At 41.1% G+C, this 122,209-nt stretch overlaps 8 protein-coding genes across 15 annotated transcripts in view; 4 read left to right on the plus strand and 4 right to left on the minus strand.

The window, feature by feature from the left end:
- The window catches only part of si:dkey-121b10.7 (heparan sulfate glucosamine 3-O-sulfotransferase 6), a 21,097-nt gene extending 11,231 nt beyond the window's left edge, over positions 1–9,866 (plus strand). The window contains exon 2 of the mRNA XM_063482118.1: positions 8,295–9,866. Within this exon, the coding sequence (XP_063338188.1) occupies positions 8,295–8,937 (643 nt within the window). The 3' untranslated portion in view covers positions 8,938–9,866. The remainder of the gene's footprint in view (positions 1–8,294) is intronic.
- Positions 9,867–35,744: 25,878 nt separating this feature from the next.
- On the plus strand, positions 35,745–43,028 carry meiob (meiosis specific with OB-fold). Of its 2 annotated transcripts, XM_063482119.1 has the most exons (14): positions 35,745–35,823; positions 36,136–36,223; positions 36,387–36,444; positions 36,623–36,754; positions 36,918–36,990; positions 37,147–37,342; positions 39,492–39,592; positions 39,826–39,878; positions 40,068–40,163; positions 40,360–40,452; positions 41,706–41,850; positions 41,943–42,129; positions 42,329–42,415; positions 42,496–43,028. In XM_063482119.1, exons 2-14 carry the CDS (start codon positions 36,167–36,169, stop codon positions 42,610–42,612), a joined length of 1,395 nt encoding a protein of 464 aa, XP_063338189.1. In that variant the 5' UTR covers positions 35,745–35,823; positions 36,136–36,166; the 3' UTR covers positions 42,613–43,028. The 2 variants fall into 2 exon arrangements, with proteins under 2 accessions (XP_063338189.1, XP_063338190.1); XM_063482120.1 differs by lacking the exons at positions 35,745–35,823; positions 36,387–36,444 and having other exon boundaries at positions 36,134–36,223.
- Positions 43,029–45,710: 2,682 nt separating this feature from the next.
- LOC134632992 (voltage-dependent T-type calcium channel subunit alpha-1H-like) lies at positions 45,711–60,081 on the minus strand. Its single transcript, XM_065471582.1, has 28 exons — positions 60,034–60,081; positions 59,012–59,148; positions 58,748–58,836; positions 57,685–57,844; positions 56,014–56,299; positions 55,719–55,811; positions 55,402–55,559; positions 55,231–55,273; positions 55,015–55,140; positions 54,634–54,782; positions 54,121–54,306; positions 53,409–53,526; positions 52,864–53,019; positions 52,678–52,752; positions 52,440–52,556; positions 52,245–52,330; positions 51,205–51,328; positions 50,674–50,742; positions 50,338–50,522; positions 50,066–50,192; positions 49,400–49,525; positions 48,830–48,919; positions 48,187–48,382; positions 47,932–48,080; positions 47,425–47,534; positions 47,203–47,336; positions 47,043–47,101; positions 45,711–45,947 (listed from the first exon to the last, which is right to left on the minus strand). Exons 1-28 carry the CDS (start codon positions 60,079–60,081, stop codon positions 45,711–45,713), a joined length of 3,633 nt encoding a protein of 1,210 aa, XP_065327654.1.
- Positions 60,082–63,597: 3,516 nt separating this feature from the next.
- mlst8 (MTOR associated protein, LST8 homolog (S. cerevisiae)) lies at positions 63,598–67,161 on the plus strand. Its single transcript, XM_063482121.1, has 9 exons — positions 63,598–63,702; positions 63,903–64,050; positions 65,028–65,079; positions 65,169–65,331; positions 65,411–65,486; positions 65,590–65,742; positions 65,863–65,987; positions 66,072–66,235; positions 66,563–67,161. Exons 2-9 carry the CDS (start codon positions 63,922–63,924, stop codon positions 66,679–66,681), a joined length of 981 nt encoding a protein of 326 aa, XP_063338191.1. The 5' UTR covers positions 63,598–63,702; positions 63,903–63,921; the 3' UTR covers positions 66,682–67,161.
- A 370-nt stretch (positions 67,162–67,531) lies between these two features.
- bricd5 (BRICHOS domain containing 5) lies at positions 67,532–71,344 on the minus strand. The gene is made up of 6 exons (XM_063482730.1): positions 71,280–71,344; positions 70,941–71,078; positions 70,714–70,863; positions 70,511–70,621; positions 69,187–69,337; positions 67,532–67,647 (listed from the first exon to the last, which is right to left on the minus strand). Exons 1-6 carry the CDS (start codon positions 71,331–71,333, stop codon positions 67,553–67,555), a joined length of 699 nt encoding a protein of 232 aa, XP_063338800.1. The 5' UTR covers positions 71,334–71,344; the 3' UTR covers positions 67,532–67,552.
- Positions 71,345–73,213: 1,869 nt separating this feature from the next.
- On the minus strand, positions 73,214–75,471 carry pgp (phosphoglycolate phosphatase). Of its 2 annotated transcripts, XM_063482123.1 has the most exons (3): positions 75,301–75,471; positions 74,577–75,180; positions 73,214–74,254 (listed from the first exon to the last, which is right to left on the minus strand). In XM_063482123.1, the coding sequence occupies exons 2-3, from the start codon at positions 75,169–75,171 to the stop codon at positions 73,929–73,931; spliced, it is 921 nt and encodes a 306-aa protein (XP_063338193.1). In that variant the 5' UTR covers positions 75,172–75,180; positions 75,301–75,471; the 3' UTR covers positions 73,214–73,928. The 2 variants fall into 2 exon arrangements, with proteins under 2 accessions (XP_063338193.1, XP_063338192.1); XM_063482122.1 differs by having other exon boundaries at positions 74,577–75,471.
- Positions 75,472–76,141: 670 nt separating this feature from the next.
- On the minus strand, positions 76,142–78,175 carry zdhhc4 (zinc finger DHHC-type palmitoyltransferase 4). Its single transcript, XM_063482124.1, has 7 exons — positions 78,044–78,175; positions 77,631–77,760; positions 77,418–77,491; positions 77,159–77,337; positions 76,943–77,068; positions 76,598–76,842; positions 76,142–76,500 (listed from the first exon to the last, which is right to left on the minus strand). The coding sequence occupies exons 2-7, from the start codon at positions 77,751–77,753 to the stop codon at positions 76,201–76,203; spliced, it is 1,047 nt and encodes a 348-aa protein (XP_063338194.1). The 5' UTR covers positions 77,754–77,760; positions 78,044–78,175; the 3' UTR covers positions 76,142–76,200.
- A 4,127-nt stretch (positions 78,176–82,302) lies between these two features.
- On the plus strand, positions 82,303–121,646 carry grid2ipb (glutamate receptor, ionotropic, delta 2 (Grid2) interacting protein, b). Of its 6 annotated transcripts, none has more exons than XM_063481511.2 (26): positions 82,303–82,441; positions 83,121–83,374; positions 83,535–83,864; positions 86,286–86,440; positions 97,693–97,974; positions 100,787–100,872; positions 102,425–102,494; positions 105,567–105,719; positions 105,852–106,007; positions 106,473–106,624; positions 106,871–107,005; positions 108,063–108,148; positions 108,409–108,532; positions 109,018–109,319; positions 110,172–110,216; positions 111,244–111,990; positions 113,286–113,438; positions 113,840–113,927; positions 114,373–114,462; positions 115,754–115,950; positions 116,044–116,199; positions 116,290–116,376; positions 116,462–116,591; positions 116,740–116,858; positions 118,031–118,195; positions 118,497–121,646. In XM_063481511.2, exons 1-26 carry the CDS (start codon positions 82,357–82,359, stop codon positions 118,566–118,568), a joined length of 4,419 nt encoding a protein of 1,472 aa, XP_063337581.1. In that variant the 5' UTR covers positions 82,303–82,356; the 3' UTR covers positions 118,569–121,646. The 6 variants fall into 6 exon arrangements, with proteins under 6 accessions (XP_063337581.1, XP_063337582.1, XP_063337583.1 ...); XM_063481512.2 differs by having other exon boundaries at positions 114,385–114,462; XM_063481514.2 differs by lacking the exon at positions 82,303–82,441 and adding an exon at positions 82,661–83,046.
- Positions 121,647–122,209: the final 563 nt, after the last annotated feature.

Consider the following 122,209-nt stretch of genomic DNA (forward strand, 5'->3'; position numbering starts at 1 on the left):
AGAGATTTACGAGTGTAGTATTTTCCAAAATGTTAAGCTACTCCCCAAAAAATATAATGTGTTATAAAAAGCCAGAAGTTCAATATAAAACACATTCATTCAGTGCAGTCGGTTTCCACCGAATGCTACAGCTTAGTGGTTTTATTGAAATTCACACATACGTTTGACAACAAAACCACGCCGAGCTTCCTCTTTCATTATCTGCTCTGATCTTTTTTCAGGGGAAACTCTGACCGCTCCTCGCTCGCTCGCTCACTCACCGCTCTCGGGCCTTGAGATGTGTCTATTAACTGTTACGCCCCTATTTTTCCCCTCAGCTAGACGCATTCTTCAGCTCTTTCCTACCGACCTACCCCAGTGATGCAAACCTCCTCGGTAAAAATACTCATCGCCACCCTGGTGCGTCAGCCAGACAGCAACCTTCAGAGCGTGTAATAGTCTGCCACACACACACAAAAACACACACGTACACAACTGAAGGGAGCGTAACATGATCTGTGACGGATTTATGTCACACAGATATTGTGTAAGACGCTTGTGCCAACCTATAACATAGCACAGATGTCCAAGAAGCATTAAAAACACTGAATACGGGTCCAGTAAGCAGGCGTAAATTCTTATAGGTCCTAACAGAGACAGTAGATGAGCTAGTTTTGCATTGGTTTGTAAGTGCTTTTTGACCACTTCCTACCAATACTGCATACTAAAGCTATTTTAACTTGGAAGCTCATTGTCTGATTATGGTCAGCCCATCAATTAATTTTTAATGCTAGGAATTCTTACATACTGCTGGGAAGTATTAACAAAATGTAATATAAATTTAAATATCACTGTCTGGAATATTTTAAAGGTCTTGCATTTTTAATGAACGCTGCGTAAACCCTTTAGGGTGTCGTTCTTTGAATTAAAAAAATCCTCTTGAATTGCATTTAGACACACAAGAATCCCACATACAGTTTCCTTTTGTTGTTATTGATCAAATCTATTTTTGGCAGCCAAAGAAGAAGAAATTTAAATACCTATGTAAAGGAGAAGATGTGCAAGATTTTTTGTATTTATACAAGGCATTGGGTACATTTAAATAAAGATCAGCAGCCAAAAACATCATCCAACTAACGCAATGGCCCGACTCCAACAGACACAAAGTGAAGCACTACTTTAGCTCCCCTTTTATTGAGTTGCTTACAGTCCCTGCTGACTTCTAATCAGCCCACAGAAACTTCTCAGCCCTGTATTTGCCGACAGTAATGACAACCCTCTCCCTCCACGCAGCAGCTTTTACAGATCTTTGAACACACGCAGGCTAACTGTATCCGTCTTCAGACGTCCCTCTGTAGTGGTTTGAGGATGTCAGTGTGTTTTAAAATCCCTTCACACATGTCAAATGCATTCATAACATTCTCACTTTGAAGGATACAGTAGAGGCCGAGGGGAAGCTTTGAAGTTGTTAAAAAAAAGGGGGGATCAGGAGTGGAAGAAAGGAGGTGAGGCGAGAAAAAATGTCGGAGATAGAGGAAGGAAACGCAACACATACGAGAGTCTGCTCGTGATGACATGTTGCATTACATGATCTCCGTGATCCCCGGTGGTCTCGCTCCGTGAAACGCAACCATCTGCCCCTGACCTTCGGGGTGGAAGAGTCCATTTCCGTGCAGCGCAGGCTGGTGGGGATTAAGAGGGTCCGGGGATCTGGCCTCAGGCCCGGCAGAGCCTGTATGGATCACAGCTTTCAGAGCTCCGAACCCTGGGACCAGAGGGAAACTTCCTAAACCAGAAACACTTTCCTCATCTCCGCCATGCGCACACACATCCAACACGCGCACACAAACTAAGAGCTTCATTGCTCCCAGATGTGGGTCCATCCTGTGGAGGGCATGTTCAGATGGTTACAGTGTGCACATGTGTGCGCTGTGTTTATATATGTGTGTGTAAGGAGAAGGCAGACAGAGCAAGATGGGTTGTGCACAAACAGAAATGGAAATGGCCGGGGAATGTGCTTACCACTGGAAAAGTGATAATAGGCATTCACAGTACCTTACCTTACCAAACCGCTTTTTTAAAAACAAATATGGCGTTCAGGTTGCAAAAAGTGGTAGGAATGTGCATAATCTTTGCTGGGTATTAGAAAAAAAATAGATATATCAATTTAATCTACGATTTAGTACATGGGATATTTTCCTTTTGCTTTTATAAAAGAAGATCAAACTCTCTAGCGTTAGCTACGAGAAATCCCGCCTTATATTCCGTAATGATCAAACTGTAGAAAAACTTTATCCTCCATTCATCAAAATCCAACCCTGGGTGGGTGGAGATTGCACTGAGGCATTTAAAAACTTTTAGAAACCTCCACTAGAGCTACAGAAAACGTACTGTCACAGATGGAGTAGTACATCTTGTGACAGGCCGACTGAGCGTGGTGTGTGAAATGAGTAAGACGCCTCTACAGACAGATCAAATGTTCAGTCAAAAACAGACACAGTGACCCTGCTGAGCTCGGTTTACTGCTTCTTTTTCTCCATTCGATTAAGCGACTTAGCATTGTGTAAATCCTAACATCCTAACATCAGTGGCAAGCAAAGCAACTAATCTCGCAGATATGTCTCTATTATCTAGCTTTGATATATAGCTGCTGTCGTATAGCAGAAAGTCAACTAAGTGGGCTTCCTCATCTGGATTTTGCAGAGTCAGGTTTGGCTTGTTTTCTATTTGTTTTTCTTTTCTTTTTTTCCTCAGCTCCGTTCTGTATTAAAGGCAAATTCTCTCTGGTGTTCTTGTGGAAATTATTCATTTTTTTCCGATTAATCGGGGTGGCTGAAAAATACTTTTTCAGATAATCTGTTTGTCAAGTAGCCCCTGCTTTTCTCTTGCCTTTGAGGACAGCACAAACTACTAAACTGATGTGTCCTCGTTTTCTGTTGATAAATAAAAGCCCACAAGTTTGCAGCCATTTAAACAGTCTCTAATAAACCTCAGCCCACCCACACAGACCACAAGCTAAATGTGTGTGTGTGTGTGTGTGTGTGTGTGTGTGTGTGTGTGTGTGTGTGTGTGTGTGTGTGTGTGTGTGTGTGTGTGTGTGACAGAGAGAGAGAGAGAGAGAGAGAGGGAGAGAGAGAGAGAGAGAAAGAGAGAGTGTGTGTGCCTGGATGCATTTGTATGCACAGATAAACGCACATCAGCATACTTTCGGACCAAACTGCATTCCTGCTCCAGATGCTGATGGGAGAGGTGTGATGAAAACAAACATCAGGTTGCTAGGTCGCCCTAAACTCTCTCTGGCACCATTTCACTCACACACACACACACACACACACACACACACACACACACACACACACACACACACACACACACACACACACACACACCAGTTGTGATCAGATAAAAAGAACAAACATTTTGATTTTTTTTCTCATCTTCATGAGATAATGGGAGATTAGATGAGATGCCCCTGTTTTGTGCTTTCTCGCTGCTGCTTTTCTTCTCTCCATCTGTGGCTCTCGCCTTTTGTTTTTTTAGACTCACAGTCGCTGATCTTCTTCTTCTTCTTCTTCTTCTTCTTCTTCTTCTTCTTCTTCTATCTCCTCTTGGCTGTAATCCACCCTTACTGGCAGCCCTCCCCCCACCCTGTGTTCCATCACTGTGTGGCCTGAAAATGTAAACACGACATCAATAGAAGCCCCTCTGTGCCTCAAACAGGTTACTGTGGCTTTCATTAGCCTGACTGAAATTAAACATCCATTTAGTGCTGCAGCACACTCACGAAATAGTTCAAACATGCTGGAAACTCAGAAAAATACAATTAAAAAAAGAGGGGGAGGGGGTATTGATGGTGTTAATATCAGTTTTCCAGTGTCAGGCTGATTCCTATGACAGTAATATTAATGGGCCAGAAAATATGATAATTAAAGGATGCGACTATTCCTTTTTCTCAGCTGGAAATACTCACTGAATTGATCGCACATGTTTTTCCGATGGGATTTCGGGAATCATATTGGAAAAAGAGGGTGACACAGGTAGGCAAGGATGGATAAGGAGAAGTAAATTTACCAAAGCAGCATCTTCTTCTTCCACTTCTTTCGGCTGCTCCCTTTATGGGTCATCTCACTCTATCCCTAACATCCTTTCCTCTTTCACTACAGAGTTCTTCTTCTTTTCCTCCTGCTTTTCAGCTCCATATTCAGCATCCTTTGCCCAGTATATCCACCATCCCTCCTCTTCCAGTCATTTCCTCAGAAGTAATTATTTCTAATCTTGACCATCCTGGTCTTCTTCAACTTCTGTCTTTCTCTCAGTGCCCCTTTCTCCAAACTATCTCACTACCATGTTGTAAACCTTCCCTGTCGCTCCTGCTGCTATCCTTCTGTCACAAATCACCTACTTTTTGCTCTGTCCATTGCTTTGTGTGGTTGAGTCCAGGTATTTCAAATTATCCTCCTTCATTACTTGTACTCCTTGGATCGTTGGATTGTCACTGTTACACCTGTCTCCCTCTCATTCACATACATGTATTCTACAAAAACACTCTGAGCTTCTCCATACTTCCCCATCAACACTGTCAAAGCAAACATCACATCTGTAGTGCTCTCTCAGCATGAAGTCATACATCTTCTTAACCTAGCTTCAACAACTTTTTCCCAAACTGTATGTGAGAGTGCAGTTTCCTCTGAAAGGCAGAGCTCTTAAACTTTCCTGGGATACAAACGAGGTCTTCAGCTTCTTTTTTTCTGGGACTCAGATCCATAAAAACTATATTGCCACTTATATCATGTGGTCACCAGAAATAAACTCGTAACCGACATGCATAGAAATGTCTGAGCTATAGGTTGTAGCTTACACTACGCCCTAATGGAGAGAGGACTCATGGGAACAGCATCGGTTTTTTTTCCTTTAGGTATTTGTTGTACATTTCACAATTTTGTTTTGCCTCAGCCCCCATAATCCAAGTCAGACATTTCTTATGAATGCCATAAGTTGTGTATTTGGTGTTACCCTCAGAGTTTCATGCCAGGGGACATGCCGGAGTTGGAGCCGAGTGTGTGTGTTGGATCAGAGAAAGAGGGAGAGAGAGAGAGAAATGGAGTCTCCATCACCACACACCAGAGCCCCAGTAAGCCCCTCACTTGCAGACCAACCACGAAGACTCCGACCCAACCGCCACCACATGCCTGCTGAGGAGGGAAGGGGGGAAGCATGGAAATTAGCTGAGGGATCTTTCACAGTTGCAACACTGGCATTCTTCTCCACTTGGATTTCTATAACACAAACTGCTGCCTGCGATTTGAATCTCCTTTGCAAACCAGTGCATTTTGTTGTGTTTTTTTTAGGAGAGGGAAAATTGGCAGAATATTTTTCACAACGGAGGTTATTAGATTCCATTTTGGTGTTACGGTAGCATTTGAATGAAGTAAACGACACGAGACAAATAGGTTTTCCTTTCCCTCCCATTTCCCCCCAATTTATATACAATCTGTTCTGGCAGGTTATGGAGACTCTCAGTCAAACACAGGCTTCGGTCAGGGTTTGTTGAACTTTTTGAGGTATGTCCTCTCAGTCTGAGTCATCTAAGTAGGGGTAAAGATCAAGAGGAAGAGGGCAGCCCTTTTTTTTTTAAAGCCAAAGTCTGCCTAGAATACCTCAAGTACTGATAATAACAAGCAGAGAGCCAAAAGGAATAACAGGATTGGACCAGAAGACATGGTGAGCCCTATTATAGGATACCTTTGGGCTGTATGCAGTCCACAAGTATAACTGCTGCAGTAGTATAATTGAAATGTAGAAATGGAGTTACACCACCACAGCCCCAATAGTCCATAAATTAAATAACAATCCCAGTTTATCGTTTGGATCTTATTTTTGTAAGTTATTACTTTGCTTGAGTTTGATAGCATGGATTGATCGATAAAATAAAAGGAATCTGTCCAAATCCAGCTCCCAGTAATTTGTGAAAGACTTGCATAACATCAGTCTGTTAGGCATATTGGTGCAAAGGTAATGAACCAAAAAGCCATTTGCACCAACATAAATGATATTTCTATAGGCCACAAGGTGGTCATATCATTATCAGTTTTAACCCTGTAAATCCTGAAACATTAAATTATTGCCATAAATGGAGTGTTTATTGAACATTCTAAAAAAAACTTAAAACAAAAATAAATCAAATATTAATTTCCATATATTAGTTTTATTTGTATCATATTTGCAACATCTTTTATTTTCAATTTATTGCTTAAAAATGTACTATGCAATTGATTTAGATTTTTTAAAAGTCAGAAATTCATGCATCAAATATGAGATACTTGGTGATGGAGGGTTAAAATGTTACTTTAAGCTTCCTGCAAAGACAAATATTAGACATCAAAGTTAGAGGATATAGTAAAGGTTATTTCACCAATGCCCCAAGCCTCATCAGTTGACTGGCCTGGGGTTAAGGTTACTTTTTCATTCGTACCACGTTCTACACAATCTACATTTGCAAAGTCGACTTTCTTTGATTGCGTTCAGGCGTGGTTGAGCTTTCTGTGCCGCTGCCTGCTTGAAGAGGTGGGCTCTGGCATGGTTCAGCTGTATTGGCATATACCTGTTGTGTGATTGCTAACTGGGCCTAAATTACAACTAAAAATCAGCGTGACACTGTGCATGAGGACAGTGTGTTGCCGTGCCTAGACGCCGCCGAAATAAGTCACAAAGTAAGTCTAATCATAAGTTTTTGTTCTGCTGAAGCATCCTTCTTTAAAATAAACTGTCACGTCATAAAGATGTGGCAGCAATGGCGAGCAGGAGGTCAGTCCACTCGGGCAGGGATAATGGAAATAGAGAGCAAAGAGGAGTGGACTGAAATATGGGGAGCAAAAGAGACAAACTGAAGCATACTTCATAATGTACTTCAATGTCAAAGGGTGGGCACGGTGCAAAGTTACTGTGACTTTCATTTTGTTGCCTCTTGACAGGAACTTCTTCATCACATTGCATTTCATTCCAAATCAGAGAAAAACAAACGCATGCCATTTCTACCCTCGGGTTAAACTGTGAGCCGACGTTTTAAATTTCACAGCGGTGCAAATTACTTTCAAATAATATTTCATATTACATATTTTGACTGGCTTTCACTATAAAGCCTAAATATGCATGAAACCAACAGCAGAGTCATATTGGAGCTTTTGTAGATTATCTAAACCCTTAAAGTGTGTGTTCGTCCAAATAACTTGACTATCTGACCATGTTCTTTCTAAGAGTCTTCCCACATTCCCGGATGTCAGCAATAGCCCATTTTCTGGAAAAAACATTTAGCCATTGCAGAAAAGGCACACATGTAAATAATAAAAAATTAATGACAGTTGAATTCCATTTAGCAGCTTCAGTTTCGGGGCCCTGGTACTGGCGCGATGCTCTTTCTGCTGTCCTGTCTCGGCTTGCTGAGAAAAGCCACGACAGAGCGCCGTCAGTAATTAGTAACACCTGTGGTTTCCTAATGTGACAGGTCAAAGTGTCTGCTGTTGAAAAATGCCTGCTTGGCGAGTGAATGCAGTGTTTTTGATTAGCAAAGATGGCCAAACTGCAAAAATAACATTTTACTCAAGTAGTAATCTAAACTAAATTTCTGGAGGAATTGCCTCGTGATTGCTGAAAGCTTTTGTAGTTAGCATGCAGCTGTTTTAGTCGACCGACAGCTGGAAGTGTGTTTGCAATTCAAAGCAAGCAGTGCGAGATAATGAAAGTTAGCTAGGTAACAGTTAGCTGCTATACTTTTGATTTCCAGATGTCAGTAATAGCAGTGCTGTAAGAAATGCTAATGGTATTACGGCAGTGTGGCTATTACTTCAGGCCAGCCGGACATTCTCCCATCATCGAGGAACACAGGAGCAAGAGCAGCGGTTATGAGCTTGTTTAGAAAGAGGCCGCGGATGAGATGAGGAAATTACTTTTCTGAGGTTAGCATAGCCTCGCGGTTTTCCTACAGTAGCCGTTCAGTAGCTCCCTCCCAGACTAAACTCACATGGTCACTCCATCAGTGCCAGCAGCTAATGCCATGTTTATCTCTCTCTAATCACGGATTTATCCCTCTAATTACAAAGCGAAATCAAAAAGCCTCGAAGGCAAGTGAGGCATCGTCAAAGGAATGTACTGGAAATATTAAGGGAATGTATCATTTCTCTAATATGTACTCTTAATATGTGAGTTCTCAGTAATACGGCGCACATGCTGGCATTTCCTACAGTGTAGTGGGGTTTTATGGGGGGGGGGCTTTTCGACTATGTTAAATGGCTTTTTCTCTCTTTCTCTTTTTCATCCAGGAACCTGATGCCTCGTACTCTGGAAGGCCAGATAACCATGGAGAAAACCCCGAGCTACTTCATCACCAAAGAAGCTCCTCGGCGCGTCTTCTCCATGAGCCGCCACACCAGGCTTATCGTGGTGGTTCGGGACCCTGTGACGCGCGCTGTTTCCGATTACACGCAGACTCTGTCCAAATCTCCCGGACTTCCATCCTTTCAGAACCTGGTCTTTCGTAACGCCACCACAGGCCTCATCGACACGTCTTGGAGCGCCGTACGCATCGGCATCTACGCCAAGCACCTAGAGAACTGGCTGCGCTACTTTCCAATGTCGCGCTTCCTGTTTGTCAGCGGCGAACGCCTTGTAACAGACCCGGCGGGTGAAATGGGTCGGGTCCAGGACTTCCTAGGGCTCAAGCGCGTGGTCACAGATAAGCACTTCTACTTCAACCAGACCAAAGGTTTCCCCTGCCTAAAGAAGCCTGAGGGGAGCAGCAGGCCTCGCTGCCTGGGGAAGTCAAAGGGGAGGCCCCATCCACAGATACCCTCTGAGGTCCTGCTCAGGCTCAGAGACTTCTACAGACCTTTTAATCTTAAATTTTACCAAATGACTGGCCACGACTTTGGCTGGGACCAAATGGCAACTCACCAAAGCTCTTAAAAACTGCCAGTTTTATTCACCAACAGTTAAACACAGGCAGGGATACTGTGTGTTCTATTGTTTGTCGCCAAAGGTTCTACTCTGTATAACTTGCCTTTTGTTTTTCATTTCTTAAGGTATGATACCTGAATGCCAATGCACAAAGGAGCCTTCACCTGGCTTTATAACAACCATGCTAACAAAGTTTAGAAAAACTTCAATCCTTTGAAGCACTTTACAAGCATTTTCGACAAAGTCTTGTGCAAATGGCTTGTTTTGTGCTCATACAGACAAGCAGAAGGCAAACTAAAGCATAATGCCTATTTACTTAAATCAGGATTTCAAGCACTTGGCATCCTAAGTTAAGCTGCCATTGCTATCCAAAAAACACTGACAATGGGAGACGTTCACAAAGTTAAACCAAAAAGAAAAAGAGATTCGATGGGTGAACAAAGCCATGAGAAACCAAACGACAGTAACTGATACGCAATGGTGCAATCACAATAAATGCAAATAGGTTGAGACACAAGTTGATCATTCAGAAATAGTTACACTAAATCAACAGAAATAACAGTTCAACGCTGGTTATATACAAAAAGTCTAAAGTTTGTTTTATGGACTATCATTTCATTTTTTTAAATACAAGATGTAGCAAAGATGATATATAGCTGTTTCTGATGAAAACAGGTAAGAGAGGGAAACCAGCCATGGTCAACTACATGCTGTAAATTTGCAGTTATTTATGTCATTAATGCAATGAGTGCATTGTTAAAGACTGGAGAGGAACATTTACAGCCAGTAAACCGGTGACTGTTTTTCCACTTTGTTTGATTAACACTTACCCTGTCACATGGTACAGTACTTACATGTAATTGTGTATTTCTAAAAGTCTAATTTATAAGGTGGAACAGTGTTGTTGAGATGTTTTCTCTGAAACTTTTGTATTTGAAATTCTGCTGGAAATTCTGACTAAATATTTTGTTCTGAAACAAGCATCTGGGTCATTTTTTGCAATTTATTTCTGAGAAATATTCGGATCAAACTCTTTGTATTTATTCCAGACAGGCCGAGTTTGCTGCTGCCAAGACTACAACATACATCTGCGGGGCAGATGATTTGCTGGTTCCTGGAAAAGATGTACGAGACTCGTGATGACTAGAAAAGAACGCGTAATTAATCGGTGTTGTGTTATTGAAAGAGATGAAGTAGGAATGACCCCATTCCTTTACATGATGTGAAATTGTAAAGACTATTTGTTTAATATTTCATCCGGAAATAATAAGCAGCTTTAAAATGAGATTGCCACTTTAGCAGTCATGATCTCACACCACAGCTAGCCTCTGTTCCACATCCATTACAGCTACTGTAAAGTACTATGCAAAAAGTCTTGAGCTACACCAGGGAAATAGGTGAAGCTGTTTATTGAAATATGTGAATACATAAATGGGAATATAGTATCCAGGCAGACATCTATCCATTTTGTTGTGCCTATTCAAACAAAAACAGATTATACAAGGCAAAAACAGTTTGGTATGATCATCTTTATTCTTCAACACAGTTTGATGTCTCTTAGGCAATATTTTTTTGTCGTTTCTTAAAGTAGTCTTTAGGAATCGTTCTCCGGGCTTCTTGAAGGACATTTAAAGCTTTTCTTTGGATGTCGGCGGCCTTTTGTTTTGTTCTCCATCTAGATGATCCCACATTGCTGAAGTTCAAGCTCTGGTGAGGCCAATCTACGATAGTGTTTTTCTTTCCAGGTATGCTTTTACTGCACTGGCAGTTTGTTTGAGATCATTATCGTCATTATCATTACTTAAAAATAAAGCTGTTAGGGTTAGTTAGGGTTGTTTCTGTCCTTTGAATAAAGACTACAGAGTGAAAAGGTAATGTCATGTCTAATTAGTGAGGTTTAAATGTGCTGGTAGGCTAAATTTGTTAAATTTAGAAAAAACATACTAATCAAGCCAGTTTTCAGTCTAAACTGTGCTTATCTTTAGTAACAGATATATGCATGCAACTATGCAAAAGCTTCTCAAATCACATCTGAAAAAGGTTTGGTTTTATGCAAATAAGCAATCCTTTTTGAGATCAGAAAAGAGATCACATATGATGAAACGTAATCACAGAGTCATCACCGTCGCCTTCTTTCCACTGCTCCCTTCAGGGGTCGCCACAGCAAATCATCTGCCTCCATCTAACCCTATCTCTACCATCCTACTCTGTCACATCAACCCTCTGCATCACTGTAGTCCTCCTCTTCTTTTCCTCCTACCCGGCAGCTCCATATTCAACATCCTTTGTCCAGTATAGCCAGTTTTCCTCCTCTGCACATGTTCAAACCATCTTACTGCTCAGCCTGAATTATCTCTCCTAGATAAATTAATTTCTAATCCTGTCCATTCTGATCATTCCCAATGAAAATCTTATTAACTTTTCAGCTCGGCCACCTTCAGCTCAGCCAATCCCACCGTACTTCATAGCAGGTCTCACTACCACCTTGTAAACCTTCTTTTTCAATCTTTCTGCTCTCCTTCTCTCACAAATCATCAACAACCAGCCATCACCTGATGACTAAGCTCTGTATAAGCTTTTTGGGAATTTATCCTTGTTCAAAAGGACTAAATGGCACATGGAACAGGAAGTCTGGAACTGAATATCTGTTATCTACTATCAGGACATCCTGGCCACAAAAGACCCGAAAACTTGACTGTATCCCCCAGAGTGTTAGTCAGTCACTTCCTGGAGTTTAAACTATGTTACCCATCTGCTGACTTTAGCGTCATATTTAGTGAACAGATGTGAGAGAGGTATCAATATTCCCATCTAACTTTCAGCATTAAGATAATTCACCAGGATGTCAAACTATACGTTTGTCCATGATGGAAAATGCTTTCTTCAAAGTGACTCTGGCTCTAACAGCGTAAAACTGCAGAAAGCCTCTCAGCAGTTTTAAATGTGCTGTACTCATTTGAATGTAGACATATGTTCAGTCAGTTTTTGGCACACACTTGTTTTAAGTGTGCAGAGACTGACTAAAGTTGGTGGCTGGAGCTGGATATAGTTGGGGTGGCTTTTTTTTCTGTAGGGGTCGTGTAGCTGCAGGCGTCTGTGGTTAAATTTGAAGTTAAACACAGGACAGTGGCTCTTCTGATGTGTAAGCAATCAATTCACCAGGGTGATTGGAGACCTTTTGGGGATGGCAGTCTTTGACCTCTTCTCTCCCCCTTGACCTGTGAGCCTGGTCACCATAAACTGCTGACCACTATAGCCATGCTGGTTAATGGAGTCACCCAGCATGAACCACGAGCGCAGAAGCATGCACGCACTCACACACTTATAAGCACACACACAGAGACATACAGCAACACCCTCCTGATCCATTAATATTACATTCTCAACCTCTGGGACCTCCACTGAGGGGAGATGCTACCAATCAATAGCTGCCTCTTTAGTTTATAGGTGGTGGAGATATGCGCTTATAGGTGCCATGTTCCAGCGTCGTTGTGATTTAGCTTTGGGGTCAGGTTTGGGTCACTATCATACTTATCGTATTTGTATAATATTATTTATCAAATGATAGATCTTTCCTGCATCTTTAATCGATGAAGCACCTAAACACAAATACACGGGTGGTGGTGGTGGTGGTGGTGGTGGGGGTACTCACAAGGATGCTGGACCTGATTATGACTTTAATCCTTCAAGAGCTGCGCAGCCTGATAAATGTATCTATTTTTGAATTTATTCATTATTTTAAATTCTTATTTCATTAGATTTGAATCAGCAGTTGTATCAGTTCAATTCAATTACCATTAATGTAGAAAAAGCTTGGATGACACTTGTGTTAGCAGCAGAAATTGAAGCTGGCATACACATAATGAATTGTCAACTACTGCTGTGCACTCGCTGATCCCTGCACAGTTTTATGAGCAACTTTCTGGTTTGATACATTTTTACTATTTTTACAGCTTCTGTTGCTTTAACTACCTTGTTTTTTAAGCAAAGCTCTCTTTTGAACTCACTGAATGCTATTGGATTTTATCAGCTTAACAGCTAGATTTTAAAAAGAAGGAAAAAAAAACCAGGGATAAAAGTGGAGCAAGTTGCAGTTTCAGGTCAAGACCACATGCTTTTTCATTCAGAATTCTGCAGCCACTTTCACTGCCAACAACATTTTCAGAGGAGTTATGAGGCGATCAGTTACCTCAGCAGATTTTTTTAAACCAAAACGTGCTAACGTTTGACAGGCGGGTGGTGTTCACTTTCCCCAGTGTATACTCTCTAGTTATAGAATATCTTCAAGTCACACAATCCCATTCACTGGTGAGGAGTGCGTAAAGGGAACCACCAGGCTATGTCGTCGAGCTCTCCGCTACTGAAAAGTTTCCTTTATGTCTCTCTCTGCACCAGAGAGCCCTGAGACCTGAGATAGCAGCAAATCTCTCATTCATCAGCTGACTGAAGTTATTCAGGCCTGAAGGTATTGATATGCAAACTAGATGGTTCAGCTTCAGGTCTGCAGAACAGACCTTTATCCAAAAAAAAAAAAAAAAAAACCCTGCTCTTTCCTTATACATTTCACTGTCGCTGACACAATGGCCCCTCCTGTCAATGGGCCATTTGAGCGTCTGGCTCCACTGACTGTGCATAGGATCCAAAAACACATGGATTAGGCAAAACCCGGATATCGGGATGGATGGGCAAATGTCACCCCTTCAGATCTTTGCACCCTTAATAAAAGTGACTGGTGACCCTTATTGAGGAGGTCAAGTGTTTTTATTCAGGTGGATTGGAGGCTGCTTGAGGACTGCCTGCCACTCTGCCAGCCTGCTTACTGGGCACCACATGGGTTCGGTGAAGCATGCAACAGCCGAAGGATGAGAGAGGCTAATTGAAACCCCGACTCTCGCAGGGTAGACGCACAGACTGGTTCAGAATTAATTTGTAGTTCAACTGGACAAATTATACCACACATTTTGATATGCCAAACAAATATACTGCTAAAAAAAAGTAAAGGAATACTTTTCATTTAGAGTATAACATCAAGTCAGTCAAGCTTTTAGGATATTGATCTGGTCAGTTAAGTAGCAGAGGGGGATGTTAATCAGTTTCAGCTGCTTTGGTGTTAATGAAATTAACAGCAGGTGCACTAGAGGAGCAGCCCCCAAAACAGGAATGGTTTTTCAGGTGGAGGCCACTGACATTTTTGCCCTCCTTTTCTTTTCTGACCTATTTTTCACTAGTTTTGCATTTGGCTGAGGTCAGTGTTACTGTAGCATGAGGCGATACCTGGACTCTACAGAGGCTGCACAGGTAGTCCCACTCCACCAGGATGGCACATCAATAGGCATCATTACCAGAAGGTTTTCTGTGTCTCCCAGCACACTCTCAAGAGCATGGAGGTGATTCCAGCTCTCCAGTTACTCTAGGAGAGCTGGACAGACCCGTAGAAGGCCTTAGCCCATCAGCAGGACTGGTGTAAGGAGGAGGATGAGCAATGCCAGAGCCCTACAGAATGACCTCTCGCACGACAGTGGTGTGAACGTCTCTGACCAAACATTCAGAAACAGACTTCATGAGGGTGGCCTGAGGGCCCAACATCTTTTAGAGAGCTCTGCCTGCCACCGTGGAGCCTGATTGGAAAATTGTCCATAGAATAAAAGAATTGGCAGGTCCACCACTGGCGCCCATGTGGTTTTTACAGATGAGAGCAGGTTCACCCTAAGCACATGTGGCAGATGTGACATAGTCTAGAGCAGCGGTCTCCAACCCCCGGTACCAGGCTGCAAGAGTTGAGGCTCGGATGTGAAATTTATGGTTTTGAGGGTTTTTATCGTTAACCCGGTCTTTTCCTGTGTTTTAGTTGTGTGTCTTATTTTGAAAAAAAGATTTACACATTACCATAGTGACCAGAGAGCGTTAAGGGGCAGAGAGGAGGATGTTACTCTTAATGTTGTTGGCGCATTTCAGGAGGACGCTGCTAATAAAGTTACACAATTACACAGTGAATTCGCGTTTGTTATTATATTTACAAAATACCACAGTTTTTGTCTTGGTCATATCATTTTATTTCGTTGTATTGATCTGCGACACCTTAAAGGCCGGTCGGTGAAAATATTGTCTGATATTAAACCGGTCCATAGCGCAAGAAAGGTTGCAGACCGCCGGTCTAGAGTAGCCGAGGACAATATTATGTAACATTGTTTAACTTGACTGGTTTGGTGGTGGGTCAGTGATGGTCTGAGGAGGGATACTCATGTAGGGACCTTAACAAGCCAGGCATCGGCACTCGCTCTACTATTAGGTATCGGGATGACGTGTTTGGATTGTCTAGCCTTTGGTTCTCCTAGTGCACGACGATGCCCAGCCTCATGTAACAAGAGTATGCTGGCAGTTTCTGGAGGATGAAGGAACTGATACCATTTCTTTGAAACCTATCATGCTGTGACAAATTGTTTATCTTTCCAAATAGTTATTCTGATGCTCGGTCAGAGTGGGTACCCTTTTAACAGCAATTTTTTAATATCCAAGGAAGAATTCAATCCTAAGTCTAACCAAAAATAAAAAATAAAAAAGGAAAAGTCAGAAAGAAGAATAACATAATGTCTGTAATCTGCAATCCTAGACAGGACTTGTATGTTTTGGTGGGAAGCCTTCTACTACCCCACAAGCAGTCTTTCTGGGCTTCCTGTTTGCTCTCAACAAACAGCCCAACTAAGCCCTGCTGAACTCGAGTGACAGTATTTTTCCTATGAAAACCTCTCAGTGCAGGTTAAATATGATCCTCAATAGGCTGACCAAAGCGTGTCACCGTTGCATTCCGCAATTAAGCGCTAAAATGTCTAAGCTTGTTTTCAATAACCGAACTCAAAACAAGCCTGTTCTGTTCCCACAACACAGAACAGCCATACATATCCACCATCTACTGTCCACATTCCCTTTTAATGACCAAAACAACATCTCCTCTCACTCTTGAAGTCACTTGAGCAACTGGTCTCTGGTCCCCCTCTGCACTGTGCACTTCCCTGTGGAGGTCAGGATCAGCACTGTGGCCCGCCTTGAGATCAAAGTTCAAAATGCATTCCACCGCCAGGGTCACTTAAGGTCACCTGAGGCCCGTGCTCTGAAGGTTATTCTGAGACTGATGAGTAGAAAGTGACTAATCTGTTACCCAATTCTAATATTGGAGTAATTTACTGTGAATGATTGAACTAAATTAGTCATTACAGCTCAGGGAGAACCCTTTTACACGCCTTTATTATGGATGATCGCTACACTAGACATGGACAGATTGTTACAAAGTCTGTCCATGTCTACAAGCCAAATAAACCAAGCGTTAACACTCGATATGGTAATGTACTTTTTTATTTTGCTAAGGAAGACCCAGGGCTTTAGACCTAATTCTTATTGTGTTTTTAAACTAATCCAGAAATTTAAAACACACCTCTGAGGTACTGCACTGGAAGTTTAAGAAACTGAGACTCGCTCAGAATCGTGCTAACAAGATCTTGGTCATCTCATAAGCAAATTGAAATTAAAGCCAGAAACATCAAAAAGTGTCCTTCAAACCTCATCTCCTGCTGTTATCTGTTTACCATAACTGTCTAAATGTATGCCAAATTACACAGACCATGATTGGTTTAATATGAGGTCTTCCCTACTTTGACTAGCAAGCTTCAAATTAGGAGCAAACGTTTGAGTTCTGGCTGCAAAAGCTGCATTCCTGCAGCAAAGCAGAGAAAATCTGCACCCATGCTTCCTCTCTAATTAGCAGATCAAGGGACGGACAAAAAACATGGACCGCGTACATTTACACATACGCTGTTTTTTTTTAATCACTGGGAATAAAACCAAGTCCCTGTGTTACATGCTCTCATTGGCTAATTTCTTAGGAATGACCTCCTGGTGACAGTTTGCTTAATGAATGGACTCTCACATTGATTTCACCATATGTTCTTTTTTTTTCACATCTGATATGTTTTTTGTAATTCACTCATTTTGGAAAGAAACGAATCAAACAAAAGCTATACATGTGGTACTTTAATGCATTAAAGAAGCTACGTTTAGAAATAAAAGTGGAAAGAAGAGCTGACAACTGTCAACCTTTAGAGAGGATCATTGACACCTAATGAAATTGATCCCACAGAGGGTATCTATGGGCCACCTTTGACCCTGAAAGGGTATGTCAAGATCCTGAAACAGGCAAATTCTTAGAGACAGACTAGTTGTCATACTGGGGATAAACAGTTATTTAGTTTTACCATGAACTGTGGTTATAATATTATTATTATATATAATTGTTTAATATTAGATTAGATGAAACTTTATTAATCCCTCAGGTGGTATTATTAACTAATATGAAAATAAAAATAATAACATTGGCTTATTGTAAGTTAATTCTTAAGAAAAATGCACAGTGAAATTTACACCCCCCCCCCCCCCCCCCCCCCCCGACAAAAAAAAAGAATTGATAACAAAGGAAAGTGAAAATGACCATTACAGCTAAATTCATAAAAGACTTTTATCATTTTAATTACTCTAAAAAATTCACATCCTGTGCTTGCTTTTCTTCTTTCCTATAGGAACTAAGTACGGCGTAAAGAGTTACTCTGTCAGTCTTTTTGGCCTGCTATGATGGTGTGTAACCCTGCCCGAGCGACCTGCTGTTAAACAGCTGTTTCTAGATCCTTTGCTCAGCCTGCGCTCAGACAGTCTCACTTGAGTTTACATCTCAGCGAGCACTGATCATGTTGATCTACATACTGCGGCACAGTGAAAAAGTCATCCAAGCTTCTGATGCCTAAATCTCAGTTTCCTGTGTTTCCACTAAGTGTTGGAAAAACTGCAGAGGCACACTGAGATAACCTCTTTTTTATTTATACCTTTCTATGCAGCAGTAAATTAAATTATTTCTTATTGGACACTTTTTAGTCAGAGACAGAGAGCGAAAAAATCTACATTTATACAAATGAAAAAGGTCACAGGGTTTTGGCATGTATGCAGCAGGATAGGACTCTAACACAGAGACACGCATACAGACCTCCCATTTCCAGGCTTATTTCTGTGCTTCCCTCCCACAAACCTCCCTTTCTTTATTTTTCCCTCTGCACCAAAAGGTAAATTAGATGCCATTCAAAGTAACAGATGTCTTGGGAGTCAAGTCACCTCTTGTACACTGTCTCAGTGTCTCTTAGGCTGTCTTAGGTCAGATGGAGTTTCCTATCACCCCAAAAGAGAAGATGGAGCAAGTCTTTAGGGATGTGATCAGCTTTCAGCAGCTTGGGGGACAATGCAGAGGAGAAAAATAGAAACACATGGTCTAATAAAAACTGATTATTAAAATATTTACTAACAATATTTATTTTATTTGTGTCTTTTAATTTAGCCATTCATTAACTGATTCACTGAATTGTTTGTTTGAATTTTAAGTGTAAGATACTTAAAAAAAACAAACAAATCAAAACACTAAAGTGATAAAGAGAAAAAAGAAAAAGGCAATAACACAAGCAAAACATAGCCTATGCTGAGCTCATCAATAATTATTAGTGATAACCAAATAAGGTAAGTAAACGGGATTAGCTTATAAAATAAAGCATTTTTGTTATGTCACCAGTAATAATCAATAATCAAATAGCTTTTATTTTACATTTTTTGGCTACTTTTGTGTTTTCTTTTTTTTCATTTCACTTTTTATCCTTGAGTTTATGTATCTTTACCAAGTTACTAACAAAGCTCTGTGACTAACACACTAGCATTTTCAAATAGCATCCTAGCTAAACAATAACAATAACACTAAACTTTAAACATGATATCATGAATCATGGACTGTTATTAAATCTTTAAGGGTGTTAAAGGTTTGTTTTTGTTGTTTTTAATAACTGGTTATGAAAGTATTAGGCAGGAAAGTTCTGAGGAGATGATTAACACTGATGCTAGCTAGCTTGTTTAGCAAGCTGGAGCTAAACAAGCTAGCTAGTTAGCTAATTGAATTCAATTGACGATAAATGTCTTGCAGAAAACATGCTTGTGAAAAGTATGTCGAGTCTTTGAGCCCTGTTCTCATAAAAAGCTCTCTTTGTAGCTGACAGTTTGTCACTCTTCAGTTGAAAGAGTTAAAAATACAATAAGGTACAAAAGTTTTGATCCACTTTTCATTTCACCTTTCTTTATATATGCTTCCAAGGATCCACACTTTCTTATAATTCTTCAGTTATATTCAGTTATATAAATATTTTTATTTTTCCCATTTTCAGTCTAACCCTGACCTTATCTTGTATCTATTGTAAAGGGAGTAATCTGGTTGTTACACTACTCCTTAACTAAGAAGAATTAATGTAGTCTTATGTCTGCATATAACAGAACAGTTAGCAAAGAAACAATTTTAAATTGTAGTTTTAGGGACTTTCTTGCAGGCAGTCTGTCATAAAAACAAATAGTTTGTTCTCTCTTCTTTAGTGGAATGTACAAAAATTGCCAAAAGTAACACAGTTTGACAAGCATAAAATAGTATTTTTGCACAAACAAGGCGATTCCCAAAAAGCTGTTAGCTTTTTGCCAAAAACATGGCAGCATCTACAGAAGTTCCCAGTATCTGAAAGTCAAAGTATCTGAAAACTAGGTAGTCTGGGTAATGATTTTTTTTGCTTCCTGGACCTTTTTTATGTAGTTTCATTAATGAGTTCTGTTGGCCAATAATATTTCAACAAATTTCAACAAATAACCTATGGGTGTTAAATCTAATTTAATTGATTAACTTGAAGCAAACTGTTTACTTTGCATTTTTAATTTAATTTATCTGCATTTATAAAAAGTCTAAAAACTAAACTAAACTAAAAGAAATTATAACTATCTGACTACACCAGAACCCCTAGAAGTTAGCCAGCTAATTAATTTCTTTAGGACATTATATTCTTCTTCAGGTATATTTCTCTTGTTTTCATCAGAGGCCACACAACAGATTAAGAAAAAAACCAACTTATCGCTATAAATTAAGAATATGCTGACTCACGGTTTTCTCACAGAGTAGTTCAGTCTAAGCAAATATTTACCACTCAGCATGAGAAAAGATCATCGTGCTTTATTATCTACAGTGGTTACTCAAACAAATTGGAGACAGTGTTCTTCTTGTGTGCTGCTGGGATCCAGACTATAGTTAATTCCCACTTTGGAGGCAGATATGGGAACAATATCACATCTCATCCCTGGGGGGCCTGACAGAGGACCACATCACCTCCCTGAGTCTCATTATTTAATATCAGAGTGCTTTACTCAGAGGCTTCAAGGAGGTCAGAGATTTATGGGTCACTGTTCAATAAGGAGCATGTCACACACTCAAAAAAAAGATGAACACAGAGGCCGACCAGTTTGGGATTTACGGACATTAGTTTGCAGAGGGGGTGAAGAGATACAGCGATAAAGAGAGAGATTGTTGCACATTCAGACAGCACAGAGGAGTAATTGGTGGTGGAGAAAAGGAGGTCGCAAAAAGATGAGATGAGGGTGACCAGACGTGGAGAAAGTGGGAGCGAGCCGTTCAGCTCCAGCGAGAGAAATGAGACGAGCGATGCCATAAAGAGTAGAAATATTTGGCCGTGCACATTTTCCATGTTTCTATTTTCTTTCTCCAACATAGAAGCTGAGATAGAACCTCGCCATCATTAACTGCAAACAGATGTGGTTATCGTTCGCAATTTAAATCATCGCAAAAAATTATATGATATCAGTGCATTGACAATATAGTCGTAATTACTCATTCATCCGCTTTGAAACATCATGTTGTTTTCCGACCAAAGCGGCCATACGCTGCTGCTTAGCCATTGCTGTCACTTTGAGGCAGAAACTCAGACATCAGACTGACATCATGATGGTTAGGGGCGGATAACACAAACCAGAAATTAACAGAAAGAAAAATTACACGTCCATTATTTTTGGTAGTAATGACTGCAAGCAGTGCATGAGAAAGGAAAGACAAACATTACAGTGGAATCATAATTCTTTATATATATATGTAGGAAATTACTTTTCTGATGTTCGACATCAGACGGCTCAGACCACTGTGAAGAATGGTTTAGTAAGTACAGTATTGGGTTTCTCTGGTGGCAAAATATATATATACAAATATAAAATATTGCTCTGCAAATATTAATGACATTTTACAGCATTCACCCGTTTTGACTTCACACTCCTAATGTGTGTTGTAGTAATCCCTTAGGGAAATAATTGCAATCAATGGAGAATGTCCTGTCATACATCAGCAATCAACACTCAGCAATCACGCTGAATGCCCACATTTCATGGCCAAAATCAGCTTTTTAAAGATTCTACACTGAACCAATACTAATATTTGCTAAATTAAATAATTAAAAAAGAAATTATTATTTTAGCCATTTAGCTTCATTGACTCATCGTTCACAAGGGACTGTCACATGAGCTCTCTCTAGGTGAATTCCAGCCAGTTCCAGTAAAATGTCATGAATCTGAATCAAACACACATCTGCCGCTTTGTTTGCACAAACATGTAATCACCCAGTCATATTGCAGCAGCTCGTGCATCTCGACAACCTGCTGAAGTTCAGACTGAGCGTCAGAAGACAGGTTGGTATTTGAAAAATTGGTGCCCTACACATCTCTATGGTTTACAAAGAATGGGCTTAGAAAATATTCACTGGGCAAAAATGCCTTGTTGATGTCAGAGGTTAGAAGAGATGGACCAGACTGCTTTGAGCTGATGGGAAACAATTCGAATAATCACCTGTTACAACTAAAGTGTGCGCAAGACTTTGAAGACAAGTCTAAATGTGCAACACATCACGTACACTGAAACAGGTTGCCACTCTGCTAGCTAAGAAAAGGGAACCGATGCTACTGTTTGCACATGCTCAGAAGACGATCAGAAGATTGGAAAAACAATCCTGCTAATTGTAGTAAAACCTTTTTTTATGTATTTATTTTAATAGTAAGCTACTTTTAGCTGCTCATGTGGTCACCACAGCCTTTAGGGCACATATTTGATAGCAGCTCTTTTTTTTTTAACCAGGTACCCTTTGTAATGCAGCCCCGAAGGATTTGTGTCTCCTCCGGTGATTAAACCAGTTGTTTCCCCCTTGTTAGGGAAATATGTTAACCACTACAGTATGGAGGCACTAGCTGGTTAGTTGGTTGGTGTAGCTCAGGAGGTAGAGCTAGGCTGGTCCCGATGTGCTCGGTTCACTGTGTGAATCTTACCCAGAAAGTATTTAGACACAGAAAACTGCTTGTGTGAATGGGACATTATCAGTTGGGTTGTTTTGTTTTCTTTTAAGGGCTGGATAGAGATTTGAGATTGGTTTGTCTGCTGATTTTGGCCCGCTGCAATATTTTGTGTTCCTGTGTTTTAGCACTTCAGGTGTTAACACCTTTGGCTCCCAACCTCCATTCTGGCTAAATCTGGCCCTATACTGCAGCTTAATTACTACTAGAATGGCAAACTGTGGTTGCACTTCAAACAATTTCCTTTGCTGGATATACAAATGAGTATAGTCCAGTGCTGCACGAACAAAGGGTTATTTGGGACACAGGTATAATCCTTTTTTTTTTTGTATTCTAATGGCCAGTTTAAAATATAATGTTAAATAGAAAACCATCATTTTTATTATCAGCCTTTAGAAATCTATACTGATTAAAAGCTAACCCATATATCCTATCCAGGCCACAACAACATGCCCCATATGCTATAAAGTGTCCATCTGAGACAGTGGCTCTTCACATTCCCAGAGATCTATAGACAAACCATAATCCTCCCAACCCCCAGCCCATAGCGACACATCCCAGTCCTACCGCCCTGATCTTGGAGCCTGACACTAGGGCACAGGTAATAGATCACATTATAACCAACACATGAACATTTGCTGCAGGCTTGCTCAATAAGCAGCTAAAGGAAGAGGTATAATATGCTATTGACGTAGCCACGATTACAAGGACGGTGAGAAGATGAATGTGATTTTACGTCTGTGTGTATGCGTGTGCATGTAGTGTTCCTGTGCACACATGCGTGGCTGAGTTAATATATCTTTTTACAACGCAGATGTATCTTTGGTCAGCCTGACATGCCTTTGCATTTGCAGCATCCACCCTTCAGGCTGTAGCTCTCTGGGGTTTAATAGTCAGAGTCACTGGAGTAGTCATAAGGCCTAAAGGAAATCAATTACACAGAGACTGTGTTGTTAGTATCAGAGAATTTTAGCAGAGAATTTGTTAGATGGACAAGCTTTCGGGTCAATAATGTGAGGAAATTTGTATTTACTCAACAGTCCATGACCATTCCTGCTATTCTTTTAAATCGTACAGTATGCAGTAGCATTTGGGTTAACCGGTTGAGCTGACAGGATTGATTAGCAGTGAGTTCTTTCAGGGAAAATCCTTCTACATCAAATTATTCTTACATATAATGTAAGTAACCCAAGGCCAGAGTGGAATACCAGAAGTCCAACTCTGGTGGTCCAAAGTATAACGTCACTGACAGTGAAGAGGAAAACGACTTAGAGGTGGGGAGAGCAAATCAGGCGAGCCGGTGTCTCCTGATCCAAATATAACAGACTTGTATGTAGGTTCAATAAAGCAGGCTGGTTTTAAAGACAGACATGACTGAGAGCTGGTATAGAAGGCAGTATCGAGTGGCAAAATCGAGTTAAACAGAGAAGGAGACGGTGGCAAAATTGCTGAATTTAAGTCTTGAGTGACATGAAGCCCTGACTGCCACTGACTAAACGTAAGTTTGCTGCCTTCACATGCTTAATCACGGGCTGAAATAATGACATACAGGTCGTATTTTGAGGAGGAAATAAAACATAGCAGACTGCACGCTTGTCATGATGGAGCCATTAGGATTCCTTCTGTGCTGTAGGTCTAAACTAACCTGTCACCTCCTCCAGCGGCAGCCGATCTAAAGACAGACATGTCACTGCATACAGAGACAAGGGTTAGGACCAGATCTGCCCACCCATGAAGTGAAAGCAGCCACTCTCACTCCCAGCTGCTCTGCTCGTCTTCATCTGCTCTATTTAAGGGCAACATTAATCATGGCAAAGCTACTATACGTTAATATCTGTTATGTTATGTTGACTAGTGCAATATATCACTTTTAATAGCTCTTTAATCAGAGACCACTACATAAAGAAATATACACAAGCCAAAGGGTCATTGCTGGGATTTCTGTGAAAATCTGCAAAATAAAGACGTAAACTGGGAGCCAGAATGTCTCCATGATCTTGACAAATAAGAATCCGCATGTGGAAAGCTTCACCAGCAATAAATAAACAAATACATAAATTCTGTGACTATTGTGTGTTTCCCTCATTATATCTACGCCACGGTGCCATATATAGAATTTATATTCACATGTCAAAGAGTAATATTTTCTTTCCCAAACAAGCGGTGCAAGCACTCAAAAATGCTCTCCGTGCATTTTCCATAGTCCACTCGCAATGAGACGGGAACACACAAGGAGCAAGGAAGAGGTCAGATCATCTATGGGGGCAGCAGGCTAATGATTTAATAAAACTGTGTCAGAGGTGTGAGCACTTGTATTACTTCTTCTAAAACGTGGATATATGTGTGTTTCTGTCTCTTTCTGTGGATGCACCTGGATGGAGCACTGCCATTTTTTCTATTAATTACATATAAATCCCTACACAACCAGGCTCCTGCTCATAAAGCAGACCCGCTGCTCATTCCAGAGCAGGGTGTTTTAACTGTTCCCACGCTCTTTATTTTAAATCTGTTGCTTTGTAACAGCCTTCCTCAGTCTATCAGGTCAGCTGAATCTGTGGTTTGTTTTAACCGACTGCTGAAAACTCATTTTTATTGGTTAGCTTTTCCTTAAGCTTTCCACCCATTATTTTTGGCTCTTGTTCTCCTAATGTGTGTATGGAAGGGTGTATGCAGGATTTAATCTAAGAGCGTATGTTTGACTGCGTGTTTGTATGTTTGCACATCTACACTTATATTTGATGTGTGGGTTCATCCAAACTGTTAAGCACTTTGTAACCCTGTTTTCAAAAAGGCTATACAAATAGAAGTTATTATTATTATGAATTGAATCAAAATAAAGTCATAAGAAGAATTTTGAAAGTACCCCGCTGACACACATTCAGTGGATCTTGGTTAAATTCAGTACAGATTATATTACCGATACCCTGTGGAGCACGGAAAAAGAAATCAAAGTTCTGCAAGCAAGCCTTTATTTTATTTGTATTCAGCACACAGCATGCTGAGCACTTGACACATCAGGGCAGCATGCTGATGTGTCAAGTTGTTCAACATTTGGTAACATTATTGCACCAATCAATTCAACTAGAAAGCCAACAAATTCAATGAAGGAGAATTCTAAAAGGTAAACATGGATGTGTACACTGATCAGACATTCTGACAACTGACAGGTGAAGTGAATAACACTGATCATCTCATCATCATGGCACCGGTTAGTGGGTGGGATATATGAGGGCGCAACATTTTGTTCTCAAAGTTGATGTGAGAAGCAGGAAAAATGTGCAAACGTAGGGATTTGAGCTTTGACAAGAGTCGAACTGTGATGCCAAGATGGGTGAGAGCATCTCCAAAACTGCAGCTCTTGTGAGGGTGTTCCCTGTCTGCACTGGTCAGTATCTATCAAACGTTGCTCAAGGAAGGAACAGTGGTAAACCAGCGTCATGGGTGGCCAAGGCTCACTGATGCACATTGAGAGCGAAGGATCGCCCGTGTAGCTTAACTTGCTGAAAAAGTTAATGCTGGTTCTAATAGAGACGTGTATGAATACAGAGAATCCACTTTTCATCACATGGATGGTTGGGTCCGTGCAAATTGCTTACCTGGGGAACATGTGGCACCATCGGCGTAACTTTGTGCTGAACATCGGAAGGGTCAGGATCTCTGTCTAAATAAATAAATAAATCTTGGTAAATTCCCAGATGATTGAACATGCAACTATAGTGGAATCCCGGCTTACGAAGACCCTATTTAACGAAAAATTCAAGTTACGAAGACACTTAACGGCAATATTTCTGCCCATGGTACGGCAAAATGCCCACGTAATGAAATCCGCTGGCTCTGATTGGCTGAGCCCAGAATGCCCACAATGCCTTCCGAATCATGTGATAACCCCTTGGCTTTTGTACTTGCGTTTCGCTGTTCCACGTGAAAGACGTATTGTTGTTGCAGTTAGCAATTAGCCTATCGTTCATTCATAATGGGGCCGAAAAAACTTTCTGCAAGTGATTCGAGTGATGCTCGTATGCTTTCTTCAGCCTCCACCACCTCCGCCACCTCTTCCTCCACCAAGAACTTCGTCTTCAGCCAGCATCGCCTCACTCAAAAGGCGATGGAAAAAGGTGCTTCGACTTACGAACATTTTGACTTACAAAAGACCCTCTGGAACGAATTAATTTCGTAAGTCAGGGTTCCACTGTATTTTGCTGGTAATACCTGAAATGAGTAAAGAAAATCAACAACCTATTTATGCAAGATAATTCATAAATTTATTGGCAGGGTTATATTGGTTGGGTCTGACTATTGGGGGGGGGTCATAACCCCCCTAACCCCCCTGGAAATTACGCACCTGTGTGGCACCAAGATGCACTATGCAAAGCAGGTATGCCAGTAGAGGCAGTGTGCTCTTTCAGCAATGTTCTGCTGGGCAACCTTGGGTCCATGAGGATGTTACTTTGACACATGCCACCGACTTAAGCATTCTTTCAAGGAAACGGTACTCCCTGATGGCTGTGGTCTCTTTCAGCAGGATAATGTACCCCGCCAGAAAGCAAAAATTCCCCACATGTCAATTCACTCGAGTTAGATTGAGGCACCTGTGGGATGTGCCAGACCTGTGTGTGTGTTTAAGAGGAAACTAAGCAAACCTTGCAGGGTAATAATGGCCAAGAAGCGGAAGATGTTCCATTTTGATATTTTTTTCTTGCAAACCAAATTGTTATGGGGGTCACTGACGGGGTCTATCACCTGTCTGCAGCATGAGTTCTCTTCACTTTTACATTCCCTTAGCTCTGGATCGCTTGTTTTTCCTCTCATTCTTAAGTTCTTAGCTAAGAACTTAGCAAGTTCTTAGCTCCCATTCCCATGGCATTCCTATGTTTTCACTTTTCTAGATGGGCGTGATATTTTTTTTTCATAATTTCACTTGGAAGACTCAGTTTAACCTTTGTCAAACTCCTCTTGATGTCCCATTACCTCTGGCAGAGGCCGTGTTTTAGCTGCCCACAGACTTGCTATCCCTATATCTCTCTGTGTGTTCCCCCTCTCAATACCACAGCACTGAACCCCAAGAGTCTGACTAGTTATTGCTGGGAAAGTCTGGTTGTTCCTAGTCAGCCCCAACAGCCTCCCCCCCACGCCCACCCATCTCCCCTCCCTGTCTCTGCTGGTCTGGTCTGGCTGCTGAGGCCACACTAATGCGCTGCAGTACATGATGGCTCTGACTAGGATGGGGCCATAATTCGTTCCATTCCTTTTTATTAAACCCATAGCCACACTGTTATTAGTGTTTGGTGAGGAGAGCTGCTCTGTAACAGCGTGATGTCTTCCATATGTGATGTTACTAGCATCCAAAGGAGAGACAGGACTAGAAGAGACAGATGAGGCGGAGCCTTTTTCCCTCTAATGGTAGAGTTTGGTTTAAAAAAGCCCTAAATGACATCCAATAGGATTTGGGATTAGAGTGGCATGTCTTGATCTTGCAGGCAGATAAAGTAATATAGCAAAACACGACTTAAAGTCTGCATAAAGAAAAGTCCGCTTTTTAGATTTCTCACAGGATGTTACCTGGATATTGCTCAAGACTTGTCAGCATATTGGATGTTTACAGACATGTCGGCATTTCCATGCAAACTACAGGCGACCTCGGCAACGTGCTAACAGCCAAAGCAAAGGCAAGGTTTTCAGTGCAACACCGTATACCTCTCTGCAACCAGTTTCTCATTGGAGAAACCTCCAACAACCTTTCATCAACTAGTCAAGGAATACACATTTTGCCCTTGGAACAGGTGGTTGCCAGAGGGATCACTGACCAACCTGTTTTCCTGTGGCCTTACTTGACCCCACAGCATCATATATTCAAAATGGCAGATGAGTTCAAGGGTCACATGACAAAACCTGAACTATCTAACTCTTGAAAAGTGAGCATATTTCCAAAAATGCCAACAAGCACTTTGGTGTTTCAGACCCTTTTATGCAAACACATCCAATGCTTGACAACTTTTCAATCAGTCACTGGAAACTGGGCAGATAACTTAAAACAATGTAGATCCAAAAGTGTAATGTTTCTGATAAATTAATTGGTTTCTGATGGATGAAGCTGCTTCTCAGTGGATGGAATTGATTTTTAATGGATGTGACTCATAAGCACAAACAGAGGAAACCTAATGACTCTACTCAACGTCCTTTGCAGAGACATGCTTGGACTCTAGAAATAAGCACAGTGCAGACAAAACTTATCTCTTGTTAAGGGGCAGAACAACGAGGCCCCTGAAAACTCAGAACATGAATGTTTCTGTTTTTCCTCATATTAAATCCTTAAAACAGATCGTAACGATGAGAAAACGGAGAAGAATGAAAGTGCAACGCTTGAACGCACCACGCAATGAACATAAACAGTAGATAGGCATCGAAAAACTTATGTGGGATTCATGTTTTGTTTTGAATTGTTACAATAAGATTCTAGGCTGAAGATTTCTAACCATGGCACCAGTAAATTAGAGGATGTGAATTTCAGTTTCATCATTCCGCTTTTGAGCAACAAAAAAAAAATACAAATGACTCATCCCCAAAACGCTCCAGAAACCCAGTCTTTTTGATTTTTATTCCAAGGAAATCAGTGAAAAGTTGTTTTCCATTGTAAATAATACAGAAGGAGTTTATCTGCGTTTCAACTCAGTACAGATGATTCTTTATATAGGACATTGGTTCCACATGCTAAAAAATCAGCACCTAATCAAAGCAACACTGAAATCATTAAACAATAATAAATAGCATTATTGTCATAACGCATGAAACTGTGTCCTGCTCAGTGCCATTTTACTCCACAATATAATGATTTCATTGTTCAGTGGAACACATGCGGCAAAGAAAAGAAAGCTTCTGTTTCATATATCACTCGGCAATAATTGAAGAAATGTGTTTCTCACTTATTTGAGGAACAGAACAAAAAAAATAAATAAAAGGGGTTCTTTCTTAATTTGAAAGCGTTGGGGTCAAATCTAGGGCGCAATATTTCTGTCAGGGTTTGTCTGAGGGGAACTACCTAAGCAGTGGATATTGTGAGGACATTTGTGATGGACTGGGACAGCAGCACTGGCTTTGATGTAGTAAAGTACAGCTCCAGGTCTTTCCACAGTTAAAATGATGAATGGATGAAAAATCTCTCTGGGTAACATTAAATTGACAGTGGTTGTATATCAGGCCGGAGTTTTGTCCTAGAGGATAAAAAGTTTGAACTGAGTGATGCCCTTTGACTTGATATTAAAACCCCAAAACACACACACACACACACACACACATTCATGCATATAATCTGAAAAGACACACTCGCTCCAAGTCACACAACTTCATACCAGACATTTAGCATCTTCCAAATTCAGATCAGTAAGTCATGATAAATGGGGAACGTGTGTAGATATGCTGCATATTACTTATAAGGAAAAAGATTTAGTACTGCATGGACTCCAGACATAGTATTTCTGGTTTGTCTGTTTTTCTGGGCTGTTTCAACAGATATTGGCTCAATTACCATAAAATTTACTATTAAAATCCATTACCCTGAGAAAATCTCCATTCTATTCATGGTATAGCATCCAGAATTGAAAATAAAGCCAGCATTAAAGGTCCAAAAACTGCAGTTCTTGGACTGGCCACTTGAGGCTAGCTCCAGAAGCGAGGGAAACTCCCATGTTAAAAAGCGCAGCTTTACAGCTGAACAGAGCATGTTTACAACCATGGATTCTGTTGATAGGTGTCAATGCACGCTGCTAGAGCACATCTCTGTGCCATTAGAGGCTTTTAGAGTATTTTCTAATGGAATTATCTTTCAAATATGGCCTGTTGTGTGTTTCAGACCATCTAACAAACTGAGCCCCAGCCTTAGCAACTCAAATTCTGATGTTACATTATTACTTTTTGCACTAATTAACACGTACCTGTGTATATCTCATAGCATTTATAGATGCTAGAGGTAACTGAAAATTTTGCACTTCTCCCGTCCAAATTTGGTCTGTTCTGACTCAAAAAAAACCCCCAAAAACAACATGTCCGTTACCAAAATGCACAAAGTGCCAAAGCCCATCTTTCACATGATGCTACCATGAAGGTTCGGTTAAATCTGAAGAACTATTGGTTGAGTTCTCTTGTCATTTGATGCAGACAATAAATTTCCCCTTAAGAAAAACTAGTAGCCATTTTTACTACACAGTCATCAAGTCAGTCTGTCTGCTACGTTGGAGACTTAGAACCAGCTGCCATCAGAAATAATGGCATTCCCACCAGCCTCTTCGTTCTAATAATGGGACTACAAAAAATAGTGAACTTGAGCTATTGTTCAAGTTCTTTTCTTGCCTTTATGCATTACCCACTACATGGACTCCCTGTTTACAAAATGTAATTTCAGCCAAATCATCAGTCTGTGAAAATCTGCTATTAGATGTATGCAGGGAATAGATGTCACAGTCTCTGACTCACTGCAGCTTTAAAGAACTTGGACTTTATGTTGTTCTCGTACCGTCATGTCTTTTAGGGGATCTTTGGTGTCTGTTCTTCCTCCACTGTTCTCATGTTTTATGCATGGTTTGCATGGTTTTACTATAAATCTTCTGTCTGGTGCCTTTACAGAGATCGAGGAGGCTGCTGCTAAAGAAGTGAAAGAAGTATTCGGGACTTTAAAAACACTCAAATAGAAATATGTAAGTCTTAAAGTCAGAAAAATGAACTTAAAGTCTGCCAGCTCCCGGAAAGGCTCCTTTTTAAAAAATTAATTTTCATTATGTTAGGTGCAGTTTTTGCTACTGATGCATTAACAGAGCAGATTTTTTTTTTTTAAATAGTCTACAAACCAGTGACATCACTGCAGCTACATCCATCTTCTATACAGCCTCGTCGCTTCATATTTCAACATTATTTTTAGTCACAACCTTTCCATAACCCGAACCACATGTTAATTACTGTAACCACACTGTATACTCTATTATAACCCAAACCCTGAATAAATGGAACCAATATTTTTGGACCTAACTAAATAAAATCTTACAATTGATTGCGTTCACAGAAGAAATTAAAGGTTTTGCTTAAAAGTCAGCCGCGCACAGCCTCGAAAACAGAAACTTATTTTGCAGAAAACAACCTTTCTATAGTCACATTTTGATTTAACTTCAATAATGAAAAATGGTTGATGAAGTTTTGCTTATACTCTTCACCTGTCCAGTCAAACCTGTGAGTCAGCAAACCACAAATGGGATAAAGGCCATAAGTGAGCAAGCCTCACAAATAGAAAACACCCGTGATCTGGGTGTGTAAGTGGTGTAACCGGTTTTGTGAAAACAGTTTCCTGAAAGCATTCACCCACAGATTTCATTTTTCGGTTTTAGCATAAAACCAGCTCCCGTTGTGCTGTAATATTCAACAAATTTCATTTCCTTCATATTTCTATTTCCTCCTCATCAGTATTTCAGTCTTCACTGTACTGAAATGCTTCCTCTCTAACTAACTCCTGCAAAGTTTAATCTGAAAAACAAGACTTTAAATCTGCTAACAGCACATCAAAAAAGCCAGCCGAAGCAATCGCATGACAAACGCCGCAGTGTTCCTCCCATTACCTCATGGTGGCATAATGATGGGAGCTGACATCATGCGTGCATGCCACCGATTTCAGTCTTCGTGTTGCTTTTCAACAGCATGTTATTAACATCATTTAAAATTTCCTCCACATCCCCATCTCACTGGGCACGAGGACGAGGTGACGGAGCGCATTGTTCTACCAGAGCCGGGCAGATCCGATGGCTTTGAGCAGGCCCAGTGGCTCAGCAGCAGCAGCTCCACCATAGTCAGTCACACAGGTGGCAGGGAAATTACAGTGTACGCATACTTGTAGTTTGGACGTCTTCCACTTGTGGAAACCAATAAAGACTGCTCAGGCTCCTGCCAGCGACTGCAAAAGCTATAGTTGGATGTTGAAGTCTGGGTTATGCCAAGATATTGCTCACCATGCGCAGAACAATATGTTTTAATGGTCGGATACAATAAAATAATGAGGATTGGTTCCATTTTTTCCTTTTTTTTTAACAATGGCCCTCTTGTCTCGCATGTGCACAATCATGGGTACCTTCTCACACGTGAGTGCAAACCATCTAAATACTACAACCTGTCTACCCACTTCCTGTACAGCATTTTGCAGCAATGTAAAACCCTGTTCAGGATTTTTTGGTACATTACCAAACATATGGATATAGTGTAAACACCGGCTCTTTCACTTCCTGATTGGAAAAGGTCATTTCAATCAAACCATCAGTCTGTGAACCTCTGCTGTTGGATGCATGCAGGCTATATGAAGGTGCCACAGATCTGCACTTCTGAGTCTCTGCAGTTTTAAAGGATTTCAACTTGGTTTTGTGTTGTCTTTGTGTCGCCTGGTCTCCGAGCAGGTCTGTGGTGGTTTTACTCCCTCCAGTGTTCTCATGTTTTATACATGGTTTGCAGTTTAACTATAAATCTCCTGTCTGGTGCCTTTACATAAGGTCCAGGAGACTGCTGTGAAAGAAGAGGAAGAGCTTTAGAGCTGCTCTAAATAGCAATACCACAAGTACTGTAAGAGAAAAAACAATCTGGAGGTTCTTGTCAGTCTTATTTAATTTATTTTGATTATACTGGGTACAGTTTTTTTTACCATTAACATTTGAGCAGTATTTAGAGGTTGAAGCTTACACAACTTTTCACCACTGAGTAAAAACAGCTCTATATATTTATTATTGTATCACATTTTACGTGCTCAGATAATTTTTTTAATGCAAAAAAAAACATCTTTTTGAGTCATACTGTACGTCTTCCTAATAATACCTTTTCAATGCAAATATATTTTTTATTTTATCTTACTTTATGTATTTTCATAACTTTCTTTGACCTTTTCAAAAGAGGTAAATTGTAGAGGTGAAAAATCATTTTTACCTGTGTAAATGACTTTGAATCCTAAGCATGCGAGATGTGAACAAAAGCTAAGCTGGTTCAGGGACATTATTCTTTATGAAATTAGCTTTTAAATGTGCTGTTTGAACAGTTGTTTTTTGTAAGTTTACAGATAAATATGAATCTAGAAAAGCAATTTTCTTGAATTATTCATGACAGTTCATCAGGGCAGTAACTGATGCAACAGCTGCAAGATATGAAATTCCGTGCATGAATGTTATTGTCCATTTGAATATCTGTTTCTAAACAGCATCACCTCTGATTATTGCAGTTATTGTTCTTGTTTTCTACAGGCATTCTTTATGAACTTTGAACTGTCTTTTTGATGACAGTAAACATAGATGTGCTGTATGCACTGACATGCATGGCGCATCTACAGAAAGGAGCTCATACTCATACACATGAGATGATGGATTAATAGTTGATTAGTGGCCACACGGCTGCAGGCCCTCTGGGGAGCCGACCTGAGGCAGAGAGGCCACGCGATCACAGCACATTCCTGCGGCGACTGCGTGCATGCGACATCCTGCTCGGCTCTGCATAAAGTCAGGTTTTTGGAAGGTGACAAGCAAGACCTTAGCGGACTGCTTTTGGTATAGACATTTACATAGTTTATTCAAATTACGTCAAAAGAACCAGTTGAACGTTTGATCGGAGTGTGATTGATGACAGGTGAATTCGTTATGAATAATTCATCAAACCAACAGTAAGTTTCACTTGATTTATCTGATGACGCTTTACAGTGCTTTGATTAATGGACTCACCAAGTTTAGTCAGAAAAACCCTAATGAAATTAGAATTTGAAATTTTCTTTCATTTGAATAGCCTGCCGCTGCTGCAAAAAGCAAATCGATTCCTTTGTGTAGATAAAAGTTCAATGCATTTAACCACTTCAGTTTAACATTACACAAGATTATACAAAACTCACCAATACACTGATGGATAGTTACACATCAGGCTATCTGCTCAGGAATAATCTACCTGTGTTAGCTGTTTTCTTACTCTGTTATTAAGCACATGACTGCTACTGTACCCCGCCTTCTCTTTTTTTTTTTTTTTTTTAGCAGCAGCCATAAAATCACATCACCAGAGACATTACTGTCTGAAAAATCAACATTAGTCACAGGGATCAGTTATCTGATCCGACTGTGAGGATTAGTCAACACGGGAAATGAGCAAGGGCTCTGTGAAGCTGAATGAGGGTTTACTGTTACACCTTTTGATTCCTGCTTAGGTGCATGAGACAGTATCATATGTCAAACACGGCTTTGTGCTATCAAAACAAACCAGGAAGCTGTCAAATTAATCTCAGCATGGCTGTCTGAGCACAAATCCCATGTTGTGAATGATAGCTGGGTAGGATCATCAAGCTAATATTAAAGTCTAAGGTACAAAGACACTAAAACAGATGACTCAAATAAAACGTGTGCGTGTTTCAGTGTGCATAACTGACAGCTTTCAGTCATTGTGTCCTTAGCAGTTTCATTGTTACTCCTGTTTCAATGCATGTTTGCGCAGCTGTATCGGTGTTTACCACACTGAATGCGTGTTGAAACTGTAGATTTCATCTTGCGCAACATTAAACAGCAACTAACAAAACATTAGGTGAATAGAGCCTGGTTTGTGTTCGTTATTATGAAATCAAGATTAATGCAACTGATCAGTTAGTGAAATTGAGAAAGAGTAGTTACTGTTTTTTATCAGAATGTAAAATGATGATTAAATTGGGGAAATATATTTAATTCATACTGTATTTTCTGAATAAAGAAGTTGAACTAATGAGGAGTTCAGTAGCACGTATGCATTTTGTTGCTTGTTGGGCTATGCTTAGTTGAAAAGAAGTTAGTTAGTTAGTTAGTTACTAAATGTCAACATTCAGGCTGTTGAGAGTATCTCTGGATTTAAATTCCTCAGTGTCCCCTTCTCAGAGGATCCTGAGACTCTGCTGTCACTGGCAAGGCTCAGCAATGCCTAGATCTCATGAGGAACCTGAGGAAGGTTGGGTTACCTCAGAATCTCCTCACTAACTTGTAGCAAACCGACTCAGAAGGCACTACAGAGGATTGCCAAGGAGGCCCAGAAAATCACTGGGATCCAGCAACTGCAATTAGTGACATCTTCAAGCCCCACTGCCCAAACTGGGCCACCAACATCATAGGGGACCAGTGAAGTGAAGCTGCTAAAAGACTTGAATAATATTGCATGTATATGCAATAGTGTGTGTGTGTGTGTGTTTCCTTTAATATTTCATGTTTGCATTTGATTATTTATATGACAGTATTTAAGACTTTATATTTATTATTATGTGTATTATTTGTATTTCTTTATTTATTGGTGTTTTTTTTTTTTTTAGCACAGCCTAATAGTGGTGACCATGTGATAGTGGTACAATGGCAGTAAAGTCTTATGTGATTTTAACCGGCATAAAGCCTTTTTTATAAAATAATAAAGAAAACTCCTACTTCACACTAACAGTTGTTCTGTACGTTTTACTAATGTATGCCACTATGAAAGGAGAGCCGTGGTATTTTTTAAGTCCTTTTTTTTCGTTTGTGTGTGTATTGTAGCCTGAAGACGCAGCTGTATTAATGCAGAAATTTCCAGCAACAATGAAGGCAGCATCAAAGCTCCGTTATAACGTCGCGTGCAACAGCTTCACCGCGAAAATCTTATGTCACGTGACAAGAGAACTGCTGGAGACAGGTAAAAACCGCAGACGGCAAACGATAAAAAACATGCTGAGCCTTAAATTAAACAGTATTAAGGCTAGAGTAGAACTGTAAAATTAGTCTGTTTGAATCAAATTTAGCGTTAAAATGACTAAAAATAATCCAGCGTTAGCTTGCTACTTATATAATTACTGCATTAAGTTAAATTTAGCTAATAAATGTATGTAGCTCTTACACATTACTCACTGTGTTTTAGTGTATTCAGAGCTGATGTAGAAATCGTCTTGCCGAGGTTCAGCTGAAGCCCAGTTCATTCTGTTTATTATTTATTTTATTTTATTTATAGACCGACCGTGCTGAGGTTATGAATAAACAAAATGGCTGTTCACACCTACATCGCTATCTCTGAGCTGCATCCCAACATCTCTCATTCAGTGAGTTCAACTGTTTTTTTGTTTTTTTAAACTTCGTGTCCTTTATTTTCTTTTTTCTCCTAGGGCTTATACCCTAATGTAGCCCAGTGTATTTTCAGGCTTGTTTTAGTGAGTTTGATTAAATAGTATGATGCACTCCCGTTGTCCTTGTAATGTTTTCCAGAAAGTGGCAGGCATCATCATTGGAAAAACTGACGTCAAAAGCTTCCCTGACAGAAAAAGTTCGTATCTTGGCTGTATCTCTATCAGTGCACCTTCACCATTATTTTCAACAGTCCTCCTCGTGCTCTGCACTTCAGTGTCTTGTACACCAGCGCCCTCTCCTGGTGGTGATTTTTAGGTTTCTTTTTTCTCAGTGTAACTGCATCACTAAACTAACCCTCCATTTCTGAAATACAGATATTGGTATGGACAGATTCACCTTTGGCTTCACTGTTAAAGACTCTCCGGACTTCTTCATCAACGTGAGCGCTTGGGGAAATGATGCCTATGTCAACGGGCTGGCCAGCAGCTTCAACATTGGGGACTGTGGTGAGAAAGTCTCCGGCAAAGTTGTGTAGATTTCTTTTATTGTCCTCTTTTGCGATTAAAGTAATTTTTTTAATAAACTGAAACATTTTTAATGTATTTCTTGCCTATAGAAATTACATAATGATGCTTGGAAACAGAACTGCTTCTTTTGCTTCCTTTCCAGTCACAATTGAAAACCCTTTAGTTGCCACCAAAGACCTGGAGAAAGGAGATCGATTTTGTCCTGCAACACCGAGGTAATTTAGCATTTTAAGACAGATGCTATCTAAGAAGCATGTTCTCCTTACTGTGCTTTTAGGTAGCTGATGGCAAGTGAGGCAAACATAATGTAACGCTGTGCAAAGCATGGTGTAACAGGGAGTGATGTGTAATGATAGCATCTGCTGTCTCAGCCACTACAGGCTGCTGGTGACGGAGGCTCATTCCCAGGTGTGTCTGTGTGCTGATATGGACACCATTGACAGACTGCTGCCATTGATTCACCTGCCTGTTAAGGACTCCAGAGATTTCTACTCTCTGGGAGACATAGTGGCCAATGGGCAAAAGCTGGATGGTTCGGTGATAAATATACTTGCTGCTGTAAAATCGGTAGGACACTTTAAGGCTTCAGTCGCTCAGCGTTACATAGGAGTTTGAGAAAAGTTCACCTTTTATACACTTAAGGTTTTTTGTAGAGTGCTGTAAGTTGTTAATCACAAATACTTTTTATTTACGTATTTACTGTGCTGATATTTTCATGAACCCACCTCACCTGCTTTTACTGAGGTTAGTGTTTTTTTCCTGTTTTTCCCAGAATGCCTTTCTGTACATGCATGGACAGATCTGAGAACACTGCTGCAATGTGCAGTAAAGGCAATACACATTACACCAACTAGGGAAAAAAATATTTGAGTTCTTGAAAAATGACATGTATCAAGATTAACTTCACTCTGATGTCAAATGAGAATTTACCCCCAGTAGCTTAGCTTGCACTATTTAAAGATAAAAAAACTGCTTTAATAGCATCTGTAAGATGATTATTTTTAAAAATGTGGCCAGAATGTGGCATAAAATGTTGATTATTGAACTCATTTTTCTGGATTTTGTTTTGTGGCCAAATCCTGGCAGCTATATATTTACAGTTTAATTATTACAGTAGTTTTTATTTTATATTCAAATTCTCAGCAATCAAATAAGCAATGACCTTTCCAAAAGCATTCCCAGTTTTCCATAATGGCATTTTTAAAGACTCTTTAAGTGGGAAAGAAAACATTCTCTCTTTCTATATTAGCGTGCAAAAGTTTTGTGCCACTGCTCATCGTCATTCTTTAACACTGAACTCTCTTAGGCAGCTTTCTTTCTTTATGTAGTCAGGAACAGTTCTCCAGGCTTCTGGAAGGACATTCAAAACTGGCTGCCGATTGTTCCATTGTTCATCAAGATGATCGCACACTGCTTTAATAATGTTGAGGTGGGGTCTCTGGAGAGGCCAGTCTATGACTGATAGTGTTACTGATGATGATTTGAACCAGACATTTCAAATTCGTCTTTGTCACTCCAGAAGACCTGTTGGGTTTTCAGTCCAGTTCTTGTGTAATTTTCATACCTCAGCCTTTTCTCCATGTTTCCCTTCCTTAAGAATGGTTTCTTGACAGCTCTCAGATACTGTGTCAGGTCTTTGCTGGATTGTTTCCTAGATTCTCAGATACTGTTCATCTGCTAAACATAGTTTTTGCCCCTCAGCTGTAAAAGGCCGACGGAGTATTGTCGTACCCCACCTGTTAGACACCCAAAGTTGTGAATGTGATAACTTGAGAACCAGGTGACACAGGATTTTGAAATTCATGCCATAGGTGCATCTACTAAAAATCTCTTATGAGCTCAAATCTCAGTGACCTCGACCTCACAGGTTAAGGTCAGATAACTTCTCTGAAAATCACCTAGGATTTTCACATTGAATTAACAGCCTGTGTTTATTTGTTCTGTAGCATCACAGGTTGTGTAAACTTAGTTTGACACTAAAGAGGAAATAAATAAACGATAATCAACCAAATTTTTATTGACCTGGTTTGACCCAGTATGCTCAAAAATTTAGATTTCCAAAGACAATGCAATAAAATAAAAAACGTTCAGTAGAAACATTTATAGCATGTTTATGTGCTTAGTAGATTCTTTGCCAAGTAACAGATTGCAATCATATAAACTTGAGTATATTAAATGTATTCATATTTTAAGAGGTGGTTTTCAGTTAGTAAAATATGTATTTTCCAACTTTGCTCCCACATTGATCACATTAGATGGTGTTTGTTTTGTTTTTTCCTCTACCATAAACTGAACTTTGGTGGAAAATAGTCTGTTAAAAGTTTTCTGAGCTGAAAAACAACTTTAACAAGAAAAGAGAGGGAGGGTAGTTAAAAAGTGGCTCGATGTTGGATTATTAAAGTCAGTCACGGAAAAGTCACATAACCTGCCAGAGAGGCGCTGTGGTGGGAACCCTGATGTGTATGAGTGTGATGAGTGAGCGATCAAATAAGTTGAGTTTTCATTTACATCTTATAAATTGTCAATTAGGCTACACTGTGTCTGTGTTTGTGTGTGTGTGGTTTCATGGTGAATGGTTGTTGTTGGTTTTGGAACATACCAGCTCACCATAATGGCCCCAAAGTTCACACACGGGCCAGACCCGCCCTGATCTCAGTGTCACATGACAGGGAGATAGTGTGATAGGAACTTCAAGTGACCGTGTTTGCATTTTCAGATCGGAGACACAAAGCAGTTCACCACTTCAGACGGACGCAGAGGGCAGAGGCTGGAAGTGAGGCTCTTTGATGACTCCGTCTCTTCCTTCCCCCTCGTCTGGTGTGTCAAAGGCATTTATTAATTTGGAAAATGAACGTAGATTTATTACTTCTGTTGCTTTTGTGCCATATTCCATCTTTACTGCCTCTTGGATAACCGCTGTGTCTCCTTAAGTGACCACAAATTTACATTAGCGATACAACGCCTTAGATTACCCCTCTGAACTACATGTGTGTTTGATTTTTGACTGTGCTCTCCCCTGAGTGACTCCCTGACCTCTGTCTCACTCACAGCTGGGACAGAGAAGCCATTCAGCTCATGCAACCTCTGATACCCAGGGAGACGGGTAGGTTTGAGGGCTGCTGCTCTTTCTCCGCCGCAGAAATGAATCTTTATTTAACTGTTATTCCTGCCCGTCATGTCCCATTAGCATACTGTGCCGAAGACAAACACAGCGGTGGTTACCTGAGATCCAACCGCGTGTTTGCGTTTAAGATGGTTTTCTGTTGTTTCAACTGTTTTTCTTCATTCCAAGTGCTCTTCATAGCCGACGCGAAGATCAGCTTTGACAGCTTTCGCAGCGGCATGGTGGCAACCGTTAACTCGAAAAGCATTATCACTGTCAATCCTGGTAAGAGATCACAGCGGCACTTACAAAAACATAGGCTCTGATAGAGATTTAAATGGTGTAATTGATCAAAAACAAGACTGAAATGCTGGTTTTGGACGTAACAAATCAGTCATGGTAGACAGTGAAAGAAATGGAGCTTTCCTTCCTGCTGTGCAGGGAGAGAAACATGCAAGAGTCAATCATAATTTGTTTTCAGACACCCGAGAGGCCAGCCTGCTGTTCAGCTATGCTAAAGAACTGTCAGAGTCTGGAGCTCTGGATCAAGATGACATGCCAGAGGATGTCCCTGGTAAGTTATAATGAGTTCCTGTCATGACTTCCCCATATTCATATAAGTCAGTCTGCTCATCTAAATGTAAAAGACTCTTTGAATTTGAGGCATCAGAAGCTGTTATTTCCCCTGCTTTTGTCCTGGATCTTTAAGCAAAAGATTATATTATATAAAATAATTATATTTTCGGTTACAGAGGGCATATAGGAAAGTTTAAAAGGTGAATGCAAGATGCTATTATCAAATCATAAAGTCATTTTTCCCACTTTTGGTAAATCCCCTAAAAAGAGCAAAGCTAACAGGATCCGACGGACGAGTACGGCTGACTTGTGGCTTAGACCTCCATCACTGACCAGTGGTAGCACAGTCAGTTCAGCTCCTCATTAAAAGCACATTACCAAGCCACACAGTTACACTAGCTGCTGTTTTTCTAGCTGCTGTTTTTCTTCTTGAAAATGAAAACCAATAGTTCATTTATTTTATTTTTTTTCTCAGTCCACATAGAGACCTTCTGGTGTAAAGATTTTCAGGCTTTAAGAGTGTTTCCAGAGGAGGTATTTAGACTATGATGCCAATAAATTTTTGATTTTGCCGTGCACTGAGACATGCGAGTGTGAGATCAAAAGTTTTAGCTTTTATTCCCTGGTAGTTACATCTTGATGTGTTAAACAACATAGAAGATATGACTTACCAATCCGAAAACATTTTTTCCCACCGATTAAATTGTTGAGGAGGAATTTCTTTCTTTAATATTTAGTATATCAGTATCCTGGCTCCTTTATTTTGCAGCGGAAACACATCAGGATTTTCTTTGTATAAAGACTGCAGACTGTGACAGTTTATTAAGTATACCTTGCTAGTAATTTGGTTGAACCCTATTTCCCTTCAAAACTACCGTAATTGTTGCTGGAAACGTTGCTCAGAGATTTTGGTCCATATTAACATGACAACATCACACAGTTACTGCAGATTTTCCGGCATCACATCCATGGTGTGAATGATTTATTCCACCACATCTCAAAGGTGCTTTATTGGACCGAGATTTGGTCATATGAATCTAACAGAGCATGACTATGAGTACAGTGAAGTCATCTTCACCCCTTTCTGATGATTCCTAAAATTTCAGCACGTGGTCTTGATCATGTCTACATGCTTAAATGCATTTGGCTGCTGCCGTGTGATTGGCTGATGTGTGTTAATGAGCTTTTGAGCAGGTGTGCCTAAGAAAGTGGCCTTTAAGTACACATGCATGCTTCTGTTTTGGTCTGCAGTAGAGTCAATCACCGACGTTTACACAGTGAGCCAGCTGATGCAGAAGGCCCGAGAGAATTCCGAGGCTTTATTTGGCATCACATATAGTTTCATCTCCAAGCTCGACCTCGACTCGTCTGTTTCAAAAGTCATCAAGACACGGTGGTAAATTCACACATTGTTTACTAACTATAACCATGACAGCCACTTCCTTGAACAAGAACAAAGAGCAGCTTATTGCTTTGTCTTTGCTTCAGCTCGAAATGCAAATTCCTGGTGACTGAGGACTTGAACAGCTGCACCAACCAGTTATGTCCAGGAAAGGATCAGATTGTTTCAGCCACTACAGGCTTTGATCTCCTGGTGGACTTCACAGACCACACCGGCACTCTGCACGCCTGCAGCCTCAGGAGCCCAGTGGCAGAAAAGGCTCTGGGATGCACAGTAAGTATCAGTTCATAGAAAGACGATTGTCCAGTCTCAGTTCTAACACCTGTGCTGTATGGCTCAGATGTCAGTTACAAAATTATGTAAATATTCTGTATTTTGTAGCTATTGCTCAGATGAACCTCCACAATCCAGTAAACGAATGGCGGTGGTTGATAGCTTTGCCACATCACCTTTTCTGTTTGATCTGATTCAGACAGAGGAGTTCAGCAGTTTGACTGATGGTGAGAAGACTGCAATGAAGTGGAAATTTCTTTTGGAGAGATGCAAAATATATGTGAAGGTACCTTAGCTTTTGATACCAAGCTGCAAAAGCTATTAGCTGTAAAAACAAAGTGTTGACAAAAATCTCATGTGCTGTAGATCATTCCTTCTCCTAAGATGAAGAGTGGAATCAGGGGCATGGTCCTGGACTGCTCGCTGGCAGATCCAGGAGAGGTGAAGCAGCACATGTCTGCCCTGCTGCAGCAGCGCCTGTGATGAGCACACTCACTCACAAGTGTCAGCTTCCTGCCTCACCTGCTGTTTGGTGTTTGGACTCACATGTTAACAACAGGCTTTCATGCATGTGCACTTTGAGTTTTAATTATTACCAATTATTTATTAGGACTCCAGATTATTTAATGTATTTATGTAAAAGTATTTATTTAAAAACATGCTGCTAAGTTGTTTGATTTTAAAGCTGTTACACTAACTTCATCATCTCCATGTTAATGTGTTATGTTTTACACTGCAACTTTTATGTTCCATTATATTAAAGCTAACGAGCAGTCTGGGTTTAAAATATCTCCAAATATGCACAAGTTAGACAATAAGCTGTGTTCTTTATGTTCTTCAGTTGTTGGAGCCCCTAAAACTGTGTGATACATACTTTTGAAGCATTTTTAAAGATTAGGTACTGCTCTGTTTAAAGAATTAAGTCAAGTTGACACCATTTAATCTCTGAATTTTATGCATTAGTTGATGAAAAGGTTTTTCTGTTCTTCAGAACAAGAGTCATAAAAAATATAATGGATATACTGGTCTTTTGTTTTCTTTTTTTTTAGCCTTTATTTGTCAAGTTTTCTAAAAAACTGCAAAACGAGAAATCAATCAAACCCAAACTTGGTGCATGAACATGCAGAAGAAATATTGCCATACTTCTGCACAACAGCAGAGGGCAGTACTGTTCTATTACCAATAATCTGTACCAAACTCTCCAGTGATCCAAAAGTGACTTTTATTGATTGGATCAGTTTGTTGTCTCAGTGATATTAGTCATCAATGTGTTTTATAATTTCAACTCATTTTCACACCTCATTTAAATTAGAATGCACCATGATGCAGACACTGCTTAATTATACAGTGAAAGCACTTATACCGTAAACCATGAGTGTGTGTTTGTGTGGTGATAAATTTATGAAATCATCTTAATTCATTTCGAAATAATTTTGGAAAAAAAGACAGTTCAGCTTGTTTTTATAAGAAGTTTATTCCTTTACATTTTAAAGGTTTGATCATTTAAAAGAGTGCATAAGATCATAGATCTTGGTGTTTAAACACACCTGTAATATAGTTACTATAATACTACTAATCTAAACAACGTGTGTATGTCTGCAGTATTTATCTATATATAGTGTTTACCTATAGTTTATATAAACAACTATTAACAAAGGAACTGTTAACGTCAAGTGAATTTTGTTAAAGATGTTTACAGTAAGATAAAAGTACATAGGTATAAAATTTTTAACATTAACAGGATATCAGAAAATGTCACAGTAACAGAGGAGTATAAACAAAAACAAGTCTAAGGTATGAAATGATTTACAACTGGACTCCTTCGGTGGTACCAGCTGAGCTGGATATGACGGGTTCGCCTGGAGACTCCTGGGGTTGCTGCATGATGTCTGAGGATTCAGTCTTAGGCCTTTTCTGAAATATTTAAATATTCTTGTGTAAGACTTTATTTCATTTTAAGCGTGAGAAATCCAAGATTTGTATAGATTATTATTATGTGGCAGAATTAATACTGGATAATCCATGGTCAACAAAACAGTTTTCAAGGTATTTTATTAGCATTTTTTCAGATATTGTAGGATACTATACACGCTTGCCACTAAATACCTTTATAAACTGAACTATATAATTAACGTCAGATTCCTGTGTTGTAATGATTTATTATTTTTGAAACTAATTACAGGAAAAATAGAGGCTATGCTCTGAGACGTTCATACACTATATTGCCATTTGCAGCTACAACAGCTTCTTCTCTTCTGAGAATGCTTTCCACCAGGTTTAGAAGTGTGTTCATGGGAATCTTTATTTGTGATGGCCTGCCTCGCAGTCTCCGCTCTAATTCATCCCAAAAGTGTTCTATTGGGTTGAGGCCATTGTAGAAGCTTAATCTTAGCCTGCCTTATCTATTTCAAACTTAGTTTCTGATGTTTACGATCATCATCCTGTTAAACACCTGTGTCCAAAATTCAGTTGTCTGGAAGTTGACTTGAGGTGAAGTTGAAGACTTTAGAGGTAGTCACCCTTTTTCATTATTCCACCTACTTCCACCTACCACTGGTAGTAATATAGCACCAGAGCATGATGGTACCACCACCATGCTTAACAGCTGTCAGTGTTCTAAGGTTTCAAAAGGCCATAAATCAACACTTTTACAACCCATCTGGTTAAGAAATGATTTTAAAAGTTTAATAAGTCAGGATGCCGTAAGTCGGGGAAAACCCCGCCAGAACACCATATTTTATGCCAGCGAGTGGCTTTTTGAACGCCTCCTTCTGAGTGGTGGGAAAAATGGCATTTTTGGAGCACTGAGCATGCTTCTTCCAGTGCTCAGTGACAGCTCTGACAGCGTTTTCTTAAATTATGCAGGGCCCTACCCATGGTTTTCTGATCCACTTAATTTAAACTCCATGATGAATTGGCGTAGTCTGCACTTCTTCTTTTACAGGTGATTAAAGTTTAACTTAAGTGGATGAGAAAACAATGGGTAGGGCCCTGCATAATTTAAGAAAACACCTGCTGTCACTGAGCACTGGAAAAAGTGTGCTTGTTAGATTACAGATGGAAGGTGTGTTCTTTCCTAAAAAAAAAAGAATTTCAACTCACACTTTTCCTTCAAACCTCTGGGGGGGGGGGGGTCAATCACAAAAGCTCTGGTGAGGCATTGTGTATGTAGTTACCGCAGACCGCTCTAGCACATAAAGTGACCTAGTGTTTGAGTGGTGATTTGCCATCAAAGCTGACAGATACCAAATGCACCAGCCAGGTTGTCTATTACACCACATCGAGGTTCATTTTGGACTGGAGGTTACCACTGGAGGTTTTGGGTTCTGCTGAGTCCCCAGTGGTGGAGCACTTCCACCCAAACTTATGTTCTATACTAGGTAACACAGAGCATTTCACTGCCTCCATGTACCACAATGTTTACAAGTCAGCAGCCCAGTCCAAACAGAACCTTAATGAGGTCACCCTTGTCTCAGCTTATTACACTGATCTGTTTCAGGACACATGCCATCTTTTCCCACTGTGAGATACTGTGAGTGAGGTTTAAAAGAGAACAACTGGTTATCAGCGTGATCCTGGTTTCAAAACCAGATCTTCTTATTGGTGAATACCTGCATGTTTGTGGGCTCTCTAAGTCTGTTCACATGTAGCAACACTACCTCTTTGCTTTCCTCCAATGCTTGCATGACAGCTGCCACCACCAGGTTTGCCAGAACAAAGTGAATCATGACCACAAAGGTGGCGAAGCAGATTGGCGAGGCCCACCACAGGTAGCTGGGACAGGCTTTATCATTGGGACGGCATGGGCGTAATGTGTCCTTTAGAGACACAGAGCAGGTATAAATGAACCATAAAACCCTGGATGTAGATTCAAGTGTTGATTATTCCTTACACTACAGGTTTTGGGCTTCACTGTTTAAAAGACAACATGTGCAGAGTTTGTGTGCATGGGTGAATGAGTACAAGCATACTTTCAAAATGCCACTCCAGTTGTCCCCTGTGCACACTTTGTACAGTGTGAGCAGCGCCATCCCGAAGTTCTTAAAGTTAGCGTACTGATTTATGCCTTCACACGGATAGTCTGGGGTGCATTCTGACACACACACACACACACACACACACACACACACACACACACACACACACACACACACACAGTGATTTTTCTGCACTGCCTCCTTGATAAATGCAATAATTCAGTTTAGCACATTTCAAACAACCTCAGTTGACCAAACTGCTGTACAAGTTACGCAAATATCTCCCTTCCTTGTTTTTCTACTTAACAACGTAGATACAGTGCAAATAAAATAAATCATCTATCACAGGGGTGTCAAACTCAAATACACAGTGGGCCAAAATTCAAAACTGGAACAAAGTCGCGGGCTAACATTAATATTTATTGAAAAAAATCTTCCTCCAGATATAAAAATGAATCTTTTCTTATGGACTCAAACAAGTTTTGCTGAAAAACTGAATATGGAACAAGCAAAGCTTAATACTAAACAATATATATATATATTAGCTGTATAATACCAGTAGGCCAGCTCTAATAGTAATTTGGTATGGCTTCGCGGGCCAAATGTAATTAGGCTGCGGGCCAGAGTTTGACACCTATGATCTATCAGGTTCCTTTGCATCATGCACAATACATTTATGTGTGTGTGTGACTGTTATGATAGTAGTTTGACTGACCGAGGTTGCCAAAGAGCTCCACTCCCAGTGCAGCGTAGATGAAAAAGAAGAACATAAAGAGCAGACAGAGGTTTCCAACCTGGAACCAAAATGCCTGTGAAATCCTCTTTGAAGATTTTAAAAATATATATATATATATCCTACTTTTTGTTTGTTTTAAAGACTTCTAAGCATGGAAAGTAAAATCAGCTGGTCTTAGTGAGTTTATTCTGGGTGTTTACCTGTGACAGTGTCTTAGTAATGGTTCTCAGCAGAACTCTGATCTTCTTGGCCTTCAGCACTGAAAAAGGAAACAAGTGTTTGTAGATGTGTAGAACACACAAATGCCTTAGTAATAAAAAAAGATCTCATATTGTCAAGTGTGTGTTTGTGTGTGTGTACCTTGTGCTAGTCTGAGCACTCTAGTGACTCTCAGGATGCTGGGATTAATCGGAAGAGTGTCTTCCATATTCATCTTGGTGAAAATGATAACGATGATGGAAACCAAGACTATAGCGATGTCCAGCACATTCCAACTAAACACACACACATCATGCAGTCAATCAGGCCTTTACAAAACCCAACAAACCACATAAGTTAAATTCTTGGGCATAATTGTGTTACCTGTTTTTTATGAACCTCAGTACGCCAAACGCCACAACCTTTAGCATGATTTCCAGGACCAGGAGGACAGTGAACACATAGAAGGAGTACTCTATCATCTGATCCACATACTGAACACACACACACACGAATTTCTATCATAGATGCATGTGCATTTTTTGAAAGGATTGTGTGTGTGTGTATGTGTGTTCCTGTCTAGCTATCTTTGTGAGGACCGAAATCTGCATTCTACTATACTTGTGAGAACCAACAGTCACTTGTGAGGACACACAACCCGGTCCTCACAAATTTGAAGGCATTTAAAGGCATTTTTGAGGTTCAAAATGTGGTTTTAGTGCCAGGGTTACAATTAGGTTATGGTTAGGTTTAGGGTAAGGGTTAGGGTTAGGCATTCATTTTTAATGGTTAGGGTTAGGGTAAGGGGCTAGGGAAAGCATTATGTCAAAGAAGGTCCTCACTAAGATAGCTGAACGGGGTTGTGTGTGTGTGGGTATGCATTTGCATTACCAAAGGCTGATTATAGTGTTCCAAAGCCATCAACACGACATTAATGAAGACGACTACTGTCATGAACAACTCGAGGAATCTGCTGGTACTCAGGTCATAGATACGGCGACGCACGAGGGAGTAGTGCCTGAAATAATTCTCCTCTCTACCTGGAAGAGACATGCACACATGTAAGGGTACAGGTATTTAAACATTCACCAACATCTACACTCTGATAGGTGCATCGAGAGGAAGTCTCAGAGTTCAGTATCTCGCCCAACGATGCTTTATTTTCATCACCTTTACGTTTATCCCGTGAGTTTCCTCCTCTCTGCAGCGATTGTTTTTGCTGCTGCTGGCACACATGGAAGGTCTCCACCATGACGCCAATAAACATGTCGAGGAGGAAAAAGCTCATTACCATGAAGGAGATGAAATAAATGAGCATCCATTCGTTATAGTTCTTCACAGGCTGAAAAAGAAACACAGGAGGAAAGTCTGTGAGAAATTTAAGAACTAAATAATCGGACTTTAATAATTGTTCTATAGTCACATTAGGCTTAAGTGTGTGAAGGACTGGAAACATGTAAAAGAAGCGCTCAGAGAGCAAACCTCTGTCAGTGTTACTATTAATTTACAAAAACTAAACCAAAATGTAAAAAAAGTATGTGAATAACTAAGGGTACCCTGACTGCTTCTACAGGAATTTGTTTTTTTTATTATGTCCTTCAGACCTTCATTTATTTCCTGGATCCTAAGAACTCAGTTAGGAAACCCATGAAACTTGCTTGAAAACAAATAAAATCCATTCAAACCATGAACTTAGTTATATCATCCCATATAATCACAATCCTTTTACTTCATAATGTGTGTAAGCAACAATGTAAAACATACATTAAAATACTGGTAGCAAAACTACCTGTTGATCTACTCCCACAGCATCCAGTCCATCATACATGATGTTCATCCAGCCGTCCTTAGAGTACATCACAAACAAGGCTATCAGAGCCTGAATAAGAAACACAGAAACAGCTGTTAAGTTGACATACATTTATTTTCCGGGTGCCAATATTAATAGAACATTAATATTAACAAGTCACAGTCTCCTTTGGAGGTCTGGGTTTGAATCCTACTTCTGAGATGAAATGCCACATGCCACTGTACTCATTGTACCTATCCCAACCTCAGATAAAAGGGGAGGGTTAACTGTTAACAATGGCTACAGTACTGTTGACCAACAGAGCCAGTGGAAACCATGCTACTGTTAGCCGAAGACAAAGTAGGACGAGAGGGGGAAGGGGAAGGTATATCTAGAGGTGGACTTAAATATGAAACTTGATTTAGAGACTAAAGGTAGAGATGGAAGGCCGAGATGATTTGGACATGTGTAGAGGGGGGAATGTGGACATAATGGACAAGTTGTGTTAAATATGGAGCTGTTGATTGTTTCTATACTTGTACTTAACAACAACGTGGAACTAGTCCGTACCTGAGGCAAGTTGTCAAAGTTGTACTCTTTCCGAACCCACGTATAATTAGCAGAGAGACAATCGGCCTTATTGGTGATGTTTGAAGTGTTTTCACCTTCACAGTAGAAGAACTTTCCTTTAAACAGCTACAGCGTGCGTGTGAAATAAAGACAGAGGCAGAGGGTTTATTTTGATGTCAGGTTATTACACTGTTGATGCCAAAAGGAGTACACACTCTTGGGTGTTAACTGTGAATGTTTGGCTAAAAGCTAACAAGGGGTCATGCTATAATTTTGTTCAAAAAGTCTGTGTGTGTGTGTGTGTGTGTGTGTGTGTGTGTGTGTGTGTGTACGGGTTCGTACTATCCTGGTGGGGACCAAAATCTGACTTTTACTATCCTGGTGGGGACTTTCTGCACCGTGGGGACCAAAATCCAGGTCCCCTTGGGGTTGAAAGCAATTTTCACACTCAAAATGCGGTTTTACTGTCAGGGTTACAATTAGGTTATGGTTAGGTTTAGGGTAAGGGTTAGGGTTAGGCATTCATTTTTAATGGTTAGGGTTAGGGTAAGGGGCTAGGGAAAGCATTATGTCAATGGGATGTCCCCACGAGGATAGCAAACCAGACTGTGTGTGTGTGTGTGTGTGTGTGTGTGTTTGGGAGGGGGTGGGGGGGTGGGGGCTAACCTGAACCCCAAGGATCCCAAAGAAAAAGAAGAGGACGCAGCAAATCAGGACAATGTTCCCAATTGGTTTAGCAGAGGCAATAAGAGCTTTGACAGCCAGCTTCAGTTTTGGGGTTTGCTTGATCATCCTGGGACACACAAACATACATGTATGTATTAACGCCAGCACATCTACACACAGACATATACAGAGAAAAGTAAGACAAATCTCAAATGAGGTGCTGCATATGACAACAAACATCTATTTACACAGCGTGTGTGTGCACACGGTACCTCAGCGTGCGAAGTGTTCTTAGCAGCCGAAAAACTTTGAGGATGCTGAGCATGTTCTTTTTGTCAGAAGTGACCAAAGTGATAATAAAGTTGGTTAAGGACAGAATCACCAAAAAGCCATCCATGAGATTCCAGTATGACCGGCAGTAGCTGCCCTTCCCAATCACCAAGCCAAGAGCTATAACCTTGTGTTAAAGCAATAAATCAACAGTATAAATTCAAAACATTCCTGATTCCCACAGCTGAAAGTACTCACAATCTGAGTTTAAAAGTGTTTGATCAAAACTGAAGAACATTATTTTGAAAAAAATAAATAAAAGCAAATCTGGTGTTTACCTTAATAACCATCTCGATCAGGAAGACGGCAGTAAAAACAGAACAGGATACATTCAGGATCAAGCGTTCCTTTAGAGCAGAGCGACATTCACTTGTAACCTACATGTGTTTTCTTTTAGAAACATACGCTCACTTGACACTTCGTTAGGTATACTAAAGAAGTTTCACACATTACGTGCAAGTGTGAGAACCTCTATAGAAGCAAAAGTACTGTCCGTTTGCTGGTCTGGGGAGTTCGAGTGAGTGTTAACACAATGCCACAATCTTCTCAGGAGCAAGTTCGCCCCAAAGTCAGACCGTGCAAGACTCAAAGAATTGCAAATAATCCAAGAGCTACACCTCAGACTCTACAGGCTAAATCTTTTCACGGTTTTTTTACAGGACTGCACAGAGACTTGAAGTGTTTATCACCCAGCTTGGCAGCATGTAACTCCACACAGATGCCACATCTGAAATGTGTCTATATATTAGTGCTTCTCTGAGTGAGTATATCACCGGTATTTCTCTAACTGCTCCAGATGTGGGTCTCACCATGCTTTTAGGGTTTATGCTGGGCCTCTCCATAGCAATGGTGACACAATTCAGCAGAATGAAGAAGAGAATCACATGGTCAAACGCCTTGTGAGAGATCAAACGCTGGCAAAATCTACGCAACCTAAAACAAACACCGACACTTTAATTACAATCGTCAGAGTCGTTTAAGAAGGAAACAAACACAATTAAGGAAAAAAAATACGATACTGAACATCCTGAATTTTAGATAACTAATTTCAAACTTAGGTATGTGTATGCACAAATTCACCTTTCATGGAATATACAGGTACAGGTAAAATATGTATATGTTTGAATCCAGTTGGTCCTCAGAAGTGTAGAATTTTATACTTTTACCTTTACTTTCTATAAAATGTTGATTTGTCTTACAAGGTCAAGGAAATCAGGGAGAACCTGTGCAGTTCATAACAAACAGGACGTGGACAGTAAATACACTATCCAGGTACCGTCATTAGGACTTTGTCTATCCAGCTAAACATGCTGCTGTTAGCCCTCTGAGGCCACTTTCATCATACTGTAAGCATGGTTATTTTATTAGCTTCAATTTATTTTCATGGTGTAGGACTTATTTGCATCAAAGTGCCATTAACATCCACATAGCTGCACTGTTCAAACTTGTTCAAACACCAGTTGAAACAAAGACTCAGCGCAGCTGTGTCTTGCTGCTAACGTGTGAATGATCTGAATTTGCTGCCGTGTTCGGTGACTCCAGAGGGTTAATGCCAGCAACAGATAGGACAGGAGCGATGGCGGATTAAATACAATTTAAATGACTGTTGATTTGTATCCAAGTAAATTACAGATGTGTGCAGCCACACAGGAAAAGTCTTTCTAAGTTCTGAGTAACTGTTAACTAGTTTAGTGGACCTGAATGAGCTTCAGTGTTAAGGAAATCTCAGCTAGTAAAAACGTAAAAGTCAGTGGAGCTCTGTCCAGTCAAACGTAATAAAGTAAAGAGTAAAAAATCTCATGAAACTAAGTATGAAGTGTGTGTCCCTTGTTGTGTGTGAATCACTTACCTGTTCTGTGGAGACAGCATGTACAATGACCAGTCTTTATGCTGTTGGCACCACAGCAGCACTTTCTGAATCCTATTCAAAAATCTCTGCAGGAGTCAACGGTCACACATCAGTCACTCCTCTTTATCCAAAGCATAAATAAAATACTGAAAAAAAGCCAAACTAGACCTTAAAAACAATCATTTTTATACTTACAGTGAAACTGTTGTTTTTTGTCTGTGTGGAGGGAATCTCAGAGGCTGAGGCACTCCCATTGGATCTGCTGGGCTCAGTGGCAGGAACAGAATATTCTCCTGTGATTGTTCTGGGGCCCTGGAATAACATGAGCAAAGGTGTGAGTGGCAGTGTGGATGTTTGAACAAAGGCACCTTCAGTCAGTTCCTGGATTTATAAATCAGCAAATAGCAAAGTCAATTAAAAGACTTCTCAGTACCTCCTCAAGGGAGCTTTCTGCCTCACATACCAAGCTGGGACAGCGAGAGGAGTCTTGATGAATGTTTTCCCTGGGCTGTCAGAAGGTACATCAGGAAACAGAGATCGGCAGCGGTGTGTGTGCACACACACCTTTAATGTTATCGTAACTTAACATTAAACTCAAGAAAACTGAAACAGTTCTTACCCTGGCCTGGAAGCTGTCAACCACTATGCCCACCAGTACATTAAGAAGAACATTTTTTCCAAACACAATGATGGCAATAAAGTAGATAGCTGCCCACGGGGAGGTGGCAGCCGCGGCATTATAAAGCACCACGTTCCAGTCGTCCTGAGTCAGAATCTAGATAGATTAACAAAGCTTTCATTCTTTGTGGCACAGACTCAACAAGGTGCTGGAAACACAGCTGGGAGATTTTGGCCCATATTGACATGAGAGCATCACATGGCCAGAGGGGCCGATGGCACAATATGGCAGCCCTGCTATCTGCTGCAACCAGTTGAGCGTGAGGTGAGGGAAAAAGAACAAACAACAAGGTGGTGGAAACATTTCTCAGAGATTTTAGTTCCCATTGACGTGATCAGCTGCACATCAACGATGTAAATCTCCTGATCCCCCACATCCTGGAGGTTTTCTATTAGACAGAGATCTGGAGACACATGTTCCTAATAAAGTGTCCATTGAGTGTACATGACAATGAAACAACACACATCCCAAAGTCAAAACCTCACCTGGAACACAGTGACCATGGACCACAGCAGGCTGTCAAAGTTTTTTCGATCATCAACGGTTTCATTATATATTGACCTGAAGTGAAATTTGCATCCAAAGAGGTGCATGCCCACAATGCTGCAAACAAACAGCAAGCTGCAGTGAGAATCACATGTATGTAAATATGGCATCTGAAGGGTGACAGAAAATATAGCAACTAAATCAGAAACTGTATTTAAAGAAGCATAAAGTCATTTTGAAGCCTCAACTTGTGCAAATTTTTAAATATATTTATTTATTCATCAAGTTTTTTTAAATTGTAACTAGTAGCTCTGACTTTGGAGTGAAGGACACTGCATGCTCATATGTAAATCACTTGGCAGGCGCAAAGTATCAATGCTTTAAAATCATTTTTCATAATAACTTTTACTTTTCATAATTTATAAAATTAGCACCACAATGTATTAAGAATTTTAAATAATGTCTATATCAGGAGATTATTTACTGATGCGAGTAGGCTCACTCACAGACCCATAAACTTCCGAAAAACCTTGAAGCTAGAGGAGTCGCCCCCTGGTGGCTGTTAGGCAGAATGTAATTTAAAGGAACTTTGGTATTGGCTTTACTTTTCAGCCCCGTAAACAACGTCTATCGTTTATATACAGTCTATGAATATAACATCTTAGAGCTCACAAATGTGTACACCGAGACTCTTGGTGTGTGCATACATACCTAAAAATGAAAATGACAAACAGCATTAACCAGCACAGAGTGGATGCCTCTCCAATCGTCCTCTTCAGGACCAGCAGTTGCCTCTTCAGGTACGGGAGGAAGTGAAACACCCTCAGGAAGCGCAGCACATGAAATGCTCGCACAACTGACAGCTTGCCATCAGCTTGGAAGCCTAATTCCCATAAACTGAAAACCACAAACAAACACGTTAACGTGCAGCTCTGTCAGACCACTTTGTCCACAATGACTAATAACTGTATGCTGAGATCATGTTTTATTATACTGATATCATTAGTCTGACCTGTTGGAAATACATCTAACATGATACAAACACTAGGATGTGGCTTCAGAAATATTTATATGACAAATAAAAATGACAAAAGTAATAAGAGCGAGAATAAAGTTACTTTTATTTAAACTTGAGAAACCCCTAAAGAAACAAAGAAATGTTTGCGAATGTGACGCAGTAAAACAATAAGCAAAGTTTAAAAGTCAAAGGATAAAGGTTTATACCTGATGAGAACAACCACAAAGTCGAAGATGTTGTCAAGGTCCGCAAAGTACATCCACGAGAGGGCGATCAGCTTTATTATCATCTCCACCACAAATATAATGGTAATAATTATGTTACTGACATTTAATACTTGCGTCAACTCCTGAGGCTGCAGGAGGAGAAAATGGAAATAAATAAGAAAACAGAATCACACACAGACAAGAGAAATAAGAATCATTTGCATGAACGTAAGGGAAGAGTCCTCATTAGATGCAAAAGTAAATATGGATTTTTTTAATGAAGCCTCTTATCTCTTCTTACTCTTAATCTAACAGTTAGCGCAAGCTTCTTATATCACTGAGATCAAATTTATGTAATAAATAATCGCAAACATGTCTCACCTGGTTGTAGTGCTCTATCGCCATGGTAACAATAGTGATGAAAATAGCAATAATGATGATTCGATTAAAGAGTTTAGTGTTGATAAGAATGTTAAACTTTTCCTTGAAAGGGATCCAGACCTGATGCTGGAAGATGAGACAGTTGGTTAGGCGAATCACAAACAGCTAACGCTATTATGACTGATGTTACTGCACCCAGTTGCAAACTGGTCTTACCAGTGTGGGTTTGACATGTGTTGAGCTCTTGATGGGATGCACCCTGTTATGATGTAAACTTTTAAAACTACATTCCTGACACAGTCTTACATACTTTTACACCCTGTAAACTACAAATCTGACCTCAAACACAACAAAGTCGAGATTTTAAAGCCACAGTACTTTTCTTACCTGGTGGTCATCATCTTCAGGAAGGAAACAAACTTCCTGAAGAGATTTTTAAAAGACAGAGGACCAGCATGCTGCTCTGTTGTGACTCTTGCGAAGTTCTCCGAGAACTGGGTTGCAATGATGACTGCACACACATTCATTATGATAAAGGAGCCCATCTAGTTGAGGAGATGAAGAATTAGCTATAGAGTTTCTGGGGAAATTGCACAACCAACTATGAAGGGTTGTTGAAATCTATGTTTTGGTTTCCAGAAGGGCACGTCAATACTTGTTACTGAATACTTAATAAAAATGATTTAACAGGTGTAGGTACTTACAATAGTGACAAGTATGAAAAACACAAAACTCCAGAAGGAATAAGAGTCCATAACATAATACATGATATTGGTCCATCCTTCAAGTGTCACAACCTGGGAGCAAGGAGACACAGAGAGACATAAATACTATCCCTCTACATTACAGATGGCAAAACAGCAGGCAGATGAACAGATAAACTGCACTACATGCCAAAGAAAATGCATTTGTTTTATGAATTTTGAATCTTTGAGTGAACTGCCATACAGAGGTCGACATAATCCAGATGTTTTTCTGTGCATATCAACAATTTCTTACCTGGAAAATGGTTATCCAGGCATAGACGATGTTATCAAAGTTAATAACTCCCAAGTCAGGGTTGTGGTCCCCAGCACGGCATACATTGTAGTACATGTTCCAGTTTACACATTGGCCGGCTTGGATCGGCTCGTCTGCTGCCAGTGTGCAGATTTTGCCATGCTCCTGGTAGGGCGGCACATCACTGCAAAAGCGTCCTCCACTCTTGTCGTCAGGTGAACAGATGAACGAGGATTGTTCACCAAAGATGGGCACAAAGTATGGACTCAGGGACACGTTATACATTCTAGATAGAAACAGATAACAATGTGCACATATTATGTAAATCGATCATTTAAATATAGTCAATCATTTCAGTGTTGTATGTATGAGAAGCTGCTGTATATGGCAACCCCTCCCTGAGCCTGGCTCTGCCAGATGTTTCTTTCTGTAAGAATGGGTTTTTTTCTGTCCCACAGGCACCTACAGTCATGTCAGATGTTGAGGTTTTCTGTCTAATATTGTAGGGTTTTTGCAATGCCATGAAAATGTATGCCCCTTCCCGATTTGTTCATTTTTTGCATATTTGTTACACTTACTATTAGACAAAAATGACCACAGTAAATAAAGAACACAGTTTTTAAATGAGGATTGAACTTATTAAAGGGAAAGTTCTCCAAACCTACCTGGGCCTGTGTGAAAAAGTAATTTAAAAAGTACATTTATCTACCTCACATGTACAGCCAATTTAGCACCACAAACGAACCGAACATGCACGTGTGTGTTTGACTGTTTGAGGAAGCCGGAGCAGCAGAGAAAACCTAAAGACAGAACAGGTAGAACAAACTCCATAGACTATAGAACTTGACTGCATGCTGAGGTGGCAATTCAGCCATTTGATTCATGTTACAGCAGATCATGAGTGAATGAACATGGTGCAATAAAAGTCATTTTAGAAGTATATTTTTCCAAACACTTACATTTACTTAAATTTACTTGAGTAGGGTTAGGGGTTGCCATTTCAGCATGCAGCCAAGTTCTCCTGCTAATGACCTACTAATTTTATTCAGGTGTGTTGCAACAGGGACACATGGAAAAGTTACATGACACCGGCTCTCGAGGACTGGAGTTTGAGACCCCTGCTCTATCCCCTCCTGTTTTGTGAACTCGGAGAAGGCATTTGACGGTGTCCTTTTGAGTATCCTGTGGGGGTACTTTGAGTGTATGGGACTTCTCCAAAGGGTGGCTTCTTCCTTAAAGATGGGTTGAGGAGTTCACTAGTAGAGCCATTAGTCCTCCACATCGAAAGCAGCCAGATGAGGTGGTTCAGGCATCTGACTGGAATGCCTCCTGGGTGAGGTGATCCAGGCAGTCCCCACCGGGAGGAGGTCCCGGGGTAGACCCAAGACAAACTGGAGAGATTACATCTGTCAGGTGGTGTTCCACTGTAAAAGCTGGGGAGTGGGAGGTTTGGGTTTTATGCTTAGGCTGTTGCACCCACGACCCTGCCCCCGATAGGCAGTAGAAAATGGATGGAAGGCATTTGATAAATTTAATACTTAAAGACATTATTTGCTATAGGCAGAGAGTTGGATTAATTAATTGGTTAAAGTTTGTTAGAAGCTTGTGCTGCCCAGAGAGAAAAGAAAAAACATGAAAGTCTTAGAAGAGCCGATGAAGCAGTTTACATACGTCAGGATGTCCTCTCCCAGGAAGCAGCGGTTGCGCAACTTCCCCGCCCACATCTGAACTCCAATGACTCCGAAGATGTGGATGACAAACGCGTAGAGGATGAGAACATTACCAAGCATGGGGGCCGTTTCAAGGAGTATTGTCACCAATATCCGCATACCTACACGAATGAGCAAGAAAATGGTAGCTTACGTGAATAATAGTTAGACTCTCTCTGGAATAAAACCCTTCTCCAAACAAAAGGTCTAAGACACGATGACACTGAGTGAAATAACTATTTGATCTCCTGCAAACTCACATTTCCTGGACAATCCCAAATAAATCTGAAAGTGACAAATTTCTTATGACAGTTTGTGTTTTGAAAAGATTCCACGAAAAATGTCACGAATGCCTCAGAATTGAATTACTTACATTACTTACTGTGAAATCTTAAATATTTAAAAGATATTTTATTGACGTTGTATACTTCAGGGAGATTTGTCACAATGGTTACAATGCAGTGATGAAATATTACATTTCCCCTTTATAATCACATATAAATTAGCAAATACCTTTATTCACAGTATTCAGTTACAAATAAACAACCTGTGGGGCAAAAATTCTTTGTTACTGTTTTTTAACTGGAGTGCTTCAACATTTTAAACTAAATCTGATTTTAACAAAGAAAAACCACTGCTACCCCTCAACCTCCCAGTAGACACACCTATGGATTCAATTACAAAATCCTGCGTCACCTTGTTCTCGAATTATCGCAATCACAAGATTTTCAGAAAACTTGAGCTTGAGGTCAAGGTCACTGAGATTTGAACTAGTCCAAGATTTTTAGTAAATACACCTATGATATCATAGGTGATGTACTGAAACTCATACATCACTTTGTACTTGAGTTATCAAATTCACAAACTTGGATGACCATGCCACATGCTCGCCTGCCTTTTAAAACGTTCCTTGTTTAGCCCTCCAGTCTAAACAATGTGGTGTACATTCAAAATAACTATACTAATCTAAATAATGACAATCATCAGGCCTCTGTTCTCTTCAAACTCTGTAAATATCAACTTACTTGGTACTCGGCTGATTAGTCTCATTGGCTTGATGGCATGAGATGCTTCTACGTGGAGATTAAAGAATCCAAACGTATAATCCATTAGCCTGAGGGGGCAGTTACAGACACAAACAAGAAGATGAGCTTTACTTTCTTTCATTCATAAAAATAAGCGTGCCTTCCAATAATGTAAAACTGCATCTTTTTGGAATTGCCCTGCAAAGGTTTTTAAACTGAAACTAAATTCTAGAGACACATAGATATAGACACATGGATACTAACTCTGCAAAGATGATGAAAAGGTCAAACTTGTTCCAGTGGCTGCTCAGGTAGCTTCCTTTATGGCCGATGAATCCCAGGGCTATTGTCTTAATGAGCGTTTCCATGATGAAGTAAAGAAAGACGAGAGAACCCAAAATCTGTATACAGAGAACGAAAAACATCATCATATCAAATATCAAAACAAGGCAAGGCATACTGTTAACATACAATCACTGGTAACAACGGCAGTAGCACAGATATAACATACTATATCCAGATGCTGCATCTGAGCTTTTAAGGGGGTCTGGCTATGGGTTCTGATCCATTCTTACAATATTTTACTGTTTAATTTGACTTATTGCAATAAGTTACCTCCTCTTTAAGATGACATATTGTTAAGTGACTGTTCTGACAAAGTTAATGCTGACTTATGTCAGGTTAAGAAAAAAGAGATAACCATTTTAATTAAAGTCATTCATCAGAAATAGGTGAAAGTGAAATACATGTTTGTCATTTAAAAAGCAGCTGCAGAAATGAAATATTAAGTGTAGGACTAGCACTGTTAGTATCATATACGGTACAAAAACTCACATTTAAAACTTAAATCATGTCCTTGACAAAGCACTTTAGGATTTTTCAACGAGGACATCGTGAAGCCAAGAATCAAGATTACGCTAGCACATTATGGTACTAACAAATGAGAGAGTTTACGAAGTGTGTTACAAACTACAGCTTATCGTTAGTCTTTAAAGGGACAGTTCACGTGTTGTACATTTGTATACTTTCTGTTGGGCCTGTTGTGCTATCTTCATCTAAATTGCTATGAGTTGAAGTTAGCTGTAGAAATATTAGCAAAATATTCATGATTCCCAAAATTTACATTTTTTTCTACAGAACTAGAACCGCCAACCAAAGATGATGAAGATGAAGATGCATAATTTCTTCTGCACAGTGTAAGCATTGGACTAAAACATAAGCAGGTCTCTAGTAAACACTTCTAGTCTGCTAGTCTCTTCTTCTGACGCTCAGCTCATTATAATAACCTCCCGGGTGAAGCTCTCCTCTTCCACCTCTACACAAGGCTGGTACATGCCCTCATTCACGCAGCTGAGCAGGACCACCAGTATGGACAAATAATCCAGCCATGTAGATGAAGAAGAGGTTAAGGTCTAAACACATTCATAAAATTAATCAACAACAGATGAAGCTTTCATACTAAAAGTGTTTAATGTGGACATATTGAGTGGTATACAAGAGAAAAAAACCCCCACAAAAATAAATAAAAAGGTTTGAAATTGAGTTAATGACATTCTTACTTCATTCAGTACAGAAAGGATATGGGCCAGAGACTATTCTGAGGAACCATTTGCGGGGTCTACTCGTCTGCTTTAGTCTGAAGCACACAGGCGCCACCTCTGGGAAGGGAAGCTGCTCCTCTACAACAACGCCTCTACATCTCTCATGGATTTCATGCATAATGAAACCAGAACTGCATCTGAGAGAGGTCAGGAAAAAGGGGTAAAGAAAACCATGATATACAGATCTATTTGGAGAAACAACTTCCTGCATAATTTTTCAGAGTATGAAGAGCATGGTGAGGTGTTTTCTTGCATAAAAAAGTTAAGTAGTCCCACACTAATAGAGTTGGCTTTATATGGATTTCATTACACCTGTTCAACTGCTCCTTAAGTCAAATACTTAATCAGACAATCACATGGCAGCAACTCAGTGGATTTATTAATGCAAGCATGGTCAAGAATAACAGTGGAAATTTAAACTGATTATCATAATAGAGAACAAAGGGGATTTAAGTGATTTTGAATGTGGCTAATTGATGACCCCAGAGGAGCTGGTCTGAGTATTTCAGAAACTGTTGCTCTCAAACATATCTGCAATCAGTTTCTGTCAAAGTGACTTTTATATATCAGCCAATGGTAACTTCCATTGACATTAAAAATGTCTTGAAATGTCTTTGAAGAAAGTTATAAAAAATGCCAAGGGTGCAGCAGAAATCCAGTGGCCAAAAGGATCTGTATTGATTATAATGTAGAATACAGAGTAGTTAAAATAGCGCACAGCTATTTGCAAGGATCCTTGCAAAACAGGTCAATCAGTCAAAATCAGAATCAGTATACTTTATTAATCCCAAAGGAAATTATGTGGGTTACATTTGCTCCAATACAGTAACAGAAACATACTAGACTATTTAACAATACAATATGTCGCAGATTTGCAAATTGAAGAAATAGCACAATATATACAAATCACTCAATAATAAATATCAAGGATTGACAGAGGTGATTATAAATAAATATCAAGAATATTGACAGGAATATTACTGAGTAGAAAAGAGTGCAAAAAGGGTGTAACTATTACAGTGTTTACAGATGGAGAATTAATTAATTATATTAATAATTGGAAATATAACAAAAATATTAGACAAATAATAATAAGACTAATAATCGCGCACACATAAAATCATAGGATTAATTTTTGTCATGACACCTGTACCAGTTACTGTGAAATGTAAAATAAGTGTAAAGTATCAAGCTGGGTAATGATTGCTGAGTGTTAGCAACATGTCAGGACCAATGAGTTAGAAAAGCTGTCAAATAAAGGTATCGAAACAAAAGAAAATTATAGTGGTTCTCACTGAAATGAACTGACAACCTTTGACTGTTTTAGGTTGTATGTCCGGAAGAGCAGTGACTCAACACATTAACCTTAAGTGTACCTTATTTAGGCGACATGCTAACGTTTTAGTGACTTCGCATTAGCCTAAAGCTACAGTCATTGGAGGCTACATGATGGGGCTGTTACTATGACACTGTCATAAACATGAATAGGCGACACACAATCATAAACTCTCAATTTGTTTTCTACTTATGGAAGTTTGGTTGGATTAGCTAACTGGTTTTGGATAAAAGAGTTGCGTATGGCATTAGCTAGCTAACTAACTAGCCTCTTTTACATAATAACTATAGGCACTGGAGACGGAAACATTTAACAGTTTGCAAACACGTTATCCTCTGGTTCAGTAGAGAGAAGTAAACATACAATAGTAAAACTTGGAAAACCCTTTCCTAATTTAGCTCAATCAATCAATCAATCAATCAAAAGAAAATCCAACAATGCTTTGAGGAAATTTCTGTATCTAATTATGGTACTACAATTTATTTTAAACAAATTTAAAACCACTTTATTACACTTAACTCTGAAAATGTTCATTTTTACATTTTCAAAAACACTTAAGTTACATTTTTTTCCTAAACAGACTCACAGGTTTCTGATTGTAAATTCTCCTCTTCACCTTGACTTTGGCCAATCAAAGGTAAATGAGCCAAACTCTGATGTGAAGCTCTAACTAACAGCAACCATTCTGAAACCGGATGTTGACAATGAAGAGCAAACTGTGTTATTAAACAGTAATTTTATCCCTTTAGGTTTTTTTATTCTTAAAATGTATCTTATAATATTTTAATGTTGGCCCAAGAAACTATTAATAGCGGGTGTGTTGAAGAAAATATTTTAATCATTAAAATACTGGCTGAAAAGGTGGAGACTGAAGCTTAAGCTTACAGCAACTAAACTTTTTGTACAAAATGTTGCTTAACTGGCAACACTTTTCTAACCGGATCTGCCCCAAAGAAACACCAAAAATGACACAAAATTAGGAATAAATACTAAACTAGGACAAAAACAAATAGTAATCATATTGATTGTGCATCATGTTCATTTTTTTCTAATCACCTGAGTTTTTATGTTGTTGTTTGTTTTTTATTTTTAGATAATGATCAATCTTAATTCAATCTTAATAATTTTATATTTTGTACATCAGTGCATTCCAGACAGTAGATCATATATGAAACTATGAGGGGACAATATACCATGATGATTTTTGATTTATAATGTCTTTAGTTTTATATCATTTTGCAATAGTTTTTGTTTCATTTTTGTTTTTACATTGTTAATAATGAGTCTTTCATAACTGTTAAGTTGATACTAGATGTGTAGTTAATACCTGTTACAGCTATTGTTGATTGTGGTACAGAGTACAGTATTTGTGAGGTTTTTCTGAGCGGTTCTAGAAACTGGTTGTACAGACAGAGGATGATGTCACGAGGTTGGAGTGTAATTTTTTATATACCGAAAAAACCCCTTATTCGTTAAGCAACAATCGTGTATCCATATTGGCACGTTTCTATACATCCAGCTATGTTTCTATTCAACCCTTGCCATTTGAAATGTACGAAAAGTTTAGTAGTACTTAAAATAACACAGGATACAGTGATAGAAGCGATCATCTTAAATCCTATTGACTCAATGGCATTTTTCAACTTTCTATTATTTACTTTCTTTTACTTTAGTACCGAGTATTAGGACTGAGATGTCACCATATTGACACAAGCAACTTTCCAGACGATGCTGATAAAGCTGAAATTAAAAGATGTTGCAGTATTACATAATGAGTCTTAATTAATATTACGAATTATTGGTATACACTTCTTTGAATATCATTGTACGTATTTAATTGCAGCATGTCTATTCCTCGTGGACACACCAGCAGAGGGCGGTACTGATCTAATGATTAAACCGGAACTCTTGAAACACTATTATGTTTCTAAGGGACGCGTTAAGGAGACGTACTTTTTGCCTGGCTTCAACACTAACAACAACAAAGGGGAGCTAAAGAAATTTGTCCTTTTAAAACGGTAGTATTGCTGTGTTGTTACAGTTAAGGGGTCTAATGGTTTCATACTAGAAGCGTTTATTGTTTATTGCACAGACTGTAAGTTTGGCTAGCCTCTTTTGCTAAAGTTAGCTCATGATACGTTAACAGTTTAACCATTTTTTGTGCTTTAGCTGTGTTTTGTATTTTACTTTAATTGTTGCAAATTGAATTTCCCTGCAGTATACGCCAGGAGTTCGTCATGAATGTGAATCAGGGGACGGTGGGCAGCGACCCGGTCATTCTGGCCACGGCTGGATACGACCACACTGTCCGCTTCTGGCAGGCCCACAGCGGGATCTGCACCAGGACGGTCCAGCACCAGGACTCAGTATCCTTACCCTGATATATGGAGGCTTACGCAGAATGTGTACTGTCATGTTTGAATAATTATAGGTTATGACCATTTATAAATCTCAGGTTTAAAGTTCAAAGTTAATCAGATGTTATCTATAGCTTCTCACAAAAATCCACGTGAACGCAAAAAGTGCTTTTGTTTTAGTTCTGTGTTTTCTATTTGTTTATAGATCTTCTATAAACCCTTTAGGGTTTGCCACAGGGGGTTAATTGCCTTCATCTCACATTGTCCCTGGCCTCCTCTTTTGTCACACCAACCCTCTGCATGTCCTTCTTCACCACATCCAAGAATCTCTTCTGTGGTCTTCCTGTTTTCCTCCTGGCTGGCAGCTCCATATTCACACTACACTGGTCTCATTTACACTGTCTCTCCTCTGCATATGTCCAAACCATCTCAGCCTTGCCTCTAACCTGTCTCCAAACCGCTGTCTTTACTCCAAATGAATCTTGAAATCTTCATTTCTGCCACATCCAGCTCTGTCTCATGTCTTTTTGTCAGTGTCACCATCAGTAAACCACACATCATAGCAGGTCTCACTACCATCTTATAAACCTTCACTTTCACTCTTACTGCTATCCTTCTGACACTCATTCCCACATTCTCCAGCCTGTCTGCTCACTCTTTGTCATCTCTCTTGTGGACTGTCTTTTACTTTAGTTGGTTGACTCCAGGTATCTAAACTCAGCTACCTTCACTGTTATGCCTGTCTCTCTCTCATTCACACATGTATTCTGTCTTGCTTCTGCTGACTTTCATTCTTCCTCTCTCCAGACACTCTTCCACTTGCTTTAACTACAGATCACAACCTTGTCTGTGAACATCATAGTCCACAGAGACTCCGTTCTGATGTCATCTGTTCACCTGACAGTACCCTGACCTTTAAATTTGATGAGCTGTAAAATATTATAGCAGCAACCTACATTGTCCACTTCCTTAACATTTACTCTCAGCAAGTAAATTCACTCGAGGTCACACCTGACAGAAGTATGATTGCAGCTGCAGGTTGGTTACAAATTTCCCCACAATCCTTTTTTCATTTATCACCTTAATGTTACTTTGCTTCATAGTAATGTTTGCATTGTGCTTTCAAGGTTATCAGCATATCCGCATGTACGACTTGAACTCCAACAACCCCAACCCGGTCATCAACTACGATGGAGTTAGCAAGAACATCACGTCTGTGGGCTTCCACGAAGATGGACGCTGGATGTACACAGGAGGAGAGGACTGCATGGCTCGCATATGGGATCTGAGGTACTGAAGGACAAGCTCACTGGTCTTTGTTTATTTAATGATCAGCAAATTAAACTCTGATCCCTGCTCTACCTTGTAGGTCAAGAAATCTGCAGTGTCAGAGGATCTTCCAAGTAAACGCTCCGATCAACTGCGTGTGCTTGCATCCTAACCAGGTGAGACACTCAGTACACACAGATGAATCAGGTGAGGCTGTGCTCTTGGTTACTATCTGGCGCATTTGCACTTAATACCGAAGATTTCATTATGTTTTTTTAGGCAGAGCTGATAGTTGGAGACCAGAGTGGAGTGATCCATATCTGGGATCTGAAGACAGACCATAATGAGCAGCTAATTCCAGAGCCGGAGGTGTCAATCAACTCAGTTCACATTGACCCAGATGCGAGTTACATGGCAGCAGTCAACAGCTCGGTCAGTTGCCTAAAAAAATCTGCAGCATATGTGGCGCAGGTTAATATATTCACTCTTTTATATCATGTTATATTATTGAAAACCTTGTTCTCTCCCCCCCCCCCCGGATCTCTTTTACAGGGAAACTGTTATGTGTGGAACCTCGCTGGAGGCATCGGGGATGAAGTGACTCAGCTCATTCCCAAGACCAAGATCCCTGCACACAAACGCTATTCCCTCCGCTGCAAGTTCAGCCCCGATTCCACGTGAGTGAACCTTTTTCTCCAATTTACCCCTCATTTCCCCACCGAAAATACAACTTGACATTTTGCATTCGTCGTCGCCTCCAGGCTGCTGGCCACCTGCTCGGCAGACCAGACGTGTAAGATCTGGAGGACGTCCAATTTCTCACTGATGACGGAGCTCAGCATCAAGAGCAATAATCCGGGAGAAACATCCAGAGGCTGGATGTGGGACTGCGCCTTCTCCGGAGACTCGCAGTATATTGTTACAGGTCCGTACAGCAGCACACTGCAACACCAGATCTCAAAACTGAATAAGAGTTGTTAAAGTAAAACATTGCAATCTGTCTGAGGGCTGCAGATTTGAAATGTGGCTGTTTGTAGGATAAAAAGGACGTCTCATTTTCTGATTTTGTCCTCATTTGTCACACTAACCCCTGCCCTGCCATTACATCTGGAATTATGTAAAAGGGGTTTAAAATGGTTTAAACATGGCTGTAAGTTTGTTCTCAGATTATGATATTTTTTAACTTTTAGACACTTTCATGCAAGGCTAGACATTGCTTTGTTTTAATTCTATTTTTTCACTCACTCCACAGCCTCCTCAGACAACCTGGCTCGCCTGTGGTGCGTGGAAACTGGTGAGATCAAAAGGGAATACAGCGGCCACCAGAAGGCCGTGGTGTGTCTGGCCTTTAATGACAGCGTGCTCGGCTGAGAAGGAGAAGGAGGAGGAAGCAGAAGGAAGAGATAAAAGGTTGTCAGACAGGAAATAAAGACTCTTATGAGGGTGCCACTCATGTCGCGTATGTCAGCGCCAGTACAACAATCGACTCGGGGAAGCGGGCACAGTGGCCATCTCTGGCATATATGCAGAGCGACACAGCCAAAATAAAAATCTGTAAAGCTAAAATCTGTTTTAATGGACCTATTTTGTTTCCACAGACGTACAGAAAGAAATCTGTCAATGATGAGGCAGACATAATAGTTTGTTTTTTTAATTCAAATTGCAAAACTCTGTTTTTACAGAGCACTATATTTATTGTAAAAAAGACCACATTAATCACAGGTGCTTTGTGTGTGCAGCAGATGTGTTTAATCTCTTACATGTGCTATGTATGATTTATTTGAATAGCTGTTCTGTTCTTCATCATGTGGAGGAGGACTGCTGAATAAATGGTGCACAGAAATGTCTTTATACCCAACAGGTTGTGTCTTTTATTCTCAGAACAAAACAGTCACATTGTAACAGGAACGATTACACACAGCAGTCCGTTACAGGACATACAGTTACAGGCATTTACAACAAAAAGGGGGGGGGGGGGTTCTTTCTTCTTTAATCTCTGAAGCGTGCCACCAGAGAGGGTATTATACATGAAGAGAGTGATGATGGGGATTTGGCGATAACTGTGACAGCCCGTCTCCAGCTCACTTCTTTCTCGGAAGGAAGAAAATGGTTTACTGGTGGCTGTATGGCACAAAGGAAACTGTCAAAGCTCGCTTTTGTTCTTGAAGAGGGAGCCAAAAAAAAAAGAAGACAACTTTGTTTCCCTGATCTTTTGCCGGGAGGATCGAGAGAGAATGCAGAGTCACTCTGGAAGGTAGTAGAAGCACACGGACACGCAGATGTTGCTGGGGAAGCAGATGTCGATGCAGAAGTAGACCAACCTCTGTTTGCCTGGGCCTGAGAAAATGAGAGGTCATGTGACTCATTAAAAAATACAAATTTAGATTAAAGTGTCACTTGAAAACAAATCATTTAGAAATGCAGTCATTTGCATGAATCATTCATGATTTAAAAGCATTTAGTTTGGTGTTCAGAATGGGATCACGTACATGCTGTTGAGGGAGCACACAGTAAAGTACATAAAAAGACTTTCACCCCGTGGAAAGGTCATATTAGGCCACGAATCAGGTTTCAGCCTGACACGCTGCTGCGTTGCGGAGCGGCCGCAGGGCTAATTGAAAAACCTCTCTGCGCGCAGGCTCCGGTGACCCTGACAAATGAGCCCTTGTGTGAAAACTTCAGCATAATTTCTGTTCTGTTCTCCCAATTTGTGACTCAGGTGTCTGGAAAAAAGAGTCGATTCATAAATGAGTCTATGAAACTAGTAGGGAACGGTTCTAGGGTGGTTATAGAAAATTCCACTGTTTTCTGAATATTTAAAGGGATCATCATCAGAGTAAAAGACTCCGTGGTGCTCTTTGGTGCAGCTTTGTCAAACAGTATCAGAAATCGCTTTTTAAGTCGAATCTGAAGCTCTTGTGAAACCAGTTTTTAAAGCCCATGTTCCAAATAAAGACACATTTCATCAAAAATCCAGAGCCCATAATATGTTCTGACTTTCCTGAGGAACTGAGCCTGACGCCAGTTCATTTTTCCTGAAAGTGTAAGTAGAGGAGAAATGCAGCACACTGGTGTTTTTAGTTTTTCAGAAAACATAACTCATGATTAAATCATTAGATATTTTGGGAGATATTTTCAGCTTCGGATTAATGCACATTTGATCTTTGAGCTGTGCGAAACTTCAAATTTTGGTATTGATCCGATACTAAATATATACAAGATCAGTATTTCAGATATCGATACTTAACCAGTAAAGGTAGCTTATGTAGGGGAAACCAGTGTGTGTGGTCTGTGAGATTAATCATCAATTTGTATATTCACACATTTTAATGACCAAATCACTGTAATTTTTTACTGTCTACAATAATTAGTTAAATTAGTTAATCAGTATAACAACCCTTTCGTGGTCATGTATTTTGAAATGTGCTTGTCCCTAAAGCACTTTAGGTCACCTTCTGTTGTTGATGTGTGTGACAGTCAACACAAACCGGTTCAGACATTTTTCATGGTGCATGTTTGAGGTATATTCTTTCATATCCCAAAAAAGTACTTTTCTCACCACAATTCAGTGAGCTACATACTGAGAGGATAGAGGATAGGATAGAAACAAAGTATCAATCCAGTACCGATACTAAAGCTGGTATCGATACTATTGATATTTGGATGTATTGATACTGATACTATTGATATCCCACCACTAATAATGCAAAAAGATGTCACACAGTGAAAACATGTGGTTTTGTTGACAACAGATAAAATTCAGAATATATCAGCTTTGTTTTTTCACTAGTTTAACTTTTTTTTCCTAAACCTTATCAGAATAATTGTAAAGCTTTTTTTTAACGTTTGACGTTTGAGCCAAAGCAGTCCCCTCACCCTCGGTCCTCCTGGTCCAGTGGACCGACCTGTCCTGACACAGGGCCTGGAGAGGCTCCTCCAGCGAGGACACATTCACCTGACTGGCTGCCAGGACTCCCAGGAACTCCATCTGCCTCTGGGTCTCATTCCCAGACAGCTGGAACTGGCTCTGCCGAGGACAGCACCGCAGTATCAATATCCACAACAAAGAGTTCTTATTTTCAGCGGAAAGTATTTTAATTACTGTGAGGAATCATATTAAACTCATAAAGGAGAAAAAGCGAGAAAAAAAGATGGAAACTTGAGCTCCTATTAGCCTGATATCTGCACTGATGAGGCCAACTTTGAATTTGTGCTCGCATTCACCCCAAACACTGTGCGTAATTGCGCCTCTTACAACTCTGATTGGCTCTGATAACAAACCGCTTAAAGTCCTGTTGTGCTCGAGTAGCTCACACACCAACCAGTTTTCCTTTTCTGTTAAAAAGAACCAATAAGACCATTGTGTCTCAGCACAAACAAGCCACATCTGCTAGCCCCAATATCATAGATTAAATGGCTACAGCAGCTACGTTTGAATACACAGAGCCTGTATGAGATATGTGACACCATGAGACAGGATCACAGAAAAGCAGCTTCTGAGACGAGGAACTGGGGTATTGTGTAAAAAGATGATAAGAAGTCCCTCTCAGTTTACCTCCAAGGTCCCACAACTCATCTCAAGGTCTCCATTCAGCCAGGGCCAGCACCATTCACCTGATCATATTGTCAATTCATAATTAAGAATCAGATAATGACACAGATGAAAACTTTTTAAAGACTGGATGTCAGTGTTCAAGATCCAGGCATTTGTCAACAAGCAGATACACGCTGGCCCTTTAATGCATCAACCTGTATTTTAATCCAAAAAGAAGCGCCTTAAAAGTTGAAAAGCCCTCACACAGAGTGGCCATTGTGCCCAGGCCAGGGCTCGGGCTCGCTGCGGTAACCTCCTGTAAGAATATCCTCGGGCACGCCGAGGGGGCTGAAGGGATCAGATGTGCTGAGGAATTCAGCCATCGGAGTAAGAGAGACAGACTATGAGGCTCTTCAAGGCCCTGTACGCTTCACCTCTCTCTTTGTACGGCGTACCCAACAAAGTCATGCAAAACCACCAAGTCCTGGCTCAGTGGTGCAGTGCACTGAAATGCCAGTTCACACATTAGTGCGGCTGCTACCTTAGAAACACCTGGCAGAGCTAAAAGGGCAACTTTTTCTTAATATGCCTGGTGCACTTTGATGTCTCTCGTAATGCAGTAATGCAGTGGGGAAGACCATATTATATAACATGTCCCCTGCCCGCTACCTTGCGTGCCGACTCGTGGAGGACGGAGTTCACATTCTTGTAGTCTGACTGCTCCATCTTTCTCAGGAAGCAGCTCTCCTGGCTGACGGGCTTGTAGCATATCAGACTCTGAAACACAGAAACACATTTACCCATCATAACTCGCAGATGTTCCCCCTTTTTTCTAATTATTCAGAGTAATTCAAGTCATCTGGACATACATGTTTTATATCAAAGAGCACAGTGGACGTCTGATTCAGCGACGAGGTCACAGAGAAGGTCACCAAGTCATTCTGCTGGTCAACAACTGCTGACTGGTTGATAAGCGCGCCAGTCTGATCTGAAACAGTGAACCTCACAGTCTGCAAAGGCTGAAAAAACAGAGATTTGTAAATCAGAAGTTGTAAAATGTAAACCAGGGCATGATAAGGGAAGGTGTTTGTCATACCTGAGTGTGAGGCTGAGACCTCCCGAAGTGCCCCGTCAAACCCAGGGCGAGGATGGCCAGGAGCAAGCAGGCTGAGAGGCTGACCCAGAATGCCTTGTGCGGGAAGTGGAACAAAGGGGACTCCTCAGGGCCCCCATCCTGAGAACACATGAACCAGCAACAGGCTTTAAAAAACCCTATTTGATGGTTATTTGTGGTATTTAAATCCCAGGCTGTGGCAGAACAGGAACACACCCAGCAATAAACGTGTAAACTTGTAATACAACAAAAGTGGGGTCTGTAAGTAACCAACATATCCCAGCTATTTCAAATCTTCCCTCTTGTCTGTAACGCGCTTACCGTGCACTCTTCTTCCTCCAGGCAGTTTTCTGAACGCTTCCAGCACCTCACCATCGCTGTGTCCCTTGGCGGCTCCTCACTCGGTCTGCTCACTTCTCGTAGCTACCGGCATGGAGCTGTGGTCATGACCAGCACTGGACTGAGACTCGGTACACCTGACCGGCTTCTCTTTTCTTTGTCCTCACAAACCTCACACCTCCCCCTCCCCTCATCCCCTCCTCAGGTCTCACAGATTCCCTCCCCCCAAAAAACGGGAAAAAAAAGTCACGCTTCACCCAAAACTTCGAGATCTCGCCAAACTCAATTTCCAAGTTTTGCCTTCCAGAAATTACCTTCATTTTTTTTAATGTCTTCTCTAATGTGGCTTAATACGCCTCTTTAACATGATCCATCTCTTTATTGCCCCTGTCCCCCCACTCCTTTTCCCCCTTGCTCCAACATACACTTACACGAGAGGAACTGGCTTCTCCCCAACAGTCCAAACAATGGACAAAGAGGTAAGGCAGGCACGGGCTGGGAAGCCTCTCTCGTCAGGTGAGGGGTGATATGCTGCCGCTGGTGCTGCATCCAGCCGATGACAGCTCAAGGTGACTGAGGACTTTGAGAGAAGTTCACTCTAAACCTAAAGCAACGAGCAACCTTGGCTCTTGTGGTAAATCACATGATCCTCCAAGGGAACAAACCCCAGTCGGGGTTAAAGACCTAGGACTTTCCAGTTTTTATTTTTATAACTGAAGAAGCCTCTTGGATAAGAAGTGAAATGTCTTCACAAACTTAAAGAACTTTATCTGTCTCCTTTTTTCAACTTTTAAGACAGTAAATTATAATAATCAAGGCATCTACCACACCGTCTGCCTGGTCCAAACGTTCCACTGTTGAATGCTATCAATTATTAATACTGTTACTCATCCAGGGTAAGGATTTAGCAGAGGGGGCATTTCTGGTTTTAAAAGGAGCTACCTTATTTAAAACAGTGATCATTAAAAGAATGCACAATTGAATTTACATGGCTGTCCAGGGAAGGGGAAAGGCATTATCAGTGTTAAAAACAACAGAAAAACTATGTGCAGAAAGATGATAAAAAATATTTTTCTGTATTTATATGTTAACCAGTGACAGGATTCAAATCGTAAGTGAATAAAAAAAAAACACACACAAGTGGCCAGAATAAATGGACTTGATGTTCAGGCCTAGATTAAAAACAGCATGTAAAACGTGTTCTTTGTTGCAAGTGAGTTTGACACACTGTGAAAGAGAGCCAGAGATTAATAATAACTAATGGTGAAATACAGAGTGATTTATAAACACATTGTGAGTGAAAAAGAAGCGCTCAGTGCATCATGGGAGCCCGCAGCAGCCTAGACCACTGCAGCATAATTAAAGGAGGGTTCAGGGTCACCTTATCCAGCCCTAACCATAAGCTTTATCAAAAGGGAAAGTTTTAAGTCTAATCTTAAAAGTAGAGTGGGTGTCTATCTCCCGAACCCAAACTGGAAGCTGGAGGCTCTGCCTCCTATTCTATCTCTAAATAGCCACAAGTAGGCTACCAGTCTGAGTGAAGTGCTCTACTGGGGTGATACGGTACTATGAAGTCTTCAACAAAAGATAAGACCTGATTATTCAAGACCTTGTATGTGTGGAGAAGGATTTTAGATTAGATTCTGGATCTAACTGGGAGCCAGTGATAGGAGAAATATGCTCTCTTTCTAGTCCCTGTGCATGCATTTTAGAGATGTTGTGCAAATGTATGAAAACAGTCCTACAATTTGTATTTACTATCCACACTGAAGGACATGCCCTGTTCAATCTATATAAAAATTTAAACCACCCAAAAATAAGAAGTTTCAACAATTTTAAAAGTAATAATCAGGAAATCAGTGAATGTGTTGAAAAACAAGAAACATGAACCAGGCAGACAGTATGGTAGATCGTGTAAAAATAGTTTATTTTTGAGTTTAACGTGTCTTTTTTGGATATGATACTTACCCTTAAGGAAAGTCAGACATATTTTTTTAAAATGTTAATGTGATTGTTTTATGAAGTAATAAATAACATGACGGATCCAAATATTACTCTTGCACAATCCCTTGAATCTAAATGCAGATATCGGAACATTGTGTTGAGGTCTTAGAATACAGAACAAACAAAGCTCAAGTTCAGCCAGTTCAGCGCCTTTCAGTCTGATTCTGCCCGTTGGAACAATGATGTAAACCTTATTACTAAACTGTTGACACTTCGTGTGTGCTCACTTCTCTTCCCAAGTTTGACTTGTAGTTGCTCAAGAGGTTACATTGCATATCTGGTGAGGGTCTTTATAGTTCACTGACATCTTTTTTAAAAAAAAGAAAGGAACACACTCATTTGCAACGTAACTCAACGCTTAAATACATTGAAAAAATACTGAGGATTATTGTTCTCACGCTGTTAATAATCACTTAAAACATATTAAAATTAGGTTTAGTAGATAAAATAAAATATAGATAGAGCTTCTATAGCTTTAGTCTCCTGTCCCACAGCAGGTAAGTGCTGTTACAGAGATGATCTGAAGCAGCAGAAAACAACACAAAACAAAAAAATTCCCTTTTTTAAAAGAAAAAAAACAAAGAAAAAAAAACACTGGATCCTGAGTGTTGTGCAGGTTGCTTAGTCTCATCCCTGCAGAGCTGGAAGGAGGTCCGCGATGCTCTCCACGTAGTAATCCGGCACCATCCCCTGCCTCTCTGGGCAGCCACTTTTCTGATGGGCTTCGGCATCTGCCACAGTGCTGACCCCCGTGAGGGTTAGAAGGGTCTTCAGGCCGCAGTTGGAGCCCAGCAAGATGTCAGTGTCCAGACGGTCGCCGACCATCAGGCAACGGTCGGCTTTCACACCGAACTGGGAGGCCACACAATCGAACATGAAGTGGTTGGGCTTCCCAACAGTCTGGGCCTCCCGCTGGGCTGCCGTCTCAACGGCCTGAAGCAGGCAGCCGGTACCTGAAGGTTAAGAGTGACAGTCAGTAGGTGAGGTGACCGTTTACTGTTTAATCCTACAGAACAGGTCTGTTCAGATTGACAGGAAAGAGGACAAGATTGAAAATAAATTGTTGCCAATACACTTAAAAGCCTCAGCACTGCCTCTATTCAGGTGTTCTAACATCTGTTTATGGTTATACAAGGCTGAACAATAAATCTCTTGTGCTGACATCACCCTGAAAATAGTTCTGTGGATTTTCTGACCTAAATAAAAGCAAATAAAAGGCCCCTACTGAGTTTTAAAAATGCGTTAAATGGAACAAAGTGCAGAGTAACTGTTTACCTGGGACGGCCTTGCCTCCTTCCAGGGGCAGCCTGGTGTCCCTGTTGGTCCCCACAAACAGACAGCCCTGCTGGGTCAGATACTGCATGGCTCGGTTCAATTTCATGTAACTGAAATGCTCGTCGAAACCGACCACCACCGCCTTCACCTCGGGGTCCAGGGGCACGTTGGCCCAGTCAATCGGCTTTCCGCAGATGTGGTCGGGTCCCACCCCGGTCTGCTGGATCCCCACCGCCTCCAGCTCCTGCCTCATCGCGTTGCTTCCTATCAGGTACACTTTGTCCTCCAGCTTGCAGACCGTTTTCAGGTACATAGCACAGCAGTACGCGGTCCCGAACACTTCATCTTCCGTCACGTCGAAGCCGAGCGCGGTCATTTTATCGGCATACATCTTCCTAGACTTAGTGCTGTTGTTGGTGACGAAGAACACCCTCTTGCCCTTTTCCTTCAGAAGGTTTATGACTTGAGGAGCTCCGGGAATGGCCTGATCCCCCCGCCAGATGACGCCGTCGCAGTCGAACAGGATGCTGTCCACAGAGTCCAGCAGCTGCTTCACCAGAGCTCCGCTCAGCCGGGTGCATTTTGACACAGACATCGGGGAAGACTGCGGTGAACGGAGCGTGAAGAAATTTAAAAACGGGAAGCTTTACCGGCTGTCAGCTATCGCTACTGGACGTTGCTTTCCTCACCGAGGAAAAAAAGCCGCTAATGTCACGATACTTACTCAAGTAAAGTAGTAGCGCTATGGCAGGAGACAAAGAGGCGAGCTGTAAATGTTAACCGCTAATAACCGGTCAAAACAACCGGTTTTGGTGTGCTGTGTGAGGAGCTCCAATCCACCGGAGAAGCAGCCTGACCTTCTGACCGCCGAGCGTTGCATCAATGCAGCGATTACTTCCGCACCGGCTTAAAGCGACAGGAGCCACACACTAAGAAGTCCGGTCAAACTTCCGCTTTGATAAAATAAAAGTAATAAAATCTTTTTCTTTTTCTTTTAAATTAGAAGAACAGGTGCTTTATGATGATGATTTGTTGTGTGAATAACTCAATCAGCAAACACATTTGTTTTCTAACCCATCTTCTGATTTTTTTAATTGTTATGTTACTTTGTATCGTGGTTTTAATAAAGTTTAAGAAGAAAAAATCAGAACACTGGATGTATAGCTGATTTTTATCAAATTTTTTTGTTCATTGTTGACTGGAAACACGTTCCTTACATTTAGCTGAAGTTCCAAGGTAGGGTCAGCTTTTTCTTTTCAATGTTATATTATTGTGACTTCATCTATACTTTATTTTTCTCCTCCCAACTTCTTAACTTTTTCATATTACTAAAACTCCAACATACTGGTCATAAGAAGTTAAATGTAATAACATAAAAAAACCTCTCCTCAGCCATCAAAATAACTTGTGTAAATACATCCCCATTAATCCCACAAGCAGCAGCTACTTTGGGCTTCAACATAATCACAGAAGCTACCTCTAAGTGTTTGATTTGGTAAGCTTGTAGCTGCAACAGTTAATTAAAACAATCAGCAATTCACAAACCAGAGGCCATAAAGAAACCAATAAACTTTATTTTCCAGTAGTGTTTACAGTAGTTATCGTAGACAGTAAATGTAACCAATCAATTGTCTTTTTTCTGAACAGGCTGTGGAGGGAAGAAAATCTCCCCCAGATTTCGGAGGACCCCCCTGCTGTAGTAGTATCTTTTAGAGTGATCTGGGACGGGGCTACAGAGAATATCGGCCGCTGTAGATGGGTGGCAGTGCTGGCAAACGTAGCCTCGACTTTTGTACCACTCATTGGAGGTCTGGTTCACAACAGCAAGAAAGGAATGGAACATGGTGTAACCCGCCAGGAGGAAGAATACGAAGAGTAAGAAGCCCAGCATGAAGACAATTCGGGGAAAAGTAAGGAAGAGATGCTGGAAGAAAAAAGTGGGAGGAGGGGCGGGTGATTAAAATTCAATTTCAGTTAGAAGCAAAAACAGCTGTGTGCAATATTCAGTGTGTCAGCAGTACCTGCACGACAAACAGAAATCCCGCTGGCTGCCGTTGGCCGTTCTCATCTAAGTAACTGGCCCCCAGGAGCCCTGTGCGCAGCACGACATGAAGCAGCATGTCCACCGTTAACAGGGCGATGTCGCACGCCATGGCACAGACGCTGAAGAGGTAAAGCAGGAAGTAACGTGTGTTCTGAGCACCGATGCAGTTGTTCACCCAGACGCAGTGGTGGTCGAAACGCTGCACACACCTGTTGCAGACCCCTGAATCACAGGAGGAGTTACAGTCAGCACTAAGACACGCTACCTTTCTTTTTCTCCCAGTACCTCAGGTGCTGACATTGACAAATTAAAAAGCACTCACTACAGTGTTTCGAGCGGGCTGGTTTGACAAGCTGGCAAGTCGAACATGAGATTCCCGGGTGAAACAATCTCCTGTCGTACGAATAGATGTGCAGCTGACTGGCAACTTTCTTCTTTGTCACTGTGCCTGACAGATGGAGAGAAGTGAGATAACACACTGCCATTGATGACACCACCACCACACATTTAAACAAGATGTGGTCAAACTAAAATGAACCTGGGTCTGTCTTGATGCAGAGGTAGAAGAAGAAGGTCTTGATGGCCAACAGGATATAAGGCACAGATAGGCTGATCAGAGTGGTGTCCATCTCCCTACAGAAGCCAAACACCTCGTAGGTGAACTCTGCATACACGGCGCCCTCCAGCAGGATGTGCAGGTATATGAACGCGTTGCTCCTGTAGTCAAATGCAAATAACACTGAATCAAGCCTTAAATAAACATTAAACTCTGTAAACGCTAAGAGTGAACTACAAACCTCTGATGGAACAGTCTGTGCAAGGTCCACTGTGAAAACTTCTGCAGCCATTTTGGAGTAATCGATGCAAGTCTCTGTGAAAAAAACCACATAGTTGTAAGTGGAGTGGATAGGTTTTCTTTATATTGAGACAACAGCGCCACAGAGTGTCGGTTTTTGGAATTGCATAAAAAGAAAAGCTTCATACTCATCCTGTTTCTGCTCTTTTCTTACCTTTAATGCAAAGCTGTAGAGTGAATTAAGGGGGCTGTGTTGCTGGCCGGAGTATCTGCACACTAGAGCTATGCATGTGAGCACCACCACGACGTAAATACCAAACAGCGTCAGGAAATCCATATCTCACCTGGCAGCATCACAGAGAGGCAAACAACAGGTGTTTACGGTACAAACTCACCGAGAGCAGGTAGCAAGCTTAACAAGAAACAATTAAGCTTTGTTACAGTTAATTCTTAGTCATAGTTACTTCCTTTAAACGCGTTAAAGACCTTTAAAAACGACTCAGGTGAACAAGTTACGTTAGCATCCGCTGAAACCTCTCAGCGCCCACACAGCAGCGTTAGCAAAACTGAACCAAGTCTTCGTTTTTTCACCCTGTAAACCCATTTTCATGCTCGCTCTCCCCTTACCATCTAGTCGAGGTTACACATAGCTGCCTTTTAGTGTTTGTCTCAAGTCAACAGAGTCGGTTTAGGAGGCTTCTAGTTACACTTTTGCTCCATGCTCACGTCCCGCCCCTGTAAACAATGCTACTTCCTTAGCATCGCTGATGGGCTGGGCTAACGTCGAAGCCTCCCCGCTGTGAGAGGACAGTGGAAATGTGTCCTACTCCTTTTTACTTTACACTTTACACAATAAATGAAAAGTCTCTTTTTTTTCTTTTTTTTTTTGGCTGATTAAGAGAGGGGATTATTAATTTTAAAAGTTGTAAGTATACTTTCCGTTAAAAGTCCCTGACTCCTGTTATAAACGTGTATTAATAGCCATACAAGGAGGCGTGCAAGACAAGTGCATTCAGCCAGAGTGAGCTCTTTCTTTTATTGAAAATCCTACACACCTTTACACCCCCATCCTAATATCTAAAACAGGCTTCAGACATTTTTAAGGTTTGCTTAAACGTCTTCTATTAAAAAAAAAGAGCTATGATGCACATCACTACCCCCATACACTCACTGATTACTACATTGTTAACACAAATGTTAAGTCAGCCTATGGCAGCAGCTCAGTGCATTTACCCATGCAGACATAGCCAAGACGACCTGCTGAGTTTCACTAAACTGAGCATCAGAATAAGGATGAAAGGGGATTTAAGTGACTTTGAATGTGGCATTGCTGTTGGGGCTGGACAGGCTGGTCCACGTATTTCAGAAACTGCTGGTTGACTGTGATTTTCCCACACAAGCATCTCTAGGGTTTACAGAGGATGGTACCAAAAAAGAGTCAATATCCAGTGAGCGGCAGTTCTCTGGGTGAAAATGTCTTGTTGATGATAGAAGTCAAAGAAAAAGCTAACAGGAAGGCAGTAAAAACTCAAATAACTCATCACAGAGTTACTCTAAACTCAACACTTGAAGAAAACGGGCTACAGCAGCGACCACACCAGGTGCCATCTCAGCTAAGATCAAGAAACCGAGGCTAGAATTCTCACAGGTTCACCAAACTTGGACAGAAGACTGGAAAAATGTTGCCTGGAGCCTGCTTTGACATGTAATTGTCAAGGTCGGAATTTGGAGTAAAAACCATGAAGCAGGGATTCATCCTGCTTTGTGTTAATGGTTCAGGCTGCTGGTGGTGGTGTAATAGTGTGTGGGGCATTTTTTGGCACACTTTAGGCCCCTTTACCAAATGAGCATCATTTAAATTCCACATCCCACCTTAGTATTTTTGCCAACCATGTGCATCTCTATGATGGCTGCTTCTAGCAGGATCATGTGCTGTGTTAAGGGAGGAATGTTGAATGTGTGCCACAAAGAATGAAGGCAGTCCTTAAGGCAAAAGGGTGTCCAAGGTGTACTTAATGAAGTGACTGGTCAGTGTATAAACTGGAAGTTTTTAGGCCTTTGCCAGAGCCAATAATACAAATGTTTTATAAATGCATTACTCTTGATTTTACTGTTAAATGTGTTATTGGTTAATTCACTAGTTCATTGAGGGAATTTCTGCCAGCAGTTTCTGTAGTTCAAGAAAGAGAGAGGTGATGTCTGGAGCTTTGCTACCTGATTAATCCAGTGTGGTAGATGATCTATGAGATAGCATCAACAGTAATGTTTTGTTTCCACTGTCCAAAATACATGTGAGTAATTGGAGTATTTTATACCTACTCTCTCTCTCTCTCTTTTTTAACTTTTTAAAACATGCATTGAAGCATAAAACTTTGTCTAAAAGTTGGCACACAAACTTCAAAAAAGGAGAATTTTAAATATATAATTTCAGTATAACAACAGTTAACTTCCTTTTGTTTATTGAATGTCTGGATGCGCTGTGCTGGTGCTTTAATCATCTTTTATTGACTGTTATATAAGATAAATCAAGTTACAGTGCTGTGAGCGATGCTTTTATCCCACCCTTTGTGCCAGAGACATGAAGAAATGTCTTTCAACTCTTCATTACACTAGCTTTGAACATCGTTTTTGTTCAAAAATTGATCTGACAGTGACGAACAAATACCAGCTACTGTCATCTGGTTTGATTATAGACCAATACCCCCCATCGAGGCTGATATCGGCCTATAGTGTTTGACTTTGGTGCCTGAATGAAAACATTAACTGTTTGCTGTTTGTCTCTGCAATCCAGTCCTCCACACAATGCAACAAGGCACCACAGGACACCAGTCAGTGGATACTGTTGCGGACATGGCCCAACACTCATATTACAGCTCACAGAGCTGCAGAGGGGAGCATTACTCAGGAGCTGTGCAGGCTCATCTCCGAATGCTGCTTAAACAGGTACTGAATGTTTGGATGTGCTGTGCTGGGTGCCTTAATCATTTTTTATTGTCTCTTATGTCAGAAAAATCAAGTTACAGTGCCATGAGCGTATCTGCTGTTACAGTTTGAAATCAAAATTACAGCTTTATACCTGAAATGACAATTTTCTTTGTCAAAAGATAAATTGTTTCAGGTGGTTTAAAGTTTTTCTGTCACACATCTTGTCATAGACGACTCAATCGTCTTTAAGACTGTAAGTGTATGAGGAGAGTTTGATTGAAGTGAAAAGTGTGTTTGGAGATGCAGTCAGTTGTGTTTAATTATTCAGTTTGCACTGAACTGTTTGTTCCTTATTGTGCGCTTTGGCACTAATGACAGTTTACACTCCAATAAGCCCACCTGCGCACTTCCTCAGCTTCCTCTCCAGCTGTTATGCATGTCAGTTAAAAAAAATACATGTAATACTGTAAAAGTAAAACTTAATGTGAGCTTCAGTTCAAGGATATAAGCAGATAGTTACATGTGCAGCTTAGAGCCTGATCGATATAGGATTTTTAAGACAGATACTGATATTTGGTGATTTAAAAAATCTGATATATCGGCCGATATTTTTTTTCTTTCAGACAAACATGCATAAATGGATTAGCAATTGTTATGTGTGTTGATTCATTAGTCCTTACTAAGAAGATAAAGCATTGCAATTTAAAAAATAGTCATGTTTTACTGTCACAACAAGATCTTCATGCTCTGCCTGACTCTGCTGGTATCAGCTGGTCGTTGTGTTTGCAGTCTTACAAACGTGTGTGTTGCCAACAGGGAAGTTGCAGAGCACAACATCAGCACCCATAGCATGGTTGAAGGGTTTTTCCTTCTTGATGTTGATATTGATATGTGGGCAAATAGCTGATATCAGCTGATAAATCCACCGGGCTGATTTTTAATCAGCACATTGACGCCATAAATTTTCAGTTTTAAGTTTTCAGTTTTAGCTTGGAACTACCCCAACCAGTTACAGCAAATGGCTACCCCTGCCTGATCCTGGCTCTGCTGGAAGTTGGAGTTTTTTTGTCCCACTGTCACCAATGTTGCTCATAGGGGGTCATATGATTGTTGGGGGTTTCTCTGTTTTCTTTGTATTATTGTACGGTCTTTACCTAACAATATAAAGCAGCTTGAGACAACTGTTGCTCTGATCTGGCCCTATATAAATACAATTGAACTGAATTGAACTAGAGTAGCATTTAGCCTATTTCATCATAAATACACGTCTAAAAGTGTGCACAGTGCTAAAATAAACTTCACTAGAGGCACTCTAAATATCTAATATGGGAGGGGAGCATGTGTTCCTACAGTATTAATAACAAGGGGGGTGGAGGAGAGCAGATTCAGCTGATAATCCCACTAATCCCACAGGCTAAAGTCTTAAATTGCCCCCGCTCCTTATCAATGGACCGACCATTTCAGAGTATGCAGAGAATCACAGGCATGCAGACGCTCCAATTAGAGCTCCTCGGGCTTTCTCGCACCGACGCAGAGTGATTCTGGGCCAGGAGCGGTCCCACGGAGAGCCACCTTGCCAAGAGAGGAGGGGGAGGAAAAAAAGACACATGGGTGTATTTATAGAAAAATGAGGCCTCACAATACCCTTTTTGGAGAGAGAATTATTAAGGAACGGAGGTGCGCGGGTGCACGCGTCCCAGTTTTCTGATTAACACTGTGCAAGCAGGCTGGCCCTAGGATGAATCAGGGATGAGATGCAGGACCAACTCCTTGACATACTCACAGGAAGAGACTGCACTTTCTTTTCATGCACACTCGCCCTTTGCTCATGAGGAGACTGCTGTGGTTTCAGGGAGGAGGAATGGGGCAGTATTTTGAGTTTGTCACCTTTTCTCTTTGACTTTGGGTTGTGGGTGGTGGGGATTTTTTTTTTTTTTTTTTTTTTTTTAAAACACTATACTTGAGAAGACTGGATAATAGCCTCCTAGCAGGCCACCGGGTATCTGACATTCAAGATGAAGAAATTTTTGCAAAACAAAAAGGGCAGATACTCTTTCCGCCAGAGCAAACGGGGCTCTCGGTATCCAGCCAAAGATTTCTGTAAGTCTGTATAACCTTCGTCTTCGTCAGCTCTGTGAATTCTGCTGCGCTGTGGCTTTTGGAAAGCTGTGCAGCACGTCATTAGCCTACAGCTGAGCTACAGGGTGTATAGCAATTCATTGCTGTGAAATTTGTACTTGTTCCATTAGAGGTGGATCTGAAAGCCTTATATTTCCTGCTATTTTCCCATTTGGTTGGAAATAATCCTGTTATTTAACCTGGAATTCAACCTCTTACCTGTTCATCCATGCAGCCAGTGGTGTGCTCTGTCACGTTATTGCTTTTCCATTCAATTACTGTTTGACAGGAGAGACATGCATGTGCTCTGAGTGCAAAAAATAGCAAGAGGAACTTCTGTCTCCTGAGCTAATTAAGGTCACAATCTTTCAATGCTTTAATTTGATTGGCTGTGAAAGAGTTTACGAACCAGGTCAGGGACTGCTGAGTGTGTCATGGTTCAGCATAGAGGGTTACAGAGCCACACTTGATGTACAGCTAAAGACAGGGAAGGAGACAGAGAACAAACTGAATCTCTTTAAAAGAAAAGACTGTATCATAGAGTTTTCTTGCGATGTCGCTGAACTTGAATGCACTGGCTACAGTGGGTAAGTATTTCTAAGTACCACGAGACTTCATATTGAAGCAAACCTCACTGTCTTTTTCTCCCTGTTTCTAAAAGTCCTCAGCATGCCGACTTCCAACCAGGGCTGGCCTGAGGATTTTGGCTTCCACCTTGGTGGGGCTGGACCTAGCTACATCTTGTCAGTGGAGGAAGGCAGCAGTGCCCACCTGGCAGGGTTGCAGGCGGGGGATCAGGTCCTGGAGATCGAAGGCCACAATGTGTCAACGCTAGGTCCTCAAGCTGTCATCGCCATCGCCCAAACTCAGAAGAACATCCCTCCCAGCATTGGAGTGGTGTCCCGCATACAGCAGGTCATGCAGCTCTCAAATCCTTTAGAACTATACTGCATGCGTAGGTTAATGGGTGTGGAAATGCATGTCATAATATAGTAAGCAGTAGATCTGCACTATTGTGGATAGCTGTTGGGGGATATGCTCTGTGGTCAAACACTGAGGCAAATGTCTCGTGCAGATGGACATCACGCCAGGTCCAGATGGTCGTTTTGGGTTTACCATTGTGGGAGACTGCCCCCTACTGGTGGAGGACTGCTCTCCTTGTTCTCCAGCTGGCCGTGCAGGCCTGAGGGCTGGGGATTATGTCATGGAAGTGAACGGTATCCCAGTCAGGCAGCACGAGATGGCTGCGGCACTAATCAAGGCATCCCAGGGGAGGACACTCCGCCTGGGAGTGCTGTGCCTTGGGTCAAGGCACAAACGGAGCATCAGCATAGAGGACAGTCAGATGGGTGGAGAGGGGGCGAGACTGGACCGCAAACACAAGGCTCTGGAGTTCAACAGGAAGGTAGGTTTCGAGTTAAAAGGTATTTTCTAATTAAAGACAACATTCTCTGCCTAAGCTGCTTTTTTTGTTCCCATGCAACTGTTTTAGAGAGGGCAGGGCTTATGTGACAAAAAATAAATAAATAAGTATTTCTGTGCACCAAGCAGAATTTTGCAGAACCTTATAAGAATTTAAGGACCTATTATGGCTGCTGTTTATTTTTTCTGTGCCACTACTGGAATAATTTTGCATGACTCACGGTTAAAATATATTCCTTATTTATCCTACAGTCCCTCAATTTGTCCTGTGTCTGAAACAAGCACCTTTATTTTCAAGGCCTCCCTTACTAAAACCTGTCTTTCTTATGATTGGCCAACCTCCAGAAGCCAAATGAGGGGCAGCACCCAGTGCTTCTGAGCTGTACTGTCTGTATATTGTGTGCTTGCTGAAGATAACCATATAAAGACATTTGTATCATCAGAGTGCTTTATACAGTCAAAGATCAGAGAAGCCTGGTGCTCCACAGAACATGAGCTTTGGGTTAAAAGGGATTACTTATAAAATTTACTAATATTTAATTTAATAGAATATAGAATTCCGACATGTTTTTGAGACCAGAATGAATGAAAGTCTATAGTTATCCACTTTCTTATGACAGGCCAGACAGTAACTCTATAAAATCACTTAACATTCAGCAATGTTCTGTTTTCAGTCATGTGGAAAAGAAAACACGCCCTCTTTCAATTTGAAGGATTTATGTGTCAGGTCACAAAATATTATTCACATAAAATATTGCACCATGTTGTTATTACTTTAGGAAAAACACAGCCAAAATCCAGAATCAGTGTGTGAAAAACTAAGCACCCTAACTGCTTCACTAAGAATAATGATTGTAAATAGTCATCAGCAAGAGTGAACACCAGACGTTTTGGTAGTTTGTCTGTTATAACACACCCGAATGGTCTAGTTGTGTGAAATGTGGTGCTCAACAGAAGAAATTGCTGCTACCCATTAGTCTGTGAGGAGTTATAAGGCCATTTGATTTGAAGTAAATAATTCTACAGCGAGAAAGATTCAAAAGTACAGAACATTCAAGACAGCTGCCAATCTTCCCAGGATTGGACATCCCAGTAAATTTACCCCAAAGTAAGAGGAATGTGATACATCTCAGACTCTTCAGGGTTCACTTGTCATGTTAAATCTTAAACTTCAGACTAAACAAATGTGGCTTGTCTCTAAAAAGAACAATGGCTGCATGGTTTAAGTTTGCAAAGTTGTATTTAAATTCAATTTCACTTTATTTTTATAGCACCAAATCTCAACAACAGTTGCCCTAAGAATTTTACATTGTAAGGTAAAGATCCCACAATAATACAGAGAAAACTCCAACAATCTGATTCCCCCATAAGCAAGCACTTGGCGACAGTGGGAAGGAAAAACTTCAATTTAACAGGAAAATCCCCCAGCACCAGTTGGGGGTGAGTGGAGGGAGTCAAGACTAAAGACACATTGTGGAAAAGAGCCAGAACTTCATGGTAACTAGTAATTAAATGCAAAGAAGTGTATAAACACAGAGTGAGTGAAAAAGGTGAGTGAAGAAGAGACACTCAGTGAAGCCTGCAGTAGCCTAGGCTTACTGCAGTATAACTAAGAGAGGGTTTATGATCAAAGTCTAACTATGTTTCAAACCTAATCTTAAAAGCAGAGACTGTGTCTGTCTCCTGAATCCAAACTTGGAGCTGGTTCCACAGAAGATCGGCCTGAAAGCTGAAGGCTTTCTTTCTTGTCCCTGTCAGTACTCCTGCAACAAACCATAAGACTTCTGGAAAAATGTGCTTTGGACAGAAGAGACCAAAGTGGAGATGTTTGGCCATAATGTACAGCGCCACAAACACAACATATTGGTACAAACACCACATACCAACTGCAAAACACGGTGATGCACAGGTGATGGTTTGGGCCTGTTTTGCAGCTACAGGACCTACGTACTTTGCAATCACTGAGTCAACCATGAACTTTGTATAGCACAAGTGTTCTAGAGTCAAAGGTGAGGCCATCTGTCCAGCACCTAAAACTTGTCTCAAACTGGGTCATGAAAAAAAAAACAATGATCTCCCTTACTCTAAAAAATCTTGGCTGAAAAGTGCTGTAGTTAACAGAGCTGTGCATGAATGAATGCCACAACGATAATCATACAGTAAATGATTACTTCAAGTTACTGCTACTAAAGGTGGTTCTACAAGCTACTGAATCATGGGGTGTACTAGTTTTTCATACGCTGCTTTTTGGTTAAATAATGACAAGAGAAATGAAAATTACAGCATAAAATATACACAAAAATAAATACCTCTGTTTGGTACTATGCTAAAAACAGTGAGGTCATAGCATTTCCTCTTTTACTGACTACCCTCCTCTCTAAAACTCTTTTTAAATCTCTAACAGGTCGACCAGATTTTAGGTGATGATCCCGAAGTGAAAGAGAGACTCTTTGCTGTGCTGAAGCAGTACGCCGCAGAGAAGAAAGTTGAGTGGTTAGCTTCTGTCCTGCCGGACATACTCACCACTGACGAACATCGACAGCTCATCTCCAGCATCAGGTAGGGGACAGAGGTTTGAGCTCACATTGCACAGGTAGGAAGTAGATTAGAGTCTTTATTGGAGAAGATGCAAAAAGATGTAAAAAGATGCAAGCAATTTGTGAGTGAGCTGTAAACGCCAAATGCTCTCTAAAGTATGTTACCATACTAGGCCATCTCTTTGTGTTGCATCACAGAGATTTGCACATGTTTTTGGTCCTAGTGAAAACTAAAATAATCTGCATGGATTGAATTCATAATGACTGTAAACTGGATTTTCCTGCACATTTGGTTGCAGATTAGAGAGATTTGTGGGTTCTATCTGCAACACATGGTAAATCCACAGTGACCCTCCCAAGTTGCTTAAACTGTCATTTAAAGAGAAACTGAGAGACTAAACTGACAAGGACGGGTCTATAACTGGGAGCTTAGAGTTTTAGGGGGGGAAATGAGGATTGGCAAAGTGTTCTGCATTCACTGCATGGAGGTGCCTGTGATGATGAGCCACTCACAGATTTAGTAGAGTACTCGCTTCGTGGAACTACTGGTAGCCATGCTGCTCTCTCTGTCTCTGCAGCCCTTTCAAATAAAAAAAAAAAATTAAAATAAAATCTGGAGCTACATCCAGCAGGTTTTTTTTTTTTTGAAGATGCGTGGAGGTGGCTGTCTACCAGACAGAATTGTGCCAGGTAACCAAACGTGAACAACTCTTTATTTATGGGCTGTCTGTGTGCCAAAATAAATCCCCAGACAGTCTGTCCACAGATTCCTCTCCATCCGCAAGTCCAGCCAATTGAAGCTTTTATTCTGTTACTACGCTGGCTTCCTTCCTCCAGTACTACTACACCACTTTCAACTCTCTTTCGTGATATTAATATACCGTAAGAAGGGTTTCCATTTGTATGAGGTCACTGCTGAGATAGGCAACAAGATTTTTAGTGCCTTCAATTAGGCATGAATAATCCAAAGCTGAGAGTTGGTATTTGTGCAATGAGGGACACTCCTATCTGCTACAAGGACCAATACCAGCATTAATAGCATCTCTCTGTGGACTTCCATCCTTGCCCGTCTCCCAGCTCTCTTACCTCACTCTCCCTCTCTCTTAAGGGGTGTTTGTGTTTAGCACTGATAGATTGTCCTCTCATTATACCGCTCAGACTGTTTCCCTGCTTTCTCTGTGCGGTGACCATTTTTTTCTTGACACTTGGTGAAGACGGCCTCCTGGCCGCACCGAGGTCCCAGAAGACCTTTTATTCCCCACAGAGGAGCAGCTCAGGAGCAGTGCACGAGCCCAGTATTCTGCTCACTGCTGCTTTTAGACTTGTGCAGACGTTTAGCTGATTATTGAGCTATGGCTGACAGCTAAAGCAATGAACTGCCTGGGGTGAGTATATTCTCCTCTCATTGCTGATATTCTTCAGTGTTGTGTGAAATGTGGCTTCTTTGTGTATTTTTCCGGACGTTGTGGATTTTTATCACCTCCCATCTGCTGGTGGCTGTGCAGGTGTAATAATGTGAGAGCTTGAGTGGATGTTTAATGCAGTCCTTAAAGTACAGGACAGGCTGCTGCTGCTGCAGCTGCTGCTGATGTTTGATAGATTTAAAATTCATTATTCCCCTTACTTCGGGGATAACAAAGCTCATTTGGACCATTGGCAGTTTATTCATATAGTTTGATGTAATGCAGTCTCACTTGGGTTCATGAAAACTGTTTGTGGTTAACAACACAGTTAACAATGCAACGCTTTCGTGTCTGTGTATGAAGTGACTGGGGGTTCTTAGGATCACTAAGTCTCTGCTTTTAAGGTGTACTCTCTTCTCACGTGTATGAGCAGAGGGTGTGGTTCAGTTAATGTCTGTGTGCTTGAATTGGACCATCATTTTGACTCTGAGATTATGTAAATAATCAGTTGGAAATATTTATTATGTTGTTTATTATTTTTTAACAGCTAAATGTATAAATCAGTCAAAAAATCTCTCATTTGTAGCCATTCAGACATTAAAAACAATTATCCAAATGTGGTTGCAGGCAGTAGTCTGCCTCATCATACTACACACTGAGCACAAATCTTGCTTTGTTAGTGGTGCTGATAATGATGGTATTTAATTCTGACTGCAGGAATCAGAGGCTGGAGCTTGTTTCTAACTATTCCCGAGCTACTGCTGCACTGTACTCGGTACATGAAAAAAAAAAAAAAAGCTCCTCACAGGAGCCTTGTACAGCGTCTTCAATGAAGTGAACACAAAGTACAAAGTGGGTACAGTCGAGAGTGGAACAAGTTGCCTCCTTCTATTAGTGTAAACCTTGTTCCAAATGATTAAGCACTTGCAAAATGTGTTTGTTCCTCCAGAACAGTCTGCCGGAGAAGATCGATACTCAATAAATATATTATAGTATGAAAATAGCTGCGGGACAAAGCAAAATGCAGATGGCGTTTGATTATTTGGAGAGATCCAGGTGATCGTAATGAACAGATGTTGTTATATTTTTTATGACAGAATGTTCTTCAGTTTAGAGAAAGCTTTTCTCGCTAAATGAGCTTCTTTGAAATCACTTCAACCACCATCCAGCTGAGGATGACAGTTGCCTTCTAAGCAATCAGCTGCCTCGGGGTATACTGTCTGACCTTTAGATTTTCTGAGTGTGATTGCTTCACAGATTCTCCACAGGTTAAAAAGGAATGATGGTGGTCTTTCAAGTCTCTTTAACATAGTACCCGAGTCTTTGGTGTCTCTGTGGTCTTCTGCAGCAGGGCGATGGTTCAGTATCATGCAGTCCTCTGAAAGGCACCAAAGAAAGAGTTTTCTTTGCATGAAAGAAATAATCAGTTAAGAACTGCATACATTGCAGATGACCTTTATAAGACCCCCGAGGCCCCTGACAGGGCCAGCCTTGTTAATCACGGCAAACCCAGATCATCAATGAACAAGTGTCAGACATTTTTCTGAACCACGTAGTGTATCACGACAGCATTTCTGTGTGACTAGAACAGTGAGTATTAGTCTTCATGTATTTCTGAGCCTTGCCATCTTTATGCAAAGCTTGCAGGCTCTGGGGGATTCTGCAGTATTTTTAAATACGGCCTTTTTTCTAACAGCCTTTTTCCTTTTTGTGTTTTTTTTTTTGCCTGGTGGAAATTATAAGTTAAATTAAGTTTTTGATCCTTTTACAACATTTATTTTCTGTGCTCTGAATCATCACTCACTTTTTTATGTTCAGACTATCCAGTCAGTTTGATGGCAAACACACTAACTGGATAGCGGACATATGCTACCACGAACCTGCTAAATTAGTGCGTTAGCGCCGTCACCTCGAGCGTGGGAGGATATTAAAGCGCGATTTCTGCTCAGGAACAGCCTCGCAGAGGTGCTAGAGTGATTGTTCAAGATAGACTCTTTGTTTTTATAAGATGACAAAGACTAAGTTTACTTCCTAATGTCCTAATTTGTTCCTTATTCATTATATTTCTACATGCCTAAATGTAATGAGTTCCTACCATGTGATTGGCTGATTGGGTATATATTTATAAGCAGCTGAACAGGCATACCTAATAAAGTGGCTGGTGAGTGTATATCCCTTTGTATAGTATATTAACTCGGGTTAAGTGCTGTACATATAAACATTTTTGTCTTTTTTAATCACTGTTTAAATAATTTATGTTATATTAATTATCTGGAATTGCTATTTCTTTCATCACTGTGGTCATAGTTTGATTGCAACACTTTAATTTTAAACTGCAGAGTTTTTAATAATCTGCCTTCAAAAGGTCAGAAGGGCAGATCCTCTGCTAACTTTAACAGATCACATCATCTGCCCATCTTACTTATCCAACCTATATGTATTTAGGCTTTGCATCAAACTTCCTTCTCTGCATCAGAGTCACATCTGGACGCTCAAAATGAAATGAGGTCTTTGTAGTTTTCTGCTTGTCATTCCTCCCTTCTGAGAAATCTGTCCCTTCCTCCCAGCTTGCTTCCTCCTCCACAACCCTCCTTCAGATAATTATAGATCTCTGTTCTTTATAAATGAGGTCAAATCAGAGCACTCATTTAGTTTCCAAGAGTTGACGCGGAAAACTTCTTTTGATTATGTTGTTGTTGTTTGCAACAGATAGCTGTGTTTATATGGTGGGTAAACAGCTGCATTTACACACACACATATATATATATATATAAAAAGATGCTAATAGCCACAGCTACACACCAACAGAGATTAGCCTTGCGTAGACAGGTACCACATCTCTGTGTGAGAGATGGGAGGGCATAATAGTGCTGTGATGTGAATAAATGGCAAATAGCAGGCGGGCACAGAGAGCAGAGAAGGGCTGTGTGGGCTGCTACACCTACGGCACTAAGAGAACATTTATTTATATCTAGGGAGTTTGCTTATTGTAGCCAGTAGTCTGTGCTCAGGCAACACTGTCTCAGGCTGCAGATACATCCACACCTCAGCCTGATCAAAGTCTGCAGAGACAGTGACAGCGGGCTAAGAATATGTGTCCTATATCTTTAACTGAACAGATTTGTTTCAAAGAGACGGTACCCACCAGCGCTTAAAAGCTTCTCTAAAACAAGAGATAGGAAAAAACCTCAAAGAAGATTTAACAAATGGTGTAGGATGGCAGGTCGCTTAAAGTTGCAGCATGTGGATTTTTAAGCCTTTAAAAATAATGTTGCTAAACCTGGAGCCTGGCTGATGATTAAGACATTTTTGGAAGCGCGATTGTGCGGTTTTCTGCAAAGGGCAGGTTATATTACAGGGAAAAAAGTAATATTTCTGAAAAGTAATATGTATTTAAACTTCTTTGGTGAGACTATTTCTGTGAATATTTTGCCTTGTACCTCAAAACACCCAGAAAACATTGATCTTGCACATCTGCAGCTGTTTAATTTCCCACTTTGCTGTGATGACGGGGGAGTGTTCTCTCAGGCATGCCTGTGGACTTTGACATCACTTTTGGGTGTGGTTTCAGATGGGTGCAAAATTACACCTGTTGTTTAGCAATGTTGGAAAAACTTCAAAGCTTATGCAGTAAAACTTAGGTATTCCTGACTTTTATGGTTCACATACTCTAAACCTTGTTTTCACATTTCCCATGATGCAGCTTGTTAGCATTTTAATGATTTAGCAAATTAGTATCCATCCATCTACTTTTTTTAACCTAGACTGGAGCTTGTGTCAGCTGTCATTGGGCGAGATTCAGGGCAGTCCGTTACAAAGAGGGGTAACAAAGAGACGAATCAGTCATTCATGCTCGCAGTCACACCTATAGTCAATTTAAAACTCCCAGTTAGCTTAACATGCATCCACACAGGCACAGTGAAAACATGATATCATCGCCATGACACAGTCAGTGTCATTTTCTCCACAGCATCAGCTATCAGCTGACCAAAGACCAAAGAGCTTATAGGAAGGAGCTGACACTTAAAATTTCACATATGTCGCTGTCAGAAGTACAATATTTGTTTTGCTGATTTCATCTGATCACTCTATTCTTATGCGTTCTGTGAGACCCTTGAAATTGGGAAAAAATTTAATTTTTCCCAATTCAATTCAGTTTATTTATGTAGTGCTAAATGACAACAACAGTCGCTTCAAGGTGCTTAATATTGTGAGGTAAAGACTGCACAAAAACCCCAACAGTCAGACTGTGAGCAAACACTTGGTGACAGTGGGAAGTAAAAAGTCCCTTCTTACAAGAAGAAACCTCCAGTTTAAATGTGAGTTGTGGTTCGATTTTCCCGGGAAATTTTGCAAGGTAACCACTGGACCAAGTTGGAAATGTCTGAATTCTTTATGCATTTGTACAGAAGCATCTAGAAAAAAGATGCAAATTGTTTGAATTAACAAGGCCCCTCACGGCCTGCCCACTTAGTTTAAAACAGTTGTATCTTGGTGTGTATTTCTGTGCAAAAATCTTGACAAATTCCTTCAGATCATTAATACTGGATGTACGGAGAGAGGAACGCTGAATGTCTATACCAGGGGTAGGCAACTCCAGGCCTCGAGTGCCAGTGTCCTGCAGGTTTTAGATCTCACCCTGGGTCAACACACCTGAATCAAATGATTACTTCATTATCAGGCCTCTGGAGAACTTCAAGACATGTTGAGGAGGTAATTTAACAATTTGAACCTGCTGTGTTGAATCAAGCACACATCTGAAACCTGCAGGACACCGGCATTTGAGGCCTGGAGTTGCCTACCCCTGGGTACACCCATCTGTAAAACATGGTGGAGGCTGTGTCACGGTTTGGGGCTGCATTTCAGCCAGTATTGTTGGAGCTCATGTTAAAATTGATGGAATTATGAATGCAAAAAAATGCCTTCAGATCATGCAATGCAATCTGAAAGGTGTCTGGAAACAGCTTCATTTTTCAGCACGACTACTACGACTACTGTCTATCACCCCTGCCAGGGTAAGGGCAGCCAAAGATAGATCTCCAGAGATTTCTGTCCTGAGCCATTCTTTCTAGTTGGCTCCATCTTTTTTACTTCTGCCTCGAGGTCTCATCTCCAGGTGTTTCTTGGGCAGCCTCTCTTTCGCCTTGAGGGTTCCACCTGAGAGCCTGCCTGGTGATGTTGGTTGGCGGATGGAGTAGAGCGTGCCCTTCCCAGCACCATCTTTGACAATGACAGTGCTCCCAGAAAACACTACCAATGCAGTAAAACCGTACCTGGATAGAAAAACACGCAGCGGAAGAGTATCAGTCATGGATTGACCTCCTCAGAGCCTGTACCTGAACATTATTGAAGCAGTGTGGGATCATCTTGACATAGAGAAGAGATCAGAAAGCAGCAAACATCCAAAAAGTCCTTCAAGAGGCCTGGAAAATTACTCCTGAAGACTACTTAAATAGTTATTTTATCTTTAGTATAAGATTGTGTACTCCCTGTGCATGCTGGCAAAACAGCTGTGATAGGTTGGGGCACAAACACCACACCTATAGCTGCAGTGGGACGTTGGCAGTAGATGCTTTTGGTGTTGTTATTTGTGACCTTGGAAGATTGTGGCATCTCCTGCTGGAGGCGGCTGCTGTCATTAAAGACTGCCGCTGAAATGTGCCTGATGGGTTTATGCTGGTTGTCAACATCGGCTGCTGTTTTGTAGTTATTACAGTGTCACATACCACCACTGGCCAAAAGGGCAATGGTTCAGGCTCTAATGACATCATTGTTATCTCTACAGGCCTGTTTCTACAGCTTATAATGAGTGAAAATGTTTTGGGCAGGTTTTTCAAAAACAAGCTCTTCATACAGCAACTAGTTGTTAACAGCAGCTGTGACCGGTAGGTTCTGGATGTGAGTGAGTCTTCATTATTTGCCTCACTTACAAGTACAGAACAGGGCTGAAGGTGCTGCATATTTTCCTGAATGCCTCCTAATAAAGCACTTCAACAGCCATGGATAATTAAATGCACGCTGGCGAAAAGTCACATCTGCTGTGAAGTTGCTTCTCTCTCTGTCCTAATTGCTTTATTTAGCTGTCAGAATTGTTGCTGCAGCTTAATTAGCTCCGCGTGGACAAGAACAGTGGTAGCTGTTGTTCCTCCCTCCTCTCTGTTTGTGCGTTCGTGGTTAATTGCTTGACTGGTGCTGTTTTTCACCGACCCTGCTCCCTGTCTGCTAATGACTGATTCATCTGATCAGCAGATAAGCGGCAGCAGACAGTCAGAACACAACAGGCTGGTGTAGGTGGGAATCAAAATGGTTGTTTGTGCAAATATGTGTCCGGCCTCAGCTCAGTGATCCAACAATCATCAAATGTTAACTTCAAATTTTTTGGTGCTCTTTGAATTTTCTACATTTCCTTCACATGTGGTCCTTGAGAAGTAGAGAAAAAGCGTAGTGTTAATAGACTTTATACAGCATGCATTGTTTTCAGGATGTGTAGGCTGCTGCCTTTTTATTGGCAGTATGTGCTTGTGCTAATAAATTCTCAGAGGTGGGGTGATTTCTTTTGGGGTTTTTTTCCAGTTCTCACCGCTCATGAGCTGGTTTGGTGTACTGAAAGGAGTAGCTCCACAGTGTAGTGGTTTACACACTCACCTAACAAATGATAGATTCCTCCCAGTGGTGGGAGACAAAAGTCCCCTGGGGGTTGCGTAAGGAAGGGCATCAGCTTAAAACAATCTGCCAAATCAAAAAGGCAGAGCCTATCTGCTGTGACAACCTCCTGTGACGACCTGAAAGTAGCCTTAGCATACTTATAGAATTAGTTATTTATGCCCACATGAATTCGAGGAGATCTATCTATATAGACAGACAGGCAGACTCTATAGAGGGACTTTGAGGGATCCCTAAATTCATCTACTAAAAAAAGCTACCCCACTCCCTACATTTCAGTTTCCTGCCCCTCGTAAAGAAAAACCTGAAGGAACTTTTGTGCTCACAGCTACAAACGTATGTATCTGTGATGACCACCATATTAAGAATATCCAATCTAACCGACATATGTGTGAATGATTGTGTGTCTCTGTGTCAGTCCTGTGACAGACTGGCGATCTGCCCAGGGTGTACCCCACCTCTTGCCCTAAATATATGAGCATGTAATTATCTATTAGTGAAAAAAAATAAGGAAATGAATAGAAAATCCACTTTAAACGAGTGGACGGTGCTATGCAAGCTGTTTCTTCCACTGTGTTCAGTATGTAATCTAAGCTCAACTGCTATTATAAGGTAGAAATGATTGGAATAACCACATAAACATGGGAGGGGGGTCTCCTGTTACTCCAGTTTTCTTGGATATTTTGTTTACTTTGTATACCTAATATTAAGATTATTGACTTTTCCAACTGTTTTTTATTTCGGAGCTATGCATATCATAAAACCTGATGATCAGTCATTTAATGTTAGATCATCTACATTTAAGAAATATAGTTCCAGAAAGTGTGTGTGTGTGTGTGTGTGTGTGTGTGTATGTGTGTGTGGGTGGCTGTCTTGTCTCCTGGCAGCAGTTCTAATCTTTTGAATGAATAGTGTGTGTGTGTATGTGTGTCTGTGTGTGTGTGTGTGTTTGCTGGTGAGTGGGGACTTGTTTTGTTATGTCTCTTAGTCACTGCTATTGTTTGGTGAGCTGCCAGAACTCCATATGAAACAGCATGTACAGTTCACACTTATCCCCCTCTTTGATATTTCGTTTGTTCCCAGTCTGCTTAGAAAGACGAGCAAGAGAACCTCTACATGTTTTCGGTACCAGCGAAAAGTATCTGTAACTCCAACTCAAATTCTTACAAACTTGAAAAAAAAACACAACCCCCCAAAGAAACACCTGAATGATTCAGGGGAGACTTCTGAGAATGTGATGCGGTTACATGAGAACAAAATTGACTTGGTTTGTATCAATCCACTCATTGTGTTTGGAGTGAAGAGAAGACTGACTGTGACCCCAAGAACAGCATCCCTACTGTCATGGTGGTGGAAGCTTTGTGCTCTGAGGATGTTTTTCTGCCAAAGCTACAAGATGACTGTATCGCTCAATTGGAAAGATGGACAAATCTTGGACAAGAATCTCCTTCACTCAGCCGGGGCCCGGCAAACGCATCATGGACAGGTCTTCCAGTAGGACACTGATCCAAAGCATATGCCAAGACAACAAAGGAGTCCCTCGAGAAGAAGAAGAAGCACATCATAGTCTCGAGGTGGAGTAGCATTAAGAATCTGGAGAAGATCAGCAAAGAGGAGATCTGAAAACTCAGCTCAAACCTAGCAATAGCTATAAGAAATATCTAAAAGCTGTGCTTGCTAAGGATGGTTACTCCACCAAGTAGCAAATGTGATCAAATACTTATACCTCATTAAATGCACATTAATTCATAAGTGTTACACAATGTTTATTTCTATTATTGAGTGTGGATAACGTAGCTTTCACTATTAACCCTCTGAGGTATCGGTCATCATAGATCATAACCCTAGAGAAAGGCAAAACCTAACTCTTTGGGGGGAAAAAAACAGATGTATAGTTTTAGATTATTAGATTATTTTCTTTGTTCTGGGAGAATAATACCATTAAAAAAATCTAAATTCTGATTGGCTAGGATTAGGGCTAGGGTTATATATAATACAAAAAAACATTCCATTGTTAGATACATTGTTTGTAAGCGGTTAAAATAATGAATTCATCCCCACTGGATTGCTACAATGTGTCTTATTGTTTTTACAGCATAAACCAGATAAATGCTCCCACTCTCGATGTCAGCTGCATGTCCCACCTCTCCATCTGACAAGCCAGCACGGCTACTGTTTGAAACCCTTCAGCACCCCAGCAACCAACTGTAGGCTCCACAGGGGATAGTTACTCATCACTCATGAGTGATGACGACTAACCCTACCAATGTTCAGCTGCTATAACATATCAGTCACTGTGACTGATTATGTTTAAAATTTTATATTACAAGCATAACATTTCAAGTGTTTGACTTTTCATAAAGTAGGACTTCGGGAAAATAATTTTTATCGATGTCATAGCTGTATATTGATATTTAAATGAAAACAGCAAGCGTTTAGTAGGAAATCACATTGGATTACAAATTAAAAAAACATTGTGATTTCATACAGTTTAACTCAGTATTTCACTGTAATTGATGCCCTTGCCCCTATTTTATCCCAGTGCGTTACACTTTGAGTTTCCTTGTTGAACTTAAAGTATCGGTCAGGGCCTAGGTGGATGAGATGACAGCTTCCTGCTTCAGTCGTAGGTGATTTGTAGACGGAAGTGTAGGAAAGACCGAGAATCGGTTGCTGTATAGAGAAAGAGAGAGAGAGAGAGAGGAGAAATCCCTTGCTCACTCACTCCCACACCTTTTTCTCATGCTGTATTCTGGCTCTGGTACCCCACGCTGCAGCAGTAAGACTTCAGCAAGCAGTGAGTGACGCCACGATTCTTCACCGTCTATTTCCTCAGAGAAAGATTGCATCAAATTTAACTTCTTTTCTTTTTCAGTCAGGGGAAAGACTCTCCAAAACCTTTTCATCTTTTTTTCAGATCTGAGACATGAAGATGGAAGCCTGTTGAGCCGAATCTGTGTCGACTAGGACTGTGAACATTTTCTCAGTAGAGTTTGAAGTATATTATAACTTTTAATCTCTTCCAATACTGGCTGTCATCGCTCTCAGAGTCGCGATTGTGGAATTTGTGTCTTTAAAATGGATCGAGGTGGATCTGTGATGTAGATCCATCCTCTACCCATCTCTTTGCTTTTCGTAGAGGAACTCTTATGGAAAAACAGTTAACACCAACCAATTTGTTTTCCTCATATGCTGCCATGTTGGCCAGAATCTTCATTCCCAAGAAGCACCGGCAGCGCTTCGACGACACCGTCTCCCAGAACGTGATCAACCGACTCTGCCGCAGCAAGAGCATCAGCGAGCCGCATGGCAGAATCCGTCGCAGTCGGAGCGAGGATCACTCCGACCGCCACCGCGGGTCCAAACGGGCCAGCTCAGTGCCAAGGGATGGAGGAGAACCCGGAGGGAGGGGAGAAGCGGAGCGAGACAGGGGCTTAAGGAAGTCCGTCTCAGGGATACCCGTGCATCCCCCCATTGGACCCAATCAGAGGTAAGCACACATATCAAACACAGCAGGTTTCACGAGTCCTTTTGCTCTGTTTTAAGTGTTGTTAACTGTTAATTCATAATTCAAGAGCTGAGAAGTTGTAGCAGAATCCAGGGACAGCTTTATCTGTTATAGTGTGCTAAAACTCCTCTTCCTCAGAGTTTTATAAAGCTGCACTTAGAGCAAGTCTGTGCATGCATGAAGATGTTCACACACAGCTGCGCATTTGTTTCATTTAACAAAACATCACATTGTAACCATCTTCTACCATCTTCTTGGTTGTTTCTTGGCAACCATCCTACATGGGGTAGACCCCCCCTGACCATTTGACACTTTTCCTCCACCCACTAACACACTTGATTACACGACTGTCCAGTTAATAACACCACAGTGGACGCGGTCGACACAGGACTGTGGCAGTAAATCTCCATAGCGAGCTAACTAATAAAATCCTGGGGTCTTTGAGTATTCAGCAACAGGAGGTCTTAAAAAACATGTGGCCCTTTATGTCAAATGTGATCATACTGGCCGGGCACAAGGCAGCAGGAGGTGAGCTGATTGTGTTAAAGGGGCATCATGTGTCAGTAAGAAGTCGCGCTGCATTGCTGGTGCCTTCCATGCACTGAATAAACCCAAAAGACTGTTGTGTAACACTGTTGTGTCTCCACAGTAACTAGAAATATGCATAGAGCAGCGAGAGACAGAGCTAGAGGTGGGAACAGAGAGATAGATATAGATATCAACAGAAAAAGAGACGAACAGAAGTAAGGAGTAAACAGATGTAGAGATGGAGATCGATGGCAATGAGAATAGAGAGATGGGGAATGCAGGTAAACAGAGTGATATGAGGTGATGATATAGATGCAGTCTAGATATCTATATCTAGATGCAATAATATAGACAGAAGAAAATAAATATAGATCAAACATATACGAACGAGAGAATTCAAGAGACTGCATAACTCTGTAACAGCTGAAAATCTGCATAAATTAAAGTGAACCTCTGAATCCAAGAGATTATTTAGGTTTCCTGACATCATCAGGACAATGTCCCCCAGTTTCCCCCATTTCCAGTTATCTGGCAATACTAAGGAGTTGTTAAAAAAAAACCCTCAAAAACAACCGATTTTAGATAGACTGTGAAAGTTAATTGCTTCTAAGTTGCGCCAAACTGTCCATAACTTCATTAGTAATCCTGCCAGACAAACAAACCGACCACAAAAGCTGCTTGGCAGAGGTGAAGAAACAGTGACAGACAGATGGCCGAAGGTAGGGAGATGGAAATAGACCGAGAAACATGGTGACATTTAGGTAGAGAAAGAGATCGATAGAGACGTGGGATACAGGTGGAGAGAGATGTCGACATAACATTTTGGGTAAATCCACCCCCGGATGTGTTGTTGTACAAAATGTTCTACTTACTATTGATACACAAAATCAAGCACTATAGGGTGGTAGCTGTCTGTATAGTGTGTGTACAATGTGACGGTTGTTGATGTACCAGCAGACTGACTGATACCTTTTCAGAGTGCATTCAGCTGACGTCATGTGAAATTATACATAAGTATATGAAGCTCTGCTGGTGTAGCCCAGAGGGAATGAGGAGAGGCCTCAAGCAGCCTGATAGTCACAGACACTTAGTTTGTCAAGTGTGCTCAGAGCTGATGCTGTGAGCTCTTCTTTTTTTTCTATTCAGCCCTCAAACACACACACAAATCCACATTCAGCACCCAGTGTGCCTTTCTGCATTTAGCTTGGCTTACATAAGAGCGTATAACCACGGCTATCAAAGAATAGGTTTGTCTCTTTTCTCTTGTTGTCTTTTTTGCCTTCCTCCTGTTTATATACCAAAGCAGTGTTGCCTTTAGTTATCTCCATGGCAACGCTCCACGGATAGACAGAACGAGCCTCATCTTTGATACACCGGGAGGTTTCCGACGCATATTCTTCCGACTGGGGTGAATGAGAGAGAGGAGCCCCGCATTCAGCACAATGTCAAAGCTATTCTGAACATGTCCCAATTTTTTATTGTTCTTTTTTTAATTCAAGCCGGAAACAAAAAACAATGTCTGGCATTCAAGCAGGACTGATTTGTGTTATGTTAGAAAAATGTCAGCTTGGATCGAAGCAAACAGAGGGTCACGTCTGTGCTTGTTCAGACTCCCACTTACAGGAAGTGACAAAAGCAAAAACGAAGCGCAGGCAGGCTTGTAAACAACAGCGAGTGAGTGCTCACTCCAGGGACAGCTGGGCTTCCCATTCATTCATTCACAGCCATCAATGCTGTTAAATGACGTCACGAGCAACACTGAGAACTCGCTCGTCTGATTTTGTTTGACTGATCACTTTTACAAATTCCGCACATTTTCCACTTCCAGCTTCTGATTTTTCTTCCTTTGTTTGCGTTTTAGACTGTTCACATTTTGACTAAATGGGTGATGATGAGTGAATCAAAAAAGCCAAAAAAATAAATTACAGGTTTTGGTTACTGCTCAAATTGAAAGTTTTTAAGTCGGTTAAAGGTGCTGCTTTTGTAGGATGGATTGACGCAAACACAAGAAATTGGAAAATGTCATTCAGCAGAGAGCGTCGGCTGAAAGTGTTCAGAACAAAGGAAAAATGCTTTGCACATAAATGACATGAATGCGCTCTGCTTCATGTAGAGTTTGTGTCACCCTCTTTGAAAGTTGAAGGCCAGTAGACAGGCACAAAGCTTTTCGTTGTTAGAAACATTTAGTTGCAAAGGTTTTTCAGAGAGCTCTAAATCCGATTGAATGAACTGCTCATCTCACTTCCTGCCTGCATCCCTTCCTCAGGATCGTCCGTGTCTACAGGGGGAAGAAGAACTTTGGCTTCACGCTGCGGGGTCACGCTCCCGTCTGCATCGACTCCGTCATCCCAGGTACTGCTTCTATAATAAAACCAAGTACAGTGCAGTCCTGACTGACGCCTCCTCTCTTTGTGTGGCGGCTTTTCACTCGTGCGCCGTTCTGTGTTGTGGGCGGTGAGGGGGGCAGATGTATTTTACGCGGGTGAGGCTGTTGTGGTGCCAGCCGCTCGGGGCTGAAGGTGATCAGGAGGCGCTTGTGTGTGTGTGTGAGACTGTGAGTGTTGCCGGAAGTGAACTTATCTGACTCACTAGTGAAATGCTAACAGGCTGTGCTGTGCGGCAGCAGGTACACCTGTGGTCAGTCAGTGCCGGACAGATGTACTTTATATTCTGTTTATTGCTCTTCCTGTGCAGTTTAACTGGTCATAGGGTGGAGGAGTAAATCCTTTGTACATCAAGTCATACTGCAAATATGTTAGTGTCATATACTTACAATGAAGGGCACTCAAATGCTTCTGGGACTGAGGACAAGACAAAACAGCTTGCTCTGGTATTCATCTCTTCTAGAGCTTACTTACCAACAGGTTTCATCGTTAATATTTAAGCCATGCAGAAAACGTCATCTTAAAGCTGTAAGCTTGTGGTTTTGTGGGCAGTTAAATGCCTAGCTGTTGATCTCCTTGTCTAACTCTGGCCAAACATGCAATTAGGCTGATTTCCCATTTGTTCTTTTTCTTATTGTCGACTATTTCTACAAGCAGCCATGGTTTAATATGTTTTTCCTTTATAGACTTGCATCAACATATAGGGTGACTGTAGGCCATACTGAACAACTCTCACAGGCAGTTTTTGCTTGTTTTATTAAAGCTAGCTTTTAAATCTAATTTCCACTTAGAGCTTGTGTGAAATATTCATAATTACTTTCTTAAGTTTCCCGCAGTAAAAGGTTATTTAATTCACAGTTATTGCTTTTTGAAACAAAACTAGCAGACAAGGGAGGCTGTGAAGCTACTGCTGAGGGAATTTGCCAGGTTCCTTGGTGAGGAAGGCGGTGTGCGTGTGCGTTGTGTGTGTGTTTGACGATGACGGCACTGCTCCCGCCCACCATCATCCCCCACCAACATGTGCTGAAACAGCCAGAGCGGACTGACTCAGTGGGCCCTTGTGGAGGTGGGTAGCATAGTTCTCATCGTGTTCTGACCACAGATTCTTTGCCGATAGCCCGGAAGCCACAACCCCATTTCCCCATTAACACTTTACTGCATCCAAACTTTGGGTTAAAAAAGAACAAGAAAAAAAACAAATGACATGACAGCTCCTCATCCGCAGTGTGCTGACAGATGAGGAGGCGATGGGTACAGTGCAGTCAGAACTTATTCTGCCAGGGATTGTTTTGACAGCACTGTTTCCTTACGTAATAAGATTTAGCATGGAGCTCATCTTGTTTGTTGATGGGCTTTGTTGGATCTCATACACAGATTGACAGCATCACATTAGTCACCATCTCTCCCCCCGTTGTGCCCGTCTGTTCTGTGCACCTTGTTAGCTGGAAGGATTGGTTTCAGTTTTTTTTTTCAGTCTCTGATTGATGTTTGATTTTCTGCCATCTTTGTCGACCTCTCAGATAGTCCTGCCGAGGAATGTGGACTGAAACCAGGCGACCGTATCCTCTTTCTCAACGGACTGGACATGAGGTTTGTCTTTAATGGAAATTATTGTTAGCAGCAGTAGTAGTTTGTAGTATTTTGCCTTTCCCTGCTGCCCGAGTTCTTGACCTTACACAGTATATTTAGACGTCTGCACTTGTTTTTCTCCAGGAGAAGCCATCTGCTGCCATTTATTCTGCCTCAGTATGAAAAACAGCTCTCACAGAGCCAGATAATCCATCACAAACACATAACCCTTCAGATTTTTTTCTGACGTAGATTCTCCTCGATATTTTCACAAGCACATGACGCTTCTATTTTTTCTCTGAACATTCTCCTTCATAGTTTCTGTGCTGAATTTAATGAGATTTGCATCATAGAAACAGTTTGTGGACTGTGTCTTCAGCTGTGCACTGCAAGACCATAGGTTTTAGTAACTGTTCATCACTACCTAAACAAATCTCACATTAAATACAAAAAAATCTCAGAGCCTAACTTTTTTTCGGCACACAATTTAAAGTCTAGTTATCAGACTCTTTACTGTGATGCAAATCAACCAATAATCCAACATATGTATATCAAAGAAAACACAAAAAGCCCTAGACATGCTGTAAGAGAACAGTGTTTATTGCTTTCAGCTGTTTACAGGATTTCTTCCTCTGATTTTATAAAAAAATACCTGCAGTTTCATAAAATGATCTAAAGCAGCAGGATCCATATGAGTATCCCCACACTGAGGGAGTTGCCTGCATTTTTACATATTGCACAGCAGCACTAACTTTATTGATCAGTCAACACAAGATAAGACGAGTCAAGACCTTACAGGAAATCTTTAATTTCTACAACTCACAGCACGAATGATGGTGTTACTGTTAAATTTGTTACACAGTGACCGTTTTCAGGCTAAATTCTGTTATTAAGTTCAAGTGTCATTATTGTGTTCAGGGATGTGTACCATAACTATATCTGTCACTATCTATCTCCAGTTATCTTTATATATGGGCAGAATCTTTAATGTTTTGAAAAACCCACAAAGATAGCATTTTTTTTACACCAGCATGTTTTATCAGTCCTCGGCAAAAGCCTTGAGTCAGTCCTCATTCTTTATATTTTGCTGCCAGTGAGCCAGACTTTTTTTTAAGTGGTCTTGGGGACTTTTTTATGTTAAACCACTTAACACGAACCTATGAGTCATTCAAGCATTAAAAAAACATCAAACTGAAGGGATGAATCAGTGTTGTGTCTACACTTTACAGACGATTTAGCAAAGAATCCATTTTAAATTGTATCTTTAGATATTTTGTTACTAGCTGCCTGTTACTAAAACACATAATGTCTAATCAGAAGTGTTCTCAGTGGAAGGGTGGCTGTCAAGAAGCCATTCTCAAGGAAGGGAAACAGGGAGAAAATGCTGAGGTATACCAAATTAGACAAGAACTGGTCTGAAAAACAGTGGTAACAGTTCTGATTGAGTGATGAAATTTGACAGGTGTGGATCAGATTTTGGCCAATATGTACAGAGAACGTCAGGAGCAAGATACTAGAGTGAATGTCTGTAGCCATCTATAAAACACAGTGGAGACTGACATGTTTACAGCTGCAGTAGGGGATCTAATAATGAGCACAGAAAAGTAGAGTTAGATTTTGATCCACCATACCAGGATAGAAAAACACGCAATGGAACAGTGATGGACTGGCCTCCCTGTATCCGGACCGATCCGAAAAGTCAGTCAACATCCAAAGAAGAGCTTAAAATGTCCTTCAAAAACTCTGGAGAACTATTCTGAAAACTACTTAAAGAAATCACATAAAGGTTTGTCTAAGAGAGTTCAGGCTGTGCTGAAGAATAAACATGGCTATACCAAATATTGACTTTAAAGTTTATTAGAACTGCACAAACAAAATGATGTACCTATTTCCCATTTTCTAAGCAAAATATGATAATATGACTGGTGGTTCCAGACTTCTGCACAGTACTCAGTTCTTTTTTTAATGGATATTTGACAATCAGATCCCCAAATTTTCAAGTAATTACATCTCCAGGAAAATGGGTTCTTACAGCCCATCCTGAGGGGTATGTGAATGAAGCACTCCTTCACATACCTTGACACGTGTGCGGGTGCCCTATGCGCGCATGGGCTGATGAACGTGATCACAGCCTTTATGTAAACTGAACTTTCCTCGTGGGAGTCACTGTAGTTCTTCTGTGGACTTGACAACTTCTTGACCTTCTCCTTCTCGTGAGTCAGTGTGGGAGTGCACATAAGAAATCTGAATTTGAACTGTACCTGTGCGAGCTCAGCAAATACACTATACCAAGCAATACATCAGACAGTATTTCCATGTGAGGAAACAGCACTACTTATCCTGCCACCCTGATAACCATGTGAAAGAAGAGTCACAGCGCATCTCCCAGGCTACTTGATGTACTCATTTGATTGGCACTGTATAATTTCGCTGCTCTCCCTGATAACATGCTGCTGCAGCCGTAGGAGGTGATCAGGAAAACAGTGGGAGGTGCTCACCAGAAAGAAGGAGGAAAAGAAAGTACAAGATATTTGGACGTTACAGTGCAGTGTTTACAAAGCGTCTGTAACAATGTGGAAAATGATATATTTGTTATAATGATGGAAACAATTATTTTTGCAGTCTTCATCCCTTTAAGGTAAAAACAAAATGTGTATTTGTTAAAACTTTGCAATACGTGATTACCAGGGCTTATATTTGGATTCATAGTGTCTGTGTACATCACATAAAGAACAAGATGCTCTCACATATTGTACCAAAATATAGAAGTAAGTGTGGGAAGCTTCTCGTGGCTTGCAAGGTGTCTTAGAGCAGCAGCAGTGTTTCTGGGCAGACTGAAACAAAAAACACATTTTTTTAAATTTTATTTTTTATTATATAATCCTGTTAAATGTAGTTTTTATGTATGTCTGCTTACATAATTTTTCAATTATGCTTGTAAAATTATCATTTCCCAGTGTCTTATCTTAGTATTACATAATAACGCAGTGATTCTGCTGGTTTTTGCACATCTTACAATAGATTACATTGCTTCAGTCCTTCTATTATACAGCTAACAGCCATCGTCTCTCCTTTTTGTTCCCCTTGCTTTAGGAACTGCTCCCATGAGAAGGTGGTGTCTATGCTGCAGGGCAGCGGGGCAGTGCCCACTCTCGTGGTGGAGGAGGGTCCATCTGACTTTTCTTCAGACCAAACAGATGCAGATGAATCCTCTAGTCTGGCCCCCACCACATTGCCACGCTCTAGGTTAGCACACCAAAAATCTGACACTAGACCTAGCCTGTAGCAGTGTATTATTTTTGAATGAAGGAGAAGGATTAGTTCAGTAAGTAGGAATGGAAAAATTAATGTTCGATTTCCTCCATACATGCTGTCCAGGTCTCCTGGTCTCAGTTCTCTGCAGTGGGTTGCAGAGATTCTTCCACCGAGCATCAAAGTCCACGGGCGGACTTTCAGCCAGCAGCTGGAGCACCTGCTGACCATCCAGGAGAGATACAGTGTCTGCAAAGCTTTAGAGACGTTCTTCCAGCACAGGTCAGTGAGCGAAGGGACAGGGAGCAGAGGGTTACAGGGTTACAGAGGAGTCTGTTAGCAAAGAAGACATGGATTATTGAGCAAATAAAAGGTTAGCAGCGGAAGCAGGAAGTTACAGCTTAAGTTAGGTTCTGATATTATTTCCTATATAGGATGAAGGGATCGAGAAAGACGGGATGATGAATTAGCTCAGCAGATGATGCAAACATGTGAGGCAGCAGGATTAAAATATCACTGTTATTCAACTGTATATGCATACAGCGTACACCCAACAACATAAATCATACCATAAGTGACATCTTTGTTATCCTCCCACCCTTTTCATTGCTCTCTCCCAGCATCTATTTCTCAGCTTTACATGGTATAAAGAATATAAAATAAACCCTTGCACTGAATGATAGTCAGCCATAAGCAGGAATTATATAAAGAAAACAGTGAGTGGATATGGAGCACGTGTGTTTGCAGGAACGTGGACACCCTGATCGTGGACGTGTTTCCAGTGTTGGACACTCCAGCCAAGCAGCTGATCTGGAAGTTCATCTACCAGCTGCTGACCTACGACGAACAGGAGCGCTGCCAGGGCAAGCTGTCTCGTTTCCTTGGCTACAAGAGCAACGGTGAGGCATGAAACAAATGAGAAGTTGAATTCCACATTGGAAAGGTGGATTTTTATCATGATGTACTCTGATCATTCCAGACTTTTGTTTATAAATCTGCACTTTAAGGTTGTGCTTTTTATATAAATAGCAAAATAGAGCCAATATGACCCTGTGTGTGTGTGTGTGTGTGTGTGTGTGTGTGTGTGTGTGTGTGTGTGTGTGTGTGTGTGTGTGTGTGTGTATATACATGTGTGTGTTTTGCAGCATTATTAGAGCCTGACAACGGTCCTGAGCACCACCGGCGCAGCAGCTCCATGCGGGTGACGGGGTCGTCGTACCGCAACAACGTCCGAGAGAGGAGCTCCGATGACTGCATCATCGGGACTCACCTAGGAATGGGTACGCTTATGCACGGCAACGTCCCAGTGGGATAAACATGTTGAATAAGAGCCTGTTGTCCTTAAGCACAAAATCATTATAATTTCAGAAATTGTTCAGCTGGGTTTGATACAAAGGTTTTAAAAAGCCTTCGAGCTCCATCCTGCAACACATCTTCTACAATATAACCACTTTCAGCAATTTATCTTGTCGTCAGGCAACCTTTCTTTGATGTAAAAGCTTTAATAAGCCACTGTAGGCTACAGCTCAGAGACAGCTGGAAGACAAAGTTAGCAATTAAAGATAGAGCCGGTGAACATTTAGCTGATGAAGATGAAGATTTTTTCCCTCGGGAGGCAAAAAGAGAGAGGCTTGAGTGGGAACGTTGCTTCGTCACTGCTGGATGAACTGAAATGGTGTCGTAACAAGGTTGTTTGCCCCAGGTGACCAACACAGAATGTTAATGCCGCTTTAACGAAATCTGTAAAGCAAGAGGGATTTAAATGGGGTTGTTATTGCTAATAAGCTGTGTGCTTATTTAAATCTGCTTATAAGTAATTCAGTGTTCTCATCGTTATAACACAACACATACAAGAGAAATCAAGGATGAGACAGTAAATGGGGATTCCTGATGAAGTTACTGTACTATTCACGCGCCGGTACCTAAATTCCCATTGATCCAGGTCTTATCAGAGATAAGTAATGAGGCTTTATTTGCAGTGGCCAAGTCCCAGGTGGGAATGTGTGTAAGTGTTTGAGCTAACATAGGACTGCTACTAACAAAAACAAAAAAAGTCATCACCAGGTCATACATTACATCCATTTCTCAGCATCCGTTTGCTTTTGAAAACTTCCCCAAGCTCTCAGTTTGAAACAGTGTTTATTTCCAGGCTGTTTCAGGCTTCAGGTACTTTACTTTTTCCCAGTTTTCCATTACCATCGCTAACCCCCGTTGCGGGACCTGAGCTTTTTTTTGCTCCTTCTGCGCTGTTCTGCTCTGCTTCATCCGCTCTCCTCCCAGGCTGGAGGTGGATGGTGGATGAACACGTGTCACTGTTCATGCTTTATTGTGCTTTAGGAATTCATATCGATGAATCCGGGAGCCCGGAGGAGAGGCAGTCAGGAGATGGAACCTCCTTCCCCGAGTCCCCTGACCTCAATCATGTAGGTATACCCGCAGCTTTCCCGCGCCTAGCTCCTCAGCGACTGGCATTTATGGAACGCTAGCTATGATCTCTGTGCTCTCTGGTCTCACTTGATTTGAAGGTCTGCTGATCATTACTATTACTTTGATAATTGGTCAGATGTGAGTCTGCAGCTTAACCAAAAAAAAAAAAAATTAAAACACTAATAAGCAGCAGACCTTCAAAGAAAATGTACCCAGCAATAATGTGCTAATGAGATGATCATGCCTTCATCTGTAGATGACAGGTGTGTATACGGAGCTGGAGAACGTGTACGCAGGAAAGAATGTGCCTCCACTGCAGTGCGGCTCCTCACCAGAGCCCGAGAGCCCTCTCTCTCCCCTCACACTCCCCACCCTCACAGGTATTCTGGGTTCCTAAAAACTCACCGCATCCACACGCTTTCAGATACATGCTTTCATCTTGCTGTTTTAAGCCACCAAGGTCCCATATTTGCATAATGAACAGATAAAATGACATGCAAAGTGATAGAAGCCGATCAGTTTTGGGCCTTGGTGGCACGTGACTGATGCCATGTTTACATCATGATAAGATTTGGGGGGTTGTGGTGGACGATGTGCCTTATAGGTGGCAAACAAGCAGAATTGCTGCTAAGTGATGCTTTTTTTTTTTGCCAGTCTGATGTGAACATGGCATGGCAACCACTCAAACACACAAGCTTTCAGTTTATTTTTTTATTTATTTTGCAATGGTTACCTCTCAGAAGAAATAATCCTCCTGGTGACTACATGGTCTAGAATGTCAGATATTGACTAAGAGGAAAGATTCTCACGTCAAGGTGGCCTAAATATAAATCGAGGCCATCATTTTTAATGTGCGTCTCTACAGGTAATCGTAAATCTGGCCTGTCCCTGTCTTGGAAGGAGCCTCTTCCCACTCCCGTGTATGAAATCCACCATCAAAGCAGCATAGACTCCAACCCTTATGTCAGTCTGGAGAGCCCCCCGGCCTCCCCTCATCACTCAGACAGCGGCCACAACGTGCTGACCCACCGCAAAAAACTGTTCACCTTCTCCCGGCCGCCACGCAGCCGAGACACAGACAAGTTCCTGGACTCCCTGAGCGAGCAGCTGGGCCACCGGGTCACTCTGGTGGATGACTTCGTGCCCGGGGAGAATGACTACGAGGAGGTGAGGAAGAAAAACAGGCCACGATCTTAGAGCGTTATTGTTTCTTAAGACGTGATTTTCAGTTATTCCACCACTGAGCTGCCAGCTGTGAGAGGCAGGAATACGCTACAAGTGTTTTACCTTTATTTGAAGCTTTTTGGAGCAGGAGCAGAAAAAGTGGAACACTCTCATTGTTGAGCCCTAACCCCTAACCCCACCACAGTGGATTTTAAACCAGACTTGTCTAACAATTTATGGACCTAACCTTAAGAGTGAGTGACTTGCTATTCAGCCTACAGCAGCCTATGTAGGAGAAGCTAGCTTCTGTAATGTTTAAATTCTACAAATATAAAATCTCCATTGATTAAACCTTAAACCTTCAGACTCTTATAGGTGATGGTTCAGTGAGAGGAATAACTGGAAGCCGTGCCTGCAATTAACGTGCGTCATGCATCACAAGATTATTATTATTGTCTATATTTCACATTTAAAGCTGCTACATTCATTACTTTCAAATTAAAAATGAGTTTAAATTTCAATGCAGAGTGTGAGTAATGTTGTAATAAAAGCTAATGCTGGTCATACTTTCACTTTCACTGCCACAATATTGATTGGGCCAGACGGGAAAATGTCATCCTGTCTGACTCAGTTGCACAGAATGTGCGCCGCTGCAGCGTGAAAGCTGTTAGACTGCCGTGATCTCGATTTATATATTTAGCATGATAAGGAGAAAATCTGTTGTTTGTGCATTTGCTCATTAATACACAGTAAGCAAGTTGAACATTTAGAGAAGTATTAACGTTGTAGTGTTGCATGTTTACATTAGAGCACCTCTAATGTACGCTACAATGAACACTTGTGTCACACAAACAGATATATCAAGGTGGTTGTCATGGTTTCAGAAGAAGAGTTGTGCCTGTAAGTAAAACGATACTCAGTTATATCATAGAGTTTTATCTGCATATTTCTGTTTAGCAATCTGTATTTAGAATAAGTACTGGGCTTTTTATAGCATTGTCACGGTTCTTTTCCATTCACATTATGTTATATTATAATATATTGCATTGTTATTTTCATAGTTTTTATATAGAGGTTTGGAGATATTTAAGTGCATGGGTTTTAAATTCTGTAGATCAGCACTTCGATTTGATGTTATTTTGTAGATATTTTCTATTCTAAAAGTCAAAAAGAGAAAAAAAAAGCAGAATTTCTGAACTTGCTATGAAGTGTGATAAATATATTTTGGGATTACACCTGTAAAATAAAGTCTCCTTTTTAAACAAGCAAACTTGAATTTGGCTAGTCACCCCTTCAAGATTGCACCTTTGTGCACCTCTGCATTGATTTTAGTGAAGCTACCCTTTATCTTTTCCCCAGAAATAAAGTTAAAGTTACATCGAGCCAGATCTGCATGGAGCTGAAGTAGAAGTTTGTGTGAACAGTCTGACCTTCCTGAGCAAGCTTGGACTTTATGTACTGAAAACTGCTTTTTGGTTCGCTGATAGTAGCCGGACACCCACCTCTCACCAGCACAGATGGTTCAGGACATTAAAGCTGGGTCAGTCTGACACAGATATCGGCTTTTAGCGGACGTTTGTGGTCCAGATAGAAATTACAGATGAATGGGACGTAAAATAGCAGCACTATTGGAAGTGGTCCAGAGGTGCACAAGGACAAAACCTTTTTTTAAAATAAACTTTCAGAGTTCCAAAACATTCTGATCGCACCCCGTGTCGCTTTTTCTGTTCAAATATAAACAGGCAGTGGAGTAAGTTTCAGTACAACATTTCAAGCAAACCTCAAAGCCGTAATGAACCTAATAATAACCTAATTAGCTTGAATAGACTGGATTATAAAACATAGAAGCTGTTTATTAGCCGTTTATTAGAGCATGTCGAGGTGAAGGTGGTTCTCGGGTCTGATGGTGCACTCCTCCTCCCTCCAGATGAGCTTCCAGGAGGACCAGGAAATCGGCTTCATGCCCCGGCAGCTCAGCAGCGGCAGCAGTGAGGATCACAGCAGCAGCGACGAGGCCTCCTCTCCCTGCTACTCCTCTGGATCCGAACCGATCCCACCACCTCCCACCCAAAGCCCCCCGCCTCCTCCACCCTTGCAGGCTCTCATACCCCCTCCCATTCCGTTTACCGACCCTCTCCCACCAGTGCGCTTCTCGCCCGAGCACGTGCCCCGCAGCCGGATGCCCTTCCAACCGCACCACCCCATCATCCCTCCTCCTCCACCCCCTCCGAGGACCATCCTGTCCAGCCGCTCTCCCCTACACAAAAAGCACCCGAGCAGAGACGAAAATGAGAAGACTCTCCAGCGCTTCCAACCCACCACCCGCCTCGGCCACACAACCCTGACCTCCACCAAAACCTTGCGCTCCCGCCCCACCTACCTCCCACGACAGTTCAGCCAGCCTCAGCCTATCCGCCAGCCCTCCCCGCAGCCCTCCCCGCAGCTGCTGAGGCCGAGCCAGCTCGTCCTGCAGAGGCACCACCAGCTCCACCACCAACACAGCTACCAGGGCCCGCTGCCGCCGTCCCTCCAGGAGCACAGCCCATCCCAATGTCAGAGCCAGGGCCACGCAGGCTCCTCGCTGCTCTCGCAGCCTCCAACCTCTCACTCCACCCTCCCCAGTCACATGAAGACCTTGGAAACCACAAGGCAGGAACACCACACATCCAAACAGGTAACATCTGCATTCAGATTTTTTTCTTGTTCTTTTGCTTTGTGGTTTGTTTGTTTTTTGTCTTATTACTTGAAGTACAAATAAGACGTCAGCACACACAGAAATAGAAAATGAAAACACAAAGAGGTTCACTCCATCAGTGCTGCAACCAAGAGCGCTTAGCAACAGAGGTGCAAACTAGCACTTAAACACTCTGGTGCTAAGCAACATTCTGCATCATTTGCCCCATTTTAACCTTTTAACATCGCTCATGTTTGCCAGCAGCCAGTTTCGGATTTGAAATGATGTACCGTCTGATCTATATGCAATTTTTTAAAATCTATTTCATCCCCAAATGTGCCTTTTATGACAGAAGATCTATTAGGCCAAAATTCACTTAAGAGGCTTGATTTGAAAGCTAACGCCTTCAGTATGTTAAGTGTAGCCCAACCTTGACTCTGTGTGGTTTGACCTGTGGGACGTCAGAGGATAAGGACAAATAAAAGGACTACATGAGCAGTCTGAGACTGTATTCTTCCACCAAAACCCCAAATTCCCCCAACACTGTTCGTGAATTGAACATGATTCCAGATTTCTTCCAGTTTTTTTTATTTCAGTGTCATATAAGTGTAAAGATCCAGGATAAAGAATCTTTACACCATACTCTTCCAGTAATTCTCCTAACAAACAGACAAAAACACAGAGACAATAAACAACTCACATGGCCTCTTTGGAAGAAGCTAATAAACTCTGTTTCTTTTCATGAAGATCCATTTAAAACATGAACATCTGCTCAAAAATCAGTGTCCACTTTTAAGTGGGATCACACATACAGTTGATTGTTTGGCTCAGATCTTAATTGGACTTCATTACTCGAGAACAACATTCAGGCAGACCATCAACTTCATCCCGATGGATCACATGATCTCATTGCAACCCACACTTCAGCTAATATTCTCCTATACACCTGAGTGGGAAATCTATTTATTTTATTTTAATCTTCTTCATCCTATCCACAGTGTGCTATAAGCCACTTTGCAACCCATCTCAACCCCAGTACTTCCTGCCATGCTCTTTCTGACTTAACCTCGTGCTCTGTCCCTGTCTTGCTGTTGCTTTTAATGACAGAGCCATACCCTAAATAACTAATAATAGCAGTAATAATTTCTTTGTCTACAACTGCTAGAGAGTATACAAGAAACTTGTGAGGTCCATGTGCACAGTGGGAATATGATTCAGTAGTGAGAACTGCTGTCTTTGTGCTGAACTAGAACACTATGGCTTAAGTGTTAAGTAACTGTTTTTCCATCTTCAAGGCTCCACCACCACCTCCTCCACCATTGCCTCCTCCTTGTGACCCACCTCCGCTGCCCAAGCCGGGCCAGCAAGCCTCAGACGCTAACCACATGAGTGTAAAGAGGCTCCGCTGGGAGCAGGTGGAGAACTCTGAGGGAACAATATGGGGTCAGGTGAGTGGTGATCTCCACTTGTCTTGCATTACCCTGTGGTTAGAGGCTGTACGGATATGTATATGTATGGCTCTGTCAGTAAAAAAAAGAAAACAACATGTGAATCTTCCCACTCGGACTGTGAGTTTTCTCACTACTCCTACATATCTCCATCCATATTTGGAAAAACCTCCTTATGTGTCTCTGATGAGTCATCAAGGCAACAATGTTGTTTTTGTAAACAGCGGCTGTGCCAGACTTGATCTGCTTTTAGATGTTAAAATGTTGAGCCTTTTTGATCCCAGCATATAGTCCTATCAGACATGAATAAAATCTGAACACCATCCATAAAAGAAATAAGTAAAAAAAGCTGATTTTGACTGTGCCTTCGGAGAGTACAGCGTGTCCTTGTCTGTGTTTAGCTCGGGGAGGATTCGGAGTATGACAAGCTCACCGACATGGTGAAGCACTTAGACCTGGACCTGCACTTTGGGACTCAACGCAGATCCAGTGAGTGATTTTGTAACTTTATCACTTCTTCATCACTTCATACACATCAAGTCATCTTAACCTCTTTGTGTCTAAAACGATACATTTGCATTGCATCTGAATATATGTGTGTCTTTATTGACGTCGCCTGTTGTGTTTGTACCTTCACAGTTATGTTCTCCATTGGAGCTGCTTCATTCACCTGCACCTCAAATCCATTCTCCATACGGCACCATATCCCCCTCTTGTTTTCTGTCATGATTATCAGTAATAACACAGATCTGCCTATGTAAAAAACAAACCACACAACTTGCTGTTACTGATTAAAAATCATTTTATTGGCCTCTAATGGCAGAGTGTGTTATTAACCCACCAACCCGCCACATTCAGCCTCTGTGACTTAGTTTGCGTATTGACCCCTGGTGCCAGGAGAACGCATCCTTACACTGTTTGTTAAAATTATCAGTCTCTCCTCCAGAGCCAGCCTTCCAGCCAGAGAACTTAAAAAAGAAAGACGTGGTGGAGATTCTGTCTCATAAGAAAGCCTACAATGCCTGTGAGTACCACACAAATGCGACACAAGGGTCGAGGATCAAGGATGTGAGACTGCAGCAAAAATGCCTTTTATAGTTACAGCTGGTTACAAAAACTTTGCACAAGTAGAAGACAAAGAACATCACTTAACGAAGGCCAAACATTTTCTGCATCACTGATGTGGGAGAGGAATTATAGACACTATTTAGACAAGGTGTCAAATCCACATTGTGCCCACAAGATAATATATAGCTGATAAACTTGATGAAAATTAACTGATAAACTGATTAACCTGATAAAAACATGTTAGCCTGAAGTAGTAACGCTGCATCGAAGGGCAGGGTTCAGGTGAGAGCACATTCAGATATATATATTAGCATAACAAGGATAATGGAACAGAATCAAGAGTTGAAAATTACACTGACTCTGCAGCGGTTAAACTTCTGCTACTACTTATTCAGCTTCCCATGTGTGCTCTGTGCTTTTGCAGCATTTTTCTACCTGCTTGCATTTTCTTAAGTTGCATTTGACCTCTCAGGGCCACCGTACAGTTGTTTTCATTTCGTGTGCTATGTGAGAGCAAAAAATAATACACTGTTCAAATAAATTAAAGGAACACTGGATGATCAAAGGGAGTAAAAGTTCAGGAATATCAGTTATAAACCATCATGAATCTATTTCACCTCCCTTGGTTGGAATGAAGGTGAAAGCAGGTGCACTGCAGAGGTAACAACAAGATAACCCCCTTAAAGAAAATGGATTTGGCCACAGATCATTGCTCTCTCCTTATACCTTCTGACTCATTTTTTTCTCTAGATTTGCTTTGTGCTAACTGGTGCCAACAGGTCGTTCATGTTTCATTCACAAGGAAAAAGAGTGAGTCTCTACAAGAAGAAAAAGAAATGTATATTTATATTCTTCCTAGATCGTGGATCAGATTTGGCCAAATTTGATCAAAGAATTACAAAGAGTCATCTTACGTCAGTGTAACAATGGAGGCCAGTGTAGCAATATAGCAAGACAATGAAAAGTCTAAAAATGATTCCTTGCTTCTCTGCAGTTATCCAGATTGGACTCTTTGGCACAGCAACTTCTGTCTTCTGTCACGGCACTGCTAATTCACTGTTAATTAGCGAGTTTATGATGTGACTCTGGGTTTCAGAGCTACATGTTACAGACACATGGTAATAAATGTGAGTGAAAGACAGGCAGATGAAGGGTTTGTCAGCAGAGCGGGAACACAGTGATCCTCTTTGGTACATAAATTCTCCACATTTTCCCCCGCCTACTCACCCTCCTCCTCCTCCCTGCAGCCATCCTCATCGCCCATCTGAAAATCTCCCCCGAAGAGCTGCGTCAGGTGTTGATGAACATGACCACCGACAGGCTGGAGCCGGCCCACATCAAGCAGCTGCTGCTGTATGCCCCAGACGAAGAAGAGGTGAAACAGTACGAACAGTTTGATCAGGACCCGGGCAAGCTGAGCGAGCCGGACCAGTTCATTTTCCAGGTGACTGTGGGGGAAAAATGTCAGAGATGATCAGAGATGCCAAAGATGTTTTAAAGAGTAAAACTAAATGATTTAACATTGTCTGTGTTTCAGATGCTAATGGTGCCTGATTATAAGACTCGCCTGCGGAGCCTCTACTTTAAAACGACCCTACAGGAGAGGACGGAGGAGATGAAGATCGCGTACGATTACATCTACAAGGCTTCAGTGGAGCTCAGGAGCAGCAAGAAACTAGCCAAGATCCTGGAGGTAAGGCCTTAGAGCAGTCGAAATGAAAATAAAGCCATCGGTGAATATCTGTGTTAGCAGTGAATACTTACGGCTTTACTTTACCAACAGTTTGTTCTTGCAATGGGAAATTACCTGAACAACGGGCAGCCGAAGAGCAACAGGACAACCAGTTTTAAGATTAACTTTCTAACTGAGGTACAGCATGGATGTCTGTGCCTTCAACACGGTAAGTTCGAGTTCAGTGTTTAGTCGCTCATGCGCTTCTTCTTCTGTCTCTTAGCTAAGCACAACCAAAACAGTTGATGGGAAATCCACCTTTCTCCACATTTTGGCCAAGTCTTTGTGCCAACACTTCCCAGAGCTGCTCAGCTTTCCCAGAGACCTCACAACAGTGCCTCTGGCAGCTAAAGGTACAATGCTCTTAGTTAATAGTTAATATACAGTAGAATCAGGTGCGCTTCTTTTGCATATTTTATGCTGTTGTTACAGTTTGATTTGCATATTTCCTTTGAGTTTCAATGGGTTTGTTACCTCATCTCCAATATTTTCCTGTGACAGTGAACCAGAGGGCCATTACAACAGAGCTGAGTGACCTTCACTCCACCGTGCAGGACATCAGGGCGGCCTGTCAGAAGATCCAGTCTACCCCTGACGATCACTTCACTTCAGTCATGAGTGTACGATAAAACCCATCCATTTTCAAGGCTGGAGCCTATTCCAGCACACGCAGGGTATACGATGGGTAGTTTGCATGTTATCACAAAGCTGAAACAGTAGGAACGACACTCAGATTAATATCATAGGGAGAACATGCACACAAAGGCCCAGGTGGGCAGCAGGTTTGAACCCAGAACGCTTATGCTGAGAGGTGACAATGTTAACCACTGTTCCACCATGCACCCCTACAGTAAAATCTGTAAATAAATGAATGATGTTTACCAACGGTTAAGAGTTAAAGAGCCACTCTTGTGTCTTTGCAGTTTCAGCTTAGCAAAGGAATCACTTGGCTGGCCCTGTCCAGTTCTCATCGACTACAAGCACTCTGATGTTTACTACCATACAGGTTATAATATAAGTGTAAAAAATATTATAAAAGCTCAGGAAAAACTTAACAAAATCGGCTGGTTTTGTTGTCTGGGTTCCATATTGTTGAAACAAACAACATAATGACTTGCCCGCTTCGCACTGCTAAGCTAACCGTTTCCTGGTTGGGTAAGATAGTAACACAAACACAAATAATATGATAATGTTGCACTTCAACGGTCTAATTGACCACAAAGCTACTCAATCAAACATTTATTTGTGCACTGTTTCTGTCTGACATCTACAGCTATGGTTAGTTCACCATTTAATCCGAATTTAACAAGCAAGCTCCTCGGTCAGTGGGAGGAAAGCAGGGTATTTGGAGAAAAACAACAAAGAAACAATACGATACATTTCCTGTGCTCATGTTATTAGGTGTCAGTAACCAGAAGTATAAAAGGAAAGTCCAGACATATTTGTATGGACTCTCAATAGATATCAATAACATTTTCAAACCAGGACTACTGCAGTAAAAGAGTTGTTAGTGTACAGGTGGTGGCACATTGCTTTGCCTCAAACAATTTTGTAGCACCCATCCATTATTATGGAGGAGTGTAAGTATAGAGACAAGAGAAATCAGGTTGTAAAATCTTCACTTAAACAATATATATAGCTATCGAGTAGCTACATATATATACACATAGCTGTTTGCTAGCTATCAAATCTACTGACGTCATGGCAACATCACTAATTGTTTTCTAGATCTTCACCCAGTTGCACCATTCATCAAGACCCCCTTTATATTTGTTAACGTTTGTGCCCACAGACTTTCCTGGAGAACAGCCACCCTGCGATCCAGTCTCTGGAATCTTTGCAGACCAGAGCCATGGAGGAGTTCTCCAAGGTGGCCTCCTACTTTGGAGAGGACAGCAAGTCCTCCAGCACAGAGACCTTCTTTGGCATTTTTTCAGAGTTCGTATCCAAGTTTGAGGTGAGCTATTACTCCACCGTTCTGTGTCAAGGTGTTGATAGAGGGAGCAAGGCTAAATTTGACTTGTTCCAGAAGGTGACAGTCATATTTTGGATATATTCAGCAGGCGTGTGACAGACTCAAACCTACTAAACAATGAGGCATTCAAACAGTGCTCTCACACAGACCGGCTGCCTGCAGCTATAAACTGATTAGGCTGCAAAGGGGCACTGTCTATGGAATAAATGAATGTGCTCTAAATCTGAAAATAATGGGGTAAAATGAGTATAAATCAGAGGAGATTATGGTTTTTCTTTTGCAGAGAGCTCTCAGTGAGATCCAGACTCCGGAAAACCCCAGAAGCCCCAGACTGTCTTCCCCTTTGGCCTGGTAGAAGCAAGAAATGCGGGCAGATGTCGGGCCAAACCGAAAAGGCCGGCTGGCTCAGTTTTCACTCTGCTCTCCATAACCAAAGTGCCAAGATCACACGCAGACACTCAAACCAACGGGAACAGAGACCACATCATCTATAGCAAACACAATGGAAATGCGCTGTATCTGTATGTAGATAAACCACAAGTTAACGAGTGCCCCGTGTGCAGCAGTGCTATTACTTCAGGTGCTGGTAGAGCAGGACTATTCAGGTGTCCACAGATCAATAGGAACTCCACAGCACACACGCAATACTCCCGCCAGTTATTAACGTTATTTACATCTCTTTTTAATGCGCATTAATTGGTAAATTTGTAAAGATTGTTAGAAGGAAGCCTTTCAAGGCCCTTGATTGTGATGCTGCATTAAAGTGAGGTTTAAGCAATGACAGTAACTGGTATGACTATTTACATGTTTATTATACGACTATATAAAGTTTATATTTTCTATCAGATCATATTTGAAAATTGTAAAGACGAAGCATAAATGTAGGCTGATGACAGTTATCTGGACTCAAGATGACTGACAGGTGTAGTTCAGTGTTAGTGTTTGATGGTGCGCTCACTGCCTCCCATACAGCAGGATATATTTTAACCATTCAGAAATAGTAGACGGTAGGAGTTTTTAAACAATTTATGTCCAAATTGTGAATCTAGAACATGAATTGTATGGCTCGTAGTCATATTTATTTCCTTTACTGTGAATTTAAATGACATCTATGATGAAAATCCTTTTTTTTTCTCTTCTGATAGAGGCGAGTTAAAGTCACACACACCCAGCTCTGGTCCTAAAGTGTTGAGGATCTGATGTCTATGGAAGCAAAGCAAGGCCGTAAAGATTGTAGAAATTTAAGTTTTATTAATATTTTAATTTTTCTTCTTCTTGTTGTTATTATTATTGTTATAAAATGTGTTAAAATAACTCAAGCCAAATGTCAAAACTCATCTTGCAGTGATAAAATCAAATTTGTCATTTGAACAAACAAACAAACAGATCTGAAGAGAATTCTTTGGCCTGCATCCTTTAAGGTTACATTGTTACTTATGTCAGTCAAGTGTAAACACTCTACCATGACAGCTCGCAATCAATTTGGGGCCTTTGAATTGTTGCGTTGAAGACTTGGATGGAAATAAAACGGCAATAAGATGGAGTCTGTCTGCTATCAGTTTGCGATTGAAGGGGGTCAAGCCGGCAATCACATGAAATCTGTTGATGTCCAAATTCACATAAAACAAAAATTAACCACTTGTATTCCCAGTTCAGCCAGAAGCCCATAAATTCCTCCACCACTAGTGACGTAGTTGCTGCAGGTTGGCGATTTAACTGTAAATCAAATAGGTGCTGGGCAACCTTACAGGAAGATAAACAGAATACAACCAATTGGCAAACTGTTGAGTTGAATTCCCTACTGCAAAGAGAAACCACACAGATGAGTTGCGCACACTGGCGTAGACTGACTCAGAGTCAGTGTAACATGCAATCTGTCTGCGTTTATAAATTAGATGCAGACTGCAATTGTTTGGAGACATGTTGCCTCCCACCAGGCAACCGGTCTCCAAACAATTGCAGACTCCTTGTGACCCCTCAGCAGCTGGTCACTGCAACTTACAATCCATTGCCACATGCGCAACAAAATGTTATTGCAATTCAGTACAATCACCAGGCAATTACCAGTTTTTTTTTTCTAGTCGCAAGAAGGTTATGGTCTCATTTTTACTCTAGTGTGACTAAGCCTTTAGTATATCTAATACAAAATGCAAAGATTATCTAAATTAATTTAAAAGATTTTAAAGCAACGACTAAAAATGTGATATTTAAATTTCAATAATAGGGATTATGCTGTGATTAGGATCGGCTATCATTTACTCAGTTGGTCAGTGACACATTAGCCACTGAGTTGGGTGGTCATGGCTGATTTCTTATGCAGTTTCAGGCATTATCACAGTTTCTCTTGAGTGGGGAAGACATACTTCACTCCATGTCTCCACGCAGTATATCTGGACTCACCATCAGAAAACACATTACCGTCCAAATGCAGCCCGTTTGCACCCGAACTAAAGCCTGTGAACATCCGCTCGTATTCATCCAGCATCACTGCTGTTCTCCCTGTGAGGACTCGGTGAAATCCACATTCATTTGCACATTTGTTTTGAGTGTTGCAAACAATGCTGCACCTTTTACGGCCCGCCATTGGCACATCGTCAAATTCTGTAGTTTCAGAGCATGTGGGTGATTAGTGTCCTTTTTTGTTGTTGGCTGTACTCAAAGGTGAAAGCCAGCTTCATTGTGAAGCGTGAGCTGTTTGCTTCTGGCAAACGGCTGATGGTTGTGCACTTTGTCGAGCCTTTGTAGTGTTCTGAATGCATCTCTGCTCCAACAAGTGGGCGGCCTCTGGATGAATGCGCGTCAAAGGGATGTGCGGGGAGGAAAAACACACTGTAAATGGACATTTCCTGCATTTCTGGTTGTCATGGTGATGTCATGACTCCTCTACAGTACAGTGTACCTGTAGCTGTGTTGTATTTCTGTTTATGAACTATTGAAATTGTAAATTCATTGTTTTTTGCTATGCACTGCTCATCATTTCTTTCTTTCTTTCTTTTTAAATTGTATTCCCCTGTCCTCCAAGTCCCAGTTCACTTTCTTATTCAAGAGTGTCACCAGGAAATTACCGTTTTACTTATTCTTAATGCATAGCTTTAGTCAGGCTCACGAGGTGACTGTGGCCTTGTAAAAATAAATAAATATAAATAAAAAAACTCCTAGCTGCTACAGGTGTAGTAACGGTGTTTCTCGTCCCCGTCATTTGCATGTCGGTGCAGTTAATGTATAAAAGATGTGCAGCTGGTAGCATTTACCCTCCCTGGATATTTAGGTTTAAATACACTTCTGTTAGTCTAGCTAGGTTAACTTATTGGTTCTCTTTTATAACTGTTTTATATGTTTTCATGAAAAGTTGCTAATGTTTTGTGATCATTTTACCTTTCTGTTTGCTTTCAGATGGAGGATATGTTTAAAATGTTTTAAATAAAAAAAGAAATGCCTGAAAGTAACGCCGTTTGATTTATCTGTGCTTTCAGGTGATAGGTTTAGAGTGACCCACGTGTTGAACGCCCATTATTATCAGCTGATAGCAGATATATAAGTATCAACATAAATTAGTCCATGTGCAAAACGCTGCTGAATTCTAATCTGCAGTAAAAGGAAGAAAGCATATCAAGTATCATAAATCGATCTGCTGATATACAGCTGTTACTTTGGACGTGATAAAACACAGAGCACCAGCAGCAGCAGCACCTGACGTGACTGTGGAAACAGTACCCTCTCCACTCTTCCTCCAGACTTTAGTCAATTTAAAATGTACTTTCATCTGAAAAGGGAACAACTTAGCGACAGTTGTGTTAGCCCACGTAAAACACTTCATCTGGTTCGTCTTTGGTGGCTTGATATTAGGAACGTGACAGCAGCGTGATGGAGGCTCTTGGTGCACTTACACCAGCTTTAATCAACTCCTCGTGAAGGTCTCCCAAGTTCTTGAATCGACTTTTTCCCAACAATCCTCTCAGGGCTGCAGTCATCCCTGTTGCTTGTGCACCCTTTCCC

This window comes from Pelmatolapia mariae, linkage group LG8 (genome assembly GCF_036321145.2).
Source record: "Pelmatolapia mariae isolate MD_Pm_ZW linkage group LG8, Pm_UMD_F_2, whole genome shotgun sequence".
Classification (NCBI taxonomy): Eukaryota; Metazoa; Chordata; class Actinopteri; order Cichliformes; family Cichlidae; genus Pelmatolapia; species Pelmatolapia mariae.

Excerpts from the sequence above, each read along its gene's own strand:
- meiob (XM_063482119.1), top strand. The coding sequence starts at position 36,167 with ATGGCTGTTCACACCTACATCGCTATCTCTGAGCTGCATCCCAACATC. Across the intron at positions 37,343-39,491 it reads TACTTGCTGCTGTAAAATCG|ATCGGAGACACAAAGCAGTT; the intron begins GTAGGACACTTT and ends TTGCATTTTCAG. Across the intron at positions 42,416-42,495 it reads GATGCAAAATATATGTGAAG|ATCATTCCTTCTCCTAAGAT; the intron begins GTACCTTAGCTT and ends CATGTGCTGTAG.
- LOC134632992 (XM_065471582.1), bottom strand. The coding sequence starts at position 60,081 with ATGTACCAGCCTTGTGTAGAGGTGGAAGAGGAGAGCTTCACCCGGGAG. Across the intron at positions 55,812-56,013 it reads CCTGGATAACCATTTTCCAG|GTTGTGACACTTGAAGGATG; the intron begins GTAAGAAATTGT and ends CCTTGCTCCCAG. Across the intron at positions 50,193-50,337 it reads AGAACACTTCGCACGCTGAG|GATGATCAAGCAAACCCCAA; the intron begins GTACCGTGTGCA and ends TGTGTGTCCCAG.
- mlst8 (XM_063482121.1), top strand. The coding sequence starts at position 63,922 with ATGAATGTGAATCAGGGGACGGTGGGCAGCGACCCGGTCATTCTGGCC. Across the intron at positions 65,487-65,589 it reads TGTGCTTGCATCCTAACCAG|GCAGAGCTGATAGTTGGAGA; the intron begins GTGAGACACTCA and ends ATGTTTTTTTAG. Across the intron at positions 65,743-65,862 it reads TGGCAGCAGTCAACAGCTCG|GGAAACTGTTATGTGTGGAA; the intron begins GTCAGTTGCCTA and ends TCTCTTTTACAG.
- bricd5 (XM_063482730.1), bottom strand. The coding sequence starts at position 71,333 with ATGGTGAGGTGCTGGAAGCGTTCAGAAAACTGCCTGGAGGAAGAAGAG. Across the intron at positions 70,864-70,940 it reads GGTCTCAGCCTCACACTCAG|CCTTTGCAGACTGTGAGGTT; the intron begins GTATGACAAACA and ends CTGTTTTTTCAG. Across the intron at positions 69,338-70,510 it reads ACGAGTCGGCACGCAAGGTA|AGCCAGTTCCAGCTGTCTGG; the intron begins GCGGGCAGGGGA and ends TGTCCTCGGCAG.
- pgp (XM_063482123.1), bottom strand. The coding sequence starts at position 75,171 with ATGTCTGTGTCAAAATGCACCCGGCTGAGCGGAGCTCTGGTGAAGCAG. Across the intron at positions 74,255-74,576 it reads AGGAGGCAAGGCCGTCCCAG|GTACCGGCTGCCTGCTTCAG; the intron begins GTAAACAGTTAC and ends CTTAACCTTCAG.
- zdhhc4 (XM_063482124.1), bottom strand. The coding sequence starts at position 77,753 with ATGGATTTCCTGACGCTGTTTGGTATTTACGTCGTGGTGGTGCTCACA. Across the intron at positions 77,069-77,158 it reads CTGCATCAAGACAGACCCAG|GCACAGTGACAAAGAAGAAA; the intron begins GTTCATTTTAGT and ends TCCATCTGTCAG. Across the intron at positions 76,501-76,597 it reads GATTTCTGTTTGTCGTGCAG|CATCTCTTCCTTACTTTTCC; the intron begins GTACTGCTGACA and ends TTTTTCTTCCAG.
- grid2ipb (XM_063481511.2), top strand. The coding sequence starts at position 82,357 with ATGAAGAAATTTTTGCAAAACAAAAAGGGCAGATACTCTTTCCGCCAG. Across the intron at positions 83,865-86,285 it reads CTCTGGAGTTCAACAGGAAG|GTCGACCAGATTTTAGGTGA; the intron begins GTAGGTTTCGAG and ends AATCTCTAACAG. Across the intron at positions 113,928-114,372 it reads TGGGACTCAACGCAGATCCA|TCTCTCCTCCAGAGCCAGCC; the intron begins GTGAGTGATTTT and ends TAAAATTATCAG.